Genomic DNA, 144179 nt, shown 5'->3' with positions numbered 1-144179 from the left:
TTTCAGAGGGGAAAATCAGATCAGGCAAATCTACCTCTCAACATCCTCATGTCTCAATTTCCTTACCTGTGAAATGGGCACAAGATTGCTTAGGCTGTCTCTTCCAACAAACCCCTGCACTGTGTGCTCTAGTATGATATAAAAGGTGCAAATTAAGACTCAGGTGTCTTATCTTTATGCAGCAGTATTAAAAATACTGCTCTGAGCAAGAAAGAAACATAAGGAAAGTTTTATTTAGGACACTGCAGGTCTGGATTTGCTACCAGCAGCTTAAAACTAATGAGAACTTAAAACAAAAAAAACCTTTCTGGTTTTATATCTCAGTCAGGAAGAACTGTCCTTTTTAATTCAAACACCAGGGTCTAGAGTTGTTTTCCCTGCAGATGCGACATTGTATTGGGAATATCAGGAGCTGCCAATTGCAATAACAGTTTCTAATTCCAAATTAATTCAGTGTAAATGAACTGTCAAGAGAAGATTGATTTGTTTTGGTAATTGCCCTGATGCAGGCTGCTGGGTGACAGCGGGAAAGAGCAAAGAAGGGAGCTTTGGCAGGTCTGGCTGAGCCTAAGGCTGGATTGAGGAGATGGAGGCCTAGCTGCTTATATCATCTGTCAGGACCACTGCTGAGCCTGATGCTTTTACCCAGTCTTCAACAATGTCTTCAGGAATGAAGCCAATGCTGCAAAGCGCTCCTTGAGTTAGAGAGTGGTGTGTTAAGCAATTAGGAAGGGGGAAAAAAAAGACCCCCCACCACTGAAAGGGCTGAATGAAGAGCAGCCCTTTGAGTGCCCTTGGAATGCCACCTTTGCTCTACTGCTGTATCCATGGACCAGCAGCCCTCACCACCAAGTGACCGTCTAGCTCTGTCTCATGGTTGGGAAGGGCTGAAAATAAGAGACCAGCCTTGGGCCAGGTGAGGGTGAGTGTAGGACTACCTGTGAGTGTGCAGAGTTCCATGCCAGCATGATATGACAACTGGGACATTTCATGCTACCTGAGGCAGATGGAAGAAGTTTTGTTCCTTGGGTAGCTCCATGTGGATGTGTCCATTCTGCTGTGCCCTTTTTAAGGGCTTTACCTGCAGACACAGTGTGCAGAATCCATCAAAACACAGACCTACGCCAGTACCCAAGTCCATACTGATGCTGTCGGATTCACAGCATCAGCTATATGTATAACTCAAAACAGTATTTCAGCAGGAAATTCAATGTGCTACATTTCCAGCAGTGAGGGAAAAGGCTGAACAAGACAGAACGTCAGGAAGCGAGGCTGTCTGTAGTACAAAAGCAGACTTTGGAGGGTAGACATGTGTCATTAGCTAATTCAGTAATGTGTAGGTGCCTTAAAAGGAGCAACGACCAAATGATTTTTAATCCATATTACAGATAAATATATAAGCCTTGTTGAAACTACTCCACAGATATAATATGCAGGCTATTGCTGCAGTCTATAAAACAGCAAGGCAAGAAAACTCCCAGAGCAAACGACACAGTAAACTCCCAAATGTTAATGAAGTTGCTTGCTAAAGCACTGTTAAACAAGTTATCTTTTGCTTGCTGTATTTTTAGGGTTTGTTTTCGTTCTTAAATTCACCACTCAATACAGGTGCTGTGTGACTGAATTGCTAATGGGGTCTGTAGATTAGTTTATCAATAGCATTTAAATACTTTTCACACTTGCAGTAGATTTTGAATTATTTATTTGTTTCTGGTCAATTGCTTATGATCTCATTAGCATTAGTCTGTAAAATGATCCTAGACTTGTTGGAATACTTTAAAGATTTCATGGCTCCACAAATTTTCCTGGGAAAGGAGGCATCAGGGCTTAAACTCACAAAATCCAAGTCATATAAAGAGTCCTTTTTAAGGCAGGGGATCTGATAGCAGGAGGGGAGCTTTCAGGATCTGCTCATTGGCAAAAGGAAAGGGGCATGATTATAAATAATCCTTGGATATTGAGAGAGCTGGTGGGTGATTGTCGGTCATCTGAACTCTGTAGTGTGAAGTGCTGGTGGATATCAAAGTCCTGGCTGTGCTCTGTGCTGCACATGTAGGTAAACTGTTGCCCTAGGAAGCTCAGCCTTTATAGTGATTCCCAAAAATGGGAGGAAAGAAAACTGCCGTCCTCATTCTGAATTTGGGGCACAGAACGGGTCATGGGTTAGTCTGGGATCCCACAGAGACCCTATGTTTAGCTAGGAAATACGCTGAAGCCTTTTGAGTCTCTTTCTCTAGCTTTCACAGCAAATCCATTCATCTTCCTAATTAGAAGAGTCACGAATATGCTAAGCAATCTCATTTCATATGTTCTGTTATTCTGATTTGACAGAGGAGGGGTTGTATTGTCTTGACAGACATTAAATTTGTCTTTTAGTCTTTTGATATGTCACCTATGGCTCCACATAAACATCATAAGCTGAATAAATCTCAGTGAGGGGGGGTATCTGTCTTAAAAACATTGGAGGTATATAATTTATAGGTATTCTTAATGTACTTTAAGAAGAGGAGAGCAGATTAAATGTAAAACTGGGACAGAAACCAATAAGAAGTGACAACAGAAACGTTAACTGAGGAAGGTTGTGGAAGGAGGAGACTAATCTCTAGCAATGTCCTGTGATGTCCCAATATATACTTACATCAAAAAAGCTGTTACAAAGCTGGTGAACAAAGACAATCCTTCCTACGTTGGGCTGAAAGAGGAACATATTGCCCAGGCAGTCTGAAGTAAGGCTGGAAAAGAAATCTCCCTCTGGGAATCACCCATATCATTGCCGCTGTCGGGTGGGCAGTGGACACTCACCACTCATCTCGCAGCCTGTTGAAATGCTAAGGAGGTGTCATACTGCGAGGTGCAATGTACTGTGTTGTTTTATCATCCTCAAGCTTTGCTCCATGATTACTCTGTGCAGGCGAAGGTGTACATCTCTTTTCCTACATCTCATCCCCCGCGTCTTTGACATGGAGACAACTGACTGCGGTCAGGTCATGTTATGAAGGAGAGCTCCAAAGGCTCCAAGATCTTCCTCACCTCTTACAGAGGCATCTGCAAGACTTTTTTAAAATGGATTTACTGTCAATCCTGCCTCTTTGAGGTCCCATCACACATTTCATCATGTATTGAGCTGTTGCTAGTTTTAGAGCCTTTAACAGCACTGTAGAGATGTCACATGTTTTCCATTGCCAAATTGTCAACTTTGGAGCATCTTCTGAAGCAGCCTGTACGATTCACCTTAACCAGACAAACAGAGAAAGGAAACAATACCCAGAGCTGTGTTTACTGTCAGCACCCTGAGCATCTCTGAACTCTGTGGGCAGGATGAAAAGCCCTGCCTCTCTCCATTTTTAGTGTCAGGATACTTCTGTTTAGTTAAAAAAAGATTATCTATATATTCCTAAATGTAACCTTTGTTGGGACTAGGCCAGGACCACAAATTGCTGTCAAGTGTAATTCCTGCTTCTCTGTGGCTATCATCACATGTAACCTGTTTCCTCTAACCTTCAATATCTGCTTTTATCCCTGGTGAAGGCAAAGTGGACAGGTAAGCAAGGGCTTCTCTGCTCTGTGGCAGTTCTGGTGGAATAATCAGGACTGTAAATTAAATTGGTGAACATCAGTCATGAAGGGTGAGAAAAGTGAGCCAAGGTTCATTGCTTTCTGCTGAACATGGCTCCCATATAGATTCACTGTCCCTCCTCCTTTGCAGCAGAACAAAGAGGTACAGGAGTGAGAACCTCATGAGTCTGCCATGAACAAGGTGAAGTCCAGTGAAAATGACCAAGATATCTCTATAAGATGTTCCCCATTTCCCCAAGGAATCTTTGATCAGTTTGCACATGTGAACTGCTATTCCTGCCATACACACCGTACACCATCAGCGGAGAAACCCAGATGCAATTTGGTAGCAACCAGTGACACCTCACGAAAATAAGGACAGGGATTCCCATTGAAACCAATGGGAAAGGGCTGGTGGAGCAGTCACAAGTAACCTGAATACTATATAAGAAAAGCAGGGTTGATTTTGGCAGAAATACACATTTTCTCTTCCCTGAAAGGCTCTGGGATCATGTAGGACTCTTGAGTCAGCTGGATCTCAGATGCAACACCTTTTCCTTTTCCCTTCCATTTTGTCTTCTTTTCTTTCCCCTCTCTTTCTTTTTCTTTTTCAGTTCAGCCTAAATAATGATCTAGGACAGTGCTGTCTCTTTAAAGGTGGCCTTTCTAAGTGCAACCTAATCTTCTTCTATCCACTTGGACCTTGGATTTAAAAAATTTCACCAATCCGGATTTCCAAATCCTTGCAGATTCTGAGGGCGCTTGTTTATGGAAGTATCCTTTAGAAAACGGCTTAGACTCTAAGATGAGGAAACGCAGGGAGCTAATGTGAAGATTTAGGACTTTCTAGGAAGCTTGCAGTGCCTAAGCCCTGCTTGCTTGAGCAGTCTGAAGGTCCTTTTGCAGACTAAGAGGGATTAATACCCCTTTAACCAGCGGGGCTATGCACACATTCAGAAATATACCATCTCTCTCTCTATAATCGCTTCGCTCCCTAATCCACAATGATTTCTTGGGAATTATCATTTTATCTCAGCTAAATAAGCACATTCCTTAGGCTTTCCTGTAGAAAAAGAAAATCTTTCAGACGCTTTTCTTTTCAAAAGGGGTGCCATGAAAATCAAGCTTTTATTTAAACCCTTGAGTAAATAAAGGAAACTCTGTTTATTTGCTTCCGCAGAGAAGGGTGATTGGTCACATCTGCTGAGCATCTGCCTGCCTTTCTACCCACTCCTAGTCCAAGTGACTCACCTGGAGTCAGGATCAGGCTTATTTATTTGCCCAGCACCTCATGAAGTGTCAACATCTGTCTGAATGCACAAAAGTCGGATGGAAAAAGGCAGAGAGGAGCTTCAGGTAATAAGAAATTGGACTTTTAACGCCATCTTTTAAAAAAGAAAAGAAAATAGTTCTTTGTATTAGTAAGAATATTGCAGGGAAGTGAGAATTTCTTTGGTAAATCATACCTCACTTAGGGTTTAGTTTCTAAGATGACTTTCAAATCCAGAAATGAGTTCAGACAAATTCTAGCTGACATGAAACACTCAGCTCTGGGAAAGGCTTTGGGTGTAATATAAAAAAGCCTCTGAATTTCCTGTATTTCTAATTCTTACTCATTTTAGTTGAACTCTTGCCTTCTATCGCAAAAAATATACATAACCTTGAGAATCAGTACAGCTGTGATGCATGGGCAACCCTGGCACCTATAGATTTTAATGTTCACAGACAAAAAGAAGTTGTATTAAAGTATTTATTCCGGTGGATTTTATTTTTTAAATAGAATTAATAGGGACAGCATGAATGATAGTTGTAGAAAATAAAAACTGGTTTGGAGCAGTTCTGCTTGTTTAATATAAGAATATTTAAAACAACAATTTAGGATGCACCTTAAAATATATGTCTTCCCTTAGTAGATATAATAATGATAAATGAAGCATTAGAGCTATCTCCGAGTATATCTGGAGTTCAGAGGTATATGAATCTGTGGTTTCTTTTATGTCTCTCTCTATTGAGACCATTCAATTTACTAGGAAATGAAATAGTGTGACAAATCTGCTGCAGCCTTTTATTACTCATGGTCCCTATGGGCTTTATTTTTTCCTGTCCTAACCCTTCTCCTTTGGCCCCTCCCCACGCATGCAGTGGTCAGAAAAGAAATAGAGAAGCAATAACATGAAAATATAGATGTCCTACAATGAAATCTTTTTTCCTATCGGTGTGTTTGCCCTGAGCACCCCAGGCTGGTGGCCATGCTCCCCTGGTGTGCTGAGGACTGACCCTGATAGAGGTCTTCCTACAGAAGATGTGGAAGAATTCCATTCCCTCTCCTCGTGCTGGGAGATCCTTCAGTATTTGCTGCACCTGCAGCTGGGCTCAATCTAGAGCAGTCTTTTGTCCACCCCTACCTGCACGCAGGGACCTGAATTTGTAGCTCTTGTGAGCCTAGGGATAGGGCTGATTGAACTGAAGCATTGTATGAAGGAGTTTGACAGCTATCAAATGAAATCTGCTCTTGTAGAAAATCCATCCTTTGTGGAGAGGTGCCTCCAACCTGTTGATGGAGGATGTTTTCCTGTCCATAGTTTTGCCACCATGGCATGTGCCACCTTCTTTTGCTATAGTTGGCAGGTCTTTGAATCAATCAGACCAATGGAAAGCTCTGGTTTTTAACATGTGTTTGCCTACTGATTGTAGAGGGTCCTCTCATAGTATTAAAGGACTTGGAACCCTTATGCTATGAGGACATTTCCAGTGTTGTTTCCTAAAGTCTTCTTGCAACAGCAAAAATATCCATAGTGCTCAAAAGGCTCTCAGTTAAACCTGAGGCTGATCCGATTTAAGGGAGATTTGTACCTGGGCTGAGGCCCAGATTTCACATCTTTCCATACAACACTTCTGCCCTAATGCTTGCTGAAAGCCTGAAAGTAGCTGGGAGGATTAGCTAATGGGTAATTTAAATGGGTCATTTCATAAGAGATGTGTATGATAGGCAAGCCTGAAGCCTTACTTAAACCCTACAGCTTTGTCTTGTCTCTTTGTGTCTCTTTGTGCTCTTGCCATATGTCTCTTGGCTACTTTTTCTGTTTGCATCTTCAACCGCAGCAACTGCAGAGCTCCCTTTCTTTGTATTATCAGCCAGTCTCAGCTAAAGCCCGTTTTTGTCAATGGGAGTCATAGACTAGGCCTTCAAACTCCATCTGACAATGAATCTTCCACACATAGAAACAGAGAAAAAAAGATTAGGTTAGGGAAAAGAGCTTTATATGTGCCTGCACATACATACACAGATTTATTCTTTCCTTTCTTATCTTTGTGTTTCTCTTTTAGACTGAAAGATCTGAAGAGTAGGAAATTTGTGATTGTGAACCCAGAAAATTATATATAGAGGATGCTAATGCCAAGCATAGTTACAGCATACAAATTGCTTAATAATCCTCATTAGGGTTGGAAAAACAAACATATTATACCTTAAACTGTAAGAATGTCTTTTAATGGAATTTGAGGACTTAAAACATGGAACCAAGGTTTGTCAGCCTGTTGCTAGGAGAGCTGCAGTCTGTGTTTGCTTAGGGAATCATCATCAATAATCCCTTAATCTAATAGCAAAATATAGAAAGCTGCTGCACCAGACTGACCCTATTGGATGCAAGCAGTAAGCAACAGAAGAGAGCGATGGGGTTACCCAATAGCAGCTGTTGAGTTATGACTGTATCCAGGAGAAGGCCATGCATACAGACACTTTGGAAGCCTATGAGGAGGCTTTTTGTCCAGGAATGGACCAAATAGACCTCAACAGAACAACCACATTGTAGTATTTCCCTGGGAACAAAAGGACCTAAGTCCACAAGAATGGCCATACAGGGACAGGACAGTTGTTTACTGGAAGCAATATTGATCCTATTTCTGAAAGTGCCCAAAAGGGAGGTATAGGAAAGAATAGGGGATGCTTTCCCAGAATACTCTCTAGTCTCTGGCACTTTGCTGTTGAGTCCTAGAGAGTCTGCAGTGGTATCTTGGAATGGAACATCTCTTGGTGGTTTTTCTTCCATGAATTTGTTCAGTTGCCTTTTGAAGTAACATCTCTAAAACACCCAAAATATCACTTGTCAAGGAGTTTCTATTTACAAGCTCTGTTTGTGCTTGTTTTGGATCACCATTTGTTAGTAAATTAGATTCTGTCTACTTCTTGTACCGGAAGAGTGAACAAACATCCCTTATTTGCTGTCTCTGAGCTTCTTGTCACTGTGTAGAGATACAAGTGCAGTTTCAGACGCCTTCCCAGAAGTATGTGATCACAAGGAATACCAAGAATCTCCCTGAATCTTACATTATTTTGCTTCTGTCTCTGAAATGGTTAAATAGTAAGCTTACAATCCAGACAACTAAATAAGAAATGGTGTAAAAGACGGTGCAATCATTTGAATTCACACCTGAAATGGCGTAAGCCTCTATGCATTTGGTGTGTGGATTACACGCAATGGTGTCTGTGTGCATGTGAGAGATGCACAGTGTAGGAGTAAATTGCCATGCAACCCACTGAACAATTGGCAGTCTTTTTTGGGTGCCCACAACAGGGCCAAAAAGAACCTCCAAAACTCGCTGCACCAGTGTACAAATGCTTCTGATAACTCTTTTTGCTGTTAAAGTCCTCTGAAGAATAGTCTGGCAGCAAAGCTGAAGACTTCAGTTTCTCTTCATATGCTGACAGTCTAGAAGGATGAAGGTTCTATTTCAAGGTGAGAACACTGGCCCTGGGTCAAATCTCTCATAAATCACTGTCTAACTCTTGTATCTCCCATCCAGTGCTGAGGATGAGCATTGTGATTTACTGCTTAATTCGGAACTTGATCCAAAGTCAATTGAAGTCAGGAGGTGGACATCAAGAAGGTCAGCCCCTAAGGCTATTTAAGCAGGACTTACTGAAGGAGGGACTTACAGACATGAATCTTCTGTCTCCTGCTGTTCATTGTTTTCTATTTTGATCGAAGTCTCTATGGTCCCATCTCCTGTACCACCTCCTGGAGTTCTGATCCCCAGGATGGCTTCAAAGTTTACAAAGCAGACAATGTTAAGTTTTTCTTGTCTTATGAAAGAGGACAGTCTGGCAGGTTGATGAGAAACTGAACATGAGCTGGCAGCGTGCACTTGCAGCCCAGAAAGCCAACCGTATCCGGGGCTGCATCAAAAGGACCATGACCAGCAGGTCAAAGGAGGTGATCCTGCCCCTCTACTCTGCTCTTGTGAGACCTCACTTGGAGTATTGTGTGCAGTTCTGGTGTCCTCAACATAAAAAGGACATGGAACTGTTGGAACAAGTCCAGAGGAGGCCACAGGGATGATCAGGGGACTGGAGCACCTCCCATATGAAGAGAGGCTGAGAAAGTTGGGGCTGTTCAGCCTGGAGAAGAGAAGGCTGCGTGGAGACCTCATAGCAGCCTTCCAGTATCTGAAGGGGGCCTACAAGGATGCTGGGGAGGGACTGTAGTGATAGGACAAGGGGTGATGAGTTCAAACTTAATCAGAGGAAGTTCAGGTTCGATACAAGGAAGAAGTTCTTTACTGTGAGGGTGGTGAGGCACTGGCATCGGTTGCCCAAAGAAATGGTAAATCATCCCTCCCTGACAGTGTTCAGGGCCAGGCTGAACAGAGCCTTGGGTGCCATGGTCTAGTGTGAGGCGTCCCTGCCCATGGCAGGGGGTTGGAACTGGGTGATCTTCAGGTCTTTCCCGACCCAAACCATTCTATGATTCTATGATAGGCACCCCTCAAACCCCACTGCAGTGGGCAGCACAGACCCACTGCCTTGAGGGCAAGAGGGAACAATGGTGGATGATCTTGAGGTTCATCTAACTCGTTGCTCCCCTTGGTTAATACCCTACCAACAGTGCTGCCAGCAGGAAAGTGAGGCACCCTCCATTCTTGGCCACTGCCTGCTGATCAATAGAGCAGAAGCCAATACAGAACCAGCTCTTCTCCTGCCCAGTAGTGACCTCCCATGCAAGTTGCTGGGTGTGGGACCCACATGTCACCAGTCCCCTGTCATGCACAGGTTGGCCCATGGCTGCAGCCCCACACAGCCTGGCCAGGAGATGAGAGCCAGGGTAGGAAAAGCCCTGGTAGCCTCTGTTCTGACCATATGGTTCCAGCATTCCTGAATCTTGTCTAACAGTGATTTTCCTTATATGCAATCCTTTAAGGTGTTAAATCTAGCTTTAACTTATTTGGCTGATCCAACTTAGATCAGATTATGTTTGTATTTATTGGGATTTATGGATGTATGATTGCCTCTGAGCCCATATGGACAGCTAATTTGTCAATTAGAGCAATGCTGATCATTGTTGAGGCATGGCATAGGCTGTTAAGCACCATTATCGGTTTCAACCAGGTCTGACCTTGAGACACACATTTATTTTGTCTGACAACCTTTTATTCTCATTGCCGAATTACAGATGTGTAAATTGGGCTTGAATATTTATTCTTGAATATTCATCTTAGGAACGTCAAAAAAATCAGAACTTGCTGGAAATGAAGAATATACCAGGGACTGCTGTTGAGCCGCACGCAGAGAATAGGACCTGCTTAGATCTTGCTTTGTATTGTACTTGCAGCAGTGGTGGAGTCTGGGGACAAGATATCGGGGTAGTGCCCTGGGAGTCTAATTAAAACCAATGGCCATTTTCCAGGCAGAAAGAGGTAAATTCTGCTTGCTAATTAAAGGCCATTATTCCTATTTTGCTGTAGCTGTAGTAAGGATGACTTTCTCCTGAATCAGAGATAGAGGGTGTCCTGGTGATTCTGGGACCTTGCAGAAACTTAAGTTCCTCCCAGCTGGCACCATCCCAGTGACCCTAGGAAGGCTGGGATAGCTCTGTCACTTGGCCAGGCCCGAATGAGTGGGATCAGATGGTGGCTTGTCTCAGAGGTGTGTTAGAAGGTTGGATGAGAGGCAAAGACCCTCCTGGTGTGGGGTCAGCCCTGCAATTCTGTCCCATCAGGCTATTCAGATATACCATGGTGAGGTGAGCTCTGTGTTACTGTGAATGTCACATATTTTGGGCCAGCTGATCTAAATAGCTTAATCAGATGTTTGAGGATTTCTCTCATTTAACTATTTAGAAAGCAGATGCCTAAGTGACCAAGAGATAGGGTATCTGGTGGTGATGTCTGATAGAAGAGGGATGAATCATCATCTGCAGGTGCTTATCTCCCACTGAACTGAGAGGGAACATTGACTACCAGCTTAAATGAAATGTCTAAACTTAAACCAGCTACCATCAAGCGAGATGAACGCTACTGTGGTCATGGGATACAAATGTGGGCCTGAAAAGGGGAGCTAAGTGCTTCTTGACCAGCTTCCTCACCTTCCTCTCAGGCTCCCATGACCACATTAGTCAGATACTTCATAAATCATGTGTCTAAAAGTGCAATTTTTCCACACACATCTCAGTGATTCTGGTCTAGTCACCCTGACCCTGGTGTTTTACAGAGAACAGAAATTATACCTACACCTGTTAAAGGACAAGACTGGGCTCTAAGGAAGAGGATTGTTCCAGTAATATGTCCCCAGCCTTATTGGTTGTAAGGGACTTTATCCTGTAGATGATTTAGAGGACTAAACCTGTCAGTCTGCCATCAATACTGAATTATTTCTATTGCAACCATCACATTCAGAATCCGAATCAAGATACATTTTGGGGTTTTGTGGTTTTGGTTTTTTTCTCTAAGAAAGTATGGATTTGGAAGAATGTGAGCAGTAGGAAATCACACCAATTTTGCCGAACTGCTTAATAAATTGAAAAGAGTGAACATTTTATTTCAGTTATTCGCAGCTTGCCATTGTTCCCAATGAAATGCTTTTGTTTCTGTCTACCAGAGAAAAGGAAATGTCACTGATGCTGATTTGTCTAGAGAGACCCATTGGCCAGAGTCCCACAGCATGAAAACCATGGGGTTAAAAATACCCCAGAGTGGCAAAATTCAACTCTAAAAATAATAAGCATGAAGAATATTAACACTTCAGAGTGAATTTTGTTGTTGCTTGTTTACCAAATAGGACATGTAAACCCATTACATAAAATGTCTTTCATCGCCCATATGCTTTCTAAACTAATCAGCTTTGAATCCTGCTAAACCCCAGATTGAGATAACAAATGAACAGCTCAGCACACTGGAAGAAAGGCAGCCTTTTTCTGTTGGGTATTAAAAAGTGGCAAAGGTCAAATATTCCCCTGTGGATCACCCAAGAAAGAGATCATGCTGATAACACCTATGCTTTTCTGAGCTAAGAAAGTACTACTGAAAGTGAAATTCATGGCAAACACAACTAAAGGGCAAAGCTTCGGATTAAAACTCATGTGATGGCTTTGTACAGGACATAATATCATACCCTGAAAGAAGATTTTTGCCTTCCCAATCGTATTGTGCTGATATTTACAAGTCAGTGATGGAGACGTTGTTGGCTAGCATGCCAAACCAACACAAACTACAGGCGTTTGGCAACAACCATCTTCTGGGCTGCATTTTGGGTGGCCCTTCTGCTCGTCGACACCAGGTACAAGCCACTGCCCCTTGTTGCGAGGTTAAGTCACCACGCATGTGAATCTATGAGGAGGACCATCATGATTCGAAATACAGTTTTTACAAACAGTATCTGCCCCACCTCTAGACAGTCATAATGTTTGCTGGATAAGGATGGGGTTTGGGGTATCTGACAGTATAAGAAACCCTTCCCGGCATAGTTATATGAGCTGCTGGTGAAGCAGGTGCAGAAAACAACATAAACTTGGCTATTCTTCCGAAGAGCAGGCAAGAGAAGCATCAGAACCTCAGCACTCATCATCTGGGTTAACCTGTGGCAAATAACAGTATGCCTAAACCAGACTTCAGCAAGAGAGTCCAGTTCTGTCCAATAGAGGGATATCAGGGATTATCTCCTTTCTAACCCATTCTTTGTCCCCATCACAAATAGTTGTTAGAAGTTGAGTACATTTGATGTGAAATTTCTGTAAGTGTTAAATAACTTTATATCACAGCTATTCTCCCCCCCCCCCCCCCCCCGATGGCTCTTTTGGATTCCACCTCCCTTCTTTTATTTCCTTTTCAAACCTGAACTACTTCTACCCCGTTTTTGTTTTTTATTCTTACAGTAAAAACTTTGCCTCTTTGTCAGTTGTCAATTGCTTAAAAAATGCAAGTGCAAGCACAAAATTTCCAGTAGCTGCAAAAATTGTTGATCAGTCAACAGTTTTCACAGAGGATGGAGCTATGGTTTTCCATAAGCCCGTTATATTTATACTGACAAGGGTTCTGTAAGTTCTTTCTGTGAAGATTTGTATTTATCTGTGCCTACAATCAACAAACTGCTTGCCAGAAATTAAAGAAAACGACCAGTCTAACTAAGCTGCTATCTCATGTTTGTTGCCCTATTGTCCAATTTTCATAAAACCATATAAAGCTTCAGTATTGTTTTTAAGAGTATCCTGTTGAAGAGACAGGATGTCTCCTTGAGCACTGGGCTATGAGGTGCCAAGCCCTGACTTGGCTTAATTCCTCCTGATTACTTGAGAAAGACCACCTCTTGCGATATGATTTGTGTTTTACTTGAATCTGTGCTAAATTTGGGCTTCTCCACTCCTGCAAGGTGGGCTAAATTCATCCCTGGTCTCACTCTGTGTTTGCATAAGGCAGATAAGGAGCATACATGGAGATGGGAACAGGGATCAACTCCCAGGTTATCTGGCAGTGGTGGTATACCCTCAGTATCTTCTGGTCATTGGAAAATCACTGGTGTTCCTGTTGCTTTAACTTTGGAGAACCGTAGTTTGGGATTTTAGGGAAAGCCTATGGACAGATCAGCTCTTGAATGCCAAGGAGGATAACATCACCCATACTCATCATTTTGCTATTGCATAAGAATGTTTCTGGCTGAGGGCTAGATTAAGCTCATCTATTTGAGTTAACAAAGAGAAGGTTAAACGGTGACTTGATTTTCATCTATAAATACCTTCGCAGGAAGCAGAGTTCTGGTAGCAGCCAGCTTTTTAATCTAACAGACAAAAGCTGAACAAAGCCCCATGGTTAGAAGATGAAGCAAATGAATTTAGAGCAGAAATAAGGAACAGACTTTAAGGAGAGAAGAGGATTAACCATTAATAAAACTTTCCAAAGGAGGTTGGGTTCTCTGCTTTTCCCTTCCCAGTAGCACAGCCTTTCTGTTTGCCCAGACCCATGCCTTGAGGATCCTGGAAAAACTGGTTGGAGCAGGACTTTGTGGAAGAGCAAAACTGTCTCTGAATTGCTCTTAGGGCACCCTTTCACATTGTATCTCTGCTTGTGCAAGCTCATCTTTCCACTTGTCTCCTTCCCTGCAGAGCACCCCATTGCACAAAATCAGGTTTGGAGGGGGCTGGTCATGTAAACAGAGATGCCAGATTCAGACTGCTGTCATTCCTATACTTTGCATCAGAAATACAACTTTAATTTTGGGTTTTCAAATAATGTCATCATAGTGGAATTGTTTTTTTAAAAACAAAGAAAATGGGTTAATTTTGAATCAGTAATAAAAAGAAATCAAAATTGCAAAGGGAAAAACTAAGAAATCAGAAAATGTTTGTAATTTGAACCAATACTGAAGATTAGAAATTTTTGCTTTCATTTATTTTTTATTTTAACATTCTAGTGAAGCTTCATATTTGGATAAAAAAGAGGGGAGTGAAAATTTATTTTTGATATTTCACTTTCGGGGGCTTTTCAGTAATATGCAATAAATTTGAGCGTAAAAGACAAAGGAAAGAAAGCCAACCCACCAAACTCTGTAAATAGTTTTAGACTTCAGAATAAAATCAAACTCAGAGTATTTAGTAGCTTGTGTTAAGGTATTTTTATTGGTGATGCTGTGAACCTTACTCAGTTTGGCAAATGAATTTTTAGTTTAAGAAGGTCTGTTTTTACCCTTTTTTTCCTAAAATTATCTCATAACCAAGGTGTGGAGATGAAGACAACAAATTTAAAACCAAGCAAAGATTTAGTTAGGACACCTAATTAGGATTTCTAATCAGGAGTCATCAAGACCTATAATTAGCAGGGTTGTTCAGACTCATTGCTTTCTCTTTAATGGCCATAGGACATCCAAATGGTTTTAAATTATGTACCATGGGCTCCTAATCAGTTTATTGAACATCATAAATTGTTAAAAGGAGTTAATAGCTTGTGTTTCTTGATAGAAAGTGCTAATACTGGAGGCAGAGAACTCATCAAGTGAACCTCGTTACAAAGGGGAGGAGGGAGATTGCGTCCCAGTGTCTCATTTTGTTTTAGTAATTAGCTTTTACTGGATTATCCGATCCAAATCTTTATTCGGTTTACTCTGTCAAATCTAGTTTGCATTTTAAATGGAAAATTGACAAGGGGAACAATTTGTCTTCTGACTGAGTTAACGGGTCCAGCTGACAGAAGGCACCTATAGAGAGTGGGGGTTATCATGAAAGCCCAGCATGGGGGGAACAGCTCTGGGGGTTTCCTCAACAGTGATATCCTCCAGTTTATGCCCTCAGCTTCTGCCCTGGCAGCCAAAGAGCAGCCACATGTGAAATAGCCATGATCTGGTCCTGTCTTGCCCCTGAGAGCAGTCAGGGACCAATGGCACAGGGAGCACGCCAGCATAAAGTCATCATTTGACTCAGAACTATCTGCTGGTTCTGAGAGTACTTTTATCCCAAACAGTGGCCGATACAAGCTGCTTTAAGAGAACGTATAAGAAAGCTCCCAGTGGACACCTACAACAAAATCTCCCTACAGGGAAAGGGTTTCCTAAATTAACAGAACATCCCTAGTCCCTGATGGAGTGAATGTGTGGGTAATAACATCCACCTTACCTGCTGTGACATGATGTTTTAGTGGCTGCCATTGCAGCTTCCATGCATGTGAGTTTGGCTGATGCACGATCCAGTGCAAAACATAACTTCTGAAAACCCTCATCATAAGGATGCTGCTGTTAGTCCAGCCCAGCTGATTCAGCACCAAGGTACGGTTTTGGATGTGGAAGGTCCAGACATCAAAGCAGAGCCTCCTATTGCCACCCCATTGCATATTTCATCACAAAGTAGTGATCCCAGCTGTTAACTGATTGACTAAAAGCTGGAGGCACAGCTACAGCACATGTCATTTTTCAGGAGCCCATTGCCAGGACTCTGATGGGTTTTGCCTTTCCATTACAATTTTTTTGACACCTTTATGGCATATCAGAAACCAGTGATTGACTTCTCATAGCTCAGTGTGTACAAGAAGCGGTCTGATGCTGGAATGACCAAGACTGTGTTGGTGCTGTAGAAGGTTCTGCACTGAAGATTCTCTTTATCAGGGCTTTTCCTAACTTGTGTGAGCCCTGAACTGCCAGATACACCCCTATGGTGCAACGCTTTGTGGATTTAAGTTTTTCAGACTTCTACTTTTATTTATTTTAAATGGCACCTTTATAATTGATTACCTCTTAGGCCTTGAGGTAAAGGGGCAAAAATCCTTTATCCTTCCAAAAATCCTTGCACATTTCTGTGTGCGTGCTGCTAGCTTCCCCTCATTACAGGATTGTCCCAGTGACCTGGGACATCTGGTTGCTGGGGATTTTATGACCCCTATGATAGGTGCTGGTATTGATCATTCTGGAGCAAGTTCTTGTCTTCTTTATCCATATTTATGTCCACGTTGTGCACTGAAATATTGTGGGAGCAAATCACACCCAAGATACGCATTGCTCAGAAAGGAAGTGAGAAGAGAATCGAGTTTCTTTGTAGGATGAGGCATGGCCAGTCACTGACATTATTCCAGGACTACAGTGCATACTAATAGAGTTTACCTCCATTGATTGCTTACATTACTAATTACTCGTAGGGGACAGATCTGCAGCTGGAAGAATAAGGCCTGTGTCTCCAGCAGACCAAAGCCCCAGGTCCTGACCTGAATGGGGATCCTCTTAATGTCCTTCACTAAGCGGTGACTGCCTGAAGAGTTGGTGTCTCAGCTCCAGTGAGGACTTGGTGACATACCCAAAGTCATCTGGGGAAACCACTTGCAGAGCAGAGACCCATGGCTTGTTCGTGTCATAAAATGCCACCTTCTCTCACTGTGCTCCCTACTTTAGGAGAGTAGCTTGTCAGCATCCTGCAGGAGAGGTGTTCCTCATTCAGACATTGCATCTTCTGCTGGTTTTAGGTATGGAGCCACCTGGGAATGAAACTGCAGCAAATACCAATACTTGCAAGCCTCTCTGAACCCATGAAACAAGACAAAAGAGATTCATCCCCTTCTTCCTGCTTGGGAAGAGGGGTCGGGAAAGTGAGTCTTTCCATGCTAATGTCACACAATTACCTCTTAACTGCCAAAACAAATGGCAGAAATGGGGAAAGTGACACCAAATCAAAAATGTCACAGGTGATCGATTCATGTCATCTACTGTCGCCGCAGCCGAGGCTGGCGAGAGAGACACAGTGATAACACAACACTAATATTATATTACAGCCTTCACGGCGCCGAATGCCAAGTGATGAATATGTGTCACTTTATGTGTCGCTCACTCTCCGGGCCTGGGCGGGCGAGCATGGAAAATGGAGTGTTCAGGATTAATGATATCGAAAATGATAGAGAGGAGATTGAAAATTCCTTCCTTCCTGAACCATGCAGATTGAAATGTACCTCAGAGCTATCTCTTGCTGCCCTCCTCCTCCACCCACTTTTTAAAGGTCCTTTCCACAGCATTTTGCAGAGGAAAGGAGAAAAGAAAAAGAACGAAAAAAGAAAAGTTAAAGGAGAAAAGAAAAATGAAAGGAAAAGGAAAAGGAAAAGGAAAAGGAAAAGGAAAAGGAAAAAGGAAATGAAAGGAAAGGAAAGGAAAGGAAAGGAAAGGAAAGGAAAGGAAAGGAAAGGAAAGGAAAGGAAAGGAAAGGAAAGGAAAGGAAAGGAAAGGAAAGGAAAGGAAAAGAAAGGAAAGGAAAAGAAAGGAAAGGAAAGGAAAAAAAAGGAAAGGAAAGGAGAGGAAAGGAAAGGAGAAAGGAAAGGGAAAATGAGAAGTTTATAACAAGTGTTTTACTTGGAAATTCCTTCCTCTGCTCCTCATGCATTGATTTATGATCATGGTTCCCATTTCAGGTGTACATCTATTCTCACATAGACAGCTATAGCATGGAAAACGTCCATGACTTTAACCCAGGGCCACCACTTCTTAAGTTAAAAACCTGATGTGGTTAGAAGGTTGTGGCTGGATGGAAGTTGGTAAGTGATGTGTTATGATTAACAAGTGATCTTACTGAGAGCTCTCAATGAAAACCAGAGCATTTTGATGCTCTTAACTTCTATTTTGCAGCCTTCAGAAACTTTGGGTAAAAATCAGAGCCCCACAGTGCTGGTAGTTTTCCACATCTAATGAGAAGAACTGATAACAGAGATGGATCACAGCTTTAGGGATAAATTGACCTGGCCGATGTCACAGGCAGAGCTGTGCTGATACACGGTTCCTCCATTCATATTTACACACTGTTTATGCATGCAAGATGACCCATTCCCAGGGGCCCAGAGACTGCAGGCACTTTGGTGAGGCTGGAGAAGGTTACAGATGTGCATTTACACAGCTGCAGGATTAGACACTGCCAGCCCATGGAGAGATGGTTTTGTGCAGACACCCGTCCTGTGCCAGTCTCTGGCTGAACTGTGAGCTGCAAAGCTATTCTGCAGAGCCTGGAGCTGCTGACTGAGGTATTTGCTAGGCTTGGTCAGGACGTGGACCCTGGAGGGAGCTGAACAAGGGGCACAAAGGAAACAAAGACACTCTCTGTGTCTGATGGTATGTGCTTGTGACCATCCTGCTTTTGAGAAGTAGAGTTATCTCTTCATGGCTGTAGACATACCAGTCATGGAGCTATGGTTTGGGTTTAGCCTGGGTTTTGGTAAAATTGCCGCAAAGCATTGATAGAGAAAGAAAAGGAAAAAGAGAAAGTTTTTAACATGTTTTTTCTATACTTTTTCCTTTATCATTTTTTTACCTCCCTATTACATAACTGAGTCACCTCCCCAGGTGGGACAAGGGCTTACTTTTTCCTTCTAGCTACAGTGGAAACCATCTACTGCCTTGCCATGCCCTTGGCTGATATTGCACATGCTGCTCTTCCAGTGGAGCTTGGAGCTTTTTGTCTTTGAGGCATGGTTAATGGGGACAGAGCCTGTTTTGTTAAGCAACCGATGCAACATAATGGAACAGCCTTTTATTTTCCTTCTTTCTTAACCCATTATGACTCCTGAGAAGTGTTTTGCAGAGAAAAGAGAATTAAATCAAATAACAAAAAGTTGAAATGGAATTCAAAATCTGAATGTCATGAAAACAAATACTAGGATGGCTTCCTCACATTGGCTACCAAATGCATGCCTGACTTGTTAGCCTCTACTGAAGAATGAGTACTCATAGCAAACGATCTTAAGGACTCACAGCTATTAGTTTCATATAGCAATAGACTGAGATTGGAGGAAGAAACCCAGAATCAACTGAGAGTACCTAATTAATTGGATTATAATTACATTTAGAAAGCTAAAAGGTAATAGATCTGTTTGAATTATGAACATCACAGGCTCTTCAGGGACAGGCTGTGCAGTGTGAATCACTTGTACGTGATCACCAGAGACAGGAAGAATTAAATGACTACAAATATTTTAAATAAGAGCACTTGTTCACCAGTGGGAATATTGGCTGCCAAGCTCTGTTGGCATGAACGCGTTTGCTCTGAGATTGCAGTCACTGACCTGTTGTATTACCAATTTTTAAAGGATACCCTAGCCAAAAGTATTATCTTTGGCACGGTCCACCACTGGAAGAAGGATTGAGCCCCAAAGCAAAATGAGGGCTTTGAGATTAAGATTACAAGTGGCTGATGTTTTCCTAAATTGTAACTCAAAGGGGCCACATACCATCAGTGGACACATGTTTCTGTCTTTTTTTCCTGACTTTTTTGCCTCCACTGTCCCTGTGAGCATACAGTGATGACTTCCCCAGCCTTGAATATACTTTTTCTGCACAAATCCTTCTAACAAAAAAACTAAAAAATAGAACAGAAAGAAAAGAGGCATTTCCAAGATACTGAGCATTAGCAATAGCTTGTAGATTGCCAGCATAGAGTAACAGGGTGGTGGAAGTATTCGATGAGAGCCATAAATCTAATGAGATTGTAATGATATGCAAATTAACAGCACCATGAGCCAAATGGGTAAAGTTTCGTTATGGAGCATATTAAGAGGCATTTTGCCTAAGTGGAATGGTTGGGTGAACAATAAATACTGAGCCACAATTTGCAAGTATTGGTTGACAACAGAGATGAGATAAATAAAATAGATGAAGACAAGTGTTATTCCTTCATTCAAAAGGACAAATGTGGCAAATGAAACCATACTTGTCTCCTACACAGGGAAACAGCAGCTATGCAGCCTTTATGAAATACCAGGGATTTTTGATTGCTCTTGCTCAAATTAATACTCACAGGAAACTTCCTGAAAATACAGTTTTGAACCAGCCTTTATATATTCAGGGATGGACAAGAAAATGTGAAACCTCGGGCCAAATTGTTTCCTAGTGTAAATTAGGTAACTCCTGTTAGCTCTACCAGTCTATGCTATCTTTGGATCTCGATCCCAAACTGTACCTGCCAGCATCTGACTGTTGATAAATATTGAGTGGTCTCACTATGACATTTTAATTAGAGCATTATGGATTTCAGGGGAGGGGGGGGAGAGAAGAGAAAGCATTTATTTTTGTTTTTAAGCTTAAGAAATAATAATAATAAAAACGAACCAAGGGAAAAAAATAACAGCCTTCCCAAATCCCAGATCCCACTGGGATTTAGTGGAGATCAACTCAATCTCAGTTCTTATCTTTTTCAAGGACTACATCCAACCTTATTTTAACTTCCTCGTCGTGGGCACCTACTCTGCAATTTTCACATGGAATAGCTTGACATCTCTTAGCATTGTCACCTGCCATACTAAAGACATGTCTTTTGTCACAGCATCTGGAGGCCTCCTTGTACTTGGAGGCTGGACACACTTGTTTATACATCTTGATGTGAAGACCAAACTCATTCTCCATCAGTATGGCAAACCCTAAGATCTGCAGCAGACAGCTGCTTCATCTGGAGCTGCAGAGCAATCTGGAGGGAGGAGAACTGAGCTGGAACCCAAACATTTCAGCCTAAGTTGGACCCTGACTGAGGTCAATGTACTGTAGTCTCCTTGTGAGACTTCCCTGTTAGGACAGCCCTGATTATTACTTCATGATCTTTCTCCCCATCCTTGGCTCTATCTATTCCCCATGGAAAGCACACCATTCAGGAAGCACACAAAACAGTCTCATACCAACTCCACAGCTGGTTGGATGGCAGTGAGACAAGAAAAGCTGGGAGATGACTCACTGGATTGAGTTCACAAGGTGGAGGGAAGGGACATGAATGCTTGAATTTGCCTCATCCATCCATCCATGCTTCCATCCATCCATTGCCCTTTGTCCACTTCTACCTAAGGGGAGGCATCTCATCTTTCCCGATGGTAGGTACCTCTGAGAAGCTGTTCTCCATGAAGCAGAAGAGTAAGCCTAAAATCATGTTTACGCATATCAACTCCATCTACATCAGTATCTCTTTATTTTAACCATAGTTCGGTGAGGTGTGTAATGCCAATGTGCTGCTGAGGAACATTCAAAGGAGATGAAGGCTTCAATCTGCCCGAGTACACTGGTCTCTAGGGACATCTAGGAAAGGCTCTTGGGTGTCTGCTGGCCAGCTGGAAAATTTGCCCACTCTCAATCTGTTAGGCACTTCAACAAAGATATTCATACCTAACTTATTGTAGACTTTCCTATTAGTTCTTTGTCTCTCAGTGGGAATCACTGTGTCTACTGAATTCCTACTGCTTGCTAAGACAAGCCAAATTCTGTATACTTCTGAGTATAAGAAACACTGCCTAACATACAGTTTTTTCAGACCTTCCTTCCATCTGGCTATATAAATGTTTCACCAAAGCCTCCAAGACCTGGAACGAATGCATCTCTCAGTGTAAAATCTTGGCATTTTACCTGTGATTTGGACTATGCAGCCAAGAAATACAACACTGAAATGTTTGAGAAGTGTGATTCAACAGGTTGCCTGATAATGTAGGAGTTAAGCAAACTAGTTTCTGCTCCTCAGCGTGATTCCTCTGTAAAACCCTTTCAGATCTATGGATGAAAAATAAGACTCATAGAAACTAAAGCCAGAAGTGTTATAGCAGCATAAATGTGGGTGCATGTCATTTCCCCTCCAGAGCTTACTAATAAAATAGCCACCTCCGTCTGTGGTCAAGTTTAATATCTCGCAAAATCCGTTCTGTTCACCTCTATTTCACAATCTGGACTGCCCTGTCAATTATTAGCATTGTGCTCAATGGAACTGCCGCACAGCTCATTTCTGGTTCCTAGCTTAGTAAATAAATGTGTCACACTAAACATCATGACTTCTAAGGGAGTTCGAAAACAAGCGGACAAGCTAATAGGTGCAAAACTACATGAAAGCTACCAACCTCCTACCTTACAACCTGCAAAGCTGGCTGTTACGTGAGTGACAGAATCCCATACGACTGTCATGGTCCCCCCTACCCTGAACACAGTCCTTGTGTCTCTGACAGTAGCTCCAAATCCTTTGTGTGTTGGCCCAGCACACAGCTGCATGTTGTTAATGGGTTATTTAGCAGATGTGTGTGGCTTTGCCTATAGGATGCTGCATCTCATCTCCTGAAGAGGATGCTGAGCAGAGCAGCTGAGAGATGAACTCACTCTGACTTTCTCTCAGCATCACTACTGCCTTTTGCTCTACCAGCTATTTCTGCACAGAGGTGTGATGGTTGTGCCATCAAAATGGCCAGGGGCATTAGAAGTAGGAAAGTGACAGATGGACCAATACTGTGCTTATCCAGTGGAGGCTGGCACTTGGTTTGGAGTCAAGTGGAAAGAGTCACTGCTCCCTGCCTTCTAAAATGTTTCAAATTCAAGGTAGGCCCAGTGGTGAAGAGGGGCTGATGGATTTGTGGTTTGCTGTTGGATTTGAGGCTTTTTGTCAGATGAATGAACCAATCTCATAGCAGGGATATCCAGACTGCCTGTGCAGTGCATGGCTGACATGGTTGTTCACATCCAGTATCTGCAATTGTATTTATTTGCACAATTTCTGCCAGGCTCATTTTGCTGAATGCAGTAGAGACACTGATGAATAAAAGAATTAGAGCAGGAGCTCAGTGTGCTGAATTTGTTAATGAACATCTCCTATTGTTAATGAACATCTCCTATTTGGTCATTTCATAGAATCATAGAATCATAGAATAGTTAGGGTTGGAAAGGACCTTAAGATCATCTAGTTCCAACCCCCCTGCCATGGGCAGGGACACCCCACACTAAACCATGTCACCCAAGGCCTCATTCAACCTGGCCTTGAACACCGCCAAGGATGGAGCATTCACAACCTCCCTGGGCAACCCATTCCAGTGCCTCACCACCCTCTCAGTAAAGAATTTCTTCCTTATCTCCAATCTAAACTTCCCCTGTTTAAGTTTGAACCCGTTACCCCTTGTCCTGTCACTACAGTCCCTGATGAAGAGTCCATCCCCAGCATCCTTGTAGGCCCCCTTCAGACACTGGAAGGCTGCTATGAGGTCTCCACGCAGCCTTCTCTTCTCCAGGCTGAACAGCCCCAACTTTCTCAGCCTCTCTTCATATGGGAGGTGCTCCAGTCCCCTGATCATCCTCATGGCCCTCCTCTGGACTTGTTCCAACAGTTCCATGTCCTTTTTATGTTGAGGACACCAGAACTGCACACAATACTCCAAGTGAGGTCTCACGAGAGCAGAGTAGAGGGGCAGGATCACTCTTTTGACCTGCTGGTCACGCTCCTCTTGATGCAGCCCAGGATACGGTTGGCTTTCATCTCCTATTGTTAATGAACATCTCCTATTTGGCCGTTTCCAGAGAGAAGATTGAACCAGATGCACCAGAAGACAAGCATGAGCTATTGCATGAACCAAATATCCTTTATGCTGCCTGAAGCAAGAGACACCTTGCCTGTGCTTGGTCCCTGGTGCTTGGGGCCAAGCTTAGGTTGGCCCCCATTCTCCTGCTTACTTTTTGGGCTGCTGGGAATGCAGTCAGTGCCAGGCTCATGTCCTACATGGGGGAATCTTATTCCAAAAGATTAGCTCCAAAACTTCCCACAAGGACTTTGGTTTGGGCCAATGCCCTGCAGGCAGGTGCAGAAAAGTAAATCCAGTGCATCTTTGTCCTGTCTGTTTATTCCCCCTTCCAGCCTTGGCTTGAGGCTGTTTGATTCTTCCAATGCAACTTCCACACCGAAAATTCTATGGAATCACAGAAATGTCAAATTGAGACTGCTCTGTAGAATGAGGCAGCCCATTTCTGAGCTCAGCTGAGATTGATGGAGAAAATAACACCTTCACAGGCAGATAAAATTACAATTCATTTAATAAAAGATGTTACTTCTACCTGCAAGCTTCACCTTCTCTTATTGCCTACTCCACTAACACTCCACATAGCACTCACACTCAGGCACATGAACGCAGCAAGGACATCTTCATCTCTTAAAAGCCAGTAGTCTTCTCCACTGTGAAATACTCACATCCCCTGAGCCCCTTCGCAGCACCTGAAGCTGAGATTCCCCCTGTACAGATTTATCTCTCCGTGCTGAGCCAGCATGAAGCCAATTCAGTGCTAAATGCAATGTTTCCTCCGCACATTCTTGCAGCTAGAGCAGTATTATTCTGTATTAGGGAAGTGGCTGACTATGTCACTCGCGACACGCCAAAAGCCATAAGACTATATTGGTTTTCAGACTCCTGCTGTGTTGGCTTGGGCATTTTCCGTTCTCTTCTATGAGAGCACTCTGTTTTCAGTGGAAATGTCAGGACGCCAATGAGCCAATGAAAGGAATCTCCTTGGCATTTAGCCTTTAGTATTTCCTAGGCTTTTAATCTTGGGATGGGAAATCTGCTGCTGGAGAAGGGAAGTTAAAGGATGGCTGATTTTCTTTATTCATTTCCTGAAGAACATGTGTGTGGTGTTTCTATGAACAGTGGCACTGGGATTTAGGTCTTGTGCAACCAGTTAAAATGTCAGTGTGATGGAATCTCAGCTTGGGTATTTTTCGTGCTTACTTTCAACAGTGTGCAGAAGGAGGGATGAATACAAGAAAAAAGCTGAATAAGGTTCAACTCAGAAGGTCTTCAGTAAACAAATTTTGCTCTTGTGTAAGTTTGCTGAGCTGGTGGGTAGCAGAAAACAGGCAGAGCCAAGGGCGAAGTCACAGCCAAACCACTATCTTGGCACTAGCAGCAAAATCAGACTTCCTCAGCACCTCATTCATCCACACAAAATATCTTGAATAAGCCAAATCTGGCCCTTGTTTGTGCAGTAATAACTCCACAGATGTCCTGACATCAGTGGAGTGACTCCAGCTTCAAAGTCGTGGAACAAACATCTCAGTCAAGCCTGGGATTCAATTGCCTCAGGGTGAAGTTGGGCAACAGCATGACTTATTGCATGCAGGTCCAGAGCATCACCTGAGCTGGATGCTGCAACCCCTGGGATCCCTATGTGGGTGATGCAGGCTGTCCAAGGCAGAGTTCTGGGCTCACTCATCTACTGTGGCTGGATCAAAAACCAAAACACATCCTACTCCAGTGTGGGTGGACTGGTTCCCAGAAATTGCCTTTTGTACAACCACCTCCACCTGTCCCCTTCTTGCTGAATTTTCCCAGAACACTGGATTTTTTCATTCCCACAGTGTGATCATTTTGTTTCCCATTCTCATCGTTCTCGATGGGTTTGGGGCCTAGGAATGAATGCTTCGGTGATGTCCTGATGTAAACACTGCCTTCCACCTGAGATGGGACTCCAGAAAATATTTGACACACTCTACCAGTAACCCTGAGAAATGCCATTGCCCCTGGTTCTATTTACTTCTCCCTAATCCCACCTTTTTTTGTCATTCACAAACAAAAAACTATGCCCCAAATCCTCTCTGTCACCGTGCCAGCTCCTGAAACCTTAGGTAAGATGTTGGGAAAGAAAGTGAAATTACTTCTTCCTTTATGTTCCCCCCCAAAAGGGAGCAGGGGGGACCAACCCAAAGGGTAAGATGCAAATGAAGGCATTAAAAGAAAAAAAGAAGGAGAAAAATATAAAGAAAAAGGAAATAAGGAAATAAGTCTTCTTGGTGCAACACAAATGGAGTTCTAGCAAGGTATCATTTGCCAAGGAAATTGCGTTTGTATTTGGGAATAAATGAGTGTAAAACTTGTTTGAGGCCCAGGTAATAATAGAACTGGGGGAGGAGGAAATTGAAATTTATGACTTTGCAAATGACTCCTTTAGGAAAGAGAGACACACATCAGAGGTGTCTTTTTATCCCCCCCTTTCTCCTTCCCTCCCTCCGCATTTTCTCTTCTTCGCACAGATGAGGAGGACAGGTCTGCAATGAAACAGGTCTAAGCTTTGCCAGCCCAGAGATGCTGCGGGGGGAGGCAGAGGAGGGAGCGGGGGATGAGAGGACATTAGCACTTGCTGTAACATTGTCAGTGCCGATGTAAATGGACGTGCTACATAGTCAACAAGACACACTTGGCTGCCTGCAAGTGGGAAGTACTTAAATCTTGGCACTGATAAATGAAATATTTTTAAGGGAGCTAATCAGTGAAAATGGGGTTTCATCAGGCACTGACATGTCTCGCTTGCTTCAGCGAGTCCGAGAGAGAAAAATGATTGCACGGTGCGGTCCGGAGCCAGCTGGAGATGGGGAGCGAGAGAAAGGGAGATGGGAAGCAGCAGCCAAGGATGCTCGCGGGGTGCAAGCTGTGAAGACCGGAGCTGGTGCGCCCCCACCTCCATGCATCCCCAGCCCCCTAGGGCACCCGCCCGGCGCTCCCCACCGACCCCAGGCGTGATGGATGGCCTGGCGCAGAACGGGCTCGGTGCAAATCCCCAATCTGCAGCCTGCTGGGCTCAGTTGGATCAGCAGCAGGCTAGCTGGTATTTCTGCATAAACACTAATAAATCTTCTTTCTCTTCCTGGCAAGCGGTGCTTTCCCTGCCTCTCCCAGCCCCCCGTCTTTCCTCTTCTCCCACTGGTGCAAGGGGAGAGGGAGAAGAGGTGAATTTGGGGTGCAGGGAGCTTGATAGGCAAGTCCTGAAATATGGGCAGAGATTTGGCTGGGGAAAAACCCTAAACTATGGGCTTGCAAACCCACCCACTGGCCCTGCTACCTCCAGTTCTGCTGTGTGCTGATGGGTGAGCCTCAGTTTCCCCCGTCTGCAGTCATGATGGTCACCCAAAGCCTGGGTGAGCTGTGGGTGCAAAGGGGATCCTCTGGCCCTTAGGTCCTGTGGAGGGGGGTGGGACCGGGTGCAGGGGGTTGTGTTCATCGTTTTCAGCTCAGAGCTTCACAGTGGCTCTTGTCTTTGGCTCCATGGGTGTGCCAGGGGCTAATTGAGAGCCAAGTGGACCAGCGTATATCCCCATCGGTGTTCCTTGCATCCAGCTGATCAGCCCGGCCAACAGCTTACCCCATCGGCATGGCAGCTTGGGCAAGGGAGAGATGAAATAGCCTGGGAAAAAAGGGCTCTGATCTGGCTCTGTCTCCTGACCCAGACCCCTATGTCCACAATCCCACGGTGTTCCCATGGGACACAGCAGGTGGGTGACCACAGAGATCCCATCAGGACAAGGCAGAGCTTTTACCTACTTCAGCCAAGATCCAGCGGCTGAAGCTGTCCCTGTATCTACCTATAAGTGACCTCAAACCCCCCTGTAAATCTAAATACCGTCTGTAAGAGCTGCAGCTCCTACAGCATCCTCACTCTGCATCAGTGAGGGACATATCAGGATTTGTTCTCATCCGAAAAGAAAGGTCCTTGCGTGTGTGAAAATTATCGCTGAATGAAATTGTTCCAACAGACTTGCAGAGGGAAGAAATACATACATTAAAAGAGAAAAAACCCTACCCAAAACCACCAGAAAGCCTGGTGCTTACATCCTTAAATCATAAAGGTTCAAAGCAGGATTCCCTCAGTAATCAGGAAATGAAAATGTCCTTCAATTACGGAGCATTTTAAGACATGATTATTTCATGTGCATGCTATTAAGAAAATGACAGTGGAAAATTCATCATGAAATAAATTAATACTTAAACATTTTTAAAAGGCTCCCTGGTGTATTCTTACCCTCCTCCCACTCTGACACAATAATGTGTTGTTCCTAAAGAAAATCTTGTTGGACTAAAGATGATAAAATACACAATGAAAAATACATTTGGAAAGCAAATTCATAAACACTTTTTTTAAAAAAAGCTGAAAATACTTTAAAAGCACAAGGACAATTCATTATTTTCTGCTCGTGGAAAAGAGACCTTTTTCCCTTCAGGAAGTCAAGATTGCTGGTGTTTGAATAATGGCCTCCAAAATTTACACAAACCCAACAATTTAAGCTGTATTTGCTTTCTTTTTATTCTACACCTCTTCACCCTTCCAGTGTAGCACACTGCTATATGTCACATCACAGCATGAATTTATCATCGCCATGGCAAAAGCTGATATGCACTGAAAATGCAGATAGCTATGAGAAGTGCTTGATTTGATCTCTTTCCATGCGAATTTGGTGCTGGGGAGAGATATAACAATGTGCCACTGGAGACCTCAGCTCTCCAAATGGGTCTGTTCCAGAGTCTGCTGAAGCCAATACATTTTTTTCATGGATTTCAATGGAATTTGGCTTAGGAAGTGCCTTGCAGGAGCCACATGGTGTTGCATATTCTTTCATATAGAATCATAGAATGGTTTGGGTTGGAAAGGACCTTAAGACCATGAAGTTCCAACGCCCTGCCATGGGCAGGGACACCTCACACTAAACCAAGCCACCCAAGGCTCTGTCCAACCTGGACTTGAACACTGTCAGGGATGGAGCATTCACAACTTCCTTGGGTAACCCATTCCAGTGCCTCACCACCCTCACAGTAAAGAACTTCTTCCTTATCTCCAATCTGAACTTCCCCTGTTTAAGTTTTAACCCATTACCATTTACCATTACCCCTTGTCCTTGTAGTGATACTACAGCCCCTGATGAAGAGTCCCTCTCCAGCATCCTTATAGGCCCTCTTCAGATACTGGAAGGCTGCTATGAGATCTCCACTCAGCCTTCTCTTCTCCAGGCTGAACAGCCCAACTTTCTCAGCCTATCTTCATACAGGTGGTGCTCCAGCCCCTGATCATCCTCATGGCCTCCTCTGGATACATGGCCTCCAACAGTTCCATGTCCTTTTTATGTTGAGGACACCAGAACTGTACACAATAGTCCAAGTGAGGTCTCACAGGAAACTCACTTTCTTCTCTGCTGAGCCTTGCTAGGGTGGTCAGAGATTGCCATAACCAAACATCCGCCCCAGCCCAGCAGCAAAATGACATCTGTACCCATGCACCGGACTGCCAACGAGCTCAGAGCCCTGTGCCTGGTGCAAAGCAGCAAGCTAGGATGAAACAAGGTTGAGCTGAGGTTCAGAAGCTTTAAGTCAAGGTGGGAACCTCATGAAGATCAGCCATGAAGAAAACTGAACCTGCAACCTCAAACCACAAAAACAAGTTTTATGTAGAAGGTTCAGCTGTGCAACCTGCCCCTGTTGGTCTTTAATGAAATGGGCTTCTAGGTGCAGTCAACAGGGCAAGCTGAGATTTTCTCCTGTAATGGGAACATCACTGTTGGGAGACCCTGTCAAAGTTAAAGGCAGGCCACACAAACCTTGTGGCTCCTCTGGGATATGGGGAAATTGTCCCAGGACACCCAGGAAAAATGAACTTCCAACCCCTGGCATGCCAGCAGAGTGCAGAGAGGACGTGTTTTTGTAGGACAGCATACAAGACCCCACCTGGAATTTTATCTTAACTGGTAGCCAGCTGAAAATAAAAACTAATGCAATCTCGGCAGCAGAATGAATGCTGCTGCCCAGACCTGCTCCTGCTTAGAGCATGCAGGTGGAGGGATCACCTAGCTTCAAAAAGATAAGGAAAGCAGGTGAACTCAATGGGAGCTTGACTCCACGATCCTTATGGATCCCTTCAAACTTGAGATATTCTATGATTCTATGATTACAAGCCTGTTCTGCTAATGCAGTTTTGCATTTGACCTTTATTATGTGGTTGCAGAGTATCTATTTTTCTGTTCTATGGCTCTTGTTTTGAGGAAGGACCATAATTCATAACGGGCGCCTGCCTAGATAACTCACAAGTGGGATATACAGGGCTGTCTCTTACTGAAGTACATTTTGCTGCTAACATGTATTATATTTGTACCATGCCAGAGGGGGTGTCTGCAGGTATAAAAATGTTGGTTATAACAGCTACTCATGCTATTAGTATAGTTGTAGATATTATATGATTTATTGATGTGTTTTTATTTCCCACTGGTATGGTATAAATATATTTATTTCACAAAAGTGGCCAATAAATTTCCCTTATGAATCCTGTTATCTGCACCATTAACCATTGATCATTTTTATGAGGTCACAACTTAAGGTGTACATGAATTTACACCTTAATTTGTGACCCTTTCCAAAATAATACATAGCCACTTCTGAACTATTCACCTTGCAAGAGGCACTGCTCCTTTCTGCTGCTTCTTACTGCACTCAACATTGGTTTCTCATCAGATAATGTCCTAGCATATTGTGCCATTCAACTGTTTCATCTTCTCAACTCACACACACACACAAAAGTAGATAAAACATTAATGAGATGAAACTTTCCTAGACCCAGTTCATTCTTTATGACACGCTGGAATTCAGCAAGACAGAATAAGGTGATAAAAGAACACTAAATAACCACTTTAATCTTCCTGCTAAAAAGACCAAGATTTCCTAACAGCAGCCAAAGAATAAGAATGCCAGAAATCCAGTATTCCCAAGTATCCTCCTCTATTTTCTTACTTTGCATTGCCTTATAAATGATCTTTAAGATGCTGGCAGCATGGCAACAGTTCTCCCTGCGTCCTTTATCAGTCTGCTCTTTGATTTATTCAAATCATTGGAACAAGGAGTATTGCATCTTGTGCTCATGTTTTAGTGTGAGGATGCAATTGAAAGCCCTGGGTTGGATGCAATATTCCCATGTTCTGCTGGTGACTTTCATCACTGGCTTCCTCTTCCTTCACTCCACAGGGTGACAAAGCGCTTTATATACATTTAGTGGCTATCTCCAAGTGATTGGTTTTTCAAATTACCTTTTCAACTCTGATCTGCCATTGGTGGGTCTTGATTGTTTGCTCCTCTCTCTTGGAGTGCCTGGGCACAGCATTTGGGATGTTGAACATTTTATCTCTAGTTGAGCATTCTTCATCCCTATCATGTAAGCTGAGCTAGCTCTCATTCATAGGTCTGGCAAGTCCATCCCTTCTACTGGAAGTTGCCTGGAAAGAGTATCTAAATTGTTTGCTTAGCAGGGCTGCGGACACTGTACAGTCCCAAATAAGTCCCAAATAAGGACCAGAGTTCAAGCATGTTCCTTGGGTTATACACTGGTGATCTTGTACACAGTTTGTGTGATAGACAGCTGTGCAAAAAACATGTTTATAGCTGTGCCAGACATGGTGTTCTCAATCAGTGGAAGTGCAGCCCTTAGTGGCCTGGGTTGAAGAGATAGTTTCAGATCTCACCTCCATTATCTGTTACCCCCAATTCAGCCAACATGTTTGTCCACTTCAACACTCGATACCCTGTTTGGCCATGGACATTTCGTTAAATAGTGCAGCAAAGAGCATAGCATTAACCACCAATAGACATGGCATGAACCATGTTGTCCTTTGCCATTTATCACTTGTTCAGAGAGGAAATACATGAAAGCTTTCACATCCTGTAGATCCCGGCTATGGTGCCAAGTGATCGGGCGTCCCACAGCCCTCTGAAATCAGAGTGCGGACAGAACCTGATTCTAAACCTGTGCTACAGCTAAGAGATTAGTCTTAGGTTCTACACAACGCACACAGCTTGAGCCAGAGCCCTCCTTCCCCATGCTCCCTCCACAGCTCTCTCTTCACCTGGAGTTTGGCTGCACAGACTTTTTATTTGCACACAGTTGTCCTTAAAAATAATAAGTGACTATTTGCCTGTTCAAAGCCAGAAACAAGTTGACCAATTGCTGCTGTGTTTTACTTCAGGGTATCCATCTGAAGGCAGAGAGAGAGAATCAGTCTATAATGGTTTGCCTGGCTCGAAAACTCCATTTTGGGCCGCGGAGAGTCATATTTCAGAGAGTATTGATCACAGTGCAGTTTGTGTTTCCTCACGTCCATGATCCTGTTTGCAACCCTGTAAAATAATAACAGTACTCATGTCAGTAAGGTAATTACCATTGATCTAACACACTGTGACAAATTTTTCAGTCATGCCACTTGATTCATACTTAAAGTTATGGCACTGCTGACTGCTCCTTAAATAATTGAAGGATGCCCTTTGTAAATCAACACACTCTTGCCAAAAAGTGGCAGTTACTTCTTTGTTCCAGGTCTTGTTTCTTAGCTTCTTCAGGGATTTCAAAATTAAACAGACAGCTTTCCACAGCCCACATAGTTCACACTTGGAACAAATACCATCCGAGCTGGCAAATCAGTTATGACACCTTTGTTCAAGAAAAGCAGGAATAAAAGAAGAACAAAAAGGTTAAACTACAGGGAAGATCAGGGTCTTTGCAGTGCTAGGGTTTGCTAGCAAGTGGTAACAACAAGCAAGACAAAGCCAAATTCGGTTAATTCAGCACATCCATAAAAGCACTTGTCATCCATCCATCCATTAGTGACTCCAGCCACAGAAGGCCAAAGAAGAGCAGTGAGCAAGGCCATGCCAGCAGTGAGGATAGCCCTGGTCCCCTGCTCGTGGACCCATTGACTGGCCATGCAGAAGGTCTGTGCAGGAAATCAGTTGTGGATCTGTATCTCCACTGCTCCTACCTCCGCCATGCCAGGGGAGGCACCACATCTTCCTGGCCAGGATGGTGCCACCAGGAAACATTTGAGTCTCTAGCCTGCTTTGTAATATGAACATTAAATACTGCTACTGGGTCTTAAATGCCTCTAGGAAACAGTAGCGCTACTAGGAAAGTAATTGAAAAGAGTATAGTTCTGGGTGGTGGGACCCATTGGCAGATAACCATAAACCAGTGTCCCCCTAGTGAAATGTGGAGACTCTTCAAGGCCAGCTTGGATCAGATTATCACAGACTTTCATCAAATCAGCCTTCTTGGTTGTCAAGGAAGCCTAGAAATTAGTTTAGAATGGACATCAAGCACCATGAAGGAGGCATTTCTCATTGACATTGATGGATAGATGTTTACTTTGGCTCTGAAGTGTCTTCTGGAAGAACCTCTCTCCTTTTCTATAAAATACAGAGACCGTATAGAAAGATCACCTGGTTGCTTTCTGAAGATACCCCCCAGCCGAGCAATCCATAACAGACAAATGTGCTGGTGGAGCAGTCAATAAAACCTCCATCTTCTGTGTCCCAGCAGACTGTCCCTAGCTGCTAGACCTTCTCTTCTCAGCTCTCCTATTTAGAGGCCCTCCTTTGCAATGTTTAGAGGACATTGCAGTTAACACAGGAGTTTGCAGTGAAGGTTCAAAATCAAGGAAATACAGAACTGTGCATCAGATGGAATTGTGCATCTACAAGCCACCCATATATAATCTCCATGGCTCAACCACTGTGCCGTTTGCTCAGCAACACCCTGATGTGGAGTCCCTCTATGGCAAACATTGAATTTCATTCCCCATGGGCAGGAAATCCCAGCTAGAGACACCTCCATTGCGCTTGATTCAAGGGCTGATGTAGCACACAGATGAACTACCATTCAGCACGAGGCTTGATGGCTCGCATGTGCTTGGGGACTGTGCAGATTTGCAGCAGCTATCATGGTATTAGGCACAAACTGAATGAACTGTCGTTCAAGACAGACTCAAGCCTGCACCTTTGGTATTGTTGGGACATACAAAGCAATGGCTCTGGCTTTGATCCACTCTGCTACCTGTAAAGAGTCCTCTTTTGTGGGCATTCTTGTACCTGCTTGAGATGAGGCCAGAACAAACAGAAAGCACCTTAAAGGAGCTTACTAAGTAAGTCTAGGATTGAGTGAACAGCATATTTGAGGGGTCAAATTTAATTCCTTCCTTCCTTTTGTATTCAGATTAGAGGCCAAGGTAGATTTGTGGAAGCCAGGACTCTTCAGCTAATGCTGCTTTTGCACTTAACCTGCAATTTACCTGTCAGTAACAAATACATTAAAGGCCAGATAAGCTCTCCAAACTTCCAAACAATTTGCCACACCATCAAATGGGCTCTTTAGCATCCAAGAGCACAACAGCCCACTCATGCCTAAGAAAAACATCTGCTGCCTAAAGAAATCCCCCTCAAGAATGCATCTGGTAAAATAAATGTGCATATTTAAAGGAATGGCATGTTTTAAGTCAATCAAACACCTCAAAAATAATAATAAAAAGCCTTCCAAAGAGCCTCCTTGCCAGTGATGTATTGGCTTGGTTAAAAAGGGCTGTGTTTTCAGAGTCTCCTGAATTCCTCAACTCAAGTGCCTAGTGGTGGTTTATTAAGTGACCTGTCTGGATGTATATCAACCTTGTCCCTAGTGGGGGTCCTATGTTAAATTCCATCATTAAAACCTATTACTGAGCTATCAAAACCTGCTATAATTCCATCTAATGACCTCATTTCCCTAAGCATAACTCAACGCAAGCTTTGCTGATGCGGTGTTACCTCTTGGTGGGCCACAGCCCCTTAGCAGAGCAGGGGGTGGAGGGGGAAGAGAGGGAGAAATCAATGTCTGTGGAGATGACAAGGCACACAGCCAGTGACTGGGGACCAAGAAACTATCCAATATCCCATTTTCTATCCAGTCTATTAGCAGCTGAAGTCAGCCAGGGCTCCAGGTTTGATTGAAGGCTGAGCTGAGACCAGATAGAGGAGGAGAAGCCCAGGCAATATGGCCACCAGACAAGCCTCCTTTCCATCCTGCTGAAATCATTCCTTAAAGTGGGTGTATATAAAAATGGATTATTGCATTAAAAGTTCAAAATGTTCTTTTTATTTTACTCTGTTTTTTTTTCCTTGCCTTGCTCCGGTTAAGGGGTGGACACAAGAAAAAGGGAAAAAAAACACCCCTTTCCCTTCTCTCCCCCCCTCAATCCCCCTTCCACACACACCTCTACTTGCCATGAAATCATTTCGTAAATACAAAAAAGGCCCCTCAGGCTATTGGTGCCCAGACACTCATTTTTAGAGTGGATAATTGACTCCTTTCAGTTGATAATTCATAGCTTGCATATGCCAGCTAATACATCAGTGCCCAGAGACTCAGCGAGAGCCCCAAGCACAAACGGGAGAGGGGGAAAGGAAAAGGGAGAAAAAAAAAAGAGGAAAAAAAATATTTCGGATGATAGATGAGTGCATTACGGCTTTATGAATGAATTATGTCCTGCAAATACCTTGAGCAGGAGAGACTGTCGGCCTGTATCTATACTAATCTGGGAGGAATTATGACGATTTTCACATTAAAAAGGGAAAAGGGAAAGAATTAATTGAGCAATTGGGCCATTAAAAATGTATGTTGGCGTGTTCTGTCTGTCCATTTTCCAATTTATCATGCGCTAGGAAGCTTCCTCCCAGGGTGACTGCCATTTTTCTTCTCTTTCTTCTGTTTGATCTTTTATTTTATTTATTGTAGGTTTCTGTCATGCAAAACCAGATCAGGATCTTTTTGACAAGACAAAGTCTGGGGGTTTTCTTTGCAGGGAGGTGTTGTTTTTATGCATGTGCTCCCTGTCAAAATGTGGGGGACCAGAATTAATTTCTTCTTTGTATCCCGCAGCTCCTACATTTAGTTATTCTGACTTAATAAAAACGGATTGCTTCTCCCTGTTTGTGGATTTTTATTCCTTCTCCATTGGAGAAGGTTTGAGATGAAGATGCTATAGGAGGGCACATGTAATGGGGGCTTCCTTTTACGAAGTTAAAGGCTGCTAATGCCGGCTCATCTAAAAGCACTAAGGGTAAGTGCCAGCACATCCAAACACCTGCTTTGCACACATGTGAAACACCACACACGACTGCTTGAAAAACTCACCAACACAGGCAGTACATAGCCTCGCTCCGGCATTTAGCTTGGGTCATATCCATTGTTGGCCAAAACCATATTCGGAGTGGTTATAGTGTTTGTATTCCTCATATGTACCCTGTAGAATGTGTTAATTATTTTCAGATCTGAGGAATAATTTAGTGAATTAAAAGTGTTTGCCAATGGGGGAATATTTTTAGAATGGCAGCAATCTCAGGGGCTGTTTTCAACCCTATAATCAGTAGGTTTGTTTAAACATTTGAAATAGCTACAAAATATGTTTCCTGCTCCCATGTACCTAATACATTATATTTGCTTCAAGTTGCTAAAATTTTAGCACACTTAAAAAGCAGATCTTAGAGCACAGCAATAAAAATGTGAATAACTCAATCAACGTAAAAAAGAAATCCCGTTTAAGATCTGCCAGCACATTCGAAGCAGTATCTGACCAACACATATTGTTTAACCTATGTCTTCGATTTTCTAATCCAGGAATTATGCTTCACCTGCACTTCCCCTAATACAATTAGCGTGGTGTGTTTGCTGAAACATAATGCCTTTACAGAATAATGTTTTATGCTGCAAAGCATATCTAATCTCTTCACGCAAGCCAGTCTATGGCAAATCAGTTTATAATATGCAGGAATTTTTTGATGTTGTTTATGTTCTTGTGTTTATGAGGGCTTTAATTGATTGTAAGCTGCTCTTTAAGTACTTAAAGATGGTTTTAAAATCCTATTAATATTTCCTGTCTTTTTTTTTCCAGACATGTTAAATATTTGTTAGCGTTTTCGCTAAAAGATGAGAGTGCTGAAGGAGAATTTCAGCCGTTTATTGTGTTTGTAATCAGGACCTTTATGCAGGATATGTAGGTTTGTTGCCTTATTTGAGGTGCAGCAAACCCCTAAATTCCTCTTAATCACTGTGTACATGGGAATGGGAATTTTGCTGTGGGTTTGATTGAGTTATTCTCTGCTCTTGTACACAACGAAGAGGTAAGCACAGTGCAAATTTGCAGTGCAAATGTCACCCTCCTGGATACCAGTGCTTTTTCAGCAGCTACTCTGCTGTGCAGAAGCTTTAGGGAGATCTTTAACAACCCCTGCGAGGAGGCTGATACATATAAAAGGGATGTGAAACAGATTTCTGCTCCTGCAAATCTTTCTGAGCTTCGGAGGATTCCTGTGTTCTCCAAGACTTTGCAAATTTTATACAGGGGAAAAAGCAGGGACCCCAACTGAGCAGTGGTCCTGTGCTCAGAATGTGTCACCATGGCTGAACGTGGGGTTCGGGTCCTATACTACATGGATACAACCTGGAGGGAACCACCTGAGTGAGTGCTGGGACAGGCGGGACACCCGTTTTCCCTTTGTGCTTGCACCAGCATCCTCAATCTAGCTTGGAGAGCTGAACAGAGATGAGGCTGAGTCAAATTCCCCCTTGCTGCAGGTGATGGCCAAAGTCAGAATGTGCTGCGCAGATACCCAGAAGGACCTGGTAGTTTTGTGCTAGGTCATGTGCAGGATCCAAGGTCCTCCTGGGGCAATGGGTTACAGCATGGGGTCAGCAATGAGCCAGAGGCCCATTGCCCCTCTGCTCATTGCCTGTTTTTTCTTGTTCTGAACATTCCTGTTCTGCAGCACAGGAAGAATTTCACTGTGGGCATTTTTCCTAATGGGGGAGAAAATACCCAGTAATATTCACTTCTATCTTCTTATTTCTGGGGATCTTCATTCTCTAAAATGTATACATCACAAATGAATTACACAGTGGGGCATCTCAGTGTAGAGTTCTGATCCCTCTCACAACACAGCATCCTTGGCCAGCCACCTTACCTGCTGTTACGTCCATCCCCTAGCCAAAGGATACAGGCACACACTACCTTCACTGAATAAACCCTCTTCACTGAGTAACCATCTTCTGAGGATGCCTCCTTGCACTGGCTTTGCAGCGTGAATTAGCCTAGCAGGGCCTTCCACGCTATGGCGACTGAACATAGTTCATCCAAAAACCAGCACATCAGTCTTCCTGATTACACATGCTTTCTTCTGGAAGCACACATCTCAGTAAAGGATTAATGACAGCCAGAATCCCATTAAGAGAGAAATACAAGTTCCCCAGCTTACTTAATATCAGGTTTCTCACACCTGGGTCACTGAAGTAGGACGTAACCTGCAGAATATAAAATGTCCTGTTGTTGCCTTTGCCACTGACATGCACAGAGAGGTGTTGTGAAGAACAGACATTTATAATCCAGCCTCCCTTAGACATGCTAAGGCGTGCACAGACCTGAGGGTTGTACATAACCTTTGCAGCAAGGTTGCTGTATGCTCTCCTTATGACTTAGCAGCTCCAGTTTCGGATGGATATGCAGAAATGTGGGTTTTTTTTCTTGATCTATCCCACAGAAAGGAATGAATGCTCCTCTGAACAGCTCCTCTGTGAGCACCGTGTGCACAGGACCTCAGCTGCTTGAAACACTGAAGATACTAACACTACAAAAGGTACTAGTGTGTACATGCATGCGAGTGGCAGGGTCTGTGTGGTTTTCATGCCCAATCCTGAGCTATGTGAAACCAAAGAAAAGTCTCCGGAGTGATCTCCGGTCAATGGTGATCACAAACATGAAGGTCAAGGTGTGTTGAAGGCCATTTGTCTACTAAAGTTTGGCCATTTTCTGATTTCTGTATATTATATATTAGCAAAGGCTCAGCCAGTTCTACCTACAGCTATCCCCAAGTGCAATACAATACAGTGGTTTCCAGCATCTTTCCTCTTCTGCTGGCACCCAAGAAGAGCTGCCTAAAGCAGGCTACTGTTTATCCACAGAGAAACCATTCCAGTGGCTTTTCTCCCATAGCTTTGCAGAGGGATTTGGGTGCCTCTAACCTCAAATCTACCTCAGATCAGACCCAGCGTTGCTGAAAATGTTTCCCAAAATGGGACCTGAGCAAGGAACGAGGGAATAGCCTTGAGAACCAGAGACTTTTCCCTGTCCTGCTTCCTGGAAGACATTACCTTGGACAAATTCACCTTCAGAGGACTTCAGTTCAGTAGCAGATGATTTTATGCCTTTTGCCTGATGCATTTATCATTTTACAGTTACACTAAGGTAAAAGCTTGATAAATACAAAGGAATAAGCCAATACGCTATCAGAATAGTAATGGTTTTCTTTTTTTCTCCTTGAAATTTAAGAGTTTGGTAACAGACTGAAAAAAAAAAAAAAAAAAAAAAAAAAAAGAAGCTACATTTTTGTTGCCTTTTTTTTTATTTTAAAACAGACTTTTTTGCTTAAAAAATAAATCTTCAGGTGTCCCTTTTGAAAGAGTACCTGTAAGTAGTTAGAACTCTTGTCCCCCGGAAAGGCAGGATAGATTCTTTTGGCTTACACTGTAGGGAACTCATGAAGACCACTGCACTACCTGGGAAAAAAGGGAAAGTAAGTGAAAGGTAGGATTTCTGGAGAGGCATTTGAAATGGGAGCAGGTTCTTGCTGGAGGTGACAGCTACACCCTGACTCCAGTAAATCTGGGTCTTGCTGTTTCTCTACCTGAGGTGGCTGCTTACACCCGTATGATCCATCCAGCAGCTCAGCAGGATATGAGAATCAATTAGACATAAGTTTTTGTCAAACCTCTATCACCAGCAGTGCCTCCCATTGCATTTCCACGATGGTGCCACTGGGACAGAGCAGCAGCCTCAATGGCCGTGTAATGCTGTGGTGTTAAGAAGACTCCTGCGTGCAGCTGTAAAGAAAATGGGTCAGGGATGTGGCACCTCCCTGAAGGCAAGCACAGCTGAAAACCACCGGAAAAACATCCACGTCCAATGACATTTCTATACCGAGCTTTATCCCAGGTCTTTTCTGGGGTGAGAAGTTTTTCAAGTGAAGGATTTGTTATTATTAATGATAATAAAATTGGCCATGCCCTTTTTCCACCTGCCTTGCCCCAGATCTCTCTGTTTGGTTACCTGCTACTTCAAGGATCCTACCCTCAAACTGTGCTGATAAATCAGGGACGGGACCTTTCTTATTGAAGAAGGTGGGAAAAGCAGCTTCCAGTGTCAGGAATTTCTTCCAGATGTTCAGCATCTGTATTTAAATTAAGAGGCTTAGAGCTCTCCTGAACTTTTCCAGCTTCTTAATTTTAGTTTAACTTCAGGAATGGAGTTTTAGGCCCAGAATATCATATCTGGAGTGCCATCTACAGCATCTTCCAGGGACTGCTCTGAAATTACGTTGGAGCTTGGAGGAGCACAGCTCTCAGGAGCATTTTGTCTGAAATCCTGGATGCGGGTGTTCATGTGAGTAAGGATGGGGAAAACTCAGGTGTGCGTTCAGGAACACTGAAAATAGTGTGAATGGAGGTGGGTTTTGCCCAAGTAGGTGAGGTAATGTTGTGGGTTAACCGCTGCTCAGCCCCATGGTGGCACTTGTTCACTTTACCCCTGGGTGGGGTGGGGGAGAAAATCAGAAGGGTAAAAGTGAGAAAACCCATGGGCTGAGATATAGACAGTTTAACAGCAAAAGCTGTGCACAAGAAAAGCAGAATAAGGAATTAATTCACTATTTCTCATTGACAGGAAGGTGTTCAGCCATCTCCAGGAGTGCAGGGAAGAGAAGTGCCGTAACTCAGAATGTCCCCGTTTTCCTTCTTCTTTCTCCTGCTTTTATTGCTAAGCTCAACATTATATGGTCTGGGATACCTCTTGGGTCAGCTGGGGACAGCTGCAATCACTGTGCAGCTCCAGTCCCCTCACTGGTGGAGCAGGTTGAGAAGCAGAGAGGCCTTGACACTGCAAAAACTAATGGTTACATTAAAAAAGGCTTTCCAAGACAAAAGAACAGATTAAGCTGCCTTGCAGCTTTAAGGCATTTTATGATGATTAAAGTTTTTAGATTATTCATGTCCTTTGCTAATGTCTCGGTGCAGAGCAGTCCCTCCCAAATCCCCAGGGACCAGTTGGCCTTTCTTGCTGGAGAAACGAGCTTATGGCCAATGGAGGAGGCCAGTGGTCCATCAGCACTTTCACATCTGCCACTCATGGCCGCCTCCTTAAGAGGTGTCCAGAGCCCCAGCACAGCAGGAGCAAGAATGACTGTCATGGTCATTGCCTGATAAAGGGATCAGGAGTGGGACACCTCGGTGGTGCCCTTTGGAACTCAGCTTTTAACCTGCAGAGCTCAAGCTTGTCATTTGGGCCAGGTATTTTGGTAGCTGAGTCTCAGTGAGGTGTAGCCCTGAGGAATGCTCTCTGGGGCAGGGACTCGCTCTGGCGAGTTGTGCTTGTAGGCATCACAACCACAACACAAGAAACAGCCGTTAAACACGGAGATGGTCGGGATCTACCCGAATGGAGAAGATGCACAGATGTTGCACGTCTGCATAACCCACGGGTAAGCTGCCAGCCCTCCGTCTCGCAGGCTTGGCCCGGTGCAGAGCATCCGTAACCTCAGGACAAGTAAATCACAGCTCCGAGTCAGAAAGTGTTCATAGCAGAGGAGCGAGCTCCCTCTGCTGCCCAAATCTTCGCTAGCGGCAGGCAGGAGCCTGCAGCCCTTTACCTGTATCGCCTTGTAAAACCAAACCATGTGCGTTGCCTCTGGAGGAAAGGGATGAGGCCATGGCAGGACCCGCTGCATCTCAGCCTTCTACAGACCTGGCTCTCTGGCTTGATCCAAGCCGAGTCGTGGGCCAGACCATGATAAATGGGAGGCAACCACCACCAGCACCCACTTTCCCAGCCCATGCTGCCCCCCAGGTATCATCCCTGGGGATGTGGGTGCTCAGCCTGGTCCAGACAAAGCACTTACCAGGTTTCCAGCTGCTGCAGGGTCACAGCATGTCCCTCCACCTGCAGCAAGTGAAATACTTACCCGGTCTTCTTATTCTTAAGCAAAGGGGCAAATTGCCTGTCTTTGGGATTACTTATTGCAGTGAACTGCAGGCAGATCGCATTGGTCTGTGTAGCTATGTGGGTCTTCAGCATCGGCTAAAGGATTGGTGTAATCCCTGTAAATTCATTAGCTTTTATCAGGTCCCTGTTTGTGGCTATACTGCTCCATCCCACCCACCCTCTTCTTCCTCCATGGAGCTGATTTATCACTGAATTAAAGCTGGAGAGCTCCTGGCCGATGAGCTGGGGAAGGAGGATAATTCTATTACTTGTCAAAGCAGTTGAAGGGGAAGTTGTGTGCAATAACCATGGCTCAGAGCACAACTCTGGAAGTCCATGCTTGTGAGATGGCGTGGGGAAAAGAAATGCAAAAGTAGACCAGGCAGATGAGGGCAGATGCCCAGGGCTGGGGTTTCCCTCCCTGGATGTCCATAGCAAGGGGACTCAGCAGCAAAGACACCCATGCACCCACTGCTCTATCTCTAGCAGCACTCTACACAGCCATGTGCTGTATTATCCCACCGGTTCATAGCAGGGTGCTGAGGAAGAGGATGCTCCTGTCTGGAGTGAAGCCTTCACCGAGGTAGGCAGGTCTCTCATGGCCAGTGCCATGTTCCTGCTCCTCCCCATCACTGCCAGTTAGCAACTGTGTGGCAGAACAGGGAACTGATCCAGCAGGAAGCTATATTTTTGGAGGAGAAAAGGAGATCAGATAATTTTTTTTCAGCCAGATCAGGTTTCCGGTATTGATAGAAAGAAGAGGGTTAAGGCAGAACCGTGGAGGCAGAACCATCCTCTTGGCAATGGGGTGGACTAAGACCAGCCACAAGTGAGTGCCAGGCCATGGCCAAACTCATCTGAGCACAGGGTGGGCTGGATTAGGAGTGTGCCTGTCTCAGCTACTCCATCAGCAGCCGCTCACAATTCCCTGGTGAGTCTGAAAGGCAACGGACACATCTGCTTACCCTGAGCTCATGCTGGTGCTCAGAACCCATTGCCACCGTCCTGTCCTTTAACTGTGCTCTCAGCATCAAACAAATCCTATTTGTGGGCAATAACTGCACTAGAGAACAAACGACAAGACACTGGCTGTCTCTAAATCACAAGCTTAACCTGGTTTGTGCATATCTATATTTCACCCCCAGTGTTGTGCTGCCAAAAGCTGATGCCCCAACCCAGCAATGAAGGCCCAATATAGAAATTCAAACTGAACATGCCTGCCCTTCCGTCTTCAACTGTATCTATTGCTAGTGACACCTACCAGCTTCACCTGGTAGCACAGAAATCAATACTGCCATGTTGCATTGTGCTCTGCAGGGGATACGTATTTCCTAGATCCCTGTGTGCACAGGTTGCCCCATCAGCTCTTAGCCAAGGGTATCTTTACCTCTGAGAGTCTTTCCCATGACTGTGGCCATCACACATCACAGCCACAGCAAAGTTTTCCAGCTCCTCTGCTTTTTTAGCACTGTGATTTGAAGGGTTTCTGCTTACTGTCAAGCATGGGAAAGGATTTGAGGTCTGAGGATGGGATGTGGGGAATAAATGAGCCCTGGGGATGGTCTTTGAGTGTAGAAAGTCCCACATGTCCCCAGATCTGTTGGCTAAGTTGTCTCCAGAAGGTTTCCTCCAGCAGCATTTGGCTTGCAGCCTGATGCATGAGGATTCTGAGGCATTATGCCCAGTGCCTGGGCATTACCTGTCACTCACCAGAGGCTGTTTGTTGAGTGCAGGAATCCCCCAGCTGATGGCAGCTACCGGGGCCACCCTTCAGGGTCACAGCCTCCCACTGCTGTGACGCAGGGTATTTGTGAGCACACACAAGCAAATTTAAGTATGAAAATGCCAATTTGGGATCTTTTCTGGTGTTTGCAAGTCACTAATTCACAGGCTTTGATCTGGAGGTTCTCTGCTGTGCTTGGGGAGGTTGGCATAACAGTGGGATGCAGTCTATCTGGTCATCTACCTTCAGCAATTGCTGCTGAATGGCTAAGGGGTATTTATCTCCCAAGGTCTTCTCTTGCAGCCTTGGGTATAAATTTGCTTCCTTTTACTAGTGAAAGGCTCTGCTCCTGTGCTGTGTTTGGGCTGTCAGCGGTTGCCTTAGACATTTATGTCAATCACAGATATTATTTCTGTCTCTGGAGCTGGCAGCTCTCATCCTGGGCCTTCAGCTTTGTGTCTTGCCTATAAATAAAACACCACTCATTCTCAGCACAGTGGGAGGAGGCAGCGATGAGCTCAAAGTGCTGCTTTCACAGGAAGGGGTGATCATTTCAAATAGCTTGACCCCTCAAAGAATTATCAAGCCCCATATTAGGCATCCCTATTGTACAGTGAGAATTAGGGGGATAAAAATAGGCATTAGAGCTGTAGCATAAGGCAGCTTGTATTTGCAGCTCATCATTCACATGCTGGACAAAACCCTGTGTGGTGGAGATGTGCAGCCAGATTAGGAGTGCCTGATGAAGGAAGGGAGGCAAAAGCAGAAACACCTGTATTTGCTTTAGTCCTTATAGGCTGGTTCAACATATGGCTGATGTTCCTGACTGAGCCCCCACAAGCAGAAATCTCACTGATCCGACAGCTTCAGGACCAAGGGTCACATCAATCAATGTTCTTACTGATGGCAAGTATCAGTTCCCACACCCAGTCTGATAACAGGCTATTGAGTCTTTTTCTCTGCAGATGAGTACTTTGACATTAAAAAGAAGAGTAACCTTTAAATGTAAGTCCTAAACTTGCATTATAGTGGTGGATACTCAGCTCAGGGTGTTTTGGAAGCAGCCTTGTTGGCTGTAGAGGGAATAAATAGTTGCTAATTTAGGGGGCCATCATTCTGCAGCCATTTGTTCTCTAATGGCCTCTGGATGCAGATTTATGCACTGGTAAGTAGAAGAGGGTGTTTTTTTCTAATCATTCTGGGCACAAACAAATTTGAAGTATTGGGAAAAGCTTGCAAAACCTGCTAAAATGCATATCAGGCAGGCCTCTATTATTGTAAATCATTCCTACCCCAGAGCAGCAACTATTATAAGCTCTAGGTCTTTGTTTAATCTCTTCCTTAAGAGTGCATGCATATTGTTTTGTCGTTTATTGGAGTCATTTTGCAAAGTGGATCTGGCATGTTTTCACATTGCACATGATTGACTGAGCTGATTCCCTTCCAGACACTCACGTATCTCCCTGCTGCATAAATTAGAGCTGAGCACTTTTTACTTCCTTGGAAAGGGAAATGAGCTCTGACGAATGGGTATGAGATGAATATCACATTATTTGGGGGCTGAGACAAGGATGGGGACCAAAGAGAAGACATTTCTCTGGGTTTGCTAGTCTCTTTTCTCACTTCTATTCACCCTCCCATGCTGTATTTTATACTAAGATAACCTCCCAGGCACCTGGTGATTATTATATGAAGATGTGATGAATTACAATGCTCAAAGCAACTGACAACCCCCTGCTTGTTAGATTTGCAGCCACAATGGTGAAATACAGGCCAAACTTAGGCAGGAGGATTCTGAGATGCTGCTGGAGAGGGCCAAGCATCCACTGTGCCTGAAGTCAGGTCAGCCAGTTCTGTGGCCACCCTGCTTCTCAGCATCCCTCCTGCTTTCTGTGCTTTGCCTTTGGCCCAAGCCAAGCCCACTGCTGAGTCTGGTCTGACGTATCACTCAGCACCGATTGATTCTCCCCATCCTCCTCAGAATGGCATCGATTTTCCTATTAGCTGTAGTTCCTACTCATTGATGATAGATCCATCACCGCAAGCCCTGACTCTTTGTAACCAGTTTGTGTCCCCCCACATAATTAGTCCATATTTAATCGTTACTGAAGATGAAAAGCAGGGGGACATTGCAGTCATCCTCGCAAACATCTTTTGTCCAGATGGCCCACTAAGTACATTGCAAACCTCATTAACAGATTGCAGCAATTAATTATCTGGTATGGGAATCACTTTGCTAACCACCAAAGGCAGCTGCCTCCAAAAGGGAGAGTAGCCAGGGAAAGACCTGAAAAGCTCAGCCCCAGTTGCTGGCCAGGGAAAGGGTCAGGGTCAGTAATTCTGGACATTGCTACTGGTTTCACAGGTTTTTACTGAGTATTTTTTATTATTTAAAAATCTGCTTTTTGAGGAAATGCTGGTTATCATAGAGTCATAGAATCATAGAATGGTTTTGGGTTGGAAGGGACCTTAAAGATCACCTGGTTCCAACCCCCTGCCACAGGCAGGGACACCTTCCACTGGACCGGGTTGCTCCAAGCCCCATCCAACCTGGCCTTGAACACTGCAGGGATGGGGCAGCCACAGCTTCTCTGGGCAACCTGTGCCAGTACCTCACTGCCCTCACAGTGAAGAACTTCTCCCTAATAGCTAATCTGAATCTTCCCCCTGCCAGTTTAAAGCCATTCCTTCTTGTCCTGTCACTACATGCCCATGTAAAAATTCACTGTCCGGATTTCCTGTAAACCTCCTTTAGATACTGGAAGAAGACATTGTTATTTTGCTGGAAGATTTACCCTCATCTGCCCCAAATCAGGAACCATGTGAATTGAAGTGAAATCAGCCTTTCAAAGCATGCCAGCAATGGGGAGGTGTTTTCTCATGACCTTAGATACATCTTCAGCTGTGTGAAGTTGCATTTCTTGTTTCCCCCCTAAGTAAGCAGCTTAAAGCCCTATTTTTTTTCTCAGTCTAAAGCTTAGTACCTATTGATAAATCTGTAATGAATTTGCACTCTAGGCTATTAATTGCCTTGCAGATGTTTAGCCATAGGATTCCAGTGCAGGAGGAGATCGATAGATGTTGAGATTAAATTATCCAACTGTTTCAAAACCCAAATAATCACTGCTTGAGCTTGTTTAGTTTGGGTCCGGGACAAAAGTCAATTCCTTCCCTGTGGACATTTCTATAAAGTACAGTTGACATAAGAAATGATGAGACTCTGGAAAACTAGATTAAGGTATAAATATTCCACTCTGCAGTGGATCCGAGAACAATAATTTGACTTTCTTTAATGCCCAGCTCTCAGAGTGCTTAGCAAACTCTCTATTCTTGGCAATCCTCAGCTGTTTAACAATTCAGAGCCTCTAATCCATAACTTGGGAGGGAAAAATGAAGATTTGATTCGAATAAACCCCTAGTGATGGAGTTAGAAGAGCTTTACTGTGGCATTTGTAATCAGCTAAAAAGAGCAGAAAAGGATGGAGGAGAGTGTCCCTGTCTCTAGGTATCTACAAATACTCCAGATTAGCTCTCCTACCATTTTTTCCTGCTTTTAAATTGCTGTTTCCCATGACAAGCATCCCCTACAAGTGTTTGCATGCTCTTGGTGGCAGTTTCCACCTCCTCTCTCAGCTGAGCCCTCCCTGGCTCTTTCCAGCCCAAGAAACCACAGCAGCCCCTCTGTTGCTGCTTAAAAGGGCTGTGCACAGGAGCAGGGGACACCTTTCCAGGCCAGTTACAGCCAGAGTGAGACATGGCATCCATTTACCCTCTGGAAGTGCCTGGTTTGCTCCGACACCTAATCAAAATCCTTATCACCTTTCTTTTTCCTGGCCAGAATGGGAATGTTATCCCATGAATGAGCCCTGGGAGCAGCCCAGTAACTGGGTATAAGCGACACAAAACACAGTGCCTTTCGGTGCAGAAGCAACACACGGTTTTTACCCGAAAAGGGCATATGCTCACCCAGATCTGCCCTGAATGCACGATGAGGAAAGTTCTACAGCACGTTTCTCTGCTGAGCTCCCTCTTGGTCTTTCCAGGTACCTTTTTCCTCCATTTCTTGCTGGCAAAGAGCTCCGTTGTTGTTATAGCAACCTCAGTGTGGTTAAGTCTCTAGAGACAAGGTTTATAGGGAGAGACAATATCTTTTATTAGACAGGCTGATACAGCTGAAAGAGAAAAATAAAGGGGAGAGGGGGAAAAGGAGAGGGCAGCTCTCTGGCTCACAAGCTCATCGCAGGTCCCCAAAGCTGTAGGCAGAAGAGAACAAAGGAGGTACAGAGGAGAAAGAGGTGACACACGGGGACTTGGTGTGAGCACATGGGAAAGGGCAGATCTGGCCAGGGCAGGCTTGGCCAGGCTGGCCGGATGGCAGCACAGCAGCCCAGGAGATATAGGGGTGTTAATGTGGTTTTATCTGGTGGAAAGCAGCGATTCAGTGGGAAAAGAGACCCATGTTCAGTACTGGCATTGCTGCCTCTTCCTGCCATAGACCAGCATGGTGCTGGTTTGCCTTCAGTGTCCAGCATCCCCAACCGCTGGTGGCTGCAGTTGCTGCTGCAAGCACCACTGCATCCAGTGCCAAAATAGCCCCAGTCCCTCTGACCTGATGTGCAGCTGCTTTTAACCCCTGATCAAGCTACTCAGAGCAAACCTTGGCAGCATCTACGCTCAGTGGTCCTCTCGGGGTGTACTCCCCACCTGATACATTGAGGGCAACAGAAAACACTCCAAGAAGCTAATCAACAAGGTAGCTCCTTGGTCCCCTTCTGGTCTAATCTGCAGCCTTGATCCCAGTTCCAGTCCCTCAGCTGAGCCCACTGGCTCTGAGCAATTCTTCCAGTGTATCTCCAGCATCATCCAGTGTCTCCTTGCTTTGGTCTCACCTGACCAGCTCTGCTTGCTTGGGATCTGATCTCTGGCATCCATCAAACACAAGCCACCACTTTCAGGTGCCTCATCACTCAAGCAGACAGCGCTCACGATGTTGGTACATCCTCATCAATCAGCTGGGTAAAACCCACCTCCTAATGCACAGTTGGTATTCACCTGACTGGTATCTATTTCATATGGTGGCTGCTGTGAAGTCTGTCATCCAAACTGTCAGTTAAATTTAAAACTTGATGATAATTTCATATAAACACTGAACTCAGGGCAAAAAGCTTTGCAGCACTGATGTTAAAGCTCTTTTCTTTATGTCTGGTGTTTCTAACCATCAGTTTTGCTCTGGTGGAAAGTCACCTTTGATTTCACATGTTCTTTTCTGTTTAACTAGGCCCTTGTAACCTCCTGAAAACAAAAGCAGATCAGGCAATAACTCATAGCCTGTCTGCTGAAGAAAACACAAGCATATAAAAGAAATGTAAATGAATTCAGCATTAAAGAAGTGGCTCAGGGGAAGGACAGCCTCTCCGTGGTAGGGATGAGCTTGCATGTGGCCTAATAGAACTATGTCGGATGGAGTCAGTCTCCTTTGAGCCAAAACTGTAAAGAGAAATGAGGTCTGTGGTGGCCAGTTTCTTCTTCTTGAGTGGAAGTTGCCCAGTGTTAGCTAAGGAAGTGCAAGGCTTCCTTTCTTTGAATAGCTGCAGCAAACTTTGTTTCAACAGGTTTGATGACCACAGATTCTCAGGGATGACACTATCATTTGATGCTGGGTGCTGCTGTGCAGCAGCAGTATTGCCCTGCACATTCCACCCAATAAAACGCTGCTTTAAGCACAACCTCTTGTGTTCTTTACCTCCTGTAAGGGTAGTTGTATGATACCTCCTCTTGGTTATAAAGTGTGAAAGTCGGCTGCTTTCTGACACGTTTGTGAAGGGCCAATAAACCACATGGGGAGGTCAGTGAAGGAGTGAGGTCTTAACAAAGTTTGACTTCAGCCCTGCTCCTCTCACAGAGGGAAGAAGCTGGTCCATAAATAGCCCATTGTAGCCTTGGCTTCTTAGCAATGATGGAAAACAGAGCTGAATTTCACCTGACTATCTTCAGTCATCCCCAGCAGAAGCGCATCCCATCTGCTCTCTGTATCTCCCATCTGCTCAGTGGGCCAGCACCGTCTCAGTGCCCACACAGCGGCAGCCACACTATCCAGCACCATGGAGCACTAACAGGTGAACACGGCATAGTCCATGTCTCATGTGCATCTTGGAGCACCTTCCATCACGTGTGTTGGCCAGGCTGCTTTCCCTACCATTGGCTTAGCAGCCCCCAAGAAACATTCAGGCAGTCTGCCAGCTCAGAGAGGAGCTTCTGTAATTAAGGTGAAATTACTGCTGTGGGCGGATGAACTCCCCTGGTCATGGATTGCACAGCTAAACCTATGCAGAGAAAACTTGCTCTTAGCCTCTCTGGAAACAGACCACGAAATGGGGACATACTGCAGTTATACTATAGCCCAGTCAAATATCTTACCAGGTGCATTGACCATATTCATAAATTCCTGTTAATATTAAATCACAGTGGAAAACCCCAAATGACCCCGAAACAACATTTTTGTGCCCAGTCTTCACGCACATCTGTGAACAGCTTGCCCCAAAGCAACTGATTTAGCCCTTATTTCTCATTGAAAACGCTATTCATTTAATCCAAGATGTTAAGCAGTCTCATCACTGGGGAAGGAAAATAGTTTTGGACTGGAGGAAAAAGAACAACCCTCAGTAGTGCCATAGTGCAGATGGTTTAGGGCAAGTTTAGCACAGAAACACTGCTTTCCATTGCAGATTCAGTTCCTTAGCTCCTGTTGAAATTAGCAAGGAGTTTACTTTGGACTTCTGGCATAAAGAGGATGCAATTTGGCCCTATAAGTCTGGCCCAAGATGGTAGAGACTGGGCTCTGGGAAAGGGGCAGGATCCAGATTGAGACCAGCAACAAGCTCCTGAGCAACAAAGTTGAAGAGCATAGGATCAAAGCTAGATGATTGCCCCAATTAACAGATCATTACACATCCCTTCCTCTGCTCCTCATCCATCCCAGTGCAGAGGACAGCACACAGAAAAAAAAGGAAATAGCTGTTTTCACTGGTCTCTTCATGAGCACGATTAGCAGAGCATCACAAAACCACACAGGGAGCATTCATGGGCCAACAAGATCATTCCAACATCTCTCTTGTGCCCAAAGCAGTCTTGGCTGATGAAGCAACAGTTCTCCCAGTTCCTCTTTTGCTCCCTAGATAAGTCCTCAAGAGTCAGGAAGGGCAGGAATCATGTTCTGGGCAGGACAGCACCAGCTTGCCCTTCAGAGCAGAAGGGAGTTCTTCTAATGTTCTTAAAACATTACAGTGTCTTAGCACCACAAACCCCACTGCAGGTTGGAAGAGGCATTGGGCTTGCCTACATGACATGCAGCAAAGTTACAGGCTCAGCCTTTGGTAGATGCTAAAGTGCATTTTGAGGGATCGAGGACTTCCACTTTAATCTCAGAAACGGAAGGGAGGATATCATTGTATCTTAGATGAGAAGGTCGCAGTTTGTCAGCGTTTCATCCCCTTGTCCTGAGTCGTCATGCATGCAGGCTGTGTGGTGCTATCCTGTACTGCTTCCTGCATAATTGGATCAAACTCACTCTGATTACATTTAAGGAGCTGATAAATCCAAAAGCCACTCGCCTGTTACAGCCAAAGTGGCTCTTGCTGTAGGGAGTTAATTAAAGCCACGACTATAAAGCTCTTTTTGCTGCTGTGGAACTTGGGGGAAGCTGGAGTTGTCAGCCTGAATGGAAACAATCTGAGGAGTTATTTTCATTTAGAAGCAGAGTTATCACTGCAGTCCCAATAAACCATGAATCTGAAATGTGAAGCCTTGCTCAGAGCTTGTCTAGAGCTTTCCACCAAAGCAGGTCCGATAAGAGTACGTTGACTCCTTGCCGCTAATGTATTTGGCAAAAGTCCTTGGTTTCCACTACATTTTTTCTGCAAGAGTTTCATTAGTTTAAGATATTGGACACAGACAGGGAAGACAAGCACAGTAAGGATGTAGCAGAAAATACCAAAGCCCAGCAGAAACAACATCTGGGGAGCTGGGAGCAAAAGCTGCTGAAATTAGCAGACTGAAGATACAAGCCTGTATTCCTATAAATATTCCTTATATATCATACAGAAATATATGAAGCTATGCCATTCTAAAATGGGCCTCTGAAATACTTTTTTTTTTTTTTTTTTTTGAAGACATAAATGTCTTACATTTTTTTACCAGTAGGTGATGAACAGATGACCTAATTTTAAAGCAGTTTGGGAGTCAGACAGGGCAGCATTCCCATACTTGTCTCACCTCTCAAACACACGGGCTTCTTGAAATTAGAAGGTCTGTAATCAAAAAGGGTGTAGTTACTAGTCGTGGTGCTGGTGCTATTGGTGATATCATGCAGCTACCACCAAGAGCTCATCAATTAGGCTGCAAAACAGGTAGCTAAAGATGATTCGATCTCTATTGGATTTTACGTCAGTGGAAGAGTTACAGAATCTGCAAGCTTGATTTTGTTTCCCTTTGGAAACAGTTAGGTATGGTCTGTTTGCCATACTTAGGTGTGATCCTCAGTTGTTCCTGGATGCCAAGCTGTCGGAGTTGCTGTTAATCCAGTAAAGATTGCATCTCACCTTGGAAAGATGCCTTGAGTACACCACTATTATCTACCTGCTGGCTGCTAACTGTGCCTAGGCATAAATTCTTCAGAGAACTGGGCTCTGGCAAACCACTGCATATTAAAACATCACAAACCTGGAGAGCTTAAGCCATTTGAATCCAATCCCCACCCAGTGTCACATGCCAGGTCTACCTCATCCTGGGGAAACCAGTCCAGAAGCTCAGAGGTAGCACACATGCACCTTGCTGAAGATCAGCTTATGTATAGCTACTGGGCCAACAGCAGCTAGGCTGGAGCATGGACCAAGGGCAGCAGTGGACCATCCACAGGGAGGGAAGCCCCAGAGCATTAAGAAATGAGACTGAGGCCAGGAGTGGCAGGGGCAGAATGAGGTTCAGGTTAGCCTATCCCTACAAATAGACAAGTTGAAGCTCAGAGCTGAACAGACAGTAAATTATAGCTGCATCCCTCAAAGAGACACAGCTCTATAGACATTTATAGTGATTTACCCACCCCACTTCGTGAGGCATCTGAAGTGGACAATACACTCCCAAGGCTGCTCTTTTTCTCACTGCTACCTCACAGTTTCCACCTTCCAGACCAGAAAAAAGGGGCTTTGTGGAAATAGATTTTAGCCTATAAGCTTTAAACAAGGCTTTGGAACCAGGGGAATTAAGTGGAAAATGATTGAAGGCTATTAGAGGGTTTTGCATGGCTTTGTTTAATGGTGGGAGATTGCACACAAATGAGAGCTGCTGACTGGAGCTCAGCAACCATTCACACAGTGAATCCAGGCTGCTGGCAAGCCTGGCAGAGCCTGATCCTGCCCAGCACATGTATAGCATGGGACCTTCTCATTGCTCTGGTCAAGCAGTGAAAGAACATCCCCCTGCTATTCTTTCCTGACCTTGTAAGCCAGCCTCAGGCACCACAGAGTTAAACAGCATCGTTTTCTAACCCAGCATAGAGCCCTTGAGGTATTTTCTCAGAACTGAACAAAATCTGTTACCTCTCCATCACTGGCCAGGGTAGCTGGGAGATGGGGGAAGCAGCAATCAGGCTCCTTGCCTCAAACTTCATGAGCTAGGCTAAACGATGCATGTTCTGGTATGTTTACACCATGAGGCCCAGATCCCAGTTCTTGCACGCTGCTTTCCTCAAAACTATCTCAGTTATGCAGCCAACCATAAATACGTGTGAGAGCCAAATGAACTTGAGGTATTCTTGTGTCTCACTCAGGTGCAATGGAAGCCATCTCAGCCCTTCAGTCCTTCCTGTTGGTGAATTTCCTTCACCCAGGGCTTCCTCGCCCCACCACAGCACCAGTGACAGCATCAGATTTGTAAAGGTGAGCTGGAAGCACCACACAACTGCCCATGTGGCAATGTCTGTGCAGATGATAACGAAATGTCATTACCTTAAATTAAAAATCAAAGGCTGTTTCTTTACTCTTCTCTTCATACTGTGGGTATGCAACTGCAGCCCAGGTTAGACGGTGTTGTTGGGGGCTTTTCCTCTCAGCAATAGCTGTAACCATTTTTTTTCCCCATGAACACTCTTTATAGTTTTTTAATTTTATTATAGAAACTTTCTCAGCAATGTATCATTTATTTATTAGGGGCAAAAATACTCTCTTATTTTATATGTTCTTCCTATTGCTGCCCATTGCTCCCAAAAGAGAGATCCCACCCCTTTGCTTCTGCCCACCCCCTCCTCTCTCACTCTGCTTAGGGTATTTGACAGACCCCTTTCTGAGCCAACTAAAGTGATTAATCCCAGGGAACACAACTTGGTCTTCCATGCAGCATGAGTTTAACGTGGATTTGACGAGATGAGCTGCACTAGTGCAGGGGCAGACAGATGTCAGCACTGGGTCAGGAGGAGCAAAGGGGCTCTCAGCTCTTCCCTGGGTGTCAGGGGATGCACAGCCTCACAGAGGCCCTAGGGAAGGCTGTCCAACCCTAAACATGTGCTGTCTGCCACAGCTCTGCTCCCGTGGGACACGTAGGCAAGTCACCACCCACCTCTGCTCATGGGAATGGAGTTAGTCCATCAGGCAGTTGCTCATGGCTTGCTACATGTGAGCTTTTACCCCATCACCATTGCTTTCCATCAGTTTTGCTTCACAGATCATAAGAGAAAACAGATCAGTGCTTTTTCCACCCAAGGAGTCTGTCAACTCCTCAGACCAGCTCTTTGCTTTTTTTGACACAGATCCACACATGTAAAATAAAAACCAGTTATCTTGGATCCTCTTGCCTGCCCAGACAATGCTGCATCTGCAGGGTCTGTAATTGCTATTCCAGGTGGCTGCTGCCCGTCTCAGTAGATATCATCTTCTGACCTTCAGAAATGAGTTTTATCACTTCTGGTCTCAGACTAAAACAAAACCCTTTCCACATTAACTAGCAAAACAACAGAACTGGAAAGCCCTACACAAACCCAGACTGGACTTCATCGCTGTTCTTGTGAGCGTTTGCTCTGCCATTTGCTTTATGGACAATTATCAGCACAGCAGAGCTACCCTGTGGGATCCAATCTGATGGAGTAAATACACCCTTGCAGCAGAGAGCAGCCTGTCCTTCCTGAGAACAGTATCAGCAGTGATGGCACTGATACAGGTGGTACCAGCTTCTTGCTGAGTCTTGCTTTCTTGCCTTTGATAGGAACTTTCAGGAGCTGCCAGTTCAGTGTTACCTGACCAGTTCTGGCCCTGGGTTGAGCCTCCTGTGGGTACCAAGCCTTGGGCAGAGGAAGGACAGATGCCTAAGAGGAGGTCAATGTCCCCTTGTCACTGAAGCTTAAATTCTGACTGGAAGGGTGATTGCTTGCGTCCAGCAGAAAGCACACCTTGGTGAAAAGGATGTGTGGTGGGTAAGTCACAACACCAATGCATTGAATCTGAGTAGCTTTTTCTCCTCTGCCACCAAATCCTTATATGACCTTCGTCACATCACTTCATCTCCCAGTACACCCACTTCCTTCCCTCTGAAATGGGAATGTTGGCTCCTTTCCCCTCTTTATTCCTACTCAGACTCCCAGGTCTCAGTGGTAGCCATAGCTTCTTGCCATTCCTCGTACATACAGCTCCTGACACCTCTGGGTCCCTACATCAGCCTGGGTACTGATGTAGTAAACCCCAAGTGCCTGTATTTTTGCTGCTCTGAAAAATCTGGGAGCAAGATGTACAGCCTTACAGCTATTCACTGCCTCCACCTGCTGCTATGTATCTCCTTGGGAAGATAATAAGGCAGAGCACTTCACACCGAACCAGCTTTCTCCTTTTCTCTGCTCGGCGAACGCACTTTGCACCTGCCTGTTAACAAACGTACTCGATCCACATCGACCAGGGCTGGCGCTGAATTGAACTCTGAATGCCTTTTCAGTGCCATAGCCTAGTTAATAATTACTTTTATGACTCACTCCACTCCATGCTGCTGGAGCGCCATTAAGAGAATTGACAGCACAAATAACAGAAACATTAAGCCTAATGATGTTGTGAGTGTTAGCCCTGCTGAAGTGCTCCTGGTGTCACAAAGGAAGAGCCTTTCCCTTTAGCAGTTGTCCCTCCCACGGGGGGTGTTTTCTTCCCATCCCTGGTGCTGCAGTGGAAAGTCAGCTTGCTGCTCCTTTGAGTTTTGACTCCAGTAGGAGCTGCAGGTGCACATATATATGCATACATTCATGTGTCACCCATGTTTGTGCAGCAATCATCCCCATTTCAGAAGCAAACTCTTGACATCCTCAGTTTCAGTATTGCTCTGCTACTCCCCTGCATCACAAAGAGCCCCTCCACCAGCCATGCCCTGTGTCTCCCTCTCATCTTGTTTAAATCATCAGGGAAGGATGCTGGGGAGGGACTCTTCATCAGGGACTGTAGTGACAGGACAAGGGGTAACGGGTTCAAACTTAAACGGGAAGTTTAGATTGGATATAAGAAAGAAATTCTTTACTGAGAGAGTGGTGAGGCACTGGAATGGGCATCCTTGGCGGTGTGCAAGGCCAGGTTGGATGAGGCCTTGGGTGACATGGTTTAGTGTGGAGTGTCCCTGCCCATGGCATGGGGGTTGGAACTGGATGATCTTAAGGTCGTTTCTAACCCTAACTATTCTATGATTCTATGATTCTATAAAATGCACCAGTTTGAGTCACTTGCCTGGATTTCCCTCCCAGTTGCGCAGGGGCAGAGGGATGTCCAGTGCCTGTCTGATGGGTGGATGGTAACTGTCACCTCCGGATGACTCTGTCTCTAACAACATAATTTTCAAACACAAACCAGACCCCTGAATTGATTTTTCCCAGTGGCTCCACTCATCTTCGAAGATAACAAGTTTTCCCCCATTCCCCAAGACCTCCCGTCTATTCCCAACAACGATGGAACAACCCTCTGGAAAGGTCTGGTCAGAAATGAGAAGCAGAAGATGACTGTATTAATTTATAAATCACAGGAGTGGATTTAATACTTCTCAAATTATCTTGGAATAGCATATCTAAGGATCATGAAGATTTTTGAATGCAACGAACCTGATAGATTCAATAAGAGACTTTGGTTCAAGCAGGGAGTTTTTCCCTGCTGCTATTTCCCGAAAGCAAAATTGCTTCTGTGAAATAGCTATTTCCTTTTCTTTTAATGGGAAATTTCAATTCCTATTCCTTTTTTCTTAGCCAGTTCCTCCTCTTTGCCTTCACTGCCACAAATTCCCTAATCTTGTTATTCTTGGGTGTTGGAAAAGTGTAATCATCTGAGCCGCGAAATCAAAGACAACAGCAACATTTCCAAGGAGGTGACTTAAGTCAGAGGAATTAATTCTCCCAGCAGACAGCTCTTATTTAGAACAAATGTGATTTTAAGAACTGAAGCTATGGTCTTAATGAGGCTCTATGAAAATATATGTAGCCCAGAGCTGCTGGGAAATTCAGCATTACGCCAGAGAAAGGCATCTTGTCAGGAGAACAACAGCCAACAGGATCATTCAGTAAGTTCATGGCTTAGTTCCCTGCAGAGAAAACCCATCTCTGTATTTCTCACCCTCAGAGATCGCTGCCCTGAACAAGGGCATCTACAGCTATTTATTGAGTGACCAAAACTGGCCCACCAAAAGATGTATTCTGAGGTTTAATCAAAGAAAAGAGACATTTTTTCCTCCTGCTCTTTCGAATGAAGCCAGCACACATGAGCAGGTAGGTCGGCACACAACACAGGGTTAATGCGTGGAAGTCCTTGCTCTAGGATGTTACAGATGCTGAGGTGCTTTTTTTATCTCCCTGGGATAAGCAAGACTAATGCTTTGATCTGAGTTGAGACCCCTTTTCAGCTCTGTGCCTCAGTTTCCTTTCTCACTTGTTGTCTTTCTGTTTACCCAGAGCAGGGTCTGCCTTACTTGCACCAACACAGCAAAGTACCAGAAGCATGAATGGGACCACGGGTCATCACCACGGTGTAAGTCCACATTCAGAGGGATTTCCAGGGATTTATGGCCAGAAAAAGGGATTCCCAGTAATGATGCAGCAAAAACTTGCCTTAGCTTTGGGGCTGGTTGGTGTTTCCAGATGAAGGGTAAGAAATAAAAGCCATTTGGAGATCATTATGCAGCACGAAGCTGGGAGCGCAGCCTCGGGGAGCTTTCCATGCTACCTGGGTTTACCTCCCCAGAACAAACAGCTCTGCCACTCTCAGGTTCAGCTGTAATTGCCAGCCAAGGGTTCTTTTTTCCCCAGTGAACTCAGTGGCCTCATGAAAGGCTCCCAAATAAGCTGGCTGCTTATTTGCACAACAGCCACAGGGTGCAGGCAGCAGTGATACATCCACCCACAAGCCAGACCCCTTGGGTTTGCCTCCAGCACATCCTTCCCACATGCAAAATCTGCCTCTGAATGGAGGGTGCAGAGCAAGTAAATGGGATAAAGCACCAGCCACTTACAATGGGAGAGGGAAGATCAGCTCTCAATGAGAGCATCAAGTTTGCCAGGCTCAGCTGGAGATAAAAAGATGATCATGCCAATTTCTCATACTGAGATAACAACAGAGGATTTGTCTCCAAAAGAAGCATCTTTTCCGCCTATGTGCCAGCAAAATAAGTAATTTTCCTGTCTGACTTTATAGCAAACTTTGTCAAATATCCCTCTGGCACCAGGGCAGAGAGCTATATATGACATATATATACATGTTCATTGTCACAGCAGATTGATGCCAGAAACTGCAGCAAAGATTTCAGCAGCAGACACCTACCTCCTGTGATGGTTTTAGGAGGGTGCGCAGATCTCCGGAGGCACAGCTTATTTAAAGCACCACTGTGGAGCAACCTGGCTTTCGGGACTTTACTGAAAGCAGGGGATCTGGAAAGGGACTGTGACCCCAAAGGTGCAGTTTGGTACTTATGTAGAGACGGAGCCCAGCAAGATCTTAATTTAGGGGTGCCTAGAGGATTGAATAATAGAGCAATTCTCAAGAGTTTGGATTGGAAATTTCATCTGGAACCTGGGAAGTTTTTTTCCTGGCAAAAGCTTCATGAGAACTGGTGTGTTCTGAGGACAGGCCAATTTCAAGAAATCAGCATTTCCTGATGAATATGTGCTCCCTGGAAAAACTCCTGGGGACTTTTTGTATGCAAGGATGCCTTGAAGAAACATCATTGGTCCTCTCAGGTCTGACACCCTCTGTGCTCTGAGAAATGAAAGCCGTGTCAGCATGTGCAGATCCCACAGAGAGACTGAGAGTGATTGGAAGTAGCAGGAGATCTGCTGATGGAAATGGAGAAATCTCCTCTCCACAGAATTTGTAAATGAGACCGAACAAAGCCATGGAAACGAGCCGGTACAGAGCAATCCTCACTGACCAACCCCAGTGCTCCAGCTGTCTTTTGCAGCCTCATGGTTCACTGTGAGCCTGGATGAGAAGTGGTCCCCTCCTTGCTGGAGCTCCCTAGATCAGCAGTGGGGGCAGCTGGAAGAGTAGAAGTCCTCAGATTGGGCACCACTGCATGGAGCCAGTCTCCAAGAGGTTTAAATTGATATTAAAATGAAAAACTCAAGCTCCCAGCTTCCCTAGGAAATGTAAGAGAGCAAATGGTGTAAGACAACGCCAGGGGAGATGCTTAGTCCATCTGGAAGGGTGTGCTGCTGCACAGGATGAGCATCTGCTGTGGTTTCACATCACCCTGGGAACACAGTCAAGGTGTCACTCTGAGGCTACTCTGAACAAAGAGCTCTTTGCGGTCATCAGTCTGAGAGCCAGGAGGTGTATGAAGCTCTCTCCTATGGATGCTGAAAGCTCAGTTGAACTGACAGCATCTGACAGCTGGAGAAAACCAGCCTTTCAACCTCTAAGCTGAGCACATTTGCTATGGACTTACTGGAGACTAACGACATAAAAGCTCATATTTTTCTAACAGATGGACTTTGCAAATGGAAGTTTCATGTTTTCATGGATATTTTTGCTTTTTCATGGATTTTTTTCCTTCTTCCAGGACTTACCCAGGGAAAATGCCCCATTTCTTGCATAAGAGAAATACCTGGAAGTTTTTGCCCATTTGCTGTGGACTTAAAGTCATGCAAAAGAATGGCAGTTTATGAACATTCATGGAGCTCCTGAGCCAAAATCAGAGCGATAGGCCACAAAGGGAGGTAACAGCTCCTGAGGAAAGGTGAGCATTTCACAGGAGGGAAGGATGGAAGGGGTTAGCCAGCTCAGCCTAATGAAAGGGAAGCTCTAGGAATTTGTTTCAGGGATACAAATTTCCAGGTGGCCGAAAGGTATCTTGGTTAAAAAACCATTGTTCGTACAAGGATGAAGAGAAATAAACTAGCCACAGATAAATTTGTGCTGGGAATTAGAAAAAGCTAATTACATTTCATGTGATGTTTCTGCTCTATGCTTCCAGATGGAGAGAGAAGCTCAGGGTCCAGGTTAGTGCTGGGCAGCTGCTATGGCAGGAATGGTACCAGCTGCAAGTGCAGGAGGGCAGCAGTGGATGCTCAGCAAAGCCTCCTCTGTGCTTTTCTCTCTGGTTCCACCTTTAAAAAGAAAAACCCTTCCAGGGAGTTCTTCCTAATGGCCAAAAAAAAAATCCTTTCTCAAGGGAGCAGGCTTTCATTTTACACACATTGTCAATGGAGCCTCCTCAGCCAGCTCATTTCCCAGGTCTTTAACCAGCCAGCCTGCCTGGAACGGAGAGATTTCCTCTCGTCTCAAATTACTTGGCTGCACATGGGAGAGAAGCCATTTGACGAAGAGAATTTGCAAGGCTCTCAAATCCTCTTTATTCTTGCTGTGCTATCCCTCTTTGACTCATCTCCAAGAGACCATGTTGGGCTAAGCCCAGGAGGAGCATGGAAAGGTGATGGCGCCAATCCTAGACACACACAAACACAACAGATACAGCTTCCACCCCTTCCCCGCACCATAAATTAAACACCATCTGTACCCAGGACTGGGGAGGATCAGCTAAAAAAATCCAGTACATTCCTCCATCACCAGAGGGGCTGAATTCAGAACAGCTCACAGTCCTCACCCACCCTGGACCACAGACCTGCTCATCCCATGTCCCTGATACACTGGAGGCCTACAATTCACATCTGATCTGTTCAGGTACACAGATAGAAGTTAACACACACATGCAAAAACCAAAAGGCTAAAATGGACTATTCCTGTGTTACCCAAAGCAATGACAGTGGGAGTCCATAGTGGGACCAGTGTTTAGGCAACAAGGGCTTCAAGGATCAATGTCATTCAAGAGGCAACATGAATTCCTAGGGATTCTTTTTGCTTGCAGCTACTTGCACTGTCTAGAAAATCAAGCAGGAGATTGAGGAGCACATAGCAAAATGAATACAGACAGCCTTGGGGCACACACAGTCCTGGGGTGAGGGAGAGGGTGGTTGGTACAGTGAAAGACCCGGCAAGCTTACTGAGTGCAATCATTTAATGGGTCTGTTGTTTCCAAATTCCACATTGCACACACAGAAATAGTCATTTAGAAAAAGACTCACACCAGAAACACTGACTTGGAGAACAAGAAACTCTCCCTGTCTCCTGCTACACAAGGAGGCACGAGATTTACAACGACATTACAGCCAATCACAGAGGCAGACCAACAGACAGACATGAGAATCCTGAAAGACAGAAAAAGGCAAAAGCAGGGCAATCATGCTTTGGAAGGCAGCAGATGTTCCCATGCCCACCTTGCTGTGCAGGCAGGTGGCTGGGGTCATGGCTTGGCATACAGACACACCACACCAGGGATCAGCATCTCGCTGGTCCTACACCTCTGCTTGCCCAGATGCCATCTCTGCTGGTTGTCATCTCTTTGGTCCCAAGGGCATCAGCTCCTTGGTCTCTTTGGTCCCAAGGGCAACACCAGCTTTATGACAACCTACACGTGCAGCACAGGATGTATCTGGTCCCACGGCTGTGTCAGTGCTCTCTGTATGGTACTGGCTGTGATGCTGCAAGTCAAGTGTGAACCACACTAAACTCGTAGCTGGCCTTCAAAGTCTCACTTCTGCCCCCATTTCTGACCAAGGAGCCTTTGCATTCTACTTGCATGGGATCTGCCATTGTATTATCCGTCGGTGGCAGCATTTTGCGGTGCAGCTGTGATGATTCCAGTATGCACACCCCAGACTTGGGTTTTAAGCCTTGAGCAAGCAGAGAAAGGAGTTGCATGGTTACCACTTGATTTTACTGTATTTTTGGCTCCCAATGCTCAAAGAAAAGTGATGCAGTAACTGTATTCAAGTGGACAAAGCCTCTAAAGGACTTCCAGCCTGTTGTGTGCCATCCCAAAAGGCTGGTGAGACAGCAAGCTGGGAATCAAACCTAAATCATCAAGCTACTCTGTTTAATTGCTACGGCAGTCACCAGCAGGAAAAAATTGTGGGAGCCTTTTGTTCAGTACAGCAGTTCCTGTGTGCCAAAGGGCAGTGGTGCTGGAGGCAGAGCTCACCCATGAAAATGAGCTCTAAAGGAGATTGTGTAGAGACCAGACCATAGAGTCTCATCTACCTTCAAGCAATCTGTCAGTCTCAGGAAGTGCCTAAGCCATAGCTGGGAGCACGGAGGCTGGGAGAGCATTTTGAGCAAGCAACATCCTGGTTTTGCTCTGTCTTCATGCTCTTCAGACATTGCTCTTGGCCTTGTCAGAAATGGGATGCTGGGCTAGCTGAGCCTTTGGAATGATCTGGTATGGTCACTCTTGTGTCCATATGACATCCTAATCACTCAAAATCACAAAAGCCCCATTTCAAATGGAGGTTTTCCATTAACAGAGAATCTATGCAGCCATTCCTACACAAAACCCACTTTCCTGCTGCTGCCTCCCCGCATACTGATCTTGCCTATCACCACTGTCCTTCCGCACACCAATCCCTTATCTTCCAAAACAAGTGAACAGACACTACAGGAATCAGAGCAAAGGCCCATTAGCGCAGCACCATCTTCCCATGGAAGAACATGAAGCTTTTGCAGCAATAATCCATCACATAAGGGTTCCTCCGAGTGTCTTTGTGTTGAACAGCTCTCGATAAATTCTCTTCTGCAAACTCATCCCATTGCTTTGCAGGTTCATGAGTACATTGAGCAGCCAGTTTCCTGCAACAAGGAGATACACTGCTGATTGCCTACTCTGTGTAATGGATCTTGCAGACACTTCAAAGAAGGAGATAGAGTCACCGTCTTCCACCGCAACTATATTAAAGCCCATACAGTTATTGGCCCCCTTTCCCAAGCTGGTATGTGTCCCAGGCCAGCCTCCCACAAAAAGATGGGAAGGAAGCTGCCTAGCACTCAGTACACAATCATTGCCCAAAGATTTCATTTGCAGTCTCTTGCCAATCTCTGCTTACTCCAGATTCCCCAAGGATTCAGTGTAACTGACCTTCGAAGATATGTACTGCATTGAGCAACACAGCTCAAACTGATTAAAACAAGAGGAAAATACCAGTGTTAATGGTGATCATTGTGATTTGTTGTCTCCTAGAATGGGTGGTAAAGTCACCTGAACGAAGGTAACACAGGACAAGTATTTTCAACAGAGGCGAGATTGTTTCACACTGCTTTTTCGATAGCAAACACACAGCTTTGTCCCTACTGCCAAAAAGCCTGGCACTAAAAATGCTGAAATCTTCTTGCGACTGAGTGGCAGCAAGCTCTAATTTACTGCATTCCTGCTTCTTTTATGTTCAAGAATTGCTTCACTTCTGAGAAGAAAGAGCTGTCATTTGTCAGCCCCATGTAGCCCCTCTTTCCAGCCATCACATTTCCACATTAAGCTAGATAAATTAATTCATTCCCCTCTTCCTATCCGCTCCAAAAAAAAGACGGTGTATTCCCAGGAACTAAGAGTCATCCTTTCACAGCAACATCATTATCAATTTTCTTTTTAAAGCCATGTAATGGGCATGTTTCAGCAAAAACTCAGAATTCTCCTGCTGTTGCATCCAACTCCCTTCAATTGATTCAGAGAGAAACCTGTCTGTCTGCTGGCTTTTCACAAGCAGCTTCCCCACATCTCTGACCGATGGCACACCATGGATTTCTAGCCCACCCGTTGCAGCATCTGGCTGGCTGCTAACAAAAGCTCTGCTTGGGTTTAGGATGCATCCAGGTCCCTTGGCAAGTTGAGCTGTATCGCCTCTCCTCCTGTGGTATACTTGGCCACCGGTCCGTTGCCTTCCATGGTGAAGAGCTTGCAAGTCTTTGCATTCTCATGAACTGGAGTGGACTTCTTTGAGGACATGGGGGAATTTGTGGGGCTCAGCTGAACAGCAGTGGTATCCTGCACTGTGTGCTCACTAGTTTCAATTTCAAAGGCTGTGTTGCCAGGTTTGATGAGCCCAATGTTGGAACCTGGTTTGGATTTCCTTGCCCCATGAGCTGGGGGCCTCCGGCTGCAGATGCAGCAGGCACCGAAGAACGTGAAGGCCACCACCAGCAAGATGGGTCCGATGATGATGGGAGGGTTGTTCATGGGGAGGAAGGTCCCGAAGGCAAATGCTCCCACTAAGGTGATGTTGATCCCTGCTAGCATGATGCAAAGTCCACAAGCACAGCAGAGGGCAGGGGAGGGAAGGCCCTGAGGTCGTGTCTTTTTCTGGATGGGTTTCTGGGGCAAAGAGGCACTGCTCTTTTCGCTGAACATGTTGAGATTCATCAGAGGTCGCTTCAGTCCTCACAGGAAGTACACTGTGTTGAGAAGGTTAATTTTAGTCTCCTGCTGTCTTGAAATCCCTGGAGAAGAACAAGAAAACATGCAGCTATTAGAGCAATGAACCAAAGGCACCTTTCCATCACGGTTCATGATGGCCAGCATCATCTTGCTTGCTGGTGCCAACAACTAAATAGAGATCCAAGCCTGTTCCCAAGTAAGGGCTCTTACTGCCCACGGTGGCCATACGCAGTCAGCCTCAGGCTGGGGAACTGAGCCCAATGTGCTCAATGACCTTTGCCTAGGACCCAAAGCAGGAACACATAGCCCTGAATGGCAACAGCAGTTCTCCATAGATGAGATTATTGGATGTGATAAGAGTTGGCTTTGTGTTCGCTGTATTTTTCTGGGAAGCCAAATTGCTGGAAGCCAGATTGCCAGCAGTTTGCTGATGATGCCTTTGATTTTACAGACAGGAGAGCATTTCTCTTCCCAGCCTGACTGCAAACAGTAGCAGTTTGCCCTCTCCTACTCTCCTGCCTCACTCCCTAGCTTCTCCCCTCCTCTGCTGTTAAATCACTTTCAAAAGTATTGCTGGGGGAAAACTGGTACCACACAGGTTTCCACTGCAAGAGCCAAGAATCGTTGTGCTATTAACACTCTGCAGCCACTACATTAGAAAACCACCACCAAATCACCCCCCATCACCCCAAAACATGCCAGTGGGACCAGCAAGAGATGCCATTTTCAACCTGTTTCCTAGGTTATAAAATTTTCCCTCACCTCCAGCTGAGGCAAAGTTCTGCTGCTCTATCTGGTGTCGTATCTCATTTCCATGGCTTGGGTTTTTGTTTAGACCTGAATGAAGTGCTGCAGTGAACTTGCAGGGAAGTTCATATTCAGTGAGACATCAGCTGGAGCTGACAGGGACAGGCACATGGAAGGATTAAATCCTTCCTCATTGAAGGATGCCTGGCTGGGGAGGAGTCTCTCTGTGGGCAAAGATTTCTCAGGAGAACTGAGGGTGTGCAACAGAGAAAGGGCATTTTCTCTATTAGCCAGGCTAATACACACACATGTGGCTCCAGCAGTGTCTTTTTGTTCTGCCTGGGAGTCCTGGCACGCTGCTGTGAGCTGGAATCCTGATTCTGCTTCCTTCACCAGCCCTGAAGCAGCAGCAAGATAGCTTCTGGTTAAAGGCTCACATATACACACACACTGTTCTCAGCCCAGCTCTTCCAGATGTCAGTCTGAATCTTTGGTAGATACAGGCTGCAAACACCCCAGCATGGCTCTTCCCCTCCGTTTACCATACATTTTCCCACTGCAAAGTGCTCAGCAGGGTACTGTGTGGGTCCTCATGGTTAAACCATATAACAAAAGCACGCCACTGGGTTTCTCCCTCCTGACTACTTAGCACTCACTTGCTTCTACCCTGCAAGTATTCTCCCTCCTATCACAGCTTCTGGCCTCTAGTGGGATGCACAAACAAGCCAGCTGCCTCTGCTCCTAGGCAAGGCAGAGACCAGAGGTCATGCTCCCACTGAGATTTCCAAGAGGAGCTTCAACCTGTTGCACATCACATCTGTCAGCAGTCATCTGTACTTGCTCCGGAGAGACTATGCTGCTGTCTGGCTGTTTTCAAGGCTGCAGCAATATCACCCAGCACAGTCCCTGGTACCTCTTTTTCTCTGCCTGGCAACTTTGGTTCATCATTACAGCTCTGTGAGCATTATGGGTTAAGCTTGGGCAAAATCCTTCACTGGGCCCTCCCCAGACTGTAACAGAGGAACAGGGAGACAAGGCACCTTGACAATGACATATCAGGGCAGCCTATCCAAGGACAGCTTATCCCAGCAGGTAAAAGAGAACCACAGGTCCACTCTGGAAGGATAAATGACCTGAGAGGATGATGCAGCTGGGCTCAGGGTGGGTACAGTCACCATCAGCTTCCCAGGCATTCATGGCTGCTTCCCAGAAGGAGAGGGAACCAGATCTACAGTACAGAAACAGGAATGCAAGGACAGAGACCTCTCACCCTGCAGCTTGACTGGAAGAGGAACTGGCTGCTCCTTGGTCAACCTGAGGACCCAGATTGTGCCAAGGGGCTGGTCAAGCAGTGGCAGCTACCTGCCTCCTGGCAAGTGAAAAGGGAAGAAAGGAAGTCTGCAAATAAACCTCTGTGGCTAAAGCAGAGATGAGTAGCTTTCCAGGAGTCATCATCCTAGGATGCCCATTGGGTTGAGTGTCTGGGAACGTATTAGTATCAGCCTGCACAAAATGGTCCTGGAACTCTTCAGATACATCTATGACTGTAAAACATATGTTTGTCAGTTCAAAGGACCAAGTCTAACACAAGGACGGTTACACTGCCTGAAGAGTGACGGTATGACAACATGAATCCACAGGCTTGTGTTGTACACCCTTAGATGAGGAATAAAAGAACGTGACGGTGACTGAGGGAGCAAGCCACCAAATCTGCTGAGATAGCATCAAAAAAAACATAGGGAGCTAAATCTGCCTCATTCACATTATGTATATAGAAATATACCCAGACCAATGGGACAGAGCTAGTTGGAGTGGTCGAAAATAGAGCCAGGGTTGAGATCTTATTTAAACTGTGTGAGCAATTCTGGGGCTTATCACACCCTTTTCTACAGCTGCACCGTAAGGGCTCTGGCCATGCTATGTCCAAGACAAAACCCTTTTCCCTTCCTATTTGCTTGGAGCACCTACATGCAGTAATGGACCTTTGCCAGCAGAAAGCAATGGAGTCACTGGAGAACCCAAAGGAACCCTGCCTGAAGTGGAGAACTCTTCCATCAGCCTGGGGGCAGAAGAACTTGGAAGACAGCACCATCACAGAGCTAGGACATGACCTGCACAAACACCATTGGGTAACCAACAGTACATAGAAGACAGCGTGTTTGGACGGGGAACATTTAGAAAATGGATCATTGTTTGCTCTTGTCTTGATCTCCATATAAAACATCAGGGATTACACACAGGGAATTCCTGCTGGAAAAACAGATGAAATGGGGATGAGAAAACCAGCAAAGCAGTGGAGGGTAAAGCAAAAAACAAACCAAACCCACAGAATGCCATACACCATCCTCTACCTGATGAGACCCTGCAACAACCCAAAGTCCATCTTTATTCTGATTGCTATATACAACAGAAGCATCTTTGTTTTCCTGCCACATCCTAAAGCACAGGCTGATGCTGTGGGCAGTAGGGTCCCTCTCCATCCCACTCCTAACCTGCCTGAGAACATCTGGTAGCTTTTACCTTCTACTTCAGCTGAGCTAATGGATTCAAAAATGACCAATTTTCCAGCCAAATTATACTGTCCAAAATGACAAACTTCCTTTTCCTCAGGAGTGAAAAAAGTTCTCTTTGGGCTCTCTGTGTGAAACAGGTTCTTTTCTTATCAGTTAGAGTCTACATTTCTTCCTCAAACGTTTCATCTTGAAATGCATTACAGCCAAGCACTACTACACACAAAACAAGCACTGCATATCCAAGCTAGAGTGATGGAAATCCAGTCTGTAGTGACTCCTTCCAGGGGAATATCCATCCCTCCCTGTATTCTCAGGGGAACAGAGAGAGATTTTCATTCACAGCTATGAGACTTCCTAGAGCTTGAGAGGTATACTGATATATTCAGCCAGCATTTCAGGAGCATCATTTAATGCCACACCAGCAGCACCAGCAACATGCACAGCTAGGCACGCTTTCCTCTCAGTTGTAGCGAGGGGGATCGAGCTGTCATCCTTCCACACTGTCTCACAGCAGCAACACAGCCCAAATATTTGACAGACCCCAGATGAGTCTCCTTTCTAGAGGTGTGATGGCACAGTGAAATAATGACAGTGATCAGCAAACAGAAATTGCAGTCAGACAGCTATAACCACCCCCCGCACACAGACATATTCACAAACACGCACCCACCCACCCTTTAGCTATCAGGAGAAGCACAAGACTTTCTCCCTGGGCAAAGTGCTGGGAAACTCTCAGGCACAGCCTCAGTGTCTGGAAGGGGAGGACTCTTACCTGGATTGGAGCGTGGAGCAGGGGAAGGTGATGGAGAGAGCGGGTGCCCCGGGTCTTCCTTCACCCTTTAGTCGGGGATGACAAAGCCATGGCTAGTCCCGGCATGGCCAGGGATGGAAGCGCTGGGAGAACGATCTCGCATGCCTCCTCCTCTCTGTTCACCGAGCTCGGCAAACTTTGCTCGGGTGCCAGGCGAGCCCCGGGAGAGCTAAGCTGGCTCTGTGCGAGCTTGGCCGCCTTCTCCCCACTTCCCTCCTTCCCCTCGGAGGATGATGTCCTTCTCAGGCAGACGCAGCATCGCTGCCCCGCTGCATCCTCTCGCGCCTCTTCCTCCTCCTCCCGCCGGCGGTCCCCAGCAGGGCTCAGCCCCGCCGTCCGGCAGGTTCTCACCCTCTCCCCGCGCCTTCTTTTCCTCTTCCTTTTCTACTTCAGGGTTGCAGCTCCCGCCCCCTTCAGCTGACAGAGGTGCCAGGAGCAGAACAGCCCCTTTTTCCCCCCGGGGAGAGGAAAATCCCCGAAGCGAGTCTCCTCCAAGGGGCAGCCCCGGCCGGGGAACAAAGCGCCGGTCGCCCCCCGGGGAGAGGAGGCGAACAACACCGCTAAATGCCAAGGAATAAGATGCAGGCTCCCTGCTTGCTGTAGAGGAAGGGATCTCTTAAACGCAAGAGGGTAGAAAAGCACATTTTGAGCAATAAAAATCAAATTACAACTGGTGTCCGGGTGCCTTTGGGTGCTGGGGGGATGCAGGAGTGACTCCTGGTAGGCAGTGAGGATGCTGAGACAGGACCACCCAGGCATGTAAATGTTCAGGGTGTGGGAGCTCACAAATCCAAACAAAACAGGTCTTCATATGCAAAAGTACTGTTCTAACGCGGCAAACAGATCTCAGGTTCGCTTAAATGTAAAACATGCCTGATGCTAGACCCTGTTGCAAGCATAGCTAAGCTCTCAGCACCCATATTAACAAGCCAATCGCTGTCTGTTTGCAGAGTTGGGGACCACAGGAAACAAGGCAAACTGCAAGTTATGCACTGGATGAAGTGTAGGTAGCCCTTCCGCAGCTTAAGCTGTGCTGAGACTTACATGCCCTCATCTGCTCTCTGTGCCCGCACTGCTGTAACCAGCCTGGATGCTGCTAGTGACAACCAAACAGAGGCTCTTCTCCAGCTTATTGCAGAAGAATCCTGTATGAACCAGGCTGAAGCTGATTGAACATGAATCATGCTCCCCTCTTTTTTAAATTACTGCTTTCATGATCTCGAGAGAGAGAGAGAAGGAGAAAAGTAACACAGAGACAGTGAAAAACAAAGGTCAAAGAGAGAAATCGCTGAAGAGGAATGAACACTTACTTCTCTCTATTCTCCAGGCACTACTTCATTCTAAGTATTCTTATTACAGCCGCGTTCTCTACTGCATCACATTGCATTTCTACTTACAGGCCATCCTAGAAATTCAGGCAAAAACAAGCTTTGCAGAAAGGGGTTCGGCCCCTGCTGAGGAACACAACTCTGTTTTCTCCTTAGCTTGGGTGATGCTAGCAGCACACTGCATAACTAGGGTGGGGGTGGTATCAGAAAAGCACTGCTGGTCAGATAAATTGACTGCCTGGGCTTCTAGAAAGAAGCAACTGGGAAATCTCATTTCAGGTCTTTCCAGAGATGCAGCATCTCCTCTAGGAACTCCCCGGCCCCCTAACATGAGGTTCAAATTGGCTTAGTGTACTCATTGCTACCAGAGAAGTGAGAGAGAGAACACCATGGAGCATTTTCTGGAGAAAATCTCCATATGGCACATCTGGAAGAGACAGTTCCACGTGTGGCAGAACTGGGGTTTAGTGTTTGCTGACTGTTGCTGGGTAGAAATCAGAGTGGCTGAAGTTATTCTTGATGTGGCTCCATAGAGCTCAGCAGAAACAGCCCTATAAGCCATGTTATTTAGGAACAGTGGCTGTAATAGGGAAAGAGACCTCCAGGGTCATTGATTCGACTCCCCTGCTATCAGTTTATATAATAGCATTCATAAAGCACTCAGGCTCCAAAGGGAGCCAATTAATACTGAATGACCTGTGAGCTGTTCCCTAACAGCACGAGGAACCAATGAAGAAGGCTGCGCCCGCTTCAGGTTGGCTGTTGCATGACTCCCCATCACACTTTCTGCTTAATGGTCCATAAACCCAATAAAAAGGCCTTAGTAAAACATTAGATATTTAGGGCTCCACTGAGGCAATCATTCTGTGTTTTGCATATGTGGCCCTGACAACCTGGTAGACTGCCTTCATGTGATTAAAACAACTGCTAATTCAAGAACTAAAATTAAAGGCTAGATTTCCCACTGGTATAAATCAAAGCAGAATCATTGCATTGCAGAGCTTTGATAGCTCATGAGCATTCATGCTTTAGCAAGGGGGTTTTGCCAGACTGATGGCTCCTAGTTTTGAACTTGTCAGGAACTGGGAAGCCTTGGCTTCTTTAGAGGCAAGATCCCAACCCTCAGCTGACTAGAAATCATATTCCTCTGGGAGAAGCTGTTTGTTCCCAGCTCCTGCTGAATTCAGAAATCAGCTTAAGTCAGAAATTTATGAATGGGAGGCAAAATTACCTTTTCCCATTGTCAGTTACTGGCTCTGGTTTACATTACTAAGAAACCTAACTCAGGCAGCTTTGCTTCCACAAAGGTTGGGCTTCAGTTCAGTGTCACCGGTTCCTGGTCTGAAGCAGGTCAGGGTCGTGATTACCACATATCATGCTGGCTTTCTGGGATTTCTCTGTGCAAGAATAACTGAAAACAGGTGGGAAGGATAAGAATGATCCATGCTTTCACAGGCTTTTTGGTTGGGGCTAACACTGGAGTAAAAATGTATGAGCAGCATCCATGCTTACAACAGCTGCAGCATGCCAACAGCCCAGCTCCTCAGCACAACAGGACCAAAAAGCAGAAGCCCATGATGCTGCCTGCTGAGCCATACCCATCACACAAGGAGCGTGTGGGAAACAGAGAATGCCTGGAAGTTTATGGTCCAATAAGATCATTAGACAAAGGTCACTGCCAAAACGTCCCCCTGCAGATTTCCACGAGGTCTCCAGAACTGGTGTCTCTCTCTGCATTTACATTTTAATTGCCTCTTAAGGGAAGGAAACGCCAGACTGAATCTGCTGTTGCTCCAAACCAACTCTAAATGCCACCATGTCTGCCTGAAAGTTTGCACTTTCAGGGCCTGCTCTCTTATGGCTCTACGCTCTCTATGCCAATTCAAAGAGGGCAAGGCCAATTTCTTCAGCAATTCTTACCTGTCTGTAACATCAGGTACAGAAAGAAGGAGGTAAAAAAGTATTTGGCATTCCTAGAGGCAGCTGTGACATTACTGTGAAGAAGATTTAAACCCATGAAGGAGAACACCTCCTTGTACAGTGTATAATTAAAATCACAGGACTTCACTATAGACAGCAACAGTATTCACATGCTCAGACCCAGGACACAGGTGGGACCAGACCTGTCAAACACAACAGATCAGCTGCAGCTTCATGATGTCCCTATGTTTCTGATCACTGGGAACAGCCTGAGGAGGAAAGCTTCCTCCGGGTTTGCCATGGCACATATAATCCAAGCCTCTGCTATTGACAGCTGTTGAGCCAGAATAATAGGCAAGATAGATATTTTTACCTAATCCCATATGACTGTTCTCATGTCAGGGATGAAGCCTTTGTTGTTTCTGAATGTAGACCAAAACCTGCTTTTCTGATCAGAGAAACTTGGCAACCACACTTCTTGCCTAGTCTCCCTCAGGACAACAGCAATCCCCAACATACTCACCACATTTCAGCAGGGATATTTCCTACTTTACTCTGCTCTTCCTGGGAGCATTCTCATCATGCATAGTACTATCTTCATGACCTAAAGCATCTTGGTCAGCTGTTTTGTTTGCAGATGTCCCCATCCCCATACCTGCTCATGCTCATATGCTTAACCCCTTCAGAACAGGGGTAAATTCACTTCCAGTTAACCATTTTAGCTGAAGACTGTGGGCAGTATACCTGTATTTCCTCATCAGGTTGCACCTCCTCAGGGTGCTGGCAGCTTCTCATCAAGTGCTTGTAGAGAGCTCAGCCCAGCTGAACCCAGTGAACCCCTTCATAGTGTGACCTGACATGGACTCAACCTCTCCTGAATGATCCACTCATGCCAAGACCCCACACTCAGCCTTGAGGAAGCTGAAATCAGAACAGGACACTGCTGGGAGATAGACTGAGAAAGGTACAAAAGTTGTCTTCATGCCACACTGCTTGGGATTTGGGCCCTGGACAGAATGGGGATCTCAGTGGGATCTCAGCAGGATCTCAGCAGAATGGGGATCTTCCAGCATCATTAAAACTTTGTCTTTACCCTTTAGATAAGGCAATCTGCTTCCATAGCACCTTTGTGGTTCTGTGGGGTTCTTTTGGGTTTTATCTGTTCGCTTGTTTTAAATAATCTAGAAATCATTTTTCCCCTTCACACAAAGAAGAAAAAAGGCTTCCAGATGTTCAAACAAGTTTCCTCTTCCTATGGCACCCTCTGAAACTACTGAGCTGAAGCAAGTTAGCAGAGAGGAAACAACCGTGCCAGCGGCTGTCCTGCTTCACAAACAGTACAGTAATTTTTTATGAAGCTTTCTTAGGAGAAAACCAGCGGGTCAGTTATCAGCAAGGGGCAAACGTTTTTAATTACCTTGCAGGGAGGATTATGTCTCCTGTGTTTAATTCTCAAAGGTTCCCACTGTCAAACTAATTAGCAAGCAGCTTCACTGAAGAGCAGGCCTGAAGTTATGCAGCTTTATTCACCCAGGAGGCAAACACCCAGCTCATTCTCCTCCATCACACCGTGGTCCTCTCTGCTAGCCAGATCAGAGTGAAGGATAGTTGATCTGGAAGAGACAAAAACACACAGTGTGCCCATTGGTAACTCTACCTCATGATTTCAAATGCTGTTCATCAGAGACAGCAGTGTTACATCTTCTTAAGTGCTGGTGGAGCTTTTAGTTAAAGGGCTGTTGACATAAACTGAAATTTGTGTGCATTGTACATTATACACTCTATGCTACATATTACGTATTATAGTATCCTATTTTCCCCTTCTGCATTAGGAAGAATACACAAATACATCTGATCTGCTTTTAAGCTGGCAAGGAACTTAGCAGCCTTGATGGGGTAGTAGTCATGATACTGAGGTCCTGATCCAGTAGAACATTTAAATCATGTTTTTTCTGGGATTTGGGCTATTAACTTCAGTGGAGCTATTCACAATCCTTAAGGTAAGTATGTACTTTCTATGCTCAGTACCTTCCGCAGACAAAGTAGAGGTAACACCACAAGAGCCAATGATGTGCACAGAAAAGGGTCGGGCCCTATGCATGAAACATTACATGAACAAGGAACTTTTCTTCCAAGAGCATTTATGCTCTTCTGTTGGGTGTATGTCTTATGGTAATTTAAGGACATCTCTAAGGATGGGATTGAGGGGTGTCACAAACGAGCAGGGGTGAACTTGTCTTTCGATCATGAACAAACCCAGATATTAAGGAATCTGAAAGGAAACAATAACCAAATGTCATGTTCCCTCTGAACCCTACTCTGGTGGCTGAGACCAAAGCACAAGAAAGATGAAAAAAGACATCCATATGCACCAGCTTCTAACACCAGGTAACCTACATCAGTACAGGCTTGGCAACCAAATTCACACAGTGCTTATTGCCTGACCACAGTATCTTCTTGTCCATCCAGCCACTCAAGCATCCCCTTGAGCAAGATAGTGCTGCCCAGCTGAGCCATGGGCAATATCAGAGGCTGGCTGCAAGCATGGTCTTAGGTGCTTCAGGTACAACTATGTTCATTTCATTCATCCCCATGAGGAAAAGCACCCACATGGTGATTTAGACCATCAAAATCCATAATTTTAGTCATAGTAGCTACCTTAACTTGCCTTTATTTATTATGGATTATAGCAGTGTCGGGGTGATGCACATACAGAGTATATTTCATATCCCTTCAAGATATATAGCACTTTGCACACAGTTGTGATCTCTTGGAAGTTCTTGTGGCTTGCAAAAACTCTTGGGCCCCTCATGGCTCAACCTGCACTGCATCACTAAAACACTTCACAAGGTGACTCCTTAACTCTTCAGAGCAGAAAAATAAGCAAGAATCAAGTGAAAATTAAATATCAGGATTGGGAGTCCTTATTTGCCCTTATCTGAAAGTCTGGGAACTTTTTCCATGCATACCCTATCTCCTCAGCTTCAGGGTGCACAATAGCCCCAGACTGGATCCTCCTGTGGTTTATCCAGATCCCACATAACTTCATGGAAGTTGTTACAGCGACTTCAGTGAGCTGCGAACAAGGCCTGTAGGATGCTACCCTGTGAATACTTACCCTCTGGGAGAGAGCAGATGTCTGTGGCCTCCATAAGGGATATCAAGTTCTAGCATGGCAAAGAACAGACCATGAATAACACTCTTAAATGAAGTGATTATAAGGTCATCACGTCAAACGCTGCCTAGCATCATTGTGCCTGCACGAGTTTTATTTTACACATAGCCTTGGGAAGCATCTGTTTGAAACACTTGACTCCAACTCATTAGCTGTGCTGCAAAGCCTCTCTTCTAATACACTTAATCTGCTTCTCAGTTCCTGCACCACCCTCCCAGCCTCATCACCAAACACAGTGAACAGGTTCTCTTCTACCTCAAAGTACCTGCTGTCAGGATGAATTTAGCTCTCAAACACTAGACAAGCAGAGCTGTATTTGTCTATAGCAGAGACAGACATGCACACACACCACACCAGACCCCATAACTACCCGCTGGTCTGTAGGGAGCAACTGCTTCTCACAGGTTTGAGATTAGGTGCATGTGTGGACATGTTTTTGCCTTCAAGAGCAGGATCCAGAGGAGGAGAAAAGTTCCCATGAAAATTATGTGCTGTGAAAACTATGTCAGCTCATACATGATTAATTCAGCAGACTTTGGAATAGGTTCCTCAGCAGAAAGCAGTAGTGTGATCATATAACCCTTGACGAAAGAGGTGAAGAACTCCAAATCAGACAAGTCTTGTCTGCTGCAGAGAGCAATCACCACTGTTTGCCCTCAAGACAATGGAGTCTTTTCTTTCAAGCAACTGGCACAGAGCAGAGCTTCCTCTTTTGTCACAGAGTGATGGGATCTATCAGTAAATTAGAAACATAGCTCTCTTCCACAGCACACACATTTCAGAGACATGCCAGCGGGTGTTGGGATAGGTGTGTTCAGGGCACTAGGATCTAGATGAACACCACCAGCCTGTAACTCTGCTGTCAGATATGAGAAAGCATTACTCACCTGCTGTAGCTGAGTGGACAGTGATGGGGCAGAAGAGGAGACACAGAGAGGTGCCTTTCTGTAGACAGATTTTAGTGTTACTTAATTTTAGAAGTCACTGAAATTCCACAGTTTCCCTTTTCCCATCCCACGTGCAGACAGTGCAGGGAAAAGGGGGAAAGATGCCTCAGTCATCAGTGAGACCCTGCTAATGCCTTCATCCTGATTAATACCAGGTAAGAATTAAGCAGGAGGTTCTCTCTCAGCTGTCGTCACTGTCAGGATAATGTGAACTTCTGATTAAATCTCACATCTTCTTTAGCAAGGCTTGTAGAGCTGAGAAATCATAAAGTGTCATTAGAAGCAGATGTTGCTTTACAGAAGCACTTTTCTAGTGCCACGGATGTGATCAGAGGTGGCTACCCCTTCCCTCATCATCTTTCAATATGCTTTTTTGCAAGACTCCCATTTCACCCCTTCCACAGAGATCAGGGACCAAAGGTGCTACATAAAAGCACGGATGTAAGGGATTTCTGTCTCAAAGGGAACAAGGGAATGGTAATACACATAGAGTGGGAAACTGAGGCACAGAGACTATGTCAAGGTGAAGTATATCCCAAGGCCATGGTATAGACCTGCCTCCCCAAGTCCAGCAGGCAATGGGGAGAGGCTTTCCAGTGTGTATGCATCAACCAGAGACACAGCACAAGTGCAAAGATGCTATGAACATCCCACCCCACTGCCCAGAGGCCAGACAGCCACCAGCTGAGCACTCAGTCTCCCTGAGGTCTGCAGAAGATCAGGGTTTCACTCTTCTTCCTCATTAAATCATTTGTAAAATTGGACTAAGGACACTTAACCCTGTGTGAGGAGTCACTGCTTGCATCTTCCTCGGGCAGTAGAAGCAGTGCCTGGAATTATTTGCCACTATTTAAAGCAAATAGGAAAACCAGTCTGTGTATCCAGCATCCTGAAGGTCAAACTGTGCAATAAACAAAGCAGCATCTCAGGCTGAGGGTAAGAAATAGAGGCCAGGAGAAGAAGCTGATTTCACTGGGGAGTGGTGGTTAGTGCTACAGCAAACTGCTGGGGAAAGATCTGCAGGGCCTAATGAAGCCAGGGCTGATTTGTAACCATGTTCTCATGCCCAGCAAGTGAGAGACTGCCCCCAAAACACTGCACTGTGTTTGGATATAAGATGAATTCACCAGCTGTTTTCTGGAAAGCCTGGGATGCTGCAAACATGATTAAGGAAGAGAAAGAAAAACCCAACAGATGAAAAGACCTTGGATGAGCCTTTCTGTGACTGTTTTAAGGGAGTAAAATGGTCTTTTCTGAACACAAATTTCCCCCTCATCTTTCACATGTGCTCTTCTGTTGATCATTAATTTCTCTGTAAAAGGACAGGCAGGTAGCAGGGGGTATGGAGGCATTCTCCCAGCTTTCTGGTCAGACGAGGACTGAACTTTCCCTACCTCCTCAGAGAAACTGATGGGAATCAGAGCTTCTGCTTAGCGTTCATTTGCAATCCTGACCTGCTGCTAATTACACTCCCCAGCCATGCAGTCCCTGCCCAGCCAGCACAGAGTTTAACTCCACTGAACAAACCGATTTCTTAATGGCTGTCACTGCATTCCATGGGGATTTGATTTTCTCAGCTCTTCTCAGGATTGGGGAAAGAGGTTCGCAAGTGACAAGCCCATGGCATAACCTCTCACCATCCACCAGCTCAGCTGCGGCTGCTGCCTATACACACTCCCATCCCCTTCCAATTAGGAACTGAACTGTGTTAGCAGCATCACACAGTAATTTTGCTGTGGGATCAGAGCAGGCTGGGAGCATACACAGAGACAGCTCTAGAGATTCAGCTAACAAGGAGCACCTCATTAAGTACCTCGGGGAGAGCTTTCAGCTGATGTGTTTTCCTTTGCACTCAAGATGGGCCTGAAGCATTCACACCAACTGCTGAAAGGAGCCCACTCACAACTCATTAAGTGCAGTAACTCAATGACTTGACATATCTGACGATCTCTAAGTAATTAAGCACGTCCTTATTGCTCCTTGCTGCTCCCTTAGCAAGTTTTCTAGCATCACCTTGCAGTCATCTCTCCTCTGAGGAACTTATTGGGAGTACTTGTTGCAAGTGCCCCCAGCTTTCTCCTCTCTGCTACCACTGTTCTCAGGCTGCCTACAAGAGAAGTCAGCACTGCTTTGGTACAGAAGCATCTTCTCCAGGACCAGCCACCTTCCTTATAAGCTCCACCTTACGAAGGGCACCACACCTTTGTCTTCAGGCTTTTACCACCAGCTCACGCACAAGGTATCTGGTCATGTTTAACCCCACTTCATGAAGTTGGAGGTAAACCCCATTCCTATACAACCCGGGAGAAATCTTGTGTCAGCTCCTCCGCATGTCTGAATGGGTGTGATTTGATGCTGGGTGGATTGAAAGTGCACTTGTGCTTCCCTGTGAGATTTTCTGCTTGCTGCTGGGGCTGTACAAAACCCACTCATCTCAGTGGGAAATGGTATATGCCTCACAGAAAGAGCAAGCAGCTGGAATTACTGAGTAACTGCAGCTTATTCCTGATTCAATAACATGGGGATCCCAGTCTCTGGAGAGACAGATTAAACCAACGATTAATTCTAAGTAATTTACACCTTTTAGCCATTCAAGCATATTTCCCAGGCCTGAGACCTGAAAGGTGGATCAGTGCCTGGAAACCTATGAGTATTATTTCAGCTGTGACTATGACCATAGCACATCAACATCCTCACCACTAAGGAAACAGTTCACCCCTTAGCTCAGCCAGAGTGCTGTTTTATGTCATTTTGGGTCCTGTTTACTCATTTGGTCCCTGTGTGGATCATCCAGTAGGCCTGGGGATGCACAAGTGCAGTGTACAGATGCTTTTCCCACCTAACACACCCCTGTGGTTCCTCCATAGCTGCTCCTGTACAACAGCCTTAGCCCACTCTCAACAGGGAGCCGAGGACCAGTGTTCCCAAGATCCACAGCATCCCACAGGCAAACACTTGAGAGGCTCCTGGAGCAGCCCAGAGGACAAAAAGCAGTTTGCAAACCCAAACCCTCCCTCTGTTTATCACGCAGCAGGGTTTTGGTTGTTTATTCCTGACCAGGAGGTTTTGCTCAGCTCCTGGTGGTTTCCGCACTATGCATGCACAGCACAGGGATTCCAGCACCACACAGACACTGAGGAAAGGCTGTGACTTAGGAAATGGAGAGATGTGCTCTTTTCTCCTTGCCTCTGCCCCAGATCCCATGTGGCACCTTCAGTATGACACAGCCTCTCTGCACCTTGCTCACCCCTTCTGCAAAACATGCCCAATTACACTCTCAGCATCTCAGTCTCTCTGGTCCATCTGTTCTGCCATAAACTCCCCTGCTCTGCACCTTGCTCCGAGTCTCCAGGCATGTGAATGACCAGAGAAATAGAAATAGCAGCAGAGGGACTGAGCTGACAACGGCCCACTTTTATAGACAACATAAAGCTGGCTCTAATACTCTTGAGTGGCAAAAGTGTCTGTGTGGGGATGGAGCAGAAGACTTGACTGCAGAAAAACCAGAAAAAATGAGTGCAATAAAACTTCCCCAGGTAACACTTGACTGGCCAGTTATATCACAAGTGGCATGTTTGTTAGAAAGCATTCATAAAACCTGCAGTATAATCCCAAAGGATTCATAGGAAACATTACACAGGAATTTGTGGGTTTGCTACAAAGTTTCATGCTTTCAGTACTGAGGCTTAGCTCCAGAAGACAAACTCTGGGGTGGGCTGGAAGCTATCCCTGCTCTCCAAAACAGGCAGGAGGAGAAAACTAGGGGGGGAAGAGAAGGATCTTTGGGGATAGCGCCTAAATGTGTGTCCCCCTCTGCGGGGCTTACGGTTATGCCAGTAGGGTACCAGAGCATCCAAATTGGCTGCTGGTGGCTCCAAGGCAGAAGGAGTTGCCCCACACATTGCTGCAGAGACTCCATGGCCACTGATTCAGGTTTTGACCTGGCCTTTCCATTTGCCGGAGTAGAAGCCACATGGACATTTGATTTTAGCCCTCCCAGCTGTAACCTCAGTCTTTGAGAGAGCAGGAGGTGGGAACAGAGGAAGGGCAAGAGCAGGGAACAGCACAGAGTGGAAATGAATGGGTAGAGAAACAAGAACAAAGAAGGGAGACACAAAGACACACACACACGATTAGCACCACGTAAGTCTCACTTCTGAAGGAAACCTGGCCAAAGAATAATAAAGAGCTATACAGGTCCTACCCAGTTATACCCATTGACGCAATGAGCATCTGCTCAGGCGTTTCAGAGCTCAGCTTTTGCAGCACCACAGCTGCGGGTCTGTGGCAATGAACAGCCAGGGTCAGATTTACTGTGCTGGGCATGGGACATGGAAAAGGGGATGCTCCAAGGCTCCCCCTCACTGTGCAGTGAGCAGTGGTCACACTGGTGCCTGCCCGCAGTGTGGCTGCCTCCAGCCCCATGCGGCATCCAGCTGAGATGGCTCTGCAGCAGGGTGGAGGTAAGAGAAGGAGTCAATGGAAAGGATGGAGCAAAAGAGCAGCCTCTTATAGAGTCAGTCAAGAATGAAATACCCTGACCTCCCAGATAGTGTGCCAGAACAAACCTCTTCTCCTTATTATCATTGCTTTTTGTTTGCTTTTAATTTGCTCAACCTATAATTTGTTAAACGGGCTGCCCAGTAGGTATCATCTCAGAGCTATTACGCAGGTTCTCCTTTTAGCTTGCAGTAGAGGAACATATCAACATCCAGACTGGGGTACAGCCAGGAAAGCTGCTGCTTTCCCTGGGAAAACACCAAACGTAAATTGTGTCCTGCTTCCCTCTTGAAACACTTTTTGCTCCTTGCAACAGCAGCACTAAAAGTCACAGTGCAGTCAGGACATTACACAGACCAAAGATGAAACACCACAGGAATGATGCAGCGACATAGATCATATGATGGACCCACTTAGCAACCCGGAAGGCCCAGAAGGACCAACCCACACCAGAGTCCCAGTTTCTCTAAGTCAGGAACTGTCTCTCTGCTTTGTATTTGTAGCGCAGTACCAGACAGCTCAGTTCCTCGAACGGAGATGTGAGTAGCAGAACTACGCAGAGCTGATCAGAAGTCTTTCAAACCCTTGTTTCACCAAGAAAATCATGCAAGGTTTCACCTGAAACATCTCAGGTTTCACGAATCTAGGCTGATTTTCCTGATAAGATTGGATGCCTGCTTTCCTCCTACACCAACCAAGGACCAGTGCCAGGTCCCACAGCATCTTGACATATGGATTAAGCAGGGCTGAGCTCTCAGTTTTTCAGCAGAGATCCTGGGACTTCGAGATGTCTACAGAGATCCCACAGAGCCTGTGGTCCATGGCAGAGTGCTGGGTCAGAGCCCCTGATCCCCAAAACCTCCTGCAGCTACCAAAGGAAACCAGAGTCAGTGCAAAACCCACTGAGGTCCCCAAGCAGCTACCATGCCTGAGAGTATCTAGCTCTCACAGAAACATTACTCTGAAGTCTTCTTTTTTGCAGAAAAATCGGGCTTTTAAGCCTGCTTTAGACACCAGAGGACAGCTACAATCCCCAAACATAAATAACAAAAGCTGCTTGGTGGCTTCAGTGTTTTGTAACAGGAGGAAAGTGGCACGACTTAGACCAGAACAACCTTCAGTCCATTTAGGAAAGGAATCCACAATAAGGCATTGGCTTCTGATACCTGCTAAACCCTCATGGGCCCTGCCAAGTGCCTGTGGACACCCAGCAAACATCACAGGTTAGACACCCAGTGCCTGAGGGCAATTCACTTGTGTGCGAAGGATACAGACTGACTTCAGGCCAGTTTGCAGAATGACCCCAAGCTTCCACTTTCCCATCTTTTGTTTTCTATAAAACTCCCTTGGGAAGGCAGCACCTCTGCCAGACCAGCTGTGCTTTAGACTCTTCTCAAAACATGCTTTCTAGCTATTTTTGATGCTTTCTGGAGCAGAGCCCCGCAGCTCAGCACTGCAGGCTCCTACCTCCCACTGGGTAAGTACCCCCTGTCCCACCGCATAAGGCACTCACACAGGTCTTTTAGGTCCAGGATAAACGCTGATTTCAGTAAGTCAGAAGCAATTTGTGTCAAGCAGCACACTGTTCAGCTCACCTACAGGTGAGCTCACAGAAAACAAAGGAGTAAAGGCAATATTTACTGTTGCCTTTACTCCTGGTCTACCTGCAAGCCCTTTACCCAAACCAGGCTCTTGTGATGTTCCCTTATTCTGGGTGCTGCCACATGCAATTCCCTAGAGTCTGGCACCCTGCGTGAGAAATGCTGTTTGTCTACACCTTCTCCTTGGTTTTCAGCAACACAAGACAATTCTGTGGCCAGCAGTTTCTAGCAGCTCCAGCCAAAGCAACCCCTTTGGCAGTAGGTGCAGGGATGTGGGAAGACAGATCTGGCACTAAACATGACCATTCAGCTCAGACCAGCATTCCACCACATTCTGCCAGTCCTGGGCTCTCTCAAAGGTTCATCACCCTTTTGTCCTAGCATGATTTCCTCCTTTCTTCCCCACCTACAACCTCCTGTTACAGGTCTCCTGCTTCACATGTAGTCACTACGATCCTGGGTCTCTGGGGCTGCAAGAGCAGAGCAAGACTCCCTGGGTAAACTTGCCATTAGGGCCATTCAGGCCAGGTTGGACAGAGCCTTGGGTGACACGGTTTAGTGTGAGGTGTCTCTGCCCATGGCAGGAGGTTGGAACTGGATGAGATTAAGGTCCTTTCCAACCCTAACTATTCTATGATTCTATGATTGGTTTTGGTGAAGATCTGACACTAAAAGCCAGAGAAGGTGGAAATGGATATTCATCACCTGCTGGGCTGCACTGTTTGGTGACTGATTCAGGAGGCAGGGGCTCTTCCCAAGATTCCAGCTGACACATCCCACCCGGAAAGACTCTGACTTTGCAAGCAATTATTTCAGGATGAAAATGAGCTGCTGTTTCTCTCTGTAAGTCTTGTGAGAGTAGCATGACCCAGTGTTTTTCACCCCCTCTCCTCTTGTTTTCATCCATCAAAGGAAGCAAACATCAGCTCTCTGATGCCAGGCAATTTCCACTCAGGTTTCACCCAACTAATTACTACAAAGGGAGGACAGGAAATAGAGACCAGCCTGGGATCATAGCAGACATGGGCTAGGAAAATTCTCAAGTTCATCTTCTGTGGTTAAGCTGCCTATTACAACCTGAACAAGAAAGATGATTAAAGATAGTTGTTATTGCAGTTTAGAGCCAACAGAGACAGCTTGTACTGGGAAGCACAACACATTGTGCGTGAGAAAGCCTGCTGTAAGCATTAGATTACATTTGCTCGGAAAAGCGTCAGGCTGAAAGATGGAAAGACTCAAATCTTTGGGCCACTGAACAGCAGCAAAACAAAGAGAAAGCTGAAGGTCACTCGAAACAGGGAAGATCAGGCAGAGAGAGAGAGTGTGGCTGCACTAAGATAGTCTTTTAGACACTGCTAAAACAGTGCTGCTGTAGGAGGGGAAGCAAAGGGCTGCAACAGTGGGGGATAACACAAAGGGTAACAAAAATATCTTATAGAATCATAGAACGGTTTAGGTTGGAAGGAACCTTGAAGCTCATCCAGTTCCAACCTCCTGCCATGGTTAGAGACACCTTCCACTAGAGTAGGTTGCTCAAAGCTCCATCCAACCTGGCCTTGAACACTGCCAGGGATGGGGCAGCCACAGCTTCTCTGGGCACCCTGTGCCAGTGCCTCTCCACCCTCACAGTTCCTCTGATGAGCAAAGCCAGCACCTGCATCCTGCATTCAGGTCTTGCAAGCCCACTGGGATGGGCATGACCACTGCATCTGCATTTGCTCTCTGGGACAGGACTGAGCCTGCACAAAAGACCCCGACAGCTAACACTGAACAGCCACAAGGGAAAACCTTTTGGCCTTTTTACATGTTGAGATGAAGTGATTTGGACTGGACCACACCAGAAGGCTTTAGCAGAGCTGAGGACTAAAACTGCTCTTTTTCCAACCATTCTCCCTCACCTATATTATGCTCATAAAGTGTCTGTCCTCATTTTCTCTCTCTGTAGTAAACCATATACCAACAGGGCTTGGCTCTATCTGAATTTGCAGATGGTAAAGACACATAACAGTTATTGCATCTAATAATGTATAAAAATACACATATGGATCCTATTAACATACCAAGCTCACCTTGGGGCAGCAGGAAAGTCTTCCCAAAGCCTTCTCCGAACCTCCTCCAGTCCCAAAATCTATGACTGCCACTCTTCTTTAAGGCACAAGCTGGGATGCAGCTGGACAGATTTTCTTAATCTAGTGAGACAAAGATGCAACACCAATACCAATGTAAGGCACTAAAGAGAGCAGGCAAACAGGAGCATTGCTGACCTGCACACAGCACACACATCTTCCTGCATCAGCTTTTGCTAATTTTACAAATTACATTCTCCTAAAGGGAGATTTTATTTCAGGTTTTACTAGAACTAGCCCCTTCCACTTGTCCCACCTTCTGCATTAAGTACCACGATGCTCAGAGCAGAAGAGGATGTGATTCCGTAATATCTTATAAGCCTCCCAGCTAGTATGGAAAGGAGCGTGTGTTCATACAAGTGTTTAAGTAGGCTGATAAGCAGAGAGGGAGTAATGCTCTTGCTGAAGAAGAACAAGAGTTGGTTATTTTCAAGTGAATCTAGATAGAAAATGAGAGGGTCTAGGCCAGGGCAGACTGAATTGCTCTGGAAATGCTCAGTGCTAAGATAGCCAAGGTAATTCCACCAATACAAGACACAGGCTGGCACAGGTACCCCAGCATATCCTGCTGTCTCCACTCCAAAGAAGCTTGATTTGGTAATAAGCTATATGCAGAAGGGACAATGCTTTCTGCAGCCCCCATAAAGAGACATTCAGAGCTCTGCATTATTGCAGGAGTCCTTAACAGCCCATAAATAGAGCACTTGTGTAAAGCGACAGCCTGTTCCTCCCACTTACACAGTCAGGACCTTGTCCCTTCAGAGCTGATGCCTTGTTTAACTCTTAGCAGTGAGGTCCTGGTGACAGGAAAGGAGGAAAAGAGAATAAAACAGCAGTGAGAGCTTCATAAATGCACCAGGGAAAAAAAGCACCAGGAAACCTATGGCAATGCACCCCAGGAAACACACTTGAGGCTTGAGCAGAGCAGCAGGGGCTGGGAAGTGGAGAAACAGCAAGCTCAGTAAACAGTTCAGCTCATCCCTGAAGCCACAGGGGTTCTCCACAGTCCAAGACACCTCCTGGACCACATAGAGGCACACATCTTCAGTGTGACACTGCTTTGGTACAGTGAAAAAGCAACAGTCTACAGTGTTAGGCTATGTGAAGATACAGGCTAAGGTCCTGAAGTCTGGATGTCCCACATAAAACGAGGAGACGGGAAAATAAATTATCCCATTTCCTTTCTTGAAACTTGAGGTGAACTTGAGGCACAAAGCAGTTTCCAGAGTAGGTGTCTGTGTGTATGGTTCAAATCAAGGATGCTTGAGAAAGAAAACTTGTGTTTCATCCATCGAAGTCTCCAGGGAATCAATCTGAAGAAGAGAAATATTGCTTTCAGTGATGGCACATTTAAAATACATCAGTGTTCTATTACATTTCAGGAATCCCAGCACGTATGTTCTTGTGTTGTAAAGAGTTGGCCCCTGCAAGGCCTCCAGCTTCTGTCCAAAAATAAAACAATGGGGAAAATCTGTATTCCTCTCTGGAAACATTCACACAAACAGCAGCACAACTTTAATTAATGTAATTAGTTCTCCTAATGTATTTCTGTTCTTACAGCTGTGACAACACAGACACCTCAAACTAAACTGCTGCCTCTCCAGTGTGAGCTGGGACATTTTGTCCTCTTTCCGCATGTTCAGCCACCGCCACAAAGAAAGCTCTTCCTAATGGGTTTTCCATGGGAAATTCAGGATGACTTGATGTTACACCAAGAGTCTATGGTTCTCCGTCCCAACTTCAGAAACAGTCTAGTTAGATCCAGTCCTGACCACGCTGCTGAGAAGCCCCAAGCACAAGTAGTTACCATAGTCTGCCGTCCCTGGAGAAGGCAACAGGAAACCCTGAGCTGGGCTTCCGTCTGGGAAGACTGGGGTGTGCTCTCAGGCACATTCACAAATTGCTAGGGTATCTATTACACATGCAGGAGAGAGATTTATTTTTATGAGCAAGCTGTATACAAAGGGACAAGGTGGTACTAAACTTACTTTCCACTTGCCCTTGCCAAGGTCTGTGGTTTGTTCAGTCTGTGGCTGAACTTGACACCTAAAGCACCTAAGGTAACCATTTTTCTTCTGGAGGTGGGGCTTTAAATACATTTTTTTGAGAGATAGAGACAAAAAAATGGCAGGGAGCAATGGGTAAGAAATTATGTGAAAAGAGTGGAGGGAGAGGCATCCCTTGGACCTTCCCTTCTCACCCCTTCATTACCAGTGGGCTCACAACTGTGCTGTTGGTGCTGTAAGGTTTCATTTTGATATTGGTGAAAGCTCTGGAATAAACTCTGAGAAGGGTCCAAGGATGCAGATTGAAAGACAACATGGACATGTACCTGATGTGCAAGAATCACAAAGACCTATTATCCCTGTAAAGCTCACAGACACGCAGCAGCAATCATTAACTGAAGCCAAGTGCATTATCTCTTCATGCGCTCTTCTTCTGCAGACCCAGTAATTTTGTCTCATCCTACACCTTAAAAGATCCAATAGCTGGGAAATGCAACAAGTGAGCTCTCACACCACTAGACATCATGAGCCTGACTAGATCTACTGAAGGCTGTTTATTTTTCTCCAGTAGAAGCAGGAACATTTAAAACCTTAATGTATAGTCATGGGAACAAATGAGCCCAGAGCCTGGGAAATCTGACAGCTCACCTCTTTTGCATGTTTCTTCGCTAATTCATGATGGCTGATGTTACATGGCAATTCTCCCCCCTCATTAGCAATTCCTCATTAGCCACAGGCTCAGAAAGTTGGGGCTGTTCAGCCTGGAGAAGAGAAGGCTGCATGGAGACCTCACAGCAGCCTTCCAGTATCTGAAGGGGGCCTACAAGGATGCTGGGGAGGGACTCTTCATTAGGGACTGTAGTGAAAGGACAAGAGGTGATGGGTTCAAACTTAAACAGGGGAAGTTCAGCTTAGATATAAGGAAGAAGTTCTTCCCTGTGATGGTGGTGAGGCACTGGAACAGGTCTTCCAAAGAAGTGGTAAATGCTCCATCCATGGCAGTGTTCAAGGCCAGGTTGGACAAAGCCTTGGGTGACATAGTCTTGTGTGAGGCACACCTGCCCATGGCAGGGGGTTGGAACTGGATGATCTTAAGGTCCTTTCCAACCCTAACTATTCTATAATTCTATATAACTCCAGCCCAAGCCTCTGCTCTGATGCACTGTGAGGCTCTGGCTGTTCCCTTTCCCAAGGGTACAAACAAACCCCTCTCAGCCTCACTGTCTCCAAGGCCAGACTTTTTTCCATCATCCTCCCACTCTCTTAATTAAAACTGAAAGGAAGACGAGATTGTTTCTACCAAGAGATGGTGGCAGCAACTCTGAAGATGTTATGAATTACAGAAAGTCAAAGAGGATAAGCCTGCTGAGTGGAAAGCGGGGAGGTATCACTTGCTGTCATCAGAAGATCTCCTGAGAAGAGCTGAAACCCTGAGTGTCCCAAAAATTAAGAGTGCAAATTGATGTGTGCTCCTTCTCTCCACAGAACCTGTGCGTCATATGAGGCAGGGGTAGCTGTTACCACGGTAACTAATCTAATCTTTATTTTAATTCTTGCTGTAGTCAGACCGCAGCAGATAGGAAATAGCGATGCTCAGAATTAGAGCAATTGTATGTGTGAACACATGCACAGGAAACGTATGTAATTGCATACGTGGCTGTAACTAAATGTAAAAACAAGTAATGTTTTCCTGTGGGGAATACACTTTTTAAGGAAACAGAACCAAACTGGACTTGATCTCGGAGTCATGCAGAGCAGAGGATCTGACTGGACACAAGAGGAAGATTTTTCACAATGAGAACAATCAGACTTTTGAATAATCTCCCCAGGGAAGTGGTGGATTCATCAACACTGGACACTTTAAAGATTTGGCTGGATAGCAGGTTGCGACATCTAGCGTAGGTCATGCTTGCCTAGAAAGGTTGGACAAGATGATCCTTGATGTCCCTTCTAACCTGGTACTCTACAATATGATTCTATGCACAGCCACCTTGTTGAGTGTAACTGAGCCTACTGCCATCCTAGGGGAAAGGACAGTGACCAACTTCTTTACCTCGCCTTTGAATCATAGAACCAATTAGGTTGGAAAAGATCTTTAAGATCATCAGGTCCAGCCTTTACCCCAGGACTGCCAAGGCCACCACTAAACCGTATCACTGAGGGCCTCACCTACATGGTTTTTGAACACTTCCAGGGATGATGATTCCACCACTGCCCTGGGCAGCCTGTTCCAATGCCTGATCAAACACTTTGGAAAAGTACCTTATCCCATCCTAAACTCCCTGTCAGCTCATTCTCCCTCCCATGAATGCTTCTTCGGGAGAAGAAACACTGGGATTTCTCAGACATGTCCTCATACAAAAGCCCTGATATCATCCAAAAAACCATAGCCCAGGCAACAATATACCCTCAACATGGTAGCATCACCATTCCAAAGTCATACATATCAGGAAGGGAAATGCTTGAGACTTTCCTGTCTTGACTCACCACATGGCTGGCAAGCATTGAAGAGTTGCCAAAAGGAAAGTGCAAACGGGCCAAAATCAGGAACCCCAAGTCTGAAACCCTTCAAATTCCAGGTGTCAAAATGAGCATGAAGCTCTGAGCAGGGAAGTGTATAGGGCCTGGAGTACAATAACCCTCACACAGGGAGCTGGTGTGCCAGATATTCCTTAAAGCCAGAGGGCAGACATGGACAGAATTAAAACATTAAACACATTCCCAGGCATTCAGGTACCTGGGTGATGTCCTGATTTTGGCAGGGAGAGAGTTAATTTCCTTCCTAGTAGTTGTACAGTGCTGGGTTTTCCATTTACTATGAGAACAATGTTGGTAACATACTGGTGTTTTAGTTGTTGCTAAGCAGTGCTTACACTAAGTCAACGACTTCTCTGCTTTTCACCCCACCAGCGAGCAGCCTGTCTTTATCTCAGTCCATGAGTTTATCACGTTTGCTCTTCTGATCCTCTCCCCATCCCATTGTAGGGAGTGAGTGTGCAGCTGCCTGGGGTTTGGTTGCTGGCTGGGGTTAAACCACGACAGTAGTCACCAGGCAGATACCACCTCAGATGACTGTCATCACCACAGGCTTCCAAATATGACAAGGCAGATCCCCCCTGCTCTGAACTGGGATAGTTCTCATGACACGATCTACAAAGCTGAACTGTTTCATGTCAGCTTTGCTTGGTCAAAGGGTCCTTTCACAGGGACTCTTTTTGAGTTGTTTTGTTGTTGTTTCCTTTTACCTGCAGAGCAGGATTTTCCATGCAGGAGTCACAGCCAGAACGCCAAACTCTGACACTGCTGCTATCAATGCAAATCCAGAGGAGAGTTTGCAGACTTACGGCTTAAGGAGACAACACACAGTAAAACTCATCACCAACAGGACCCATCCTGAAGGATACTGAACCAAGAACAATTCCAGCTAAAGTTCAGCCTGTCTTCTGAGCCATGAGGCTGTAGGAGTGTGGTGTCATGGGTGAATCAGACAGAAAGGAAACATGGAATAGCACTTCTTTAAGCCTTATAAAGACAATAAACACCTCTGCCTTTTATGGGCTGCACAGCACACCTCCAGTTCATGAAGTCCTTAAGCTCCTGATTGCCAAAGGCTGGGGGTTACAGGCAGGGAAAATACACTAACCCCATGTCTTCCTTCAACACCTTCTCCTGGTCACTGACAGAAACAGGATGCAGAGTTAGACAAGATTTAGCCTGACCCATAGCAATCCTTCTAATTCGCAGCAAGAAGGCAAGATGTTCCAATCTCAAATTTAGAGGATGCTGGGGTTGTCAACCCTTCCCTTCAGATGTTATCAAACTAGACCCCTACCTTGAGTGCTGGATCTCTCATTAGTGCAGCAGGAGCCAAACCAGGGTTACAGAATAACAAGGTCCCTAAAGGTGAAGTTCTGTTTTGAAGCAGTGACTTAATCCGGGCAGATGAGATGGCTGTTCAGTGAGAGATGGATGTTTGTGCCTGGAACAAGAACAAGCAGAGGAAGCAGCTCAGTAAATGATACGGGTTTAGGTATTTTTAGTAATGTAATGCAGCACTAAGAGGAAAACAAGGAAGAGCAAGCAACAATGAAAATCAGTTCAGCTTCAATGAAACACAATGGGATCACACTGGTGCATCAAAGTGAGCTCCTTGCCATCACCTTTATAGGTTGACAAGAAAAAAATCCATTCCTATGATCCCCCTGTCTGACCCAAACCCAGACCGGGGCTGAGCACACCCCATCCCAATGGATTTTAATCCTTTTATCCCGCGACATATCCCTTTTCATCCATCTGCTCCTGGCTGCTGCTGGGACCCCCATCACCTCTGACTGCAAAAACAGCAGCTGCAATTAATAACACACAGACACTCTCAATTGCTCATCTTGGCAGCCATCTGGCTTCATACCACACATAACCCTGCTCTGCAAAGCAAAAGGGTATTTTATCTCCTGCCACCAATAGCTGAAGGATGGGCTAAGAAACGAGCAAGGCTGATGCGAAACAGAAGATAGATTATAAACAAGCAAGAGGCAGAGAGAAGGGTGCCCAGCAATACATCCATGCAAACAAAAGGGGAACCATCTTCCAGAAGCAACAATTGCCATTTTGCATTCCCTGAGGACCGTCTTGAGCAGTGCTCCATGTGTGATCAGTCATTCATTTTGTCTGTTTTCCGTTGTTTTTCCACTGTCATTTTTGTTCATCTCAATTTCCCTTCTCCAAGCTTTGAGTGCAAACAAACGTTAACAATTCACATCTTTAACTGTTCTGATTTGGAGCAGTTCCCTGGATGTCCATATAGCAAGATTGATTTAATCCAGCCTTGTGTCTTCAAAGGACACTTTCATAGCAATTACAGGCCAGACAAATGGGATTTTAATTTCCAATTAAGAATCATAGAATCATAGAATAGTTAGGGTTGGAAAGGACCTTGAGATCATCCAGTTCCAACCCCCCTGCCATGGGCAGGAACACCTCACACTAAACCATGTCACTCAAGGCTCTGTCCAACCTGGCCTTGAACACCGCCAGGGATGGAGCATTCACAACTTCCCTGGGCAACCCATTCCAGTGCCTCACCACCCTCTCAGTAAAGAATTTCTTCCTTAGATCCAATCTAAACTTCCTCAATTTAAGTTTGAACCCGTTACCCCTTGTCCTGTCACTACAGTCCCTAATGAAGAGTCCCTCTCCAGCATCCCTGTAGGCCCCCTTCAGATACTGGAAGATTAAGGTAGCTTACCTCAATTCAGAAGCACCAAATTTTGCCATTCAGCTCCATGCTCTGCATTTTGTGTAGGTGCTGGCAACACAACAGGGAAGAAATTAGAACAGACACATCCTGAGATCAGGACAATCTCTGGGAGCCAGGTTCATACAGTACCTAGCACAACAGGGACCATTGCCAGGTTTTTAGATACACATTTTTAAAGTCAATATTTGAGGTAAGAGTCCCTGCCACATTAAGCATCCCATCCTACATGCACTGCTGAGAATTTACCCCCAAGACCCAAGATGAGTATCTTCCCTGTGTTGCAGAAAACATCACACAGTTAAGATAACAACACTGAACTCTGGTGCAGCACATGGTGTAATTTTAGTTCAGCTGCATAATTTCACTGGGCAAGGATTTTGGTGTCGGGCAAGCTGCTGGCTTGTGAGAGGCATCATCTGAGCCACATCAGCTTATGTTTCTGCCTGATGCCCAAGCTATGATAGTTATTATCCTGCAAAGGAGATGAAGGACCTTGCAATTTCCTCCCAGGCGGAACTCATCAGGCACCCAGCACTGCTGAGCACTGCTCTGGTAAGCAGAGCCAGGCATCCAGGAAAGAACAAATGCAGGGAGGGCTAAAAGTTTGTCTGAAACATGTAAGTGTGAATCTTGATCTGAACAAACCCAAGCCAATAGGATCTTAATGCTATTTTAAAAGGGATTAAGCAATATGCAAGAAGATATTGCATATATTTATGTTTTTAAATCCCATCTGTGTCACATGGACCATAAAATATTCAGCTTTGGGGGAAAAAACCCAACAAGTTGGCAAAGAAAATAAAAATGCTGTCTATATAAGCCTTTATTCACATAAACATGGAAAGAAGCAGAGCTGCCAACAGATACACCTACACCTACCCTCTGAATTAGTGCAACTATATCTCTTCTGTAAATTAACGTCCTTTCTCCCATACAGTCTTCCTGCTTGCAGCTACTGAGACAAAATGAGGTTGCAAAGAGATCTCTAATACAGTTTCCTTCCATGCACACTTTGCTTTCATACTCTGTTTTCCCATGCAGGGCTTGGGTTTCTTTCATTCTCTTTATTTTTCCTTCCTTGCCCACTTAAGTTAAGACAACAACATTTTGTTCTGTATTTCCATGGCTATTCCATGGTGATTTGTTAACGGCACTGGGTTTGCAGTCAAACGGCTGGAAACATAAAAAGTTGGCAAGCTGCTTCCCTCATTAGGGAACACAGCTCTCGAGCATTCAAGTGCAAGCCTATTAGCTGAATTATTCAACAGAAGGAAAAAAAAACCCATGACAAATACAATAAAAAGCAGCTACAACAACAGTGGGGAGGGAAGGGAAGCTTGTTGACTTTGGTGCCTTTGGAGAACTTTGTAGCATTCCTCAAAACTCCGTTTGGGATTAAACCTGTCTAAGGAACTCAGGCAAAGCTGAATGGCTGCACAGAATCAGACAGAAGCTGGCATTCATAATTCAGATACTGGACTGTATTGTTGCTGTCTTGAACTGATAATGAAGAAGCCCAAGGGAGGAATATTTCCAAAACCATAACGCAAGGGATATGCTTATGTGCAGTTTGTGAGTAACTGGTGGTGCTGGAAATCTTCCATATCCAGCCTCAGGTTTAAGCACTGAAACAGCTCGCCATGAGGATCCAAGTAATAGTTTGTGTGTGTGTTATTATTGTGTAATAAATACCATGTAATTCAGAAGAGCTTAACCACCCACAAGAGAGGAGTGTGTTGCCTCGCATGTGCCAATGGCAAGAGGAGTTGACACGTGGCAGCTTGTGCCCTTAACAAAGCTGAGAATTGGACCAAAAACTCTGATGAGAAAGCCAGTATTATCTGCCTTCTATCTTCACGTAACCTGGAAAGAGAAAGTGCTTGGTTCAGGCACAAAATTAAGCAGGGTGATCAAGACCTTGAGGATGCTCATATTGCTGGGGAGCTGCATGCAAGGGGACAAAACCAGGACCTCAGTCTTAAGTCCTGAGGAAGGTGAGTGAGGACACAGCCTCTTGCAAGAGATTTTATTTACCTAAGAGGTAAAACAGAGTTGGTATCTTGGAGACAATGCAAGGTTATGGAACAAAGTCCTCCACTGGAGATGTCAGTATGCAGGCTGGACTGCAGTGGAGAGCATGGACAACTGTTTGTATTCCAGAAGCATTGTGGACAGGGGAGGAGAAGGGTGTTATTTGAAGGGCTCAGAAACAGGGACTGTGTGATTTAGATATCAACTGGAAATCAACAGTAGAAGAAATCTGGGCTTGTCAAAGCATTTTGGCTGTGCCAACAATACTCAGAAATAGGGAAGGAAACAGAAGAACACATACATGAGATCTCCAGTTTTCCTTACAGCTGTATACTTCCTGTGCTAAAGCAAAAGGCAAGAAGACTTATGAAACTTCATAAGCTATAAGGATCTGCTTATTTTAATTGGCATGTGATGTTAAGAAGATAAAACCTGGAGATCTGGGAAGCATGTCCTTTAGCTATGGCAGGGCCTGAAAGATCAGTGCTGCATATGCAGCAGGCAACTACTCATACTTTCTTTCACCCAGAAACACTGGACACATAGATTTTTGTGAAGAGACTGGTTATACATACATCTCATGTAAAAGTAATTTCAGTGATGTTAGCTCTTGACAGGAATCTGCACAGAAGACAATTTTTACATCATGGGTGTGCTGACAGGACAATATCTAACAAGTGAGGAGAAAGCATAATAATTTCTACTGAATTATCTTTAAGGTCACTTCCAACCCAAACCATTCTATGATTTTACAAATTCATCAAGCAATTAAACCATTTTAGTTGATGACCCAGACAGAAAGAGATGTCAGGCAGTGAGAGCTGATTATGACACTGAGCCATCACTTGTAAGAGGACCAGAACATCAGATTCATGATGCTGAGGTCCTCAGTAATGTAACAGGGCTGAAATTCAATAGCTGACAACAATTCCATTAGGGAGCAATTAGAATTTTTGCTGTAAAAGTGAAGACTCAACCCCTGGTCTGTTGTTCCCAGAGGAGAGGAAAGGACTGGGTGCACAGAAGAGAGTTAGTGGCTGCAAATACAAAGACACCAAAGAAATCTTAACACAGCTGGTGAGAGACTTCTAGGGAGCAGGGAAGCATCAGTGTAAGACAGTGACAGGCCTTAGTGCACACAGCTGGAACCAGAACGGGTGGCTTTTCCCACCCAAAGGGCTCAGTGTATTTACCCAGACACACAAAGGCTGAGAAGGAATGGGGGTGTTGGTCGATGAAAAAATGAACATGAGCTGGCAGTGTGCGCTCGCAGCCCAGAAAGCCAACCGTATCCTGGGCTGCATCAAGAGGAGCATGACCAGCAGGTCGAAGGAGGTGATCCTGCCCCTCTACTCTGCTCTCGTGAGACCTCACTTGGAGCATTGTGTGCAGTTCTGGTGTCCTCAACATAAAAAGGACATGGAACTGTTGGAGCAAGTCCAGAGGAGGCCATGAGGATGATCAGGGGACTGGAGCACCTCCTGTATGAAGACAGGCTGAGAAAGTTGGGGCTGTTCAGCCTGGAGAAGAGAAGGCTGCGTGGAGACCTCATAGCAGCCTTCCAGTATCTGAAGGGGGCCTACAAGGATGCTGGGGAGGGACTCTTCATCAGGGACTGTAGTGACAGGACAAGGGGTAACGGGTTAAAACTTAAACAAGGGAAGTTTAGATTGGATATAAGGAAGAAATCCTTTACTGAGAGGGTGGTGAGGCACTGGAATGGGTTGCCCAGGGAGGCTGTGAATGCTCCATCCTTGGTGGTGTTCAAGGCCAGGTTGGATGAGGCCTTGGGTGCCATGGTTTAGTGTGGGGTGTCCCTGCCCATGGCAGGGGGGTTGGAACTAGATGATCTCAAGGTCCTTTCCAACCCTAACTATTCTATGATTCTATGATTACAAGGAATAATGTCTAGAAAAGTAGAAATATTTACTTTGGAAGACAAGGTCATTGGTAGAGAGATACTGGTAGCTACAGAACAGTTCAGATGTTTCTTTCTTCAGCCTCCATGATGACCCAAACTTTTCATGGCATCTCTATGTGGCTTTGAAGGTTGGAAAGGCAAGTTGCCCTGACTTCCAGCACAGAAACCGAGCTAGAGGGTTTACATCAATTCCAGCCCTGCAGAGAGCTCCAGGGAAGCCATGAAACACAGGCTGAACAGATGGAGCAACGCTATTTGGAGTAGCTCCAGTGCCAGCTTAGTGCCTTCCCCAGAGACCCTTTAGATTCATCATTCTTTTGGATAACGTGTGGAGGGAAAGCACAGAATCAAAACACTAACAGGATCACTTTCAGATGACAGCGTTTGGTGCATGTTTGCAATGCTACACTGATGATAGCTGACATATCCATATCGAGAGGGCATGTCCAAGTTGACATCTGATTTCCTAAAAATCTCCCCCCATTGCTCCAGATTTTTAGAATCAAAAGAAAATCAGCCAAAATACAAAACTCTGGCAAATTTCTCCATGAAATCAAGAAGGCAAGGGAGAAACTCTAGGTCTTGAGGCACGTTTGGCTTTGCCATTAGTTAAAGCAAAGGCCTTGCTGCTCCACAGCCAACACTTTTGGCATTAGGAAGTGTGCTGACATGATGTGACAAAAGGTAATTGATCAGAAGCCAGTGTAATTGAACATTCCTGCTCCTGCTTAATTAATCTGACCCGTTCCCTTATAAATTCATAATCACAGCCTCTGACTGCAGCAGACCTTATTTATATGCCTGAGAGGTTTCCAGTTAGGATCAGACAGGCTCTTCCATGTTTCAACCCTAAGACCTAGGGCTGTATTCAAGCCTTTAGTACAGATACCACTGCTGGCTTTCTGCCATGTAACTCCAAGGGGAAATCAGATGCTCTGGTAGCACATTTGATGTGAATAGCAGGATGAAGGTTTGCGGAGCTGCCCAAGTGATTCAGACCTACTATGAAAAGAAGTGGGATGGCCAGACCTCAGAGGGCCCCCATGGTGTTTCCTGCAGGGGATGCAGCCTGTTCCAGTGTCAAGTAAAACCTGAAGTAAATTGCTGAGAACATGGGGCAGTTTTAGAGATGTCCCTTCCTGCAGGGTAATGAAGCTGAGAGCAGGTGTAGAGATGAGAAAGTGCTCTGCTTTGACGAAATGCCAAGAAAATGGCTTTGCGGAGCATCATAGCACTATGAGACAGTTCAAGGCAGGACACGAGGGAAGCTGCATCCAGCTGCTGCTGGAAGGACACATGGGGGATAAAGGAGATTTTCCCTAGCCAGGAGTGACATGATCCTTTCACAAAACGCAGCGAACAGCATGTTCTGGATGGCATTCCCCTCTTAGCTTGGAGACTATTGGCAGTCTGCTGTTAACACAGCCTAGAAGTACCCAAGTCAGGCTAAGATTATTCCGTAGAGCAGCAAGGATACAACACAGCTTCATATAAGAGGAAACCAGTCAGTGTGGGACCAATGCTTGCTGAAGTCAGCTGGAAGCTTCATACAAGAGTTCAGTGTTTCGGATGACAGGGGAAGTTTAGATTGGATATAAGGAAGAAATTCTTTACTGTGAGGGTGGTGAGGCACTGGAATGGGTTGCCCAGGAAGGTTCTGAATGCTCCATCCTTGGCGGTGTTCAAGGCCAGGTTGGATGAGGCCTTGGGTGGCATGGTTTAGTGTGGGGTGTCCCTGACCATGGCAGGGGGGTTGGAACTGGATGATCTTAAGGTCTTTTCCAACCCTAACTATTCTATGATTCTATGATTCTATGAGCATGGAAGGCATTTGCTCCACACAGTTTTTTCACAGCAGGGATATATATTTCTCCCTGAAAACAGCAGGTCCCCATGGGTCACACAGACACAAAAGAATACTCATTTGCAACTTAGCAAAAAGAATCACTCCTAGATGATCCCAACGGCCCTGAGTGCAGCCGTTTCTGCACATCCCTCTCCAGCATCACTTGTTGTCTCAGCCCAATGCAACTTTTCACTTTGATCAGCTCCATCTCTGCTAGAGAAGGCCAACCTGCTTCATCCACCATCACCAGAAGCAACCAGATTGTTGGTGTCACCAACCAAATCCCCAGCAAAGCTCAGTGACAAGCAGGACCACTCGCACAGGTCTCCGGCGAACAGCTGTTCCTTTTCCTAACAAAACGACGTTGCAACTCTTGTGTCCCCAAAGCTATCAGGTAGCACCCCAAAAGCAATTATAATTTCTAATACAAAACAGCAGGCACAGCAACCACAAAACAACATTAGTGTTCTGGTCACACCAGGTGCAATTAAGCCATGTAAAACTTTAGTACAGAGAGACAGGTATGACTTTCATTGCCCCCAGTAACTTCTAAAGCTGGAACAGTTTATATTGGGATTATTCCTGTAACTCAGCTCTCTAACTGAACATGACAGAACTTGACCCTTACCCCATTTCCAACTCACCAACCTGTGTCTCAGTCTGTGTCTGTTTTCCTCCCACATGTAGCTCCACAAGCTGTTCCTCTATGTGGTTCCAGAGGCCATAGCAGTCTGCAGGAGCAGACTAAATTAAGCAAGTGGATCTAGAGGTGCTGCAAAGGGAGCATCTGGATAAAGAGTAGGGTGAAACCGGGAAATAAAAGAGGAGCAGGAAATAAATGAGGCAACTCTGCTTTACCTATAGGTAGCCTGGAACTGGGTGCAGGCATTACAATGCTCAGGGCAGCTGACCAGGAAAGTCTCTGAAGTCTGGAGAGCGATGATCTAAGGTGATGGAAGAGTGGAGGAGATACGATTCACACCCATACACGTACATAATGTTGCCTAATAACCAGTCATAGAATTTTGATCGGATGTGGTGCCAGCTTAGGTCATGAGCTTTGCTCTGGATCAAACAGAAAGCATCAGACTCCAAGCTGCTCTGCACCCTTTACCATGCAGAGTTCTTGCTCCTGCCCTGCTTCTCACTTAGCAAACCGCTCCAGGAGGTCCCATTCACTTCCCTTCCACTCCAGACTGAATCAGAGCAAAGTTGCTGAATAGGGGCTGCTTGTCACCTTGCCAAACTTTGCTAACCAATCTCAGCGTGAAAGCAGCTGTGACAGCCAGCAACAGACAATCTAGCATCAAATTAATCACCTGGAAGGGACCCAGCAGAACACTGGCACTCTGTCTCATAACCACTGATGAGTCAGTTCTCACCATCCTCAGTGTTACAGATGTTGGACTGGGTGCAGGGTCTGATTCCCTGAACCAGCCCATGCCAGCTAGTCCTCACAAAATCATTTCAGGATGAAGCATTTTAAGGGTTTTTTCCCCATTGGAAGGGGATTTGTGGCTCAGTGCTGTCTCCCTCCAGACTCAAAACAGGCTTTTTTGCAAACAATGCCAAGTGAAATGCCACCACCATCACCTTTACAACTTCTGTTTGTTTGTTTTCTTCCCGGATTGTCCTGGGTTCAGCAGTAGCAGTCATTTTTCTCCTTCTTAGTAGCTGGTGCAGTGCTGTGCTTTTGACTTTCGGCCTGGGAACAGCGCTGATAACACCGATGTTTTTAGTTACTGCTCAAATGTTTACTCTGACCAAGGACTTTGTGAGTCTCATGCTCTGCCAGGGAGGAGGGGAAGCCGGGAGGAAGCAGAGACAGGGCACTGACCCAAACCAGCCAAAGGGGTATTCCATACCACAGCATGTCACGCCCGGGATGTAACTGGGAGTTACCCGGAAGGGCTGGCTCACTGCTCGGTCGGGCTGGGTATCAGTTGGCAGGTGGTGAGTGGTTGTATTCTCTTTCCTTGTTATTTCCCTTATCATTATTATTATTGGTGGTAGCAGCAGTGGTTTGTGTTATACCTTAGTTACTGGGCTGTTCTTATCTCAATCCATTCTCCTCCCCGTCCCTCCGGGAGCAGGAGAGGGGGGGAAGAAAGGGCGGGGGGGGGGAGTGGACTGCGTGGCTGACTTGCCGACAGGGTTTAAACCACGACACCAGAGAAGAGCATCTCTGTGCTCAGAGCATTGCAAACACACTGATTGAATCTGGCAGGGGAAACCAAACACGCGCATCGCATGGGAAACAGAATGAAGGAGGGAAGGAAGGGCACAAGCAAATATTTCTTCAGGATTGTCAGGCCGTTCAGTTACCATGGCAGTATGTTTCCATGGAAGCCAAATTTGAAGCCTGTTGCTGCCATTGGAGTGGCCCAAAGAAAATGATTAGTTTTGAAAATGAACCAAGCTGCTCTCTACCTTGAAAGCCAGCCCACCCACAGCCCTTAGAAACACACAACCCAGCAGCATCTTTCCATCCCTGATAAAGGAGTCAATAAACACGTGGGGAAGGGAGAGACAGAAAATACCACACAGTGAAAATGAGGAGCTTCCTTTTATGTAAGCAACAATGCAGAAACTGCACTGGTAAGCACAAGGCTGAAGGCACTTTGTGAAATACTGCACATAAAGATCAGCAAAATCCTCAGAGCATCCTGTGCCACCAGCTCCCAAAGGGACAGAAGGGGGGTACTTTAAGACTAGTGCTGTTTGGTTGCCATTTGTTTTAAATTACCCCTCTTTAGTCATGCTGATGCCTCTCCTTTGGTTTCCTTACCCACCTCCCAAGAAAAGCTTGGGGAGGGGAAGGAGAATTCTAGTCAACATTAAAGATCAGCTTCAGCAGCTTTGATGCTCAGAGCATATTTTGGAGTTTTTGGAAGTCACCTTTTGCCTTATCCACCTCATTTCCCCACCAGAAAGAGATTTTCTGCATCCCCTTTCATTTTTCAGAAGCCAGGGAACACACATAAGCTGTCTGGTGTATTTTATCACCAGTAACTGGAAAAACGTGGCACATACTTAACCATTTAAAAGGGGAGATGGTGGGATTCAGCAAGGGAGTCACACTCTACAAATGCCTGAACTAGAGACGTTGAAGCAACAACAGCAAACATAGCACTACTTTAAAAGGACAGATCAGAGTCCCTGGATTTAGTGACTTTTCACCTAGAAACAAACACCTCTTCCGCACTGACATGAAAAAGCATCAGGAAGGCTACCGAATTAGGCCTTCTGGGGATAAAACACCTGAAGAAAGCTGAACTCTCATTGAAAGATAAAGATCAGAGGGAAAGAGGCATCTGTGATGAGCCTGCTAGACTGTCAGCTGCATCTGACTTCACTTTTTAAGGCAGAAAAAGATCTAAGACCTGTATCGCTTCAACACAGCTCTTGTGCCACCATTCCAAGATCTCCTGTTCTCTCTGCTACCTCTCTTGTCCAGGAGAAAGAAAGAAGCAGATGGCTTTAAAGCACAGTTTGAGCAAAAGCATTTGAGGTGAACATGGCAGATTTCCCCCGAACGGTGAGTACAAATAAAAGGTCTGCCACCCAATTTGGGATCCCTGCTCCTTTCAGACTTCAGTGGAAAAGGAACTAAAACCCCACCTTGTTTGTCATGGGTGGGCTGAACCGATTATGTCAGGCACAAGCCTCACAGGGCAGTGGACAATTGCTGCATCCTGCCACAAAGAAACAACCTGTTGCAAAACAACCTTCCGCATCCAAACTCCCATTATAAACTCTTAGCCACAAACCTCCAAAGAAACTAAAACATAACTCTCAAGAAGCAGTCATAATTACACTAGACCCGAGAGGACAATTGGCTTAAATCAACACCTTGTCCCTGTCTGGGGAGGTTTTCTCAGTTAACAGCATTACACAGCTCCAGCATCTACCACTACCCGCTGCTTGCCTTCCTCTCTGCCAGAGTTTACTGCCTTGCAGAAGGAAAAACGTGCCCACATTTTGGCTCTTCATTGAAAAGCCCAAGATCGTGGCTTCAAGTCCTGAACAGATGAGTCTGGAAGTATGCATCAGTGGGGAGCAAGGATGCTCTAACACAGGTCAGATGTGGAGGAAGCTGCTGGCAGCAGGCACCAGGCAGCTGAGGCCATTGCCAGAGCCAGACTGGGCCCTGAGCCACAGGGGAAAAGCTCATCATAGCCAAACTCAGCTGGGCACTTCCAGTGTTTCACACAACAGTGCTTAACATCCTTTGCACTGCACATCCACCAGCTGAAGCTTTCTCCTCCTGCAGGAGGAGCCTTCAAACCAAGGGGTACTAGCACAGCTAGCCTGCACTTCACCTAGCCAAACAATAGCACGAGCATCCCCAAACTAAGGTTTTCTTTGGACATTTCACTCTCCTTCCAAGCTCCCTTTTGTAAATGGAAAGCAAATCTGGCTAGCAAGCCAGCTTCTTCCTCACTGTGCAAGACACATGCACCTGATTGACTTTCCATGCTGTGTTTTGGAGAGAGAGAGGGAAGGACTGATTGTGCAGATAAACAGTTCACCCAGGAACACAGAAGCAGCAGCAGCTTTGGTCTTTGCTCCACCAACTCACCCTCTGGGCCTATGTCTACCACCAGTGAAAGGCAGCAGAGGCAGAGCAAAAGCAAAAGACTACTTACCAGCGCTGGAATAAACCTACCAGATCCAGCCATTCCTGGGCAAGCAGCACCATTAACATCCCCTTCTCACACTTCCACTGCTGCTTAATCTTCTGGAGTCTGAAAGGCTCCTGGGCTCCATCCAAGAGGTCTATTTTGCATTGCACCACCACTCCTGGCCAAGCTTCAGGAGTTCTGCTTCATGCACAAATCAAAGGAGAGAACATGAAATGTAACAGTGCAGGTAAGTTCCTGAACTCAGCAGTGCTCAGTTATCTCTTATGACTGTCAAAAGGATCACAGGATCCCTTCCAGCCCTCTCCATGCAGCTGTAACTTTACTTCAAGAAAGCCGAGATCACAGGAACCTCCAGAGATTGATGAAGCAATAGAAGAGGGAGGTATGCTTAGCCTTCAGAAACTTCAATTGTCCTAAATCCAATGTCACACAGAGAAGGAAGTAATTCTCTATTTTAATATGTCACCAAAAATTAAGACCAAAAAAACCACACAGAACTGCCAATTGTGTTAAATCCATAATTTAAAGCATTTTAATAAAAACAAAGCAAAATGCATTTCATAATCCGTCCACTGGCACAATGTATAAAATCTCTGAAATAACATCTTTAATATTAGTCACAAAAACCAGCATGTTGTATAAAAATAGCTGTATGCACACAGCTGAAAGATAATGTAAAACTGCTCTGAATAGGCCATGCAAAGACATTCAGCCTTGACCTTTCAATTTCCAAGCACTCATTGGATCTGCTACTTTATTCCTTCTCCTTCTGCTTGGGAGGGTTTTGTGCTGGCACTTGGGGGACTCCTCCTCTCCCTTTCCCCCCTGTACACAATGCCCTTGTAAAGGGTTTTAGACATGGCTGGCAAGTTAAGGTGCATCATGTTGGGTGTCTTAGTGGCCCAATTTTCACAGCTTACGTTTCAGAAAGTGCTCAACATCCGTGTCCTTCCCCATGGACACCTCACCTTGGTCACTCAAAGTCTTCAGCTTTCAAGCCTTCCAAATTACTCCTGACCCCTGGTGCACCACAGCAGTAAAACTGGAAGGCAGACTCTATATACCCAGCCTGAGATCACCACAGGAGCAGAATGTAACAGCTGCAGCACGATTTTTGTGCAGATGTACCCCTGCGTTTGATAATCCTGAATCATTCACACATCAAAATTCACTGAAGCCTGTCCATTCACATTAAGAACTCCAGGTAACACACACAAAAGGAGCTGGAGAAACATGAGTTTACAGAAAAGAAGATGTAACTGAGGGTAGCACTGATACAGAAAAAACCCAGATACTAAATATAACCTCTTATATAAACAATCTGTTATGCTGTGGTTATCTGACTTAACAATGTATCTGCCAGAGAAGGGGACATAGGGGACACCAAAACCAAACCCAATTACAAAAAGAGATGATACATTTTAGTTGAGAGAAATAACATTTCCAGCTTTCATCCCACATGCTGACACACAAACTATTAATGGGATAAAAAAGCAACCCAGTCCTTCTCATCTCTACAACCCTGAGCGATCCCTGTGTCTTTACCTCATACAGTTTAAGCCCAATGAAGGTAATGGAGACAGAGATCCACCCAGTCATCATCTTCGCTTCCTGATTCTACAGAAAGGGAGAAGGGCACTGTTGGTTGAGAACAGTCCCTGCTGCTGACACAAGCAGCAGCACCTTGCAAGACATGCCGCCAAGGAGAGCAGCCATCGGCAGGGAGAGCCTTGATGCTCTGCCAGGCAAAGCAAGAAAGTAGGTTTCCTTGTTTTCAAGCTCACATTTTAAAGCATGCTCTTCTAAGAGGAAAATAAGGAAAGCTTAGTGATTTACCACCACAGATAATTCAGCAGTAAACCCATCTTCCCCAGTTTAAAAACATCAGTTAAATTATCTTAATGCACCAAATCTGACAGGCAAAAAACATTCCCATAAAAAGCTGTCCCCTTAAAGTTACAAGTAACATCACAAGAGCAAGCTTCTAATCAAAGTGCCAGAAGCAGAGAAGCTTTTATCAGCGCTGAAAATTCAAATAAGAACATAGGCTGATCTTGCCAATCCATAGCAGGGAAGAAGTTTAAAAGGCTTTATGGGGAACTGGCTGGAAGTCGGTGTTTTTGGTGGCATGCGTCATTGCTCTGCGCTTGGCCAGGCGGGACTTGGACGGAGGTGAAAGCTTCATGGAGCACACAGCATGGGCAACGCTCTCCTGCTCTGCGCTGAGTTCATTTTCATGCTGAGACAACTGCCGGTTGAGGGCTATGGCCTCAGCAGCAAAAAGTGTCAGGTCTTTTGTGCTACTGTTCCTTTTAAGGGAAAAGGAAAAAGTGGTTAAAGCGCACACAGGGTCACTTCACCTGGTTACCCTCACAGCAGAGCATTTACATCCAGACAGTTTTATCTCTGCTATCAAAACATCAACACAGCAGCCAAAATGACCAGGTAATATTTGCAGCTCTGCAGTGTGAGAACCAGCAATACATAACAAAAAACACGCTGGGAATTTGGAAACAGCCACAGTTCTAGTCCTCATTCTGCCAAGGACTTCCCAGGTCAACCCAAGAAGCCACCTGAGATACCACGCTCAATTTCTGCATGTTATAAAAGGATGGGCATACAGGGCAATACTGTTGCCCATCTTCAGAGAACTGCAATCCCATTGTAACTGCACATCTGGCTTAAGGAAATGCATTTGTGATGGGAAGAATGACCTGGAATCACCAGTGGCAGACATGGAAACAGAAACAGAGATGTGTGACTCAGGCTGTCTGGCACACAGAATCTGCCATCAAATCACTTCAAATGAGGCTTGCCCTGCTCACAGTTACATTGATACAGTGATTACCACCAACTACACAGAAGTCAGATCCAAGTCTCTGTTCACCCATCAGAAAGTAGTCTCTTTGGATAATGTGTGCCTTCATGCCTCTTTTTTTTTTCCCCTCCTGGGCAGAAAACTGCCAAAACCGTCATTATTTCCTGTCTAAGATTAGCATAGCACCACAGGAATCCTCTGCATTGCCTCTCCCACAGACAAGCAAGATTAGATCATAAAGAAAAATCAGAGCTTTAATATTTCTGATATTCTTACAATTAATGCTGTACATTTATGAAGTTCCTTTCTCAAGCAGGGATCTTACCCCCTGATTTGTCACCTCCTATCTCTCCCTATTCTTTCAGTAATGATTCTTGGCCAAGTTTACAGACATATAAAAAAAGTATTACCTTTGAAGAACTTGAGGGGTAGGTAATCCCCTTTCAGGAGCCTGCTAGAAGAAGCAGTTAAGACGAATTAGTTATGTATGAGCAGCTGGAAACCAGCTTTTCCAAGAGAGTGATAAAAACCAGGGGACTCCCCCAAATCTTTACAACTAATGGATACTGCATATAAACTAATTCACTGTGGGTTTACAATTCACATTTCATAATCAGTCTTCCCTCACAAGGAGATACCACAGTTTGCAGGTATCAGACTAAAGCTTTGGAAGCTCTCTAGAGGTTCTAGCCCTTCTTTCCTGAACCAGGAACTAAAGCAAACGAGAACACTGCTGTTCTTTTAAAACCATATCTACCCAGCAGCCTGCATTGCTGTTTTGAAGAGTAACATCATAATTCGTGTACTGCAGTGCTTGGTATTCACAGAAAAGCCATTTAAAATGCATAAGGCAATAATTAAAAAACAAAACAAAACAGAAACACATTTAAAGGTTGACAGATTCATCTAAATATTTATCACACAGAGCTCCAGAAAGAATAAAGCCACTGTGTATTGTTTAATTAATCAAAAGCACTAAAACACATAATGACTCTATTAAAAGTTCAGGGATGGTGAACAACTTGTTTGCCATTCTGGAAGACAAATAAGCCTTAAAATAAAAAAATTGCTATATATAAGGGGGATACATACTCCTTGAACCCACGAATGTTGCAAAACTTGAGCAGCACTAAGTCGTTCTTTGGCATCACGAACCAGCAACTTTGAGATGAGATCTCTGGCCTCAGAGGATATATGCGACCAGTCCTTGTCAGGAAATTCATACTTGCCCTCCTGAATGCTCTCAAAAAGCTTGTTCTAGTAAAAGAAAATAGAGTGCAACCAGAAGACTTCTCAGGTGGGAATCTTCTCACTAAGTTTTATCCACCTAATGTGGTGAACTGAACCAGCCAGTCTCTTAAGGAGTCAATTGAAAGGCAGCTCCAGAGTGTTGCAGTGCATCCTTTGATGGACATGATACACAGTCTGTTGAAAACACCTCCCAACCCCTTGTAACAGTGCAGTGTATTCAGGTTTTAGAAATAATCAATTCAGGCCCTGCCTGGGGACTCTCCTGGGGCTCAATCTTCATATGAGGAATTACAGCGACTGCCATAAACCAGATTGAGAATTACAGAATACAGGAGGATAGTGGAGTGGGTGAGAGGACATGAAGTTCTGAGATCTCGCATCAGGAGAAGAAAGAGGCAGTTGCCAAACCTTACTTTAGAAAGGGATATCATTACTCAACTTCTATATTACCACCCTCACTTCTTAGTGGCAGCATATCCTCCCAAATAACAGGTTGGGTTACAGTCACAACTCTTCCCTGCTGGCATTATGGCAAGTCTTAAACCCTAAGTTTATGGGGCACTCTCTCACATATACCTAGGGCACGTGCATTCACCTGGCAAACTCTGCAGACTTCTCCTTTGTCCCAGCCACAGTCTGTGCCACAGTTGCCCACAAAAGGGGGGTAACCACTGAGCATGATGTACAGAATCACTCCCAGGCTCCAAAGATCACATCGCTTATCATAGAACGTGGCCTCTTCCATGAAGACTTCAACCACTTCAGGTGCCATGTACTCTGCAGACCCACACTAGGAAACCGAATTCAAGCAAGTTTTCAAAGGGTGGGCCAAATCAAAACAAAACTCATGTTTCTCATTCTCCTCTCTTTATAGCAGGCAGCTTGGTCTAAAAGCAGAATAAGGCATCAGGGACTACTGAAGTTTACTGCTGGCTTTCACTGCAAGTCCCATTTTGTTAAACCAAATTACAACTGCTCCCCGCATCCCTCAAAGGTTAAATGGAATTGCCAAGAGCTTTGACACATTTTGTGAGCATACAGCACAGGAAAAAATTAACACGTTTCAGGAGTAAGGACTACAGAGACCTTTATAGAGATGTAATAGTTCCTACTGTTCTTCAGCAGAATCATAAGCTGATCATTTAATATGAATCTATGATCATTTATACAGGGTCCAAATATTAATTTATGTATTTCAGGTTTTTAATTCTTACCCATTAGTTATCAGGCTTTTCAGAAAGTAAACAAGGGAGGTGATTTCTGTAACATATTCTTGCAAAACTGACAGATTTTTCTTCCACAGTAATAAGAAAAGCACAGCACTGTAGTTTTTCAAACTAACATGTATTATAAAGCCTGATTACAGAGCTTGCATTCCCCTTAGCTCATAGGTGTTAGCAACAGAACCCAAACATGGAGAAACAAACACAAAACTAAGGTTCAAACTCAGTTCATAAGCACACAAAAAACCTCCATTAAAGCTTTGATGGACTAAGATGAACAGGATCAATGTGTTACTTTCTAGCCAAAAGGAAAATTAACACAGTGAGCTTCTGTGCTTTTGTATATTTGTTCTATGACTGGGAAACCAAGACAGTATTTTTCACTTTAAACAATCATCCACCACTGGGTGTAGGTGGCAGTAAGCTCTTTGGAAGCTCTCCTCTGGAGACAAGAAAATTTGTTCTATGGTAGAAGAGAAAAAGCATGAAGCCATACTAGGTCTCTTACCGGCGTTGTCAATTCCGGAGTAGTTATTGGAGTACATGCACTGTTCAGCTTCACCCCGCTACCAAGATCAAAGTCACATATTTTTACTGGTGATACCTAAAAATAAGGACAAAACAGTAAAGAGGTCCAGAAGCCTGGGATTAATGCAATATATACGAACACAGCACCATGTGGAAAACCCCAGGACAGAGCATAAGTTGTTCTAGCAGCAGAACTAGTGAAACCCAGTCTCTTACAGCTATATTCCACTCCTTGCATTTGCCCCCTCTGCCCCAGTTGCTCCCACACTGCCAGCATCTGACTCTATTCCATGATTCTTTTACTTGGCCAGGCAAGTGCCAGTAGGTATCGGGGCAGTTTGGGCACACATAACATGACCAGCTGCCTTGTAAACATTGCTTGTCCATCTGGGTATTACGGCCCCAGAACAAATGAGGTGCTAAGTTGTAATTGCCATGCCCCTCTAAGAACAGTTGGCTTCTTATCTCCTAGCCAGATGCTCACATTTTTGCAGCTCAAATTTAGTCTCTTTCAGGTTTCAGTTGTTACATTTAGCTGAAGTTCACTAATGGGTTCAAAAGTTTTCAAGAAGAGGAGAAGAAACAGAGACTGTTTCTGGAAACTAAGCTAAAAAATACACTTCAGAAGGTTAAGAGAGCAGAGCAGCACCTTTTCTGGAGATTCACACAGGATGTTTTCAGGCTTCAGGTCCCTGTGAGCAATACCTAGCCAAGAGTACAAATGTTCATTAAAGAAGATACTCTCCTGTTTTATTTCTCATCATTTCTCTTTATTAGAAGGTGGCCTGAGAAACATTCTAGGCCTGAGTTTGCTACATACACACACACCCTCCATTAATGATACTGAAAATAATTTAATTGCAAAGCGTATTTGTTAAAAGTCACCATGCATCCTGCTGTACTTCTACCATCCTTAAATGTACATGACAGTCAGCCAAGCAAGTAACTGAAATTGCTAACACTGGAACGTTCTGGCTTAGCCCAACTTAATCATGTTAATTAAAAGCAGCTTATTAAGACGATTGACCTGAAGGAAAGTTTACTTGTGTACACAGTTAACTCAAAACATTTTTGTGCCTTCTACAGTAAGGTCCTTCTTTCCAGATGGATCAACTGGTGGTTTGCTAAAGTCATACCAGCACAGACAATATTTGAGACACTCTCCCCAGTAAAACCCCAGAATTTCCAAGTGAAAATTATCCCCCTTTAACAGGGAGGTACATACTCACTGCTGAAGCAAAGGAAAATTTAAACGGTTTAGTCAGAGATGCAGGAAAAAGCTAAAGGAGAACAACCCAAGGACTTTTTCATTCATTCCACTGCTATCAGAGCAGGCAAATCCATTGGGGAAGCACAAATCTGTGCAATTCACATGCAAAGGTGGTTCTGCATTGTCAAAGCAGTTCTTCAAATGCCTAAACACACAATTTCCAGAAGTTCTCCAGTTTTGATCAAACTTAATGGGAAGGCAGAAAATTGGAAGCAAAGAAATCAAATCAAATGAGCATCTTGGCTGTAGTTTAACTGCACTCTAGCCTTGCTTTAAAAAATTGCACTCCAAGCACACTTGATACTGCTTCAGAGTACACAGAAGAAAATACCCCACCAAATCCTAGGTATGGAAGTTCCCAATGCCTTTTCTTCAGCACGCTCCACAAGACATGATTTAAAATACAACATTAACAGCACAGCATAGCACCAATCTGAAGGAACCAGAGCTTTCATAAAGATGCAGTTCACACTGCTTATATGTGGAAGATGGCATAATGAATCCATCAAAATGGCCTGTGCTGACATTTACAGGAAGGCTGACAAAACTCCCAACAGTTGGCTTGGCTTTCAGTGTGAAACCCAACAGCACTTTTTTGTATTATTGTTTGAATTCAAATGTCTGATTGTGTAACATTTTATTTTGCAGTTGAACACAGCATTAAGAAGACAACTGCCTTTAAACGCTCCTCCAGTGGATTATCAGCAATAAAGCACAGATATCCCAAGTGGGTGTAAGGCAGTATTATCATCCAGCTGCGTTTTAAATTACTCCTGGCAAAAGAATTAGTTGTCCTTATTCAATTTTTACTTTTAAGCATCTAGCTATAGCACTTCACTATTAAGCTGTGCAATAAAAATGCTTTAATTTCCTGTTTACTTTAGTGTTCTGTATGCTACTTACTAATTATTTTAATGTCTCAAGGAAGAACCATAAAGAGAACAATAAAATGGAGGGGATGTTGTAGCCGACTTTGCAAGCCACGGCCCCACCGTATCAATTCACAGCAAACAACAAGAAAGTGGATTGCTGCTCTAAAGCCATTTTAATGACTCACTCTGCTTTTGTTTGGGAAAAGCGGAATTAAATCTAAAAGCTGAGAGAGAACTACAGGAAGATATTAACCAAGTCGATGTTAAACTCCCTTGAATAGTGTTCCTAGACTTTTGGTTGTTAAGAAACCTACTATAGCATTACCACATAAAAAAAGAATTTCTCTACATGTTCAGCCTAAGCTTTCTGTTCCTTATTTGCCTCGTATCTCAAAGTCAAAATCTTCTAAACTCAGGTATTCAAAGAGTACGTTCTCTGCAGGTTTGAGTTATCACATAGAGAGGCTACGAAGATTACAACAAAAACTTAATCCAAATTAAGTTTGTTTCCACATTCAAATCAACTTCTCCTAACACGGTCACAACATGTGACAAGATCCATACACCACAGGTTTACCACTTTATTCCCTATGCATTATTATACTTTTTAATGGATTCAACCTATTGAGGTACCAATGCTGTGATTCTAACTCAAGCATGTAAGCCATCTTGTGACATGTCAGTAAAGCCTACAATTAAACATTTATTGAACTGGGGCTAGTATTAAGCAACTCAGACATCAAATGTAGATCTACTGCTATCCACCTGGCTAATCAGAATGCCAAAATAAATGGAGTGAAAAATTAATCATAATAAATAACTAATAAAAATAGCCTCCAATTAAATGTCATTCTACTCAGAGGTAGTCACTGCAACATTGACTAAAGCTGCTTAATCTATGCAAGACCAGACAATTATGACCCAGGAAAGATTCTGAAGACATCTATCACATTCAACATGAATATATACTCTGGGGTGACCATAACACACACAGGAATTTGATTCTAAAAGGCTAGCTGGATAATACTTATGTATGTTATCAGCACAGAATAATCCATCTGAAATAAATTTCCTCAATTCCTATCAGAGACAATAAAGATTTCATCCAGGATTGCAATTAAATGAACTGAGCCTTTCCTATACATCCCTGCTTAGGTAAGATGTTGTCTATAATAAATGCAATGTATTTCATCAGTCCTCAAAGAATTTTGAAATGAAATAAAAGTACTCCTAAGTAGATAAAGCAGCAGGAGAACATTTTAACATAAAAGAACTCTCTATAAACATAACTGCTTTTAAATCTGAGCAAGTCCAAATGAAATGAGGGCACCTTAAAACGAGGACTATGGTTCACTTGTAGGTCTCCCAGCCCAACAGTGGGGGGCTAAATGTGGAGACCAAAAGCTACTATAGACAAAGACATCTTGTAACCAGCAGAAATTCTGGGTAAATACAGAAAAACATCTCTGTAGATCTGAAAGAGGAAGACATTAAAAAGAATATTTAACTCCCTTTTGAATAACCTTTATATGGTAGCTTAGGTAACAAGAACAAGCAAACAGGTTCAACCCTAATATTCATTTTCCCTGGTTGCCAGTTTAACTTTTCTTCTTCAAAAGTTTATACTATTTTAACACAGCGGATGACTTAAACTAACATGTTATGAAAACAGTACTATAAACGAAAACAGTATAAGTCATCTGGCACTGCTGTAAATAGAAATGCTAGCCAAGGCTGACTACTTACAAACAAAATGTGCTCCATCACCTAAATGTACACTACCAACTAGTAAAGATGGATACAGCTTTCTCATACCTTTTGTATGAAGAAAATCCAGAGCAGAGGCAATATCTCTCACCACTTTGCTAGCTTCTCGTTCATTGAAGTGCTTCCGCTTTTGTATATGGGCCAGAATTGAACCTGCCAGAGTAAGAGGTGAAAGGGAAAACCATAGCATGAATGCTGCCTAGGCTGAGAAAAGGCTTTGTCAAGTACAAGGATAAAAACACAACAGCCACTACTAGTCTGACATTAAGGGAGAATGGATCTCAGCATGAGCTGGGCCAGAAGTAATTTAGAGAAGTTATTTGTAACAATCACTCTGCCCTAGTATGTTGATGTGGCAGAAACTGAAACGTCACAATCCCATGTTTTTATATGAAAAGAGCCTCAGAAAATATCATGAATTCATAACCTCATTTCTCATATTTTATAACAGCCTTTCACAGCAGATAACTTCTGTAGACCAAACAGGAAAACGACTAAGAGAAAGGTACAGCTTCAATACTTCAGCATGCTAGGACATAACTTTCAAACACTGCAGCCCTCTAGTTCAAGCACAGCATGAGGGGCAATCACTTTTTACTGCCTCAGCAAGACTGGCCTGTTTTCCACACACTGTAGGCAGTAGAGACTTGCTAACAGTACTAGCAACAAACATCAGCTAAGGATGTACATAGCACTTCAGCCAAACTCTGTGCCACAGGTGACCATGCTCAAAACTAGCTCTCCTCATTTTGTGTAATGTGACAATTTAAGCCTTGCATACATGGATTTTCTCTCCACACCATCAAAATTAAAAGACATTCTACCTTTAAATACACATTAAAATTCCCACTGACATCAAGGTCAGGTTTGGACACTGACTTAATGCAAAATTTGCCTGGGACACGAAATCTGACAAAAGACCTCTCAAATACAAAGACTAGTAGGTTGCAGGCACAGCTCCACTGGCATCCCCTTTAACAAAGGATAAAGGGAGGTTCAATTCCTTAATTTCAACTGAATTCCATCAATCTTCTCAAAAATCTTTAATTGGGTTTTTAAAGACATTTTTAATGTAGTTCACAGAGATTCAGGCCCACTAAACAGCTTTACTACAGCCTTCCATTTTCTTACTCAGAGAGGTATATTTCTAAAAGCAATCAAGTTGAGAAATTCATGAAGTAGCTGCCATCTGTTATTAGCCCCCAACACAGTAAACATTTATATCTTGGGTGATTTAATTTTTATTCTTCAGGTCTAGATGTGGAAGGAAACCTCTCATTCTCTTTTGCGGTTAATTCCTTTTCTTAAACCATCAATGCTGCTGCAACTCCTCCACAGCAAGGATTCAGACAGGAAACAGTTAAGAGTCAAAAAGAAGAAAGATGGACAAAAGACTCTTCAGATATGCTTTGATACGACAAAAGCTTCTTCAGATACACAGAGATATGCTGTTTCAGAAGGATGGAGGATGGACACTTTGGACCAGGTTATCAGATTCAAATACAGGTTTCCCTTGACAAATAACACTGTCTGGTTTGCTACAAATTTCTTAAGGACACAGAGTTCAAATGGTTTTCCTGGTATAGCTGTTCTTTACACCTTTAGAAAATAATACAGTTCTTGAATGTTTCTATATTACTGTGGAAAAGGCCCCAGGCTTTGCAGGAAACAATACTGAGCCACCTGAAGTGCTTATTTCACTCAGCAGGTTTATTTCTGATTGCCCTTCTGAATAGAGCTAAAGTTCCAAGCTCAGATAAAAACTATATCAGTAACAATGAAAACATACTCTACAGACTTTATATTCAACCCACAGAGGAATCCCACAAAGAGAAAGAAGAGCAGGGCACTCCTGCCACAGTTGTTACCATCACTTCAGTATTCATCGGAGAGAAAGCATCATGTAGCACATCCCAAAATGCATTTCAGAGGGGAAAAAAGGGAGAGAAGGATTCTTTTATCATGCAAGTTCAGTATAATAAGCTGGATTTTAATGCTTTCAATTATAAAATGCTGTCAGGCAAGAATATTAAAGGGCTTCTGCATACCATGGTGAACTGAACACAGCTGAAACAGGAGCACAGCTCCTTTAGTGACCCAGCTACAGGAAAGCAAAGCTGAAAATGGAAAGCCCAAGTTACATCCCAGCATTGTAGGTAACATCAGTCTCTGAGACTGGAGTTACTAAAGTAAGGCTTCCATTGAAGGTTAATGTTCTCATTCTTGCCTGCAGGGCTGCTTACATCTGAATCTGCAGTGTATCAGAAGCTGGTCTGACCCTAATTCCCATTATCTTTTTCTTCAAACCCACATACCTCACACTTCAAATACTGAAATGTTTCAAAGAGGAAACTAGCCTCAGACCTAGCTGACCACTGTAGAAACAGTAGCTATGAGAGAGAAGCTGTAGCATTATTATCCTTTCAGCAGCAGCACAGGTACGCTGACAGCTACAGTCTCAAAGAGGAGGGTTAACTAATAGAAGAATGTGGAGATGGGAAAACAGACAAATGCAGGTTCATCTCAATTGAGCTCTGCTATACCTAATTTGTCAGAGAAGTCTGTGCATTAAGAGGAACAGTGTTAGAGGAAACCACAATGAAATGACGCAGTAAATTTAAGGGAAGGTAAACAGAAGCTTTTACTCAAGAAAATCATATCCTTCTCTTTTTAAAGAATTCTGCATCTATACTGAAAGAATTTACATTTCCTGTTCATACTGTTTGCCACTGAAAACCTTCTTCAGCAGTGACAATAGATGATGTTCCATGGACAGAATATATTCCTTCAGAAACTCAGGGTTTTTTTGAAAGGTGTCCACACTTTCACAGTTTTGCACAGCCATGCAATTAATGGATACTGCAATCACACTCAATGCAGACAAATGTGAGAAAGTCCACAAAGTGCTTCTGGAATGAGAAGTAGCCTTCTTATTGCTCAGGTGACTGTTAAATGCTGAAGACCAGTGACCACACAAGCTGACTTGACTGGCCCTCAAAAAGCAACAAGCAGATTGCTTTACGATTACAGCAACACAAGGCAGAAGCAAGATGTTGTTCAAAACAACTCTCCTTGAATTTCAGGAAACAAAGGCAATCCTATATCAAGGGAAAATACTACAAAGTATATAGATGCTGGACTAAGATCATGCATAATAATGGACATACTGCATGTCCCTCCTTGTCTGAAGGTACAGTGACCTACTAACTATATTCCAAAGCTTCAGCTTTAGTAGAGCTGACATTTCCATTGCTTAGCTGCAGAAATAGACTGAAAATGCATGACCAGACCCATCAATATTGAAGAATAACCCCACTTCAAGCTTTGTATATTAATTTCTCTACTTCCTTTTCGTCTTAATTGTCAGGTAGTTAAAACAAGTTCTTCATTTTCTACTTTAAAACACTGATACAAATAGGACCAAGATGATGACAAGATGATTCCATGAACGAAAGCACAGTTACTGCACAGTACCTCCTCGCAGCTTCTCGAAGACAAGGTAGTATCTTGTATCATCTTCAAAAAACTCAATTAACTCCAAAATGTTCCTTTAAAAGACAAAAGAAACCAAAGGAGAAATGCGAGAAACAGGCACAGACTGTAAACAGAGCAGTAGTTTCAGCATGGGTAATTAGGAAGTGCCAGAAGTAACCAAACTAAAAGTGCAAATTAAACAAGTTGCTTCGGTTGCCTATGGCATTAAAACCACATTTCCAACTCACACTGAAATTGAAGCACGGGAAGCAGGCCAAACACCAAAATCAGGGTTGTGAGAAACTTCTGCTACTTCTCAATTGATAAGAAAATAACTGGTAATAGGTTGTATTTAATAATTTAGAACATTGCATTTGTGCTGAAGGCAAGAACATAAAAATAATTAAACTGGCACTCTTTCTCTCTGGAAATCACAAGGCAAAACACACAGGGCTCAAAGGAGACAGGCATCTGTCAGCATGATATTAAATCCAGCACTGTAGTTACGATTTGTAGGCTAACTCACTCCTGTTTAGCTAGTGTACAGCCTTTGCAGCACAACACAAACACCCCATGTTGCTTTGAGAATGACAAAAGTGTACAACAGATTCTTCCATACTTATCGCACACACAAAATCCAAATTCTGTATGTAGTCTTAAGAGCTTGAGCTTTTCCATCAGTTACATAACTGGATGACCATATGCTTTTAACCACAAACAGAACACAGATATAATAAGCTTCTCTGTAGCACAACTTAAGCCCATGAGTATGGTAAACAAGTTTGTTTTTAAATTATCTTCAGGTATTGTACTAAAATTTGTTTAAGGAAGGCTCAATATGAACTGCACAACTGAGTACAGATAACAGCTGCTGCATACATTCTAGATTAACAGAGACATCTAAAGGAGTAGTTTCAGAATTAGCTGTAACTCATCACAGAGGCAGCACTGCCACTGGCTGTGCAGCCTTTCCCTCCTCTTCAGGCACAAGTGGCAGATTTAAGGTTGCTTCATCCTGTGGCTATGTGAAGCCAGCACACATCCAAATGAAAGCTAAATTAGCTTTTGGCTGATCTAAGAGTTCCAGTGCAAAAGCAGGAAGGCATACACAAAGAGGACAAACCACACATTAGGGAAATGAATGGCAAGACTGTTCCTTTCAACAGCAGCTGTTATCATGTCAGCTTTTACTGATGGTGAAATCACTGGGGAGGGTGTCAAAATGTTAATTCCTCATTTGGCCAAGAGCCATGCATTGCTGAGGTACATTCAGGCTACACTGACCTGGTTGCTACCTGAGTTATATGACTTTTCATTTATAAATATCTCCCTAAATTTCACAGGTAAGAGAAGGGGAAATTCTTACTTTGAATAGGTCAGGCCCAAATTTCAACTGGTTTTGAGGAAACTACTGCAAAGCAACTAACCTAGTCACACAGAAGAGGCTTGAAAGCTTGCAAAAATATTCAAGAAACTTCAAACACAAAAACCTACACAAGACTCTATACTTACTTGTTTCCCTGACACTGGTACAGTGTTTCTATTTCACGGAAAACCCGACTCCGACTATGTCCCGCATCCTTTTCAATGATCTGTGGAAAGAGTTACAGCTCAGGTTTGAAAAACCACTGCAGAAACTGCACAAGACTGTGGAACATGGTAACTGATGTAAGGCCTGAATCTCAGGTATGCCCACCAGAGAAAAACACTCTACCTTTGTTTAATTTCTTATCTGTCATTTCTTTACAGTGTCAGCATAGATCTGGAGGGCATTCGAAGGACAAGAGAAATGAGGACAGGAAGAGAAACAAGGAACTAAATCCACGTTACACAGTCACTGACCAGTTACCACAAGTTTTTTCTTGCATCACTTTAAATCTGCAGTGTGTAGAAAAGAATATCCATTTGAGTCCTAACAAAACCAGATTTAAGTCACATCAGACACTGAATATAAGAGTCAAAAGAAAAGATTTGTCATTATAGGCATTTAAGCAAGAAGTACCAAATTCACCACAAAATGAGTTTGTTTCATAATGCAAACTTCATGGAGACCCAATAGTAGGATTTAACATGTTAAAGAAAACATACATTCAATCTCTGTACTGCCGTCAGAAGTCACCTTCGTTCACATACTCCTCAGAATGAAAGAATACAAGGGCTTTCCACAGAGGCTGAGACTGAACAATTGCTATGTGACATGAAAGCTCATGATATTACCACAAATGCTGCCACCATCTGTACCCAGTATTGGTTTCTCATCTTTACAGCCAGAGTTCTGCAGTACAGAAGAGGCAACCATTCACCAATACTACACGTGACTTGGCATCTGATCCTGTCTAATTCATAATATAGTGGTTTGTTTATTCATTCCAACTTCAACAATTCTACAAAGTGCACACAAAACTATAGCATCTGCAGGACTAGATTCTTAATGGGGCTTAAAATTTGCGGCATGGTTCTGGAAAAGAATTAAGCATAAAGCTTTCCTATTTGTATCACAGTATCACAGTATCACAGTATGTTAGAGATTGGAAGGGACCTCAAAAGATCATCTAGTCCAATCCCCCTGCCAGAGCAGGAACACCTAGATAAGGTTACACAGGAATGTGTCCAGGCGGGTTTTGAATGTCTCCAGAGAAGGAGGCTCCACAACCCCCCTGGGCAGCCTGTTCCAGTGTTCCATCACCCTCACTGAGAAGAAGTTTCTTCTCAAGTTTAAGTGGAACCTCTTGTGTTCCAGTTTATACCCATTACCCCTTGTCCTATCATTGTTTGTCACTGAGAAGAGCCTGGCTCCATCCTCATGACACTCCCCCTTTATATATTTATATACACTAATAAGGTCCCCCGCAGTCTCCTCTTCTCCAAACTATAGAGACCCAGCTCCCTCAGCCTTTCCTCATAAGGGAGATGCTCCACTCCCTTAATCATCTTAGTTGCCCTGCGCTGGACTCTCTCCAGCAGGTCCCTATCCTTCTTGAACTGAGGGGCCCAGAACTGGACACAATATTCCAGATGCGGTCTCACCAGGGCAGAGTAGAGGGGAAGGAGGACCTCTCTCAACCTACTGATCACCCCGCTTCTAATACACCCTAGGATGCCATTGGCCTTCTTGGCCACAAGGGCACAGTGTTGGCTCATGGTCATCCTGCCATCCACTAGGACCCCCAGGTCCCTCTCCCCTACACTACTCTCTAACAGGTCATTCCCCAACCTATATTGGAACCTGGGGTTGTTCCTGCCCAGATGCAGGACTCTACACTTTCCCTTGTTATATTTCATCAAGTTTCTCCCTGCCCAACTCTCCAGCCTGTCCAGGTCCCGCTGGATGGCAGCACAGCCTTCTGGCGTGTCAGCCACTCCTCCCAGCTTAGTGTCATCAGCAAACTTGCTGACAGTACACTCAATTCCCTCATCTAAATCATTGATGAATATATTAAATAATACTGGTCCCAATACTGACCCTTGAGGCACACCACTAGATACAGGCCTCCAACTAGACTCCGCCCCATAGACTACAACTCTCTGGCTTCTCTCCTTCAGCCAGTTCGCAGTCCACCTCACTACCTGATCATCCAGGCCACACTTCCTCAATTTAGCTATGAGGATGCTGTGGGAGACTGTGTCAAATGCTTTGCTGAAGTCAAGGTAGACCACGTGCACCGCTCTGCCATCATCCATCCACCATGTTATTTCCTCATAAAAGGCTATGAGGTTGGTTAAGCATGACTTCCCCTTGGTAAAGCCATGTTGACTGCCCCTCATAACCCTCTTATCCCTGACATGCCTTAAGATGGCATCAAGGATAAGGTGTTCCATCACTGTGTTTGTAATTAAATGGGAGACACAAAATAACTGCTGATAGGCCCTAACACTTAATATAGTGGTATCAAAGAAGATTCACCTTTACCAAAAAATAAGAGATAGCTTTACATTAACTAACAGCAATAACTGATGCTCTCTGAATTCAGAGCAACATTCTCAAAAGCTTGCATTATTTGGTAGGCCATGCTACACAATGGCTCTCCCCCTTCTTTCATAAGGAGAGATAAAAACTGGTTGGACTACAGTCAAATCAGGACCTGAGAGGAAAACTTGCCCTGAGATCCATCCATCACATAGTCATTTGCTGTTTGTAAATTCAATCCATGGTTGATATTACCAGTACACTCTGGAGGCATCATACTTAAGATGACAAAATCTTAATCGTTATAAAGCAGGCTCATTTAAATCATCAAAATGTTCTAAAATGTTTTGCTATTACCCGCTCTATTATACGTTTTCACTGAGATACTAGGAGGAAGAGATATATTGCCCACAGAAGTGATGCTGCTTTTATTCTATACTTACTTTTACTGCATATTCTTTCCCAGTTTGGAGGCTGACAGCACCCTGAACTTTGGCATATGCTCCCTCACCAAGCAGCTCTGCAGTCAGCTTGTACAAGTCTGGCAAAGAAATCCAACAGAAAGGACACATTAGCCACAGCATTTCAGTGAGTAACACCAAGACAAGCTATTTATCTGATGAGCACCCCTCATATGACAGCAACTGAAAAAATTGCCTTGGTAATGAAGACAGAAAATAGATTTATGAACTATTAAAGTAGATATGCCAGCCTTAATTATGCCTCATTTTTCACTTCCCCCCACTTCAAATTCCTGAAAGATTTAAAAGAGACTTCATTCCAGCATCAAAATTACAAATCTGCTCATATAAGAAACATTTTATATCTCAGCAATTGCTAGGACCTCATCCACTTTCCCTGTCTTCATGTAAAACTCAGAACCAGTTTTTTCAGGTTGAAAACATTTCACTCCTTGATCAGAAAATGCCTACTAAGTATTCAAATTTGAGGGCTTAAATCTAAAAGACTGCTACCACCTTGATTTGCAATGTACCTTATAATGTTTCTTGCCCACTAAGAAGTTTTATGCTCATCGGTTTTATCACACTGAACTCTTTTATCTACAGCACTTCACAGAATGAAGACCAAAATATAGGGTATAAGAAAAACACAAACATCAATTTATAATATTTGCCAAAAAACAATGTTTAGTTAAGAAAACTGAGAACAACAGAGGGAAAACAGACCATTAAAATTAAAAGCTTAGAAGTTGCCACCAACCTTCAAACTTCCCAGGGACGTGATCTGTGGCTCTGGTTCTTTTTTTCTTTTTCCTTTTCCCATTGTCTGCTATGGGGAGAGGCTGACTGCTGACCATTTCTGTGTGGCGGAACATAAAGGTGCCTTTAACACACAATCAACTATTTACTTTAGGAGAAAACGAACATGCTCTTCTGTGCCTATGTTTTTAAGCTATCCAAAAGATTCTCTGTTTATCTTCATCACAGGCTGCCATATCAGAGGAAACCTAACAAGACAATTTGGGCTCCAATTAACAGCTCTGGGAAGGTTTGATAAACAAATGTAAAAATAGAAGGAATAACTACACTGAATCCTCCTCTCATAGCACAGTAAGGCAAAGCATGGGAATAACAAGCACAATCAGCTACCCACAACATGACACGTGCTCTGCTGTAAGACAGGATGTACAGCCCTCACAAGGGTGTTATGCTTTGAGTTATTCTAATGGCTTACAAGTAGATGGTTTTTTTCCAAGATAGCTTAAGAAAATGAACTTCCAAGACAGGAGGAAGGTGTGGAGACATTTCAAATAACCTGAAGAAACAAAGCAACCACAGGAGTGAACAGGTCAAAGGAGCAATCTAGGTCAGTTCACACTGCCAAAAGGCCAGAAAAAAGTTTCTCACAAAATATGATGTGCCTTTCTAAACCACAGATGAGTGGATAACTTATGCTCCAAAACAAGCAGTGGTGACAGCATTTAGATATTTTTTTCCTGCACCACTACCTGCAGATATTACAAGAGCTAAGGCAGAGATAACAATTCACTGATGCAAGATAATAGGGCAGGAAAAGAAAGAACACCCACATATTCTTATGGAAAGCCTGAATAACACTGCCATATGCTTTCTCTGCTAGAGGTTGCTTCATACAGCTAACCTATCTCCAAAAAGGCTAAACAATACCACCGTATAGTCACATGAGCCCTTCACACCACCAGTCACAGCCTATCAAATTGGCCTTAACAGTTAAAAATCATGGCTCACAGTCTCTTAAGGCAGTAGCAAAGCACTGCTAAGACATTTTTCAGCCAGGATTTCTAAGAAAATTTGCAATTAAAGATCCTGTACTACAGAAAAAACCCTAGAAATAGCGTCTACGAACACTGGTCATGAAAGAAGAGCAAGCCCCAAAGACAACGACAAAAAGTATTCTGGCAATCCTCCTCTAACAGAGAGCCTTTGTAAACAGCGGGTTTTCTGCCTTCTGCTCTTTCTAAAGTACTCTTAACACACAGGAAAAGTTCAGAAGCAGAAAATATTACCCAACAGCCTACCAATATACGATATAATTTTTCTTTGCTTCATTCTATTTTCCTTGCCAGTATTTGTCAGTAAAGGCTATTACGACTGTCACTTAGAACTTGTACCTTGTCTAAAAATTTAAGACAAGTGCTATTTTGAAGCCCTTTTTCTTTAACTGAAACACTTAAACATGTTCATTTTAAGCCTCAAGACAATAGTAAATCCTCATTTCCAAGTCTTAAGCAGAATGTGTTAAGAAATCATCAGGATGGATGACACATGCGAGTTCTTAAATACAGTAAGAAATATGAAAGCATATATTTTACCAACTTCTGAACAGCTTCCTTTTAACTTAAACTGACATACATACAGTTTTGAATCTTAACATAAAGAAAACGCTTGCCTTTGACAGCAAGTTCCAGCTCTCCATGATTTCAATTCAGCCTACATTAGAAGTTATTCAGAATTGGGATCGAAATGACGCATATGAAGCTGCTCAGAGGTAGAGCTGGTCCACTTGAAAGTGGTGCTTGATTTCCAGAAGGTGTCAAACAAGTCATTTTAATGACCCGACCTTTTGCAAGTCAACAAGTCATATGTAGACAAGTTCTATTCCATTTCAACTATTACATGGTTTCAGAGCTTGTAATAGACTAAAACTTAGCAAAAAGACAGCAGATGAATCCTGCATCTTAGTACAGCAGACATATTTCTTCACAACCCTCCCCTGCACTCTGCCACTTGGCTATGATATTTACCATCTGGTGTTAGTAACTCACTGCATTACTTCAATTCTCTTTAGTCTGACTCAATTCCTAAATTACAGAGAACTGCTTCCCTGAAACCAGGAAGTTCACTGGTCATGTATACAAAAACCAAGTTACTGAAAAGCTGATGTCTTCAAACTATAGTCTTGACTAAATTTGTTATCAGACAGGCATGAAATGTTTGCTATGTTAGATTCTTATTACTCTTATGGTCTGCTATTTCACATCATGTTGTAGTTTGCTTTTTTCAACATAGCTTTTCCTTTAAAGGTATCACAGCTTCATTCTCATTATTCATTTTGTTATACTGAACTTAAGTAACAGCTGATATGACAAGAAAATGCCTTTAACCTAGCCAAATGCTTTAAAGGTTTCTCAAGGTTTCAAATAAATGCTTGTTTCTGTGAGCATACACCAAAAAGTTTCTGATGACACTGAAAGACAATGTGCCTCAACCATCCCAGCCAAGCTAAGGTGTTTTTGCATAATGCAGGACTACCTTTGGTGACAAGGACACTGTGGGCTCTGAAGAAGCCCACCCTGCCAGACAGAAAGCTCAGAGAGTGGATGAGCTGCTTTGGAGGGAAATGGCTCACAGACACACATCAGGTCCAAGATGAATGTCTAACTGTTGTCAGGTTAAGGCCATTTTACAACATGACCCAAAGCACTGAACCCCTGCTTCCACCAAACCAACTTTATAATATTCTATTATATATTATATAATAATATATTATTATATAATATTATATTATATTATATATCTATTCTGGCTGGGTGCAGGGAGGTGGGAGTAGAACTCTGCTTTACGTTCAGAGCAGACTAGCCAAAACTTTGATAAAAAGCACTTCATACATCCCACTTGTGCATACCACTCAGATTGTTCTCCAAGAACTCCTGTCCGACCAGCAGTCTGACAAAAGCTGAAGAAACAGGGAACAGTTAAAATTCTGGTCTGTCCTCCTCCTCCAGTCACATTAAGATTATTGCTCACAGGATAATGTAACCCAGCCAAATCCATACTGCAACAAAAAACAGAGCAAGTTTCTGTCTTTGCTGCAGTTTTGTTGAAGTCCTGTATTTTATTATCATCATCATAATTCAGTGTTAAGGCAGTATTTAACATAGGTATTACTGAGAGCCTATCTGGGAAGGTATAGTTACAGCCCTTCCCTTTTATTATTGTGGTCTCTACAGCTGCCTTCAAAAGGATGACAAAAACACTTACCGTAAAGAAGACTTGCAAACAATGCCAAGTAAAGAAGGAACAATTACCACAAATTTCACTTCATCCAGATCTTAAATGACCTTTCATCTTGGTTCATAACAATTCATAAACAAACATGCCAAAATCCAAACTTACTTCTTATTCTAATCTGCTCCCAAAGGAAGGAAGGGTATATTTAGAAAACAAGCACATATATATACAAGCACACATATATTTAGAAAACAAGCACAAGTACAGGAAGCACTTGGAGAACACAGATGCTTCTTCTAGTGAGAAGATACCTTGTTTATGCGTTTGAATTCAATGGAAGAAGGCAGTTTAAGAAGAAAGTGTGGGTACTCCCACCTCCTTCAAAACTGGGTCTTGCTTAAGCCACAGCTGAAAAGAAACACAATCACGTTTACATTCAGAAATCACATAAATATTATCACAGACATCTGGGTAGTGCTCAGAGTCTCAAGAGATTGTAAGAACCAGTTATGCCAGGCTTCATGTGAGCACATAGCAAGAGCGCACCCCTGCATTAAAGACTTAATGACTTTAAAGTACAAAATGAAAACCAGTGTTATTTCCAGCCCTCCCATCATTTCAACTGAAGAGAAAACCCCCTCCTTACAGTTGTGCAAAAACAATGGAGGGATTTATGGTGTTCATTAGCTCTTGTTATGACACCGGAGAACCATAACTAGTTTAGATATAAAAAACAGAATTACTGTTAATGAACAAGAGTTATCATACTCCTAACCTAGATCAACCCTCTGCCAAGACAGAGCACCACAACTACAGCCATAACAGCACAAAGTTAAATCATGTCTTGAAATTGGTCTCAAGGCAGCCAAACAGGCTCCAACACCAGGAGCATAAGAAAGCATTTTTCACAGCTGAAAAGCTTCTCCTGAGAACAGGTACCACTAGTACTGAATACACTCCTAGCAATCAGCAAATGAGGCAGCGATGTTCAGGTAATACCATGTGAAGAAAAGAGAAATCAGGAGCCTCAAATAAAGCCTTTTGTGGATTCACAGAATTCAACAGATGAAGCAAACCAAAGTTGATGTGCTACCACAGGATGTTTTCAGACCACTGAGGTGGTACCTAAACAGCTGCAATAACAAAACTATTACTGTCCCACGGATGCTGCAAAAGCAAAAGCTTTCTATTCTGAATAAAAGCCCACTGAGATCCCTGATGAGGCTTCAGTTAATTGAGATTTAAAACCACTATTTTGACTATCTGAACAACATGCACACCAGTCAGCACCTTCTGAATAGCATCCAACTTCCCTGTTGATTTATGCTTCTTTTCAAAACCATTGTTTACTTCTTCAGCTACAGGCAGATTCAATAGAATAGTTAGGCATGAGTAAGCCCCTTGATTCCACAAGCATGCCATACCTGTGACTCTCAGACTTCAAACATAAAAGTGTGTGCTCAAAGCTCAAAAAAAAATAAGTTAAGCCACTTTAAACTTTCAGACATCCAGAGTTTTAGACATAGAAACAAAACGGAAACAGATTTCAGCCTGAAGGTCCTCTCAACTGAGTTGCTCACATGGTTCTTGGACCCTCCCTTCTCCAGCAACACTTTGATACCTTTACATGTGGCTCATAATGAGATAGGACTCAGTCAGCAGGTGCCGATTCTGCCAAAATCTACTAGTTGCAGGAAGCTCAGAAAAATCAAAGCTATCTTTATAAAGAAACTACATAATGATTAATTGTGCTGGTAACACTACACATGAAGAGAAACACAACTTGAAGAGGACAGATACCCAGTCCTCTAGAACAGCCCTGTGTCAAATCCAGAGGCAGATTATTTTAATACTTACTCTGTATTGCATTAACTAAAAACCTAAATTTCAAACTGTAAGAAGTGAGAATTCTTACAGGTCATTAATCTTTACAGTAGTTTGCCATAATTCCCTCAGCTGCCAGAGCTACTTTCTTATCCCACCTACACGAAAACTTCTAGTATAATTTAATTAATTAATCTGAATTACCCATGAAGGAAGAGTTAACTTAAAAGCATTCCAACATTTTCCCAGTAAGATACAGGAGCATTAATATTTTAAAGTGAACACCTCGAGAGTCCATAGGAAGCCCAAGCAATCTGATTTCATGAAAGAACAAGTCTGAGAAAAATTATCAATTCTGCTGTATCGCTGTAACACCCACAGAGTTTAACAGCTGACACCATCCTTCTCAAATCCTTCAGTCTGCAGAAAAGGTTACAGCAACCTTTTTCTTTACCTCTATACTTGTCTTTCTGATTCTCTCCTGTCACACTTTTAGAAGACCAGGGTCACCTTATATTCTGTGTACACAAGTTGCATTGTCTAACTTCTCATGCTCTCAGCTATCCACTTCCTTTGCAAACTAAGCATGGGGCTTCTGAGGTTCTGAGTCAAACCCTCCAGCAGTGGGTGGATCTCACCTTGCAGGACAGCACATAAAGTTATTTCAAACAGATTCCTCCCACCCCAATTTATTTCTGCACCATGATTACTACTGGGGAAGCAGGGAGAAGCTTAATGGAGAGGAGAGCACACAGCATTCCTTTCCCTCTCCTGTTGGGAGAAAATAGCATATTTTAGCACACATGCTGTAGATACGAGATCTTCTGCTGAGGTCTGCCTGTGTTTGCATAGACACACATGAATTTCTCAAAAAGCAAAAGAATTGTTACCATCCCCACTGGAAAGTCAAAGGAAAATAAGGCAAGTGTTCTGACCCTGCTATGAGTTAACAAGTAAGGATAACAAATGAGACTGAAGGTGGCTTAAAAACAGTGTGATTGTTTAATTTCTTGTTCTAGGACAACATGCCTCTGAGCTACACGGATGAGAGGTCATAATAGGGTGCATTTCATGGGGCTGACAAATAAATGGCAATGGTAAGCCTTGTTAGGAAGAGCACGGCATACACACTGGATATAACAGTGAAGACCATCTTCCCTCCTTCCACATACAACAATACAGCCAAACAAGATATTCAGTGCTCCTGACCACTGACAGACAATTCATATTTAAGAATTTCCAAAGTTCAGTAGGAACTTTGCTGCAGAATTACTTTAAACTCCAGATTGCACATATTCTAAATGAAAAAAGTCCTTACAATAGTACTTTGACTCAACCACTCAAAGCCTCTCTAACCCCTGGAGCTCTTTTAAATTAAGGAGATATAGAAGGCAAGTAAGTTCCGAAGGCCACTTACTAACCAGTAACTTACTCTCTCTTACGTTTTACAGCATCAACAACTCTCAGAAGACTGCCTCTGAGTCACCAGTTAGTTCCCTTAACCCCACTCAGCTCCCTTGCTATTTTTCAAGGCTAAACTAAACACTTCTTAGAAGGCAACTTTTAATTTTATACAGATACAAGGTAAGCATTTCCTGTTCTTACTCCACACCCCACAAACGATCAGATAATGACACTTGTCACTGGAAAAGAAAAAAAGCTACACAGCATACTCCCATATTAGCAAGCAGCCTTGCTTGGAGAGGTTCATCTACCTAAATGTGTTTTTAAGTCTGAAGAAAGATTTTTCTTCCTTTTCCCTCCTCTATACTTTCAACTCTAGCTGAAATTGAAATTTCAACTCTAGTTTTAATGCATAGTCATTAAAAACCACTTCAGTTTCACATCTGATGTCACATAAAACTTGTATCAGTGTTATAACATTTGTCACCAGGAAGGTGCGGGATGGTGACAGGAAATTCCTCATAGCACTAAATATCTTTTCTGAAAGCATTAGGGTGCACTGATACAGCATCCATACCATGAAATAATGGGACAGAATGGGTTAGGTTGGAAAAGACCATCAATATCATCATCAAGAAACCTTCAAGTGTCCAAGGCACCCAAACCCACCTTACCTGGAGGGCTGCCAATACCAAAACCAATTACCTTTAGAACTGCAGTGGAAGTTCAGCTCCACAAGTGTATTTTGCCTTGCTTCCATTTAGCACCTGGAAAGCACGAAGACGAGCTCTGTTTTGATAAAAATAAGCCAAACTGTAGTTCTTCAAGGTTATCAGAATATATGCCAACCTTTCCAAGCTAATTGTGGGGCATTAATTTGTATGATAAGGAGGCTTTTATAAGCAGTAAGCTCATAATAGGGGAAAAAGAGTCTAACAATTTGTTTACTTCTAAACAAAGCTGACACTTCGCAAACAAGTGCCAGTGGTATCAGTAGAATGGGCTGATTTTTGGCTATCGAACATACTACTGAAGCCAGCAGCCGAGCTGTCACCAGGGCTGTACGGCTGCCCTGTGCTTCTCTTCCCTCCAAATGCTCCCAGAAGGTCACCCTGGTCAGGCTGACAGATACTGCAGAGGTAACAGGTTAAGTCTAGATTGATTTTCAGCGTTCCCAGGGGCTCACAGGTCTCACTGCTTTATGACAGATGAACTAAAAGCCTGCTTGTCATCAGATCTAGGAAGAGGTTCGTTCGCCTTTGCCCACTTTTCTCCCACTCCAACAACACTCTTCATAGAAAGCAGCCGCCGTAGGAGTTCACAGCCTTACCACTCTTTATTAAAAGCATAAAACATGCAATACGGCAGTTTAACCCCTCGGGGAACAACCAGCTCCAAGAAATAACTCCCACATCCCTCAGAGAGGACCCCGAGATTCCGAGCCGCTGGCAGGCGGGATGAGGCCACTTTACCCCCTTCCCGATGTCCCTGGTCCCCGGCACCAGCAACCCGGGCTGCCACCGCTCCCGGTCAGCGTTTATCCCTCCACATGCTCCGTGGCTCGGACAAGCCCCGGTGAGAAGCCCAGCGGACAGAGACCCCCGGGGCTCCCCGTCGCACACCTCCCCTCAGCCGATGGAGGCGGGAGAACAATGAGCCGCCTCTCCGCTCGTCGCTGCCGCGCAGCCACAACACAACCCCTCGCCCCCCGCCCTCACCTCCATGACGGCCGCCAGCGTCCCCCGACTCCGGGAGCGTGAGTCGAGAGCAGCGCGCATGCGCGCAGCACCGCCCCGAGTGAGCCCGCCTTGGGCGCCGCCATCTTGTGTTGGTGCCCGGCGTCCCTTTCTGGGACTGCTGAAAAGGGCGTGAGGAAGAAGCAGGATAACTGACTAATAACATTCAGTACATGGTGCTCAAGTAATACCTTCACAGAAAAGACCCTAATGAGTTCAAAAAGACACTAAGACTTTCACATCTGCCTGCAGCAAGGGGTGTCTCTCACAAAACCTAGCACATAGGAGGGGTGATAAGGATAACTTTCAAGAAGCCTCTTTACTCAGGAAGTTGTGTCTTGCTTTACAAGTTATTGTACTGTCTGTGTAATGCCAGCAGTATACTAAGTACTTCGGAACCTGATATTCTTGCTTGCTTTTTCTGCTACCTGTGCTCCCTGCAAGCATTTTGCATGTGCCTGTGGTTTTTCAGTGAAAAACCATTTGTCCTCAGCATCAACTTGGTGATGATGGACCTCAGCAGTTGCTCAGGTGTCAAGGAGAGATTGTCCTTCACCTTTGGCTTCTGAGCAGTGTGGCTACAGCACAGGGGTTTATGGAACCATAAATGAATGGTTTGGGTTGAAAAGGACCTTAAGATCACCTAGTTCCAACTCCCTGCCATGGGCAGGGACACTTCACACTAGACTTTGTCACCCAAGGCCCTGTGCACCTTCAAGCAGGACAGACTAAGTCTAATATTTTTAATTATTTTTTTTAAATTAATTACTATCAAATGAGGATTTTAATTTTGCCAGCTTTATCCCTTTTTAGCCTTTTTAGATTGGTTGTATTGCCTGCAAATATATTTGATTGAAAAAACAATCAGGTTTTCTTCTCAGCAGAGACACAAGACACGTGGTCTGCATGAGAGCTCCAAGAGAAAAAAGGCTGACTAATAGCAGAAATCATGCTTTGGAGTTTGCAGATGAGTCTCTTCTTTCAGTTTTACAAAGAAAAGTTCTGATCTGCTTCTCAGGTGTTAAAAGGCTCAGGAATAGACTGTTACCAGTGCTATTTCCCACTGTAAGGCTGAGCAGGGAGGTGGATTCATCTGCAGAGAAATATCCCCAGCAAGAAATAAGGGTTTATCCGTATCAACTCAGATTGACATTTTATGAAGTTATTCTCAGTTTGGATGACATTTCGGTTCTCCACTCACTGTAATAGACTAAATGAAAAGTTGTAAACTTGATAAGTTTAGAATTCATATTAAAAAATGAAAAATAAGAGTAGATTGAAATTAAGTCCAACAAGAACTCTTGTGAGATATACTCCCTACCTCATTTGTGATATAGTATCTTCTCCGTAAGGATTTCAAATGTCAATGGAGATCCTTTGCTGGGGAGTAAGAGATGTTCATGCCTAGAGACGGCAAGCTTTGCTACACGGTGTGCCCACAGATAGCAGACAGATGATGGGAAACTTTGAAGGAGAACCTGAATATGCCTGGGAAAATCAAAGCAAATTGCAAGTTGTCAAGTTAGCAGGACTTTAACAGTCACCATATAGATGTTCTAACTCATTTTATTTTGCATTTGTGAAGATCTGGGAATTGGCACACGGTGTTACCACATTTCAGCTGGGAGATGGTAACTGCCACATGGCAAAGAGTCTGTAATACTGTGAATAGCAAAGAGATACAGCCCTTCCCACTGTGAAGCACCAGAAACCATCTCCAGGTTGCCATGAAGGAAGAGCAACCTATTTTAGTTATACTGGCCCAAACCTTTCAGCTCTGCTGCTACCACATATATGTCAATAACTTCTTGTTTTATTTTTCACCCAAAGCTGTTCAATTCCGCTAGTGCTGGCTATTGTTAAAATGGCTCAAGAGAAACACCAAATTCAGCTTTAACCCGTAAGCATCCCAGCACTTTATGGTTTCAGTCTAGACATGCAGCTTGGTACCCACAACTCTCAAAGCAGCAAGCTTAGCAAACCTAAAGCAAGTTGAGACACAATGCTACCTGCTCTTGCTGCCTTCTCTGCCGAGGGCCAGGAAGATGAACCACAGTTTGAGAGAGCTGCCAGTTCCTCACCAGGGATAAAGGAAACAGCTCAGAAGCAGAGCAGTGCCTGAGGTAGCTGAAGTCTGCAGGTCACAGGATAGGATGGGGCTAATGAACATCAATGATATCTTTGTGGTATTCTCTCCCAGGATGAAAGCATGCTTTGTTCTTTCCACCAAACTGGCATGGGAGAGCATGTCCTATAAACAGCAGAAGCATTGAAGCCTGATTTCCTGGGGATGCACTCATGCGTGCATGGTGGTGCAGGGCGCTGAAGATTTCTCTACTCCCAGCAGCTCTTTCCCACATGAATGGTGGCCCATCCAAGTTGAGGATGCTCCCGTTTCCCTCTCCCCTCAAGGAGACCATTAGTAGTCTTTGCTTTCCATTAGCTGCCTGCTTATTTCCACAGTACATCAAAACCTTTTATCCTTGAAGCGTTCAGGACTTACGTCTAAACATCTTCCCATGTAGATGTAGATTACTCCACTTGAACAGAAGTAAAGGGTGGTTTGCAAGAGTAGCTCAAATCCATGCAAGCACATGTGGGCTCTCAACATCTAGGACTGGATCAGTTCAGGGAAGATTATCTCAAACTTCTGTAGCGTGTTTTCACATTGAATTCATCGTGGTTTTTCATTCCCATCCTTTGCTTCTTATTACACCTTTCTCCAATGGGTTAAAGGGCTCTTACACCACTCAGCATCCTCTGCCTGTGAAAGCAGGCATCCTTTCTTAAAGCAAATTCTATATATCTGGATCCTTGTTTTTCTGTCCCTTTGTTACTTGCAAGATAATCCAGCTGGACAAGACATTTAACCAGAGGGCAAATCTTAAGTTTCAGTCTAGCCTGTTATAAAGCAGGAGTGAAAAAAAAAATACCATTTCGATTTTCATTTTGTTGTTTTTCCATAGAATATGCATGGTATTTCTGGGAAACGGTTATGCTAATATTTCAGGGCTAAGTCCCATGAAAAATGAAGAAGAAAGCACCTCCTCAAAGACTATAATTGGGTTATTAAACACAGTAAAATGCACAGTTCTTCCACATGACTTTTCCTTTCAGTTTTTAATAGCTTTTTAGGTACATGTCTGCATTTCATCCATGCAGCACACAGCAGAGAAGATAAGGAGCCATCTATGCTGGCTGTTAGGCAAATAAGAAGTAATTACCAAAGCTAGTTTTGATTTAGCAGTGTTACAATTGGGTCACAGTATTTTTGCCCGTCTTTTACTACTAAAATGATCGCAAGGCTTCACTAGAATTATTTCTCATCTGCCCGCAGCCAGGCACCTAAATCTATATTTAAGCACCTGCAATCTAGTCTAGGCTGATTTTCAGGACATAAAGCATGTACTGTTCCCTCTACTGTTCAAGGAATTTGTTTCAGGCTCAGTTTCTCTGAAAATTATACTTCTTACTTAGGTCATTAAACCGGGAGACAAATTTATGCGATCACATTTGCCAAGACCACACTTCTGGGTCATACTTTTGTTGTGAATGTCCCGTCTCTACCCCCACCTCTTCCCCCAGAAAACAAGAAAAAAAAAGGAAAAGAAAGAGAAAATACTGATTCTTACAGGAAGCCTTATGATTCATGTGGGTAGCATGTCTCTCCCTACCCCTAGAGACCATGTTTCAGTGTTCCATCTGGCAAAGCTGTTCACAGTAGGGGACAAGGAAAACTTCTCAAAATGGACATTAAAAGTGCCTGTATGGATGTGAATGTCAGGTTGAAACCTACTTTTCGTGTAGCCAGACCCATGAGGAGTACTCACACCTTCACAGAGTTCCACCCCACTGGGACAGAGATCCTGAACTGACTATATAATGGAAAGCCCAGGTAACATGGGACCTGGAAGTTGTGCAGTGTGCTGGAGATCAACAAACCAAACCTGCTGGAACCAAGCAGAAAAATGCTTCTGCCCACAGTACAAGCTGATCATTAGAGGCTGTTACTGCATCCCCCTGAACTATCCCATTTATCTCTAACAGCTGTTCAGCAGCAGCAGTGATTTCTGCCAGTCCAGATCACTTTTCATTCTCGACAGTTCCTCGCTTTTCAGCTGGACTTGGCAGAACCCATTATATCATAGAATCATCATATTTGGGTTGGAAGGGGCTTTAAAGCTTATACACTTGCAGCCCCCCTGCCATGGGCAGGGACACCTTCCACTAGACAAGGTTGCTCCAAACCCTGTCCAACCTGGCCTTGAACACTGCCAGGAATGGGGCAGCCACAGCTTCTCTGGGCAGCCTGAGCCAGTGTGTCACCACCCTCAGATTACAAATTACAAATCCTTCTAGTCCATTTCATATGGTGTCCTGCTTAGGAGAGCAAGCGGAAATGCAGACTCTGTGCTATCCCAAATGCTAGGCCCTGGGCACTGCAATTAGGCACTGGAGACACATGGGCTGTGTTCAAGTAGTCTAACTTAAGTGTTACAGCTTGGTACTGATTGCTTAGGTGAAGCCTATACCAGCACTGTCAATGCAAAATAAACAAGAGGGATGAGATCTGGTGATGTTATGTGATGTAACACGTGGTGTTTTAATGATATATTCTTATTAAAATGAGCAGGACTAAGCTGTCTCGTGTCCTTGGGTTCCTCAGGATATTACCCAGATGAGTAACAGCCTCCCTGGCCAAAGTTCTGAGTGCTGCAGTTTTACCTTATGACACTGTCCATGCTACATCTATGTGCACAGTCTAAAGATTTAAAAAGTATTGGCACATGGATTAAACAAAAGCCTTGGGGCCAGGGATATGTGGAACTCTCAGAAAATCCATTTGGAAAGCAAGGGTTGATACCCTTATCCCACCCTACTGACTTTCTCAGACATGAGGGGTGCTGCTGTACCAGCATGTAGCACCAAAGAGGGAGGCTCTTGGAGTTTTCTGTTACATGCTTGTGCAGAAGGGGCTTTTTTTTTTTTAATCCTCCTATTTCTATGGGCTGCTTACAAGAGAGTGTAATATAAGAATGTCTGTGAGTTTTAATGGATTTAGAAGTCATAGCACAAAAGGGTGTCTTGGGGAGGAAATTGCTGTAACAGCTAGGAACAGAAGTGGGAAGATGATTTTCCTCCTGAGTGGTGACATTTTCATTTTGCTGCAGCCCTGTTATGCTTAGGTATTTATTTTTGCACCAGAGAGCAGTAATATAGAGCAGATTGCAAAGTCAAGCAAGAAGGACTTAGACTGTCCAGTGTTTCCAGCACAGAGAAGACATTAGCCAAGTTCCTAATAAGGCCAGTTATGGGTTACAGAAGCAATCCAAGAACTGAAAAGTCCAAGTCTTCAGAAATGAGCAGTCACCAAAACAGCAGAACATTTTGCCACTACATCAGAAATCAAAGCCTTCCATGGCATTACCTCCACCTATATGCAGCTACCAAAACCAGCACATCCACCTTGTGTACATCTCAGCTCTTATTCCCCCACAGTGCACCTAAGTGTGGAGGATGCTTGCACTACAGGAAAATGGCAAGATGAGTAAGACCCAAAGGAGGTAGATCATGAGTGCAGGGCTGGTCATGGCCTCCAGCCCAGGATGCCTACAGCAAGTTGCCCTGAGACTGTCAGCTCTTACCTATGCTCACCTGACATCCACATGAACAGATGGCAAAATGCTTACCATCATTAGGGCATAGCCCAGAGCAACTGGTAACTCACCCAGTGGATATGAAATATTAAATGACAAAGGAGACGTCTGTTCCAGTATGGCAACTCCTAGGTAGTACACCTTCATTCAAGTTAATAAAACAGGTGCTGGAGGATTTACTCAAATGGTGGTGAAGTTTATCCTTCTAACAGAGGCTGAAGTCATACAAGAATCCTGAAAATATGGATCCTCTTTATACTCCTTATGATTACTGTTCTCAGCAGGATGATGTTGAATTCATACCACCACTTGCTGAGCATGGAGCGACCCTGTGCCCCAGCAGACAGCACCTGGACCAAACTGTTCTGCAAGAGGAGCCCTACAATCCAGGGTTCCTGCAAAGTCCCAGATTTCCTTCAAGATTTCCACCAAAACACATGATTTGGGAGAACAAGTACCAGATATTTTTAAGAAGCAGCAGTCGTGGAGCTGCTGAACTCATGATGCAGTGGGTGTCATCTGAACACTGCTTTCCCAGTTATCCTCCTTGCTGCTGAGGAACCTGGCCCCAGCAGTGAGCCAGCTTGAAAGGAGGGAAGGTTGGGTGAGCTGAGATGCTGGAAGAGACCAGAGACCCTGAGGCAGTCAAACTGTGGCCAGAACTGGGTGACTACAACAAGGTAGTGAGTCCTGCCCAAAGGATTTCAGGAACAGATGCCTTCACCTAGTATCCCAAAACATCAAAGTAAGGTACCTCATTGGAGCTGAATGGGTGGTGTTTCACGGAGCCTGTAAAGAAATTTGCAGGCAGATCATGCTGTTGTTTCTCCCACAGCCACCTCCCCAGAAAGAGACTCTTGTGTGAGACCTCATTTGCTTTTGCTGTGTTCTACATTGATGCAGCCACACAGTAGTCCCACACTCACTGCTGGCATTTCAGCTCTGACTCAGGGTCTTTTTTCAGCAGGGAGCTGAATGCCACACTCTTGCTTCATGGTTTTCTTTGACTCTCAAGAGGTCTCTGAAGTCCTTGGCTGAACCCAAGCTCTCCCCCATCCCTGTGGCACTGGGATAGGAGCCATTATGCTCCACAAAGCCTTTTTTTAACCCATCCAAGCCTATTCCTAAATTCTCCAACATCTGCAGACAGTGCATAGCGCAGCATCGCTCCTGTGCCAGCCTCTCTCTGACCTGTGACGGGTGCCATAACCTTTTGTTTGGTCCCGAAGGACATGGTGGCTCCAGAGAAGGGAAGTAAAATCCTGCAGTAGCACATCTGCCCTATGTCAGGAGAAAACAGGGATTTTGCAAAGAGAAAAATGAGCCCCAGGCACCTCACAGCCAGCCGAGCAGATGAGTCATTTAGGGAGCTGGAGCTAACGAGCTACTTGCATATTTAATGCATCCCAGGTTCCTGCCTGCTTTCAAATTGCTCAGAGATGTTTGTGGAAGCTCTGGGGATGTTGAAGCCTCATAGGCACACTTCAGCATCCTGAAGGGAGGAGATGTTTGACTTAGATACTTATCTCAGCACTTTTTGCTTCATAAACTTCTCTGCTGTGCTCAGGCATTAAATTCTCCAGGCTGGGAGGCACTCGGATGAGGACCAGGGGAATAGCTCCATGTCTTTAAGAAAGACAGAAAGACCTTTCTGGCAGTGAATGATCTCCATGTCTCCCCTTCCAGTACTGCTTACAGAGTTATTAAAGATGCAGTTGTCACAGCACAATCATGAGCTTTGTTTCCTTGGGTAAACCAGATTAAAAAGCGAAAAAAGAAGAAAAGACCTTTGAAATTCTGTTTTTAATTGCTGCTTGAGATGAGCCTGTGGGATGATCTTTCAGAAATACAGCTTTCTGTTCTGCAGGAATCTATAGAATCATCATAGAATCGTAGATATAGAAGCTTCATGGTGTGGAGAAGATAAACAGGAAACATTCCCAAAGCAGGAGGGCTGAAATCCTCAGGCATGGGTTTAAAAAATAATCAAAGTACACTCCCTTATTGTAATGCAATTACCTGGTGGAACTCATTGGTGCAGAACAGTGTGGTGGACAAAATAAAAGCAGGCTACTATGCACAGGTATTATTTACACCAAGTCTTGTTTATCCGAGGATGGTTAACGCTTCCTCTCTGGGTATCTGTCCCCTGGCTGCACCACACTCTTGGATTTTTTTTTTTCTATTGCCTGGTTTGAACCTTCCAAGCCACAGATTGTGGCTGTTAGTCACTGTCTTGCACAGCTGAGAAGAGGTTGCCTCTGTCATCTTTGTACCTCACCCTGAAGTAGCTGTCATCTGCTGTCTGTTCATCCCTTAGACCCCACTGTCGAGACAGCTTCTCCGTAACTCCCAACCTCACCAACTCCAGAGGGTCCTGTGCATTGAGTCCAACGATGCCTCACTTCTTGGCATGGTAGAAGGTCCCCGACAGAGCTGTTGTCGTCTTCTGCCTCTGCACCACACCACAATTGTGCTTCCACTTCTGAGTTATATGAAGAGGCTGGAACACGGATCCCAGGATCCAAGAACCACACACCTTTGCAGAAAGTACTGAGTAAAGCTCACCACCATGTTTCGCTGGAAAAATACCTTCCAGTTGGGATGCTGGTGAAAAGTCTGCAAGGGGAGGATGCAGACCAGCAACATCAGCCTATGCCAAGCCACTTTCTGAGATGTAATTTATGGTCTCAACATAGCATTGAGATCCATCAGTGCTGCAACCCTCTGTGTAAATCCACTCTTCGAGTTATCCTGGGTGCTTTTTCACAATGCGTGTCTTACTACAGATGAATCAGGGAAGAGTGAAGCACACCAAGCTTATTAACTTTTCTTTAATTAGGAAAACAAAAATATCTAGACTTTTACCAGTTATTTTACATAGAAAATATTTGAATGATGTATGAGGTGTTTTTGTGTCCATTTTGCTCTCTTTTATTTCCATGTAAAAATATATATCTGGTACATAAGCTTAAAAAAAAAAATAGATTTTCACAACAAAATGAGTGCTTTGAGCACTAAAAATTCACTTATGCACCTTAATGTTAGCCTAAATATTTACATTTTCCAGCCACATCCCTCCCCCCATCCCAAAAATGGGCAAACCCCAGATTATAAATATCAGCTGTGTCTGGTATACAAAACTTTCCCAGAAGGGCAGGAAATACAAACATAATGCAGTGGCTCAGACAGTTTGATTTTAACTCCCTAAAACAGAAAAAAGACTTCAGCTCTTGTGAAAAGACAAATGGGACAAGATTAGTTATCAGGAGTTGCAAGCAGAAGGGAAGGAAATTTTGAGATGTGATACCATTCAGAGGAATAATGGCGCAGACCAGGTAGCAACAGTGTGCTTTCAAACGGTCAGAAAGGTTTAAGGAAGGACTGTTCTTGCTTTTTAGGAAGAACTGGGTAGATTAGATATCTCAAAGTCCTTCTTCACCTCATTTACTATCCTGTAGAGTTGAAAAATGGAAAAACATCCATTTCTGCAGCCAGCATCTGCTGCTCTTGAGTCAAAACAACATGTCAGGATATTCTGACATGTTGAAAATCATGTTTTCTGGCAACAGCTTCCTCCACTTCTGAGTCTTTCTCAGGTAGACTGTGCTGATCATGCTGAAAAGTGGCCTAGTTCACCTCCTCTGTCATGGGGCCACCTTGCCACTGGTCCAGGCAGTGTTGGATGCATCTTAGAACATCATGAAGTCCCTCTGCCAAACATGAAAAATCCCTTGCAGGGAAAAATGGTCCTTTTGGTAAAGCATGAATTAGGGCAGAATGAGAGACATTCATAGCTTGTGGTTAAAAATGGTACATCAGCAACTAACCACATGAAGGCAGCTTGGATCGAATGTCACCAACTTTGTTATCCAAGATAACATCTTGGATGTTATCACAAACCCACTGCATGTGGGAAAGGTAAGAGGCATTACTCGGTAGCCAAGTTCACACCTGCTCACAGGGCAGGAATCACTGATGAAACATCTGGAGATCAGTGTAGATGAGGACAAAACAAGAGGAAGGGTAGCTGAGGGGATGTTAGCAAACACAGAATTGAGTCGTAGAAACCAGAGTGTGCAAACATCAACCAAACTTGCCTTGTTCTCCACTAAGTCAGTGGCTTTCCTTTGTAGGAACCATACAACAGAGACTGGGATCTATAACAAAAAATCCCAGAACTTCTGTCCAGAGATGCTTGGCAAGCTTACGCTTTGGCCGTGGCCTGAAGAGGCTCTTCTGCAGCGTTCATAGTTCATCAAGTTGAAATGCCCAGAGCAAGTCCTCAGGTCTTCCACCACATGGTGTCTTGTCCCATCAGACTGCAAATGAGCCAGCTGAGTTCACCTGCCAAGATGCTTCAGTGGCAAATTCGTTCTGTCATTTCTTTCTGCATTGAAGGGGGAGAGAGAAGAAAGAAACAGTAAGTGCAAACGACAGGTTTTGGTAGAGTGACACGTCAGTTTGGCAGGTGTCCAAAAACAACCCAAAGAAGTGACTGTGGGAGTCTCAGGGAGTGTTTCTCTATTTCCCATGCCAGCCCTCATGGGAACTGCTCTGCCTCAGCAGCTCCTTCCTGGCATCCTCCTTGGTTCCTGTGGCACAAAGGTTTTTTGGTGGCCTAGCTTTGAGAGCAGTCCAAGGAAAGAGCTGAGATGTTGAAAGATGCAGGTCCTGCTCCTGATTCAGCTATGGAGCAGCCAGACAGGGCTGTGCTGCTCTTGGAGCCTCTGTTTGCAGCTGCTGAGGGAGACAAGACATGGAGCTGCTCCCAGCTCTTACTCCAGAAGATAACGAGCTCACCCAAAGACCTGCGGTTTTAGTGAGGCATCCCACAGTCACACAACGCAAATGAGTGCTATTAAGAGGGCCAAAGGAAACCTCCTGCAAGACTGAGCTGTGTTTAGGCTGACAGACTGTTTCCTTTAGCCAGGGTGGCATCTTGCCAGCTGCATTAGGATGGTACTCAGCTTTCAGGTGGTGGAAGATGGTATTTGTCCTTGCCTGAAGCTTGCAAATCATCTGCTACAGCGAGGGAATTCTGCGATTCTCTGTGGCTCATCAGGTTCATGGCTTGTGAATCTGTGTTTGCACACCAACCCCCTCACATACCCGAAAGGTTTGCACATGAAAATGTACTCCCAAAATAGAGCTGAAGTAGGACTGGCCTGCAGAGAGGAAGGTTGCAACTGAAAAAAGAAGAACCAAGAAAGTAGGATGACCCGTGAGTAACCCTATAGAAGTCCCTTTAGTGATATAACCGAAGGGGACAAAAGCTGTAATTTTAGCTCTTTAGTGGTGAGAGATTTGTTTTTAAAATCCATCGGGGGACAGTAGCAAAGAGGGGGCTTCTCTGTAGGAGTAACATGCAAAATCACTCAAGCAGCAGAACCCTACCAGCAAATCAAAAGCCAATGCTCTGCCACAAAACTACGTTGGAAATGTTTGCAGACATCTCAAGAACTGGGTGGGATTGAGGCAATCAGTGGGCTGACAAACCACCTACGAGCTCCTTAAGCTGTCCCCAAATGTCCAAAACATTCATCAGACTGAAATCCCCACAGCTCTGCCTTAGGATATAATCAGCTGGACCTCTGCCAGTGCTGCTGCCCAGCACCGTGACCTGTTCTTGTCAAGGCAACAAGTGCATGGCTTCTCTCTGCCCCCGTATTTCTTGATCTGCTAAGAGAGTGAATCACTGCCTTGTGCTGGTTCTGCCTGTACAAAGGATCTCTTTCATTCTTGGCTCCCAGGACTTGCTGCTAAGAAATCATGCCTCAAAAAAGCTTGACAAAAGGGAAACTTAGGCAGCAAAGGGAGATTCTGCCAGAGGCAGGTTTAGAAACTGAGAACTCCTTCATCCCACAATCCCTGTAAGTTTTCAAAGCTGTTTCAGCCTAACAGGACATCCTTTGGCTGGGGAGGTGTTGTTTTCTTTCTTACTTCTCAATCTGAAAAGCTCCAACCGTAATACAGCACTCAGACCTGCTGTCCTGCTCCATATATGCTCCGTCCACGTGCGTAGTGGCCTTCCATAATCACGTGCAGGGAACAAGCATCTCTGCAGGCAGGAGTCTCTTCTGTCATGGGATTTATGAGGACTAACTCTGGCCATCTAAATGCAAGGTTAGGACAGTTTTCTGGGCTCACGAGGCAGTCAAGAGAGACTGAACCTCTCAAGGACACTTTATCTCATCCCTACTGAGAGATTATTGCCCTTCCACAAACCTTGAGAACTTGCAAAAACAAAACCTTGCAGTCTTAACCTTAAATGTAGGCAGATGGAATGCACTGTCTGTCCTTGCTTAGGAGTCAAACCAGCTCATGAATCCTTCAGGACTTAAAAACACTTTTTTTAGTGTTTTAGCAGGGCAACAGCCATAATGCAGCCACAGGAAAGTGGAGTGAGATCAAGTGTAGAGTGCTGAAGAAGCTGGATGCGACTGTTTGTGCATCTTCACAACTATTGCTGAAGCAAAGCCAGAGCAGCATGACCCCCACACCAGGCTACCAGGGGCTCAAGAAACTTCCCATTATTACTTCCCTGCCTGCAGCAGAGAGAAATGCTGTTGGAAGCTTTTGGATCAATCCTAACCCTTGCAGACTTTGGGACTGATGCAGTGTCAAGCTGCAGCCTCCCTGGGGTTGGCCTGAAGGACCATTTTCAGGTTTTGAAAGTTGTTTGTGAGCTGCAGCAACCTGTCCTCTCTCCTCAACTCAGCACAGCACCCTGGACACAGCCATCCTCTGGTTGCAGGACACTCATACACACCTACAGCAAGTCATTGCCTGAGGGAAGGAGGTCTGCCATGTGGTTGGGTCTGCTTGCAGCTTGGAAGCCAGGCAATGGGCACACCACAAAATGAGACGCAGCTGGACCACAGATATATGTGTCTCATTTCCTTATAGTTTAAGCCTGGTTGCATCACACATGAAAATCTGTTCATGTTAGATTCATCCAGACCCATAAATCATCTCATGTTACATGTGAGTCACTGGCATTGAAAGCCTGTTTAGCTGTGTCAGCCTCTGCTTTGGCTATTAGGTGCTAATTATTGGCATTAGCAAGCATCAGTCAAAGGAGATGACACCATTATGGGCTGTATATCAATGCTAAAGAAGTTTGTCATGAGGAGTGGTGTGAGGTGAGGGAGACTAACTGGACAGAGTGAGGCTGAGCTGCCATTTTCTGGAGCTGAAGGACATTGTGGTTATACAGGTCACAATCAAACTCTAGGAAATAATTCATGTAGATGCTGTTGTCATTCAAGTCTCCCCTGATTAGATCATCATCTCTCCATCCCCCTAGATCATGGCAGGAGCAGACAGGCAGCAAAATGACTGAAACAAATAAAAGCAGAGGAGTAACGCTCTGGAACTCTTCTCAACTCTTTCTCTCTCTGGGATTATATCCCTTTGGTCTTCCCTGGCTCTCTATTGCTGGACATAACCTTTTCTGCAGCCTAGCTCTGTCACAGCATGCTAAGTACTGGGTTCCCTATTAATTCTTCTCCTCCCCACTGCAACATGTCCTCCTTAGGTCATGTTGTTTAACTTTGCCTGTGACACACTTGCTTCTCTTATGAAACTATGTTTTGTTTTCTAGTTCCCAAGCTGTCTGGCCTCTGCTTCCCACCAGTCCTGCTGTTTCTAAGGCCTCTCACTCTCTGCCTGGCTAATTGCTTCCCAAGCGAGGCTGCAGAGAAGCTGGAACTCCAGCGAGGCACCTCCAGTGAGGCATCCATAGCAGTTTTCTGGAGGTGTATGTCCTACTGGGGCTTGCCTTCCTGCAGCCTTATTGTAATTCATAATAGGATCTCAAGCAAGGGCCTTAGTCTGCTAACAGGAAAACTCAAGACTCTAGAGAGGAGACTTGAGCTCAAATCTGACCCCTGACAGCCATGGCTGGGAACACTTTAATGTGCAAACTGCATTAGTTACTGAGACAGTATAGAGGGACAACTATGTTACGGTTGTCCTGAGGACAATGAAGAACAATTCATAGACACAGCAGCAAAAGCAGAGTTTAAGGAGGGTTTTCAAAGGGTAAAGGGCAGCTGAGAAGTTCTCTCTCAGAGCACTAAAGTTGATGGTTACAGGACAGAAAACGTGTGCTTGTGATGAAAGGTGAATGAAAGAGTTCAGAGAGAGTGACTGCACTGCTCAGAGTGCAGCCCCCACCTAAATCCACAGGTACTGTGTTCAGGCCATGCCACTCTCACCCTCTCCATTTCTCCATCCCTGAGGCATCCTTACCAAAGGCTCCAGCTCCCGATGGTCAACAAGGCTGAACTCCCTGATGAAGTAGTAAAAGTGCTTGTAGCAGGTGTTGACATGAGCCTCAGCACCCATGTTGATGATGCTGTCGAAGTGGTGGATGTAGACATGGACAAAGACACGGAAGAGCCGGGTGAGGATCTTAGTGCAAACTTGCTGGAACTGCTTGGGGAAGGGAACACCTGCAAAGCAGAAGCAAGTTGGAAGCCATTTGACCATTAAAATAAAACATAAACCAGCTAGTGTTTAAATGTCACTGTCATGCTTAACAGGCAGTCATGGGTGATGAAGTAGGATCAAGAGTGACAGCTAAACTGGGCAATATGCCATCTAGCTCTCCCCACATATTTCCTTATTGCCCAACCAGCAATTTCACACAGGTATGGTCTGAGGATCTGAGGAGTCTCCCTCAGAGAGAAAATTTCTCACCCAGTGGAGAGAGAAATCTCTGTCATCCAGAGCAGTCGGGCAGAGGATCGTGCCCTCTCTCCCTGCTTTTCCTTACAAGCCTGTGCAGGCACAGCATAAGGCAAAGTGTATTTATCCAGGTCCATGAACAAAACTAGACCTCCTCCCAGCAGAAAAGATACCTTCCTGGTCCTCTGAATCAAAAGCATGGTTCATACTGTTTTCCACACACCCTCAAACATGACTTCTGATGCATCACTAGAAACAGGTAGGGTTTCTACTGTTTTCTTGATCCTTGTTTCAAACACGTCTCATTAAAACAGGAAGAAAACTGCCTTAACGATGCTTAGGTTGTAATTTCATTGCACCTGTATGACACTCCCCCAGAGAGGTCCTCCCAGGCTGATCAAGAACAGGACCCACCACAAGTAGCTCTGTACTTTTAGCCTAATCCCACACAAAGACATGATTTACTCTGCATTTCCATCCTTGCTTAAGTGAACTGTTATCACAGCAAAAAGCTCAGAGGTGTGATACAGCCAGTGTCAGCAAGCTTGGGGTAAATCTCTAAAGGTAACATTGACTTTGAAACACCAAATATCTATTTTGCAGGAGGAGGAAAATGAAACAACTGGAATTTGTTTTCCTGAAGCTTCTTCCTCCCCCCTGAGCAATGCAATGCAAATTTGCAAAGAACAGAATAAACACCTCCCTTCCCATGGCTGTACCAGCCTCCTCCCTTAGCTTCTTATTAATGCAGCACATAACCTCTTAAAAACCTCTCCAAAGTCTCTGCTCAGGCACGGCCAGCTCAGCAGCTCACCCATTTGCACTGTGGAAAGCACCAGCAAGTCTCTTATTTAAAAATGAATTAAAAATGGTAATTTTATCTTTGAATCTTTCTCATCAGCCTCACAAGGCAATTAAACCATTGTTCTCAAAGGCTCCTGGCAGTTTTGTTTCCCATGCCCTTGTCCTCCATGGGTGGGAATTACCAAGGAGCTGTTCTTCCAACTTCATGCATGGAGCCCGTGTTTCCAATGGCCAGGGTTTAGCAGGTGCTGGGTTCAGTATTGCAGCACTCGTGACAGAAAATCATCTTTCTTTGATCTAAAACAGGCTCCTCCTAGCCCAGTCTTGCCTTGCTTTGTACACAGCATGAACGTAGTCAGCAATGGGGGATGTCCCAGACACCGCTTGGAGGAGGACACGTATCTCAGCTCAGTGTCACACACATGGAGAGGTGGTTTTGAGGCTGATACATGGCTGCTGCTCTGCACAACCATGAGCATGCTGCAGCCTCAGGGCTGTTACCACAGCAGGGACCTCGACATGACCCATTTCACTGACAGCTCTAGCACATCCCATTAGGACTTTCTGGGAAAGGTGCTCACATCTGGCAAAGTACAACCAGGCTCTCCCCATGCCAGCACCTTAGGGTTGGTAGTGATCATCTGCTTCTGCCCTGCACCCTTGGCTGCAGAGCTCTCCTTGTGTGCCGGTCTGATAAGGGCAGGGATCAGAGAGAGGTCTCCAAGTTTCCCTGCAGTCTGGAGGGACACTGTGCTTTATCAACAGCTTCATTTGAGCTTTTTGCACTGAGTGAGAATTTGCTGAGCAAATAAAAGCCGTAATCACCCATCTGGGGGCTCAGAGATGCTGTTAGGACATCCCCTGCAGACCTGCTTTGAAGAAGCAGTCAAGAAACATTGTTTTTAATAAAGACAAATTCATCATGGCAGGTAGTTTCTAATGATGCACATTCCCAGGCCCCAGCTGGGGAATACACAATGTTCT

General features: G+C 44.5%; 3 protein-coding genes across 15 annotated transcripts in view; all 3 read right to left on the bottom strand.

Moving 5' to 3' along the window:
• Positions 1-60797: 60797 nt before the first annotated feature.
• On the bottom strand, positions 60798-67122 carry TMEM275 (transmembrane protein 275). Its single transcript, XM_080622669.1, has 2 exons — positions 66856-67122; positions 60798-64202 (listed from the first exon to the last, which is right to left on the bottom strand). Exon 2 carries the CDS (start codon positions 64123-64125, stop codon positions 63565-63567), a length of 561 nt encoding a protein of 186 aa, XP_080478795.1. The 5' UTR covers positions 64126-64202; positions 66856-67122; the 3' UTR covers positions 60798-63564.
• Positions 67123-72755: 5633 nt separating this feature from the next.
• MKNK1 (MAPK interacting serine/threonine kinase 1) lies at positions 72756-129392 on the bottom strand (the record flags this gene model as incomplete). Of its 13 annotated transcripts, none has more annotated exons than XM_080622667.1 (22): positions 72756-73072; positions 75522-75579; positions 83752-83871; positions 84547-84605; positions 84717-85121; positions 89647-89793; positions 91060-91119; positions 101539-101695; positions 103061-103824; positions 104744-104787; positions 105426-105590; positions 106180-106374; positions 107316-107411; positions 107985-108040; positions 111293-111397; positions 114719-114792; positions 116231-116310; positions 119069-119166; positions 119847-119945; positions 123388-123484; positions 127010-127071; positions 129362-129392. In XM_080622667.1, 11 exons carry the CDS (start codon positions 119941-119943, stop codon positions 103596-103598), a joined length of 1239 nt encoding a protein of 412 aa, XP_080478793.1. The 13 variants fall into 13 exon arrangements, with proteins under 13 accessions (XP_080478793.1, XP_080478792.1, XP_080478791.1 ...); XM_080622666.1 differs by lacking the exon at positions 129362-129392 and adding an exon at positions 128023-128071; XM_080622665.1 differs by lacking the exon at positions 129362-129392 and adding an exon at positions 128023-128065 and having other exon boundaries at positions 127010-127093.
• A 7097-nt stretch (positions 129393-136489) lies between these two features.
• The window catches only part of MOB3C (MOB kinase activator 3C), a 23461-nt gene continuing 15771 nt past the window's right edge, over positions 136490-144179 (bottom strand). Inside the window, exons 4-5 of the mRNA XM_080623845.1 lie at positions 141954-142156; positions 136490-138087 (exon numbers count right to left, since the gene is read on the bottom strand). Coding sequence (XP_080479971.1) covers positions 138058-138087; positions 141954-142156 — 233 coding nt within the window. The 3' untranslated portion in view covers positions 136490-138057. The remainder of the gene's footprint in view (positions 138088-141953; positions 142157-144179) is intronic.

The sequence above is a fragment of the Psittacula echo genome, assembly GCF_963264785.1.
Source record: "Psittacula echo genome assembly, chromosome: 7".
In the NCBI taxonomy this organism is placed as follows: Eukaryota; Metazoa; Chordata; class Aves; order Psittaciformes; family Psittacidae; genus Psittacula; species Psittacula echo.
The sequence above is the reverse complement of the archived record's forward strand: the minus strand, read 5'-3'. Positions and strand labels throughout refer to the sequence as shown.

Coding starts and splice junctions, on each gene's coding strand:
- TMEM275 (XM_080622669.1), bottom strand. CDS start 64,125: ATGAATCTCAACATGTTCAGCGAAAAGAGCAGTGCCTCTTTGCCCCAG.